The sequence below is a fragment of the Papaver somniferum genome, chromosome 3 (genome assembly GCF_003573695.1).
Source record: "Papaver somniferum cultivar HN1 chromosome 3, ASM357369v1, whole genome shotgun sequence".
Taxonomy (NCBI): Eukaryota; Viridiplantae; Streptophyta; class Magnoliopsida; order Ranunculales; family Papaveraceae; genus Papaver; species Papaver somniferum.
Genome location: NC_039360.1, coordinates 173,920,038 through 174,056,113, shown reverse-complemented (window position 1 = coordinate 174,056,113; position 136,076 = coordinate 173,920,038). Strand labels below are relative to the sequence as shown.

Sequence of the window (136,076 nt, the reverse complement as noted above, 5' to 3'; positions counted from 1 at the left end):
GTTTGGTATCAACTATAGGAAGTTGGTCTGATTTTGTATAGCGTCTTAATCCTGAGAGTATTCAATTCTGGACAAGGTCCCGTCTTTTTTTCATTTGCGGTTTCCTCGATAACAAAATCTTGCTGTGTAATTTACTTTTATTTTCCGCAATTATAATTGTTGTTATTATAATTTAAAGTAAATTACACAAACGTTAGTTCCTATTTACTTGATAGCAATCCTACTGTGTTTGATTAAGTCCGAACCTCTTATCAAATAAACATACTTCGTTGTTGTATTGTCTCGATCTCGTATCCATAGACGATCACATGAAGTGTGAACCTATTAGTTGTATTGTCTCGACTCAGTCCATAGATAATCACTTTCGGAGAAAGGACTTATAGGTGGAAATTTTTTATCTTGAGGTATATTTGGGTACCCTCGCATTTTCAATTGGTATCAAAGCAAGCAAACACGAAAAGATCTAACAATCTGTGTTTGGTGCCATCCATCCTATAAGATATGAGTCAAAATAAGAAAAGCAAAGCTAAACTTATGAAGAACTCAGTTAACGTATGTCAAGATAATGAGAATAACATCTCAGAGAAGGTCAATGGAAATTGGTCTCGAAAGTCTTTTCGGAAGTCAAAGAAAATATCTATGACTCGATTGCATATCAGATTACTGATCAGAAAAGAATGAGTTCGAAACTCAAGAACTTTTTTCGGATCCGACTCCAATTCCTAGTGAAAAATCGTCTGAAAAGAGATTCGATTCACTAGTCTTCCCAAGTTCTGAATTTAGTAAGATGATGGAGAGATTCTTCAAATACGTCGAAAATTTTCAAAAAAGGGAAAAACCATTGACAGTCTAGACGATGTCATTGAACTTATTGTTCAAATGAATGTAAGAATTTGTGAAGGAAAGCGAGATACACTCAATCTTCAAAACAATCTGATTGATTGTTTTGGAACAAAAACTGGGCTTATGCAACAAAGTTCATTAGCAGATTACAAAGTGTGAAACTCTTACTCATTCGCTGGAGCATTCACAAATAATGAATAAGGTCCTTATTGAAGATCTTCTTACAAATATGTGTCGAAAGGTATATCTAGACAAGTATTTAGAAATTATTTCCAACAAGGAATGGATACCTTAAGAGGACATATAAAATGTCTTGAAAAAGAGACATTAGCAATTTGTCGTATGGCAAATCTTGATCACACGGGTTCTAGTTCAGAGAACATTCCATCCTGGGCTCAGGATATAATTGAAGATATTGCATCTCGCAATTTTCCAAATCAATAGGATGGGTTCAAAACCCAAGAAAAGGAATATGGTAATATTCCTAAAGAAAAGGAGGACGAATCTCCTCAAAAGGTACTTGATGAGGTATATCCTCATCCTAATGCTTAATCGCATTAGGATGTGCATTTTTACCTTGCCCAATCTTCGGATATAAGGAAGCACATATACCTGGGCCGTCAGAATCCTTATAATATCTCTTATTCAACACCAGTAATATCACACGCGTGATGCGCCTGCCTGCCGCTTGAAAAGGCGACCTGGCATCCAAAAATGATGCGAAAACGCACGCACAATGTGCCTGCCACTCCGGGCAAAAGCGGTAAGCACATGTGATGCTGACAATCTTTACCTGGTTTAAGCCAGTGATTACATTAAGCATCCAACTGGGAGAAAGCAGTGCTCTATGTCGAGATGGTATAGTAAAACAGACACTTCAGTAAAGATGCATTTGCAATTGTGCCTGCCACTTGAATCGGCAACGACATCCAAGTTGAATTAAAAATACAGTGCTTAAATTTTCTAAAATAACGAAGGAAATTTGGTAATTACAAATATAGTGCTTACTGAAAATGCAATTCTCCGTCAGTGTACCTGCTAATGCTAGATTCCCAAGTTGTTTTATGATCCTAAGGCTCCGACAAATGTTGTACCTTATTGTTATAACCACTTGAACTGTGCGGGAGGTAATACATCACCTGCTTATATGAGCAATAGCATAAGCATAATGCACTGCAACTTCACTAATAATAATAAATTCGCTGGTCATGAACTTCTTTATAGATAAGCTTCATTTTCATATTCAGTCATCGAATAGTAAGCATTTCGACGTCTTTCGAATAGTAAGCATTAAACTGGTATCCAGTTGGTACTGTGAAGCTATTTAATCCAAAAATCTTGGACTTCGACGTGGCTTATAATCCAAAACATTTCCTTCAATTGTCACCTGTAAACAGTAAATCAAAGGGAAAAATGAATCCATGTGTTTTTAAGAAATTCAAAAGAGAGTTTGAATTAAAGTATTAAACAATATGACAATACACTACATGAGGCGTATACACAATTTCACTCACTGGCAAATACACAATCATAACTATTCATATTGATTATGATGTTTTAAACCCATTAAGATCTAAATTGAAACTACACTATCAGATGTAACTCTCAATTACTTATTTCCCAGGTGGCTTTTTCCCCTGCAAATAAATTCCAAGTACCTGTACCTCCTGTAAGTGTCACTTACTCATTTTAAGTTCTTCCCTAGACCATAGTATTGAATCCTCGCAGAAAGAATTTCAGTACCTATAATAAAAGCATGTAATTAATCTTTTCACTTCATACACACAATCATCTAACTACTAAACTTTTCACTTCACGAATTTATTATCATAAAATTTCTCCTAAAATTCCAAAACCTAGAAATAACATTCTAGGTTTAAAATCAAACCATATCAAACTTAATTGACACAAATTCAATAAAATAAATAATTAAACTGATGAAATACTCTATTAACTAAATCGGATTAGCTCAAACGAAAAAGAAAAACTCGAGTACGAAATATACGGTTTTGATTAAAACTTACAGTAATGATACCAAAAATTGAAACCAAAGGAATTCGAAATTGAAACTAATAAGCTTCTGAAATCATCTTAAGGTTGTTTATAACTTACCGGTGATCAACAAAATTGAACCATTGTCGAACCAACTTGATAGTTAAGTGAGTAGTAGGTTTGAAATCAATCAAATTTCCATTATCGAATGGCTTCCCAGAAAAATTTGATGAAAATCCGACAAATGTTGTGGAAGTCGAAGTTGGGTATGAAACCAAATGTCAAATCGCATACTATTATGCTCCCAATTTCGATTTCGATGGTGAGCTTAGTGTTTTTTCTCGTCTAGGAGGGAGGTGAAGTTCGTCGATTCGGTAATGTTAGATTGGGAAGAAAACAGAACAGAAGGAAAAAGAACAAAGCAAATGTCGTGAAGGTCCTTACTGATTCTGTTAAGCTAAGATTTAAGATCTGGGTACTTTAGTAATTTAAGGATCCATGTAAAATCAAACACCCGGTCAAAAAATACCCATTTTCTTTATTATAGTAAGATAGAGAGAAGACATGATCTACCTTAAGTATGCTTATTATCCTTATGTGTAGAAAGGTTGTCTTACAACAACCCGTGTAAAAAGGATTTGCATAGTTATGTGAAGTATCTCTTGATACCGTTCAAGATAATCTATTTCTTTTTGGAGAAAACTGTGTAACACATTAGATGCGAAAATCTTTTCAAATATGATCAGAATTATCTTTATTGACTCCTTGATGAATGCATTTAGCTTCGGATTTATGATCGCATCTAAATAAGGTGATATATGCTTTCTTTTAGTCATGAAATGTCTCTTTCGGAAATTTCATTAGGATCCCGTTTTCGTACCTTTGTCAATTTTATTGACAAAGTGTGGGAGAATTAATATGTAGTTCACACTAAAAATACATATGGTTTTCGGATCATTATGTAAGGGTGGTTGGTTTCCATGTGAGATGGAGTATTGACTAAGGGGGAGTGATACATATCACCATATTATTGTTGTCGAAGTTTGATGCAATTGAACTTTGATGATATATAATGATATACTATGACATTGTATAACAATGATTAAGAACTCTTGTTTTCTCGTTGTTATAGCTACGGATTTTCAACAACGATGATGCTGAACTTACAACCTTTGGGATCATTGGAGTGCTTGGAAGTGACGAAGATCTCGAGTGATGTTGAAGATTAGACATGTGGAATAGGAGCTACAAAAGTTATTTCATTTATTTTTGTATTCCATATGTATTGATAGTTTTATCACTAAAATTGACAAAGGGGGAGATTTTTAGAGCATTGCTCGGTCGAACTCGCATGCGTTGCTATCTCAAGCATGTTTGTCAATGTTAGTGATCAAAACTATAAGTCTTGATTTCTGGTCTACTATAGTTAAGTCTTGGACTACGATAGAAAGTGTAGTTAAGCTCAAGAACTCCATGGCGATCATAATACAAGACGAAGGACTACTCAAGGAACTGGTGGATCTTTATCGACTAAAAGGTATGTGGAGACTTGAAATTATTTGTCAATCAAAAGCCTATCTAATTTATCTCCTATTCTGAGACAAAAGTTGTTTTGCTATATAGACTTTGATTATACACATTTGCTATTTCGAGCCGAGTTTATCTCGCCTATCTATTTCTTGAAATATGTGTTGGTAAGCTTTTGCTTTGGCCAAGTTCATCTTTACCTAATGACGAAAGTCATGTTATGTTTCAATCACTTTGAAAATTGCTCTGAGGAAAAATGGTTTGTGAATAACAACTATATAACGTCCTATGAGAATGTTTCAATGATTGAAATGAGAGTTTAGATTAAATAACCAATGATGGATATAAGTATTGTGTGGAAACACATATATGTATAAGTCCTTTGTTTCTTGAACTGAAGTTTGTGAACTTTGTTGATCAAGAGAACCGGAATAGTGGCGTGAGCTATGTCCGCGAACTGGCGGAAGTTCTCGACCCGAGAATTTCTGCTGGAGTTTGTGAACTCCTTCCCGGAACTCAAGTCCGCGAACTAAGTCTGTGAACTTGAGGTGGTTATATCTAAAGACGATTGTTTGTGAACTTATTCATATTAACTAAAGAATGTTAATTGTAAACCGTGGATATATAGTTCATGAACCGATTCGAGTGAATCAAATCGTTTTTTCTTCAATTTTGTCTTGTGTAGTACATAAGATTTCCTTGCAATTGAACAACTCTCTAACTAGTTCATTTGAGTCATTTGAACTAGTTATGGTGAAGAAGAACATGGTTGATATGAAAGTGCTCATATGGCTAACCATTTGGTTAACTATTGTTGAACCAACAAATGTTCATGTTTGGGTACGGTTACACAAACCCAAAATCGTGCATTTCATTTGTGTATAATAAGCTAAGCTTTTGATCCAACGGTTGAAAGATATTAGCTTGAATCTAATCAGGTTTTCATCTAACGGTAAATACTGAATGCTTTGTTACTAAGCTAACATTGATTTCAAACCCTGATTGCAAAGACTATATAAGGGAGAACTCAAGCAACTGGGAAACCTAATACCCACACCTCATGTGTGATACTAGTTGTATTAGCTAGAGTTGATTCTCCTTTAACCTTTGGTTTCTTCTTAAAAACCAGGTAAACGACTTAAAGACTTCATTGGGATTATGAAGCCAGACCGATACTACTTTATCGTAGTTGTGTGATCTGATCTTGCTGATTCTATCGTGTTGAATACAATCGTAACGATTGGCTTGAGATATTTATCTTCGATAGGCAAGATAGAGTAATCACAAACATCTTCGTCTCATCGTTTGTGATTCCACAATATCTTCTTTCGCCGCGTCGATTAATAATATTGTGAGGTGATTGATAACGCTAGGCTGTTCTTCAGGAATATAAGTCTGAGTTATCAATTGGTTCATGTTCACCTTGATTTATCAAAAGACGGAACAAAAAATTGTAGGTTTATCTATGAGAGACAGATTTATATATTATATAGACTTTTCAGTGTGATACAGACTTGTTTATTAAAGTCTTCGACTTTGGGTCGTAGCAACTCTTAGTTGTGGGTGAGATCAGCTAAGGGAATCAAGTGCGTAGTATCCTGCTGGGATCAGAGACGTAAGGAGCGAAATTGTACCTTGAATCAATGTGAGATTGATTATGGTTCAACTACAGTCCAGACCGAAGTTAGTTTGTAGTAGCTAGTGTCTGTAGCGACTTAATACAGTGTGGTGTTCAATCTGTACTAGTTTCCGGGGTTTTTCTGCATTTGTTGTTTCCTCGTTAACAAAATTCTGGTGTCTATGTTATTTCTATTTCGCGTTGTATTTTATTATATAATTGAAATATCACAGGTTGTGCGTTTGAATCAATCAATTGGAAATACGACCTTTGGTTGTTGATTTATATTGATTGATCCTTGAACATTGGTCTTTGGTACCGTTCAAGTGATTTCTCTTGTATTCAATTAGACTCGCAGATTTTTATTTGCTTGAGTAAGAATTGAATCGAGAAAAAGATATATAACTCTTTGATGTACTTTTATAGATTGAGTCTTGTTGATTCTCTTAAAAGTATATTGAAGTTTGTCCATACTGATTGCTAAGCTAAATATTGGGTGTGGTTGTTAGACCCCCACTTTTCAGTTATCCGTAACCAAAGAAAGCTGATTAAACTTGGAATCTGTAACAGGGAGTACACTCGAAATATTAATCAAAAGGTTAATGCTTTAGCCTGTGAACATAATCAAGGTACTGTGTGCAGAATCCGAGATATCAGTCGAGATGTTGTTGATGAAGATCCTGAAAAATTTGAGGAAATTGAACATGATCTTTGAAAAATATGTTGGAAAATAAACATCATTTTTTGATTTCTTTCAATGATTGTATTAAGTCTATTATGAATAAAATTATTTGATTTATTATTCTTCTTGTAATATTTTTTGATTTACATAGCCTGTGCTTTAATGCTTTATTTTATTGCTATGTATGTTTATGAGATGTTTGATTTCGGTTTTATTACCTTGATATTCAATCTCATAATGTTGTAAACCCTTATGGTTTGGGCGACTTTTTGATTTAGCGGGATTAAGTTCTAGCCCATGTTGGTAGGATTTATCAAAGGATCATGAGGGGTTCTGATAGAAACAATATGTGAAAAATTCACAATATGTTGAATCAGTATTGGTTTAGCATAAAAGCATATGTGTTTCGAGGGTTTTCAACTTTTGCTTGCAATAGTTAAAAATCAGTTTTCAACCTTTCTCTGGTAAAGGTTGGTTGTTGTTATTCTTTGGTTTTGCATAAGGATGACAACATAATGATATTTCGATATCAATTCTCCTTGGAAGAAAATGCAAACATATTGGAGAAGAGGATGCGAAATTGAGGTAACAATCTTGTTAGTAAATTTTTTTCCTGTTTAAGAAAAGCCTGATTTTATTGCATATATCTTTATTCCTTTTGCTTAACAAAATTCCGGTACAATTGATGTTTTATTCCATTATGTGTGTATGATTCAATTGGTTCCGGTTAAGAAAAACTATTGTTATCTTGTTTTATTGTGTGGTATCAATCGTTTAGGCCTACAAAATTTCGGTGCAATTGCGGTGCTTTAATGTTTATGTTGTTTCAATTGCTTCCGGTTAAGGTGAATAATTACGCAAGTTGATTTATTTGGTTTGTATGAATCGTTTATAGCTTAACAAAAGAAAATGTATACGGGATGAATTGTTTAGTCCAATTCGATTCCGGATAAGAAAAACTAAGTTAATTCTGATCTTAGTTAGAATTATCAAAGTGGAGGTTTCGGTTATTCACGTCTAATCGAATGCCTTAACAAGAAATGCTAGTTAACTAACCTAGTATTTGGCTTGTTTAAAAAGAACGCGCAATTGGGGGATATGGATATTAATTGGGGGATATAGCTACAAGACAAAATAGGGATCCAAATATCCTAGTTGGGTCACCCCTTATGTAATTAAATTATTAATTCCTAATCTAGCCCCCACTAATCAGGATTAGTGATAAATTATAATTAGTAAAATGTTAATTATTTGGGGGATAAATTAGTGTGTATTTATTTTTATTTGAATTTGTGTGGGTTAGTTGAGAGTAGAAGGAGGGAAAAATATTTTTTGGTGGATTTTTTTTTTTGAAAATGGAAGATGATTGTGATGAGAGGCTTGCAGCTGCTGAATATTTAGCTCAACAACAACAACAATCATATCTTCAATCTTCGGTTAATTATAACAACTCACAATTGGAGTTATATGATGAAGCAACACCCTTGGATCATGATTTTCGTGAGCATCAAGTGTTTTGTGAAGAACCAACACAAGAAAGTAAACATGTTTAGCATACAAGCAACCCCAACACACAGGTAATGCTTCAAAGAGGTCGAAAATTTGATTTTTCTTTTTGAAACCGCCATTTTTTTCTCTGTAAAAGATTGGTGCCGTCATACTCGTAGTATGAATACCACGCCGGCACCTCCAACCGGCATTGTATTCATACTGTTTGTATGCCGGTACGAAATATCCCAGATTTTCAAAAAATATGCCGGCGTGGTCTTCAAACCAAAAACACATGCCGGTACACATTTACACTTTTTACCTACCACCAAATATTCCATGGAATATCCGTACCGGCATAGTTCACTGTTAACTTTCTATGTCGGTACCACAATAAAAACATCCAGGAGTTTTGGATTTTCATACTTAAATACCGGCTTACTATTAAAATTTCCGAGCACGCCGTCACTCGGTACCGGCGTGGTTTGTATATTAAGTGGAAAGCCGGCACTTTGTACCGGCTTAGAAACGTACATATCGAGCATGCCGGTTTTACAAGAAAAACATACAAAAGTTAATGATATTTTGAACTTCAGTGCCGGCGTAGAATTTAAATTACCGTGTATGCCGTTACATAATCCCGGAAAGGGTTTTAACTTTTGGTGCAAACCGGCAAGCGGTACCGGTTTTGTACTATACTTTTCGACTATGCCGGTATTGGTCATCCCGGCATTGGTGTTCAAGAAAATACAATGCCGGTACAATATTATGTGGAACTAATTCAATTTTATTTTCATTCATTCCTTAAACATACATCGATCCAACAAATTCCAAACCTCTCTTTCGGGATACGTCCGAATACTATAAAATGCCTCGGGTATGTTACAAAACAATACTTTCACCTAGTTTTTACAATTTTATGTTGGGATTGCTTGTAATTAACCTTATAATCTCTCATTGTTGTCCTTATGTAGGGAATAAAATCTCCAGAGGAAGCAATTGCTTGGTAAAAAGAGATAGATCTTAAGAACATGTGTGTCTTAGTGAGGAATAGCCAAAAATCAGATGTTCGTTTTGAGATGGTTTGTGAGAGAAGCGGAAAATACAAGGAGAAGAATAGACATAAGAGAAAGGGTTATGTATATGAAAATAAGACTAATAGGGTATACAAGACTCATACGAGGAAGGATGACTTCCCCTTTAATCTTGTATTCCATCTAAGAGACAAAGGAACAAAAGAAGAAGAATGGGATTGTACGGTGTGGTTTGGGCGTCATAACCATCGGGATCTGAAAGATTTTGTTGGTCACTCCCTAGTTGGGAAGCTAAAACCTCATCAATTCGAGGATGTAAATATAATGAGCAAAGCATGTATCAAACCAAGAGTGATTCTCATAAGCTTAAAGGAAAAGGATGAGACGAACGTTTCTTCACTAAGTACAATTTATAGCGCACAAGCAACCATTAAAAGGTTGGAATGGGAAGGGAGGACCGTTATGCAAGAATTTGAGAAGATAGTTTGGGATCACAACTACACACGTATCATTAAAAGAGGACCGGACAACAAACCCCTTCAAATATTCATTGCACATCCTTTGCTTTCAAAATTGGCTCCTACGTGTTGTGATGTTCTTATGATGGACTGCACCTACAAGACAAACAAATATAACATGCTGTTGTTCAACATCGTGGGGAAAACATCGGACAAGGTAACATTCGCATTGGCTTGGTGTTTAATGGAAAACGAGAGGGATTACAATTTTCATTTGGCATTGTAACAATTGAAATTATTGTTCCCGGAAAATCGATTTCCGAGGGTCATCATAACCGATCAATTTGACGCACTAATGAATGCCATATCCGACGTATACCCGGGTGCAAAAAATTTCCTATGTACATATCATATAGGTGAAAATGTGAAAAAACATTGCATGCTTTGTTTCTCTAAGGCGGATATTAAGAAGAGAATGGTTGCTCAACTAGAGGAAGATGTTCGCAAAGAGAAACTATCACCCGAAGAAGAAGAAAATGAAAGAGGAAAGATTAAAGAGCGAGTCGACAAAGAACACGATGAAAATCATAAAAGGTGGTTGGAATTTCCAAAGGATTGGGAGAAAGTTTATTGGTCTCTTACCGAGGACATGCATGAAAAGAGATTGAGCATGTTTATCGCCAAATATAGCGAAGTGTATCCAAGTGCCGTCTCATATTGTCGGGATAATAGGTTGGATAAGTTCAAGGAAAAATTTGTGCGTGCGTGGAAAAATCGGTATAGACACTACGGGAATGAAGCAACTAGTATACCGGAGTCCGCTCATGGGAGATTTAAAGAACTCATCCAGTCCGGCCAAGGAAACGTGGTTATGGTCACCGAGGCAATGGAGCAATACTTTAAGGGTGATATCGATAGGATCAAGAAGGCTTTTGAGAAAATCTCAATGGAAAGGATGACTTAATTTCTTCAAGATACTAAGTTGCTCCAAGGAATAGAGTTCAACGTCTCCCATTGGGCAATAAAACATATGATGAGACAAATGCAATATGAGAAAAATTACGGAAAACCGGGTGATGTGTGTATTTGTCCCGACATGTCTTCATTGGGGATTCCGTGTCGTCATATGCTTGTGAAGTATGAAGAAGTAATACCTATTGATGTTATTGATCCGTTTTGGAAGCAACTATCTTTCGACCTTCCCCCTATGGAAGCTCCCGGACAATCACCATGGGATACAAAGGAGGCCAAGGAATTCTATGAAGCTTACTCACGTGGCAACTCGGCTAGCCGACAAGTATTGTTGAGCCAACTAAGGCTAATTACACGCCCATGGATAACACCAAGTGAAGAGCCAACAAAGGGAGATCTGCCCGGTAGACCACAAACTAAAATTGCAAGGAAAAAAACAAAGAAAGAATTGAAATAAATGACTAGACGTGAAGAAGAACTCGCGGAAACTAAGAAACGAGATCTATCCGCAAGTGAGATTTGCGGAAGCGCAGGTTCCAAACAAAAGAGGTAGGCCGAAGAAGGAACCGCTATCAAGTCAACAAAAAACGACGGATTCCAAATCCACACCCATAGTCGATGTATCGGAGGTTCCAAAGAAAATGGGAAGGCCGCCAAGGGAACCAACATTAAGCTACCAAGGACAACAAGGTGAGCATTCCGAAGCTACACCCGTAGTCGATGTACCAGAGGTTCCAAGGAAAAGGGGAAGGTCGTCAAAGGTACCAACATTAAGCTACCAAGGACAACAAGGTGAGCGTTCCGAAACTACACCCATAGTTGATGTATCGGAGGTTCAAAAGAAAAGGGGAAGGCCGCCAAAGGTACCAACATTGAGCTACCAAGGACAACAAGGTGAGCATTCCGAAACTACACCCATAGTCGATGTATCGGAGGTTCAAAAGAAAAGGGGAAGGCCGCCAAAGGTACCAACATTGAGCTACCAAGGACAACAAGGTGAGCATTCCGAAACTACACCCATAGTCGATGTATCGGAGGTTCCAAAGAAAAGGGGAAGGCCGCCAAAGGTACCAACATTAAGCTACCAAGGACAACAAGGTGAGAATTCCGAAGCTACACCGGTAGTCAATGTATCGGAGGTTCCAAGAAAAAGGGGAAGGGGTAAGCCAAGGAAGTATAATCTCCCGTCACATACCGAAGACATTGATGATGTAGAGATTGCAGAGGATGGTTTGGAGATAACTAAGATAGAGAAGAGTAATATGAAGATGTATAAGGATTCCAAGACGGGTAGGACTTATAGACATTACCATACCAAGGTAGCGTCCTACATAAACCAACTTCCTGAGGTTATTCGCGAGTTTATTGTGTATACGGATGATGTCGATGGAGATGGAAATTGTGGCTATCATGCCGTGACCGAACAATTAGGAATCTTCGAGACGGCGGTTAGTAGAGGAATGCCACCATGCCGATATGCTAGAATGAGGATGGCCGATCAACTTCTGAAAAAGAGGAGCTTTTATGAGCAATTGGTTGGTCACGACGAGGCGTTTGATGATATGTATGCTCAAGTGTTAGGACCCGAGCAGGAGATGGCATTTCTTCCTTCTCAATATTGGATGAGAATGCCGCTTTTTTGGCATCTAGTAGCGGATACATTTAATTGTGTTGTTCATTATTTTGCCCCCACCGTAGTCACAACATTTACACCAAAGTGGCAAAAATGTGAAGGATCCCTTAAGAAGAGAAGAGTTGTTTTGGCGTTCGTGAACGGTAATCATTTCGTTATTCCAAAACTCAAGGACAATTTTCCATTGCCCCATGTTTGTGGGATGGTTAAAAACAAGGAGATGCCAATATATGGAAGGGATGGATGGCATTGTATTAGGAGAATCACCAATTATGGGATGCGTTGGCCTTAAGAAACCACTTGAAGAGGAGGATATTCAACTTAATACGTGTGCATGCGATGATGAGTAATTTGGATATCTGGTGTTCATTACTACTCAATCTTTTGTTTTTTTGGAAGTTTGAATTGTAATAATTAAAACATATGCCATTGTGTGCCGACATGATTTAATTCAAACTTTACAATACCGGTATTTATGTGGGCATATAAATAAATGTTCTCTTTTGTGCCGGAAAACCACCATAAGTACATAGATCAATTATTCATGCGGAGAAGATAGAGTACCGGCATTGACTTTAAAAAAGAATCTATGCCGGAATTCTAAAGTATTTTATTCTGTAAAGAAAACAGATTTCGTACATAGTTATTACGATTTCTACCATGCCGGTTTTGAAAAAAAAGATAAAGTTTCATAAAGTTTCATAGTTGTTACGATTTCCGGCATATTTGTTACGATTAAGCCAAAAACAAATGAAATCTACATCTCTAAAGTTTAGCAAGACACATGAAATATCATAAGCAAAAACTAGATTGTTTAACAAACCATAGTTAAAGTTAAGATGTTCCAAACCGAAAACAAATGAAATAAAGATGTTCAAACCACACAAATAAACATAAACCAACACTAGATTGTTCAAACAAAATAATACTATAAAATAAACCTTAACAAACGTCCTAGATCACTCGGTCCTTGGCTTATTGTGAACCCTCTTCTTCTTTTGAGTCCACAAGTCCTTTGCATTTGGATCTTCAATTTTGTCTATCTTCTCCTGAACTGTCTTAATTTCTTCCAGGGTCAGCACCTCTCCTTCGTTGTTCTTGCATTTAAACAAGTTTCCCAATTTTCCTAGCCGCGAACGCTGTTGTCATATTTTTCCATTAGTATGATTAGTATGTTAACTTTTCTTAGTTTATATAGATATACATTCAAATAATAGGAAGTGAACCAGAATTACTTACCAACAACTGGAGGGTCTTTTGAAGTGCGGGCACAGCAAGATTTTCAGCCGTTGTGGAGGGAGGTTCTGCTTATGGAGGCACTGTTTCGGTGGCCGGGCGTACAATATAAGGATGGGAGTACCTCAAATGACCTATGAGGAAGATTGGTTCCGACTCATACCCTATTTCCGCCAATTCCCAACCAACCCTATCCAACACTAGTTGTTGTTCTTCCCTTTCATTCCAATGTACAAGTAGAGGAGTTGGTTTGTAAACTACCAGCGTATGTTGTTCATCTGATAGGAATTGAGGAAAGTCATGAGAGAATTTGGCATCAGATTTACCCGCAAGCTTTTTCTGTTTGTACCCAAGTTGGCGCATCACACGACGAGGGTTATGCATAACAAATCCTTTTGGATGAAACAATGGTCCGTTGTAAAATGTTACATTGTCATGCCTTGTAAAGTGAACTCCTCTTTCGTTCTTATATGGGTCAAACACAACATCTTCGACAGCGATATAGTCCAAATCCTCTCTCATGGTGAATAACTGAGTTTTGTTATTGCGCTTCGGTTTATTATCGAAAAGGTATTTATTAGCTATAGGATGCTGTGGTTCCACTTTGTGCGTTGACCACTCCAAATATTTGTAGTCCTTGAAAACTGTTGGGAAGTGTTCCTAAGCGCATACCTACACATGTGAAAGATCATTACAGTGAAATGTATGATAAAAGAACTAATCAGAAAACAAAGTAACTAGTTCACATTACCTGTAATACTGTGAAATTCCCATTAAATTGACGGCAAGTCGCCTTAGAAGATCTACGCATCTCCGCCAACAAATGAGCCAAGAAAGCAGTGCCCTATGAATACTCATGAACCTCCTCCAAGGGATCCAAGTATTGTAAGTTGTTCATATGCACCCTGTTACCATTAGAGTCGGGGAATATTGCGACGCCCAATATGAATAACAGATAAGCGGCGACAGTTTTCTGAACTTGTTCGGGATTCAATACCTTGTTCTTCGTGTTCCCAAACAATTGTTTGAGCTTTACGACTTTAATAGTCTTTGTTATGGTCTTCCTTGCCACGTACATATTTGCTTTTGTCGTTGCCTCGTCCCAACCAAACAACTTTTTAGTCAGGTCATAGATCTTGGACCAATCTAGGGACTTACCGTCATCTTATTTTTTAACGGCTTTTCCAAGGATCTCTAGGCCTAATATTCTTTGGACATCTTCAGGGATAATGGTCATCTCGCCAAAATGAAAATGCATGGTATCAGTTGAAGCAGAAAACCTCTCCAAGAAGCAATTCGCCGTCACTGTATCAGTGGACACATAGTTTTCTACCGCAGGATACAACCCAGATGCTCTTACTTCCACTTGAACAGCCTCACACTCCCCTTCTAAATCCCATAAATTCATTTGTTGATGGCGGCAAACACGGAAGGCTTTCTCGTGGTCCTATAAAAACACACCAAACTTTATTAAATTCACTTGATCACAGATAAATAATATAATAACAAGATGCAAACGTCTTACATAAGTTTGATAGATCCACCGAGCCCAAGAGTCTTTGTAGTTAAATAATAGTTGCGGGTTTATTGGTTGACCCCAATGTTTGCCATCATCGTGGTCTGGAATCATGTCATATTTATCAGAAAGGTGGGATGGGGGTGCCTTTTCATCATCATTAGGGGCTTCATCTCTGACATCAGTTTGTCCTAAGCCACCTGCTTGTGAGGATGAGCCACCTGCTCGTTCCGGTTCCCGCCAAGTTTCAAACTCATCATCATCATCACCGCTATTTGAGTCGCTTCTAGGTTGATCCCGAATTGTGACCTTAGCAGTAGCCGGATCAGGAGGTCTACGTCGAGAAGACTTAGGTTTTTCTTGTAAAACAGCTTTGCCATTTCCTTTGTTCATCTGGGCTGCTCTAGACCTATGTTCCAATATGTTAAACTTAGTTATATACTGGACGCCGGCATATAAATGGAACATAAAATGAGTGCCGGTACAAGTTCCGGCGTTGAAGAAAATTATAAATTCCATGCCGGTTTTTTTGAATTCTATACAGAGAATTAACAATTTTCGGGAAAGAAAACCGGCATAGAATATAAACATATTGATACGCCGGAAGTAGTGCCGGCATTTCGGGACATAAAATTTTCATGCCGGTACTAGGGGATTTTTGTACAGAGTTTTTAACAAAATAAGGTAACCAAAACCGGGATACATAGAGAACATTAGGGTACTGCTGACAATAGGGACGGCGTTAAAACTTAGAGGGTTTCTATGCCGGTATTCTAATAGATTGCATGCAATAGAAGGGGAATACAAGACAAATAATCCAGCATTGTATTCAAATTTAATTGTACGCCGTAACTAAAATGGAATTTCAATTCACAAAATTCAATTTCGAATTCACTAAATAAACCCAAAGAATGTTTCAATTAACATATACATCACTTACCTCATCATCTTAAGAGTTTCCTCATCATCATCTTGTTCAATAGATTTATCAGCAGGAATAGGTTTTGGTTTATCAATAGCTTCTGATTTCGATTTATCAGCGGGAGTAGGTTTTGGTTTTTCAAGAGGTTTGCGAGGACCCATTTTTCTTTGGGTTTGAAGAATTGATTGAACTTGGTTCAGAGGATGAAACCAAATAATGGGGTTTTGGAAGTTATTTTGTAATGGTGAAGTGAAAACAAAGAATAAGAAGTTAGAATTATGTAGTTTGTAACCGTCACATAAATGGAATGACAGAGTTTTTAACGGTTACAAATTGAATATAATTGGTGTGACAGTTACAATGGAGAAGAATAAGGAGTTACAAGGGAAAGAGGAAGTTTGTAACCATCACATAAATAGATGAGTACATAATTGAGCAATTTCCGGCATTCAATATAACTTCGTGACAATGCCTGTATTATACACAGATCAATTATTCACAAGGAAAAGTTAGAGTACCGGCATTGACTTCAAAGTTGTATGCATGCGGGAAATCTAAATTATTTTATTCTGGAAAGAAAACAGATTTCCGGCATAGTTGTTACGACTTATACTATGCCGGTTTTGAAAAAAAAAACATAAAGTTTCATATATATTAACTAATATATTATGTTTTAAGACAAAAAAAAAATGAAATCAACATCTCCAAAGTTTAGCAAGACACTTAAAATAACATAAGCAAAGACTATATTGTTTAACAAACCATAGTTAAAGTTAAGATGTTCCAAACCGAAAACAAATGAAACAAAGATGTTCAAAGTTTAGCAAGACACACAACCAACATAAAACAACACTAGATTGTTCAAACCAAACCAAACTAATATTATAAAAGAAACACACGATCACTCAGTTCTTGTCCACTTGTGTACCCTCTTCTTCCTTTCGCCCCACAAGCCTTTTGCCTCAGGATCTTCAATTTTGTCTATCTTTTGCTTGACTTTATCCATTTCTTTCTGGGTCAGCACATCTCATTTCTTGGTCTTTTTTTTGAAGAACTTTGACAATTTTCCAATCCGCTCACGCTGTTAAGGAATTTTTAAACATCTATTTAGTATGTAAAATTGTATAAGTTCATAGATATACATTAAAAGAATAGTAATGCACAAGACGTACATACCAACAACGTAACGAGCTGTAGAAGTGCGAGCCCAGTTTACGGAGTTGTGGAGGTACATGCTTGTTGTGGACGAACTTCTACGACATCCGGGCGCACAACATAAGGGTATGAGTACTTACGATGGCCTCTTAGGAAGGTTGGATCACTCTCATAACCGTTCTCAGCCAATTCCCAATCAGCCGTATCCAACACAAGTCCTTTTTCTTCCCTTTCAGTCTAATGTGCAAGAATAGGTTTAAGGTCGTAAACAACGAGAGTATGGTTCTGCAAAGATCGACATTGAGGAAAGTCATGAGAGAATTTCTGATAAGATGTATCCATGAGATCTTTCTGCTTGTACCCTAGTTGGCGCATTATACGGCGAGGGTTGTGCATAACAAATCCTTTTGGATGAAATAACGGTCCATTGTAAAATGAAACATCGTCACGCCTTTGAAAGTGAACTCCTCTGGCATTCCTATATGGGTCAAACACAATATCTTGCACAACCACCGAGTCCAAAGCCAATCTCATTGCTATTAGTCGTTTCTTGTTATTGGGCCTCGCGGTATTGTCGAAGTAGTATTTCTGAGCTAGAACCATATTCTGTCGATATTCACGGACAGTCTTCAATCCATTATACCCTATGAACAACTTTCGGAAGTGTTCATAAGCCCACACCTATGCCAATGAAAGATGGTTCCAATGAAATGTATAAGAAAATAAATAATTGTAAACTAACAAATTTAATGATAACGATGAAAAAATTGGTAGTTCACATTACCTGTAATACTGTAAAATTCCCATTAAATTGACGACAAGTCTCCTTAGAAGCTCGACGCATTTCTGCCAAAAAATGTGCCAAGAAACCAGTGCCCCATGAATACTCACTAACCTTTTCCAAGGGATCCAAGTATTCTAGGTTGTTCATATGCACCCTGTTACCATTAACGTCAGGGAATATAGCGGATCCCAAGATGTACAACATATAAGCAGCGGCAGTGTGCTGAACTTGTTCGGGATTCAATTCCTCGTTCTTCGTGTTCCCAAACAATTCAAAGAGTTTCACGAATGTGATAGTCTTTGTCTGGGAAGTCTTTGTCTTGTACATATTTTCCAAAGTGGTTTCCTTGTTCCATCCAAACAACTTTTCAGTTAGCTCATAGATCTTGTTCCATTCTAGGTCCTTAGAGTCATCTCTTTCCTTAACGGCTTTCCTATGAACCTCTAGACCTATTATCCTTTGGACATCTTCAGGGATAATGGTCATCTCGCCAAAAGGAAAATGCATGGTGTCAGTTTCACCAAAAAACCTCTCCAAAAAGCAGTTTACCGTGACGGTATCAGTGTACACATAATTTTCTATCGCAGGATATAACCCAGATGCTTTGACTACTGCTTTAACAACCTCACACTCATACTTTAAAGGCCATAAATCCGATTGTTAACGGCGGCAAACACGGAAGGATTTCTTGTGGTCCTATAAAAACACACCAAACTTAATTAAATTCACTTGATCACAAATAAATAATATAATAACAAGATGCAAACGTCTTACATAAGTTTGATAGATCCAACGAGCCCAAGAGTCTTTGTAGGCAAATAATAGTTGCGGGTTTATCGGTTGACCCAAATGTTTTCCATCATCACGGTCTGGAATCATGTCATATTTATCAGGAAGGTGGGCTGGGGGTGCCTTTTCATCATCATTAGGGGCTTCGTTTCTGACATCAGTTTGTCCTAAGCCACCTGCTTGTGAGGATGAGCCACCTGCTTGTTCCGGTACATGCCAAGTTTCCCACTCATCATCATCATCACCGCTGGTTGAGTCGCTTCTAGGTTGATCCCGAATTGTGACCTTAGCAGTAGACGGATCAGGACGTCTACGTCGAGAAGACTTACGTATTGATTCTACAACAGCTTTGCCTTTTCCTTTGTCCTTTTTTGATGCTTTAGACATATGTTCCAATACGTTAAACTGAGTTATATACTGGATGCCGGCATAGAAGTGGAACATAATATGAGTGCCAGTAAATGCTCCGGCGTGGTAAAAAATTATAAGTTCCATGCCGGTTTTCTTGAATTCTATACAGAGAATTAACAATTTTAGGGAAAGAAAACCGGCATGGTTTGTAAACATATAGTCAATGCCGGAAATAGTGCCAGCGTTGAGGTACATATATTGTGCATGTCGGTACTAGGGGATTTTTGTACAAAGTTTTTAACAAAAGAGGCAAATAAAAACGGCATGGTATTGATCAATATACAAATACGGCACAGCAAACCGGCATAGTATCTAACTAACTATGGATTCCGGTAAGCTTAGGCAATAAAATAGGGATTCAAGACATATAATCCGGCATGATTTTCAAATTGAATTCGACCGCGAATAAAACAGAATTTCAATTGACTAGATTGCAATTTCAAAAATTTCTTTTAGTGTAATATAAAAACTAAACTAGCAAGTTTGACTTTGTGTTATATATTATGGGGTAAACCCTAAAATACTTCAATTCAACATATACGTCACTTACCGCATCAAATCTGTTATGGACGCCTCACCAATAGACTCTTGAGGACTTTCTTGCGCTTCATCAACAGGTATTTCCGGATTGGGTTTTCACGAGGTTTTCGACGACCCCTTGTCTTTGGTATAGAAGATGAAAAAAATATGGAGATTGAATACTTTCATTTCTTTAACCGTCACTTAAATAGAATGAGAAGTTTGTAACCGTCCAAGAAGTGGGATAAATTAGTTTGTAACCGTCAAATAAGTGGAATGAAGGAGTTTAAATTGTAACCGTCATAATGCCGGCATTGAAATATGAAACGATTCAATGTCGGTATTCTGACAATAAATTAAACCTGTCAATACTCTTCCGGCATAGTATTGGGTGTATTAATGAATACCGGTATTTGAAAGAAACTTGGTGAAATAAACAACATTAACCACATAATCATAAGGAAAAAACTCAAAAACACTAACCCAAACTTCCCTTCATATTAATCATAAGGAAATATACTTAAAAACATTAAACACTTGAACAACCTTACACATAAAATGAAAGATCTCAAGCTAATTGCAACTAACATCATTTCTTGGTACGAGATTCAACAAACAAAGCAGCTTCGAAATTCCTAAAAGGCTCTTTTCTCCATTTGGTATATGCGGCCTGAGCTTGATACCTATTATATCGGTATATTGTGAGAAACTCGTTGTATTTGCGACATAATTTTATGAGGGCAATTGTTCGATGCGCTACAAAATCATCCCCGTAATCTATTTTGCTTTTCTTGCACTTACCGTCCACGAACTTCGGCATATAAGGACCATCCGCAACAAGACCCCAAAAAAGGTGTGAATGGCGGTGGTCTTCCGGGATATCCGATACCATGTAGTAATTTTTATTCCATTGGGTTTCTTCCTCAACATCCTCTTCAATCTTCGCTTGTTTTACACGTTCGTATATTCTCTTTGTTTCTTCGTGATAGTAATCTTCCTTTGCTGCCTCTTCTTCTTCTCTTTTCCTTCTAAGTATCTCTTCTTCCATTGCGGCAATTGACTTGGTGGTTTGGTCCTTCCTTCTAACTTTTTCTAGTATCATGGGAATTGAGTTGGTGGTGGATGATGATTGATTCCCTATCAGAGTTGATACTTTTTTTCATATAAAAATTCTCTGAAATCGGTAGTTGGTGATTGTTTTGGCATCAGAGAAATGTGTTGGAGCTCACCTATTTTTTAGTTTTTTTGAGGTATCAACTGCAATAGGTGTACCTACTTTAATTAGATAAGAACACAACGGTTATTTTCCACTTTATGGTACCGGCGTTGTCGGTAACCTCATATCCACGCCGACAGTTCCTTTACTGGTTTATAGTTTGAAAAAATATCCGTTTGGCATTGAATGTTACGTACCGGAACAAAACTATGGTTTACGAGAATGCCGGCAGACGGTACCGTCATTTAATAGTATCAAACTACAATGCCGGAAATAGGTTTATTATACACAGGAACATAAAAATATTCAGGACCTACTACCGGCATTCAAATATATATAACTTGAACGCCGGTAGTGATTTACCGGCATTAAATCTATAATATCGACTATGACGAATTTTGAGAAATTCAAAAAAAAAAACGGCTAGTTTTTTGAAAAGTAAGACCGTTGGAGATTCATTTGTATATAATATCCCCATTCCTTTGGAAAAATCGACAGAAACCACCCACCAAAGAACAAAAATACTTCTCTCAAGAAAGTAAGCACGGTGAAAGCTTCACAAGCGATGGGAGATTCATCATCTAGCTCTATTTTCAAAGTAAGTAGATTAAACATTGCAATATAATCTTCACTACTATAACGCATAACTAATACAATCTTCTCTTACAGAGTCATCATTGCAAGTGTCAAATTTGCAAGTCACCTTCTCATCTAGCCATGGAATGTCCTTTTATTTATTCAAAGTGTAGAACCTGTGATGGGATACGCCGGTTTTGGATTGGAAAAACTGATGATGCTGAAAATGGGAGAATGTTTCTAAGGTGTTTGAATCACCCAAAGTGCGATGAGTTTCAATGGTTTGACTAAGCTGTTGAGCTAGCAGAGTCAAGATAAAACCACAAGGGCCAACGCAAGCCTATCGATGGGTGTGATGGGTGTTATATGAAAGGAAAGGAATATGTTGAAAAAGAAGAAGAACCAGCGAAGATGATTCTTGACACCCCCATCCCGGACGATGTCTTCGAACAGATTCGGGAAAGGCTCAAAGGTTCCCAATTGTTGAAAAGGGATGGAAATAGATTATCTTTAACCAAGTGCAATCCATTCAATGTTTTTTAGCATATTTTAATTTAAATTTCCAATACAATGTAATAGATTACTTAGGAATGAAATAAAAGAGCATTTCAAATGAATTTATAGCAGAGTGTCGGCATTAATGCAATCGAGATAACTGTGCCGGTTTTCTGTCAACTATGTAGGGAAATTTGAATAATTAGAATACCGGCATAGATTTTAGAAAATACCACTCTGCCGGTAGTTGTCAATATCTATACAGGAACATGAAAATTTTAAACTTCTTGCTCCGGAATGGAATTATAAATAATTTCAATGCCGGGACAAGGAAACCGGCATTGAACTCTAAATTTCGAGCATGCCGGTATAAGTACCGGCGTTCATGTCCTGACCTCATCTATGCCGGAAATTAATAATATTTCACTAGAAATCTAAACATGTTCAACATAAACCAAACAACTGGATTCTGCTTAAGTGTTTTTAATCCAGGTATCATAAACCAAAAACAAACCAAACAACTACAGAGTTAACCCTGAGGTACAAACGAAAACAAGTTCGAAATTTTTCAAGACGTAACAACCACCATCAAAATAAACAAAATAACCACCAATTGTTCACTTGATCTTTTGTTTCTTTTCGGTCGGCATCTTCCTCGTTTCTCAAAACAAAGCTTTTGCACTAGGGTCGGTTTCTTCAATTCTATCAAGCTTTTCCTCGGCTTCCTTGATTTCTTGAAGGGATAACACCTCTCCTTTCTCGTACTTGCAACCAAACATCTTCTTCAACTTGCCAAGCCGACGGCGTTAGTTTAATACATCAAACACATAATTAGTATATATATATATATGTTAATATAACATTATGTTTACATTAAAAGACTAAGCAATTAATAAAACTTACTAGCAATCCAACAGTCTTAAGAAGTTGGGGCGTCGTAGGTTGTGGAGGTGGAGGAGTTTTAACATGAGGTTTTTCCTGGGGGGAACTTCGACGAAGGGAGGGGCGCACGACATAAGGATGTGACAATTCCAGGTAATCCGTCATGTAGTTTGTAACAACTTCATCACCATTTTCCGCAATGTCCCACTTATTAATATCTACCAAACAACGTGGCTCCCTATCCCTCCAATGTGTTGGTTCCGGATCTGGATCATACACTACATGCAACTTGTTGGGAGTTGAATTGCACCGACTCAAAACATGATGATTGATTATATCCATGTTGGCGCATCACACGGCATGGATCAGCCATGATATATCCTTTTGGGTGGAACAACGACCCATTGTAAAATGCAACGTTACCATACCTCAAAAGTTAACGGTATTCTCTAGCCTCCTTATACGGGTCAAACACAACGTCTTCTGTACTCATCGCATCCAGATCCAGTCTCATCTCGATCAATCAACCTTTGTTACTGGGCTTTGGATTGTTGTTAAACTCGAACCTCTTAGCTCTAGGAGTATCGGGTTCGGAAGGTCAATGGTCTTCAAGAAAGGGAAGTTCTTGAACAAGGTTGGGAAGTGTTCATAACACCACAGCTATTCCAATGTGAAGCAGTAAATTTTTATTCTAAGTTCATGATGAATATACATGTGAACAATATACATAAGAACATAAGTTACAAAATAAATTTACCTGGAGTAGAGTGAAATTGCCGACAAATTGGTTTGTTTTAGCCAAAGAGGCCCTTCTCATCTCCGCCATCAAATGTGCCATTACCCCAGTGCCACAAGAATAAATATATACATCTTCCAACGGATCCAAGTACTGAAGAAAGTTTGCACTTACCCTGTTGCCATTAATGTCAGGGAATGCCTTAGTACCCAAGATGTATAACAGGTACGCATCGGATGTATAACGAATCTGTGCAGGGTCCCATCCATCCTACAAATTTCTTTTCTTTGTATTTTCAAACCTCTTCTTAAGCATCTTCAGCTTGAATGTCTTCGCCTTACTAGTATGGGATACATAAAAGCTCTCCGTAGAAGTTTTGAAGTCCCAACCAAACAGCTTGTTAGTCAAAGCGTGCAACTTCGACCATTCAAGGTCCAGACAATCAACTCCTTCTGCAATTGATTTTCCGATGACATTCAAGCCTAGAGTGTTCTGAGCATCATCAAGGATCAAGGTCATCTCTCCAAACGGGAAGTGCATTGTATCAGTTTCACCATGATACCTTTCGACGAAGCAATTGACTGTCACAATATATGGCTTCACATAATTTTCAACCAAAGGATATAGACCAGACTCCTTTACTATTTTTTGGACCTCATCATGCTCCAAAGACAAATCCCAATCAGCCGCGGCTTGGTTTCGGCAAACACGCACATCCTTCGTATGATCCTACAATTAGGAGAAAATACGATCAAGAGATTTTGCATTAATCCAAAAAAATACATATGCACAAAATAAAATATGCTTACATAGGTTTGATAGATAGTACGAGCCCAAGAGTGCTTGTATCCAAATAGTACTTTCGGTTCCGGAGCTTGACCCCAAATTCTACCACTTTTAAGGTCGGGTATCATGTCGTCAATGTGAGGAAGGTGACAACCTTTAACTCTGGGTTTCCCCTTTCCCTTTCCTTGTGTTGGTTGTTGACTCGGCCCACCAACTTCGCTTTGGCTTGCTAATTGACTTGTATGAACCTCATCATCTTCCTCCTCACTTTCCCCTTCATCATGCTCATCATCCTCAACTGTTCCAGTACCTTCACGGATTACAAGTGCACTAAGGTCACCACCACTCTCCCAAATTGCCTCTCTTGTTTCAAACCCCAAACACTTCTTGCGACCTTCATCTTTCCCTCGTGGAGGCAGAGACTTAGGAGTATCAAGACCATCCTTCCTCTTTCTCTTAGTGACAACATCTTTATTTTTTGTTTTGTTAGATTCCTTGGCTTTTGACCTATAACATAAGCAAACGAAATAAACATAAGACAAGTCATATTGGCGGTTTAAGTACCGGTACAAAGACTCTTAAACAAAACAAGCCGGTTCAATGCTCCCAACATGGAAACTTAGCAAATCACACTTGCTGGTACATCGTTTCGGCTATGAACATTAACTATCGAGAATGCCGGTAGTCCAATTGATTTCTCCTGGATACCAAAAGACAACTACCGGCACTCTCGAAATAAATCAATTGCATGCCGGTAACAATGTACCGGCATACAATGGAACCTAAATTGTGTGTCTGTATTGGTCACAAATTCATTTATGTTCCTGTATGTTTTAAGTCTACTACCGGCATACACGAATTAAATCAAATCTATGCCGGTTTTTAAGTACCGACATCTACGAAACCTAGATTCAATTCCGGTACTGGTGACAAAGTTCATAATGTTCCTGTGTGTTTTAAGTCCATTACCGGCATAAGCATATTATTATTAAGGTATGCCGGTAACCTAAAACCGGTATGGTATTCAACCCAATTTGTATGCCGGTACATAAAATTCACTTTCAGGATTTCAAACGATATGGTATTCAACCCAGATCGAATGTCGGTACTTAAACCGACTTGGTATTCATATATAGTTTGATGCCAGTACTCTTTGTAACTCGACTATTTCAGCTATGGTTGGAGATTCTAACCTAATCCCATTGTTATAAATCGATTAAAACAATCATAAATGAGTTCAAAAATCACTTACCTTCTCACAGAAGCCATGGCTGCGAGTTGTTGATTGTCCGAGTTCGCTGCTTCGTCCTCGTCTTTCTGTTGAGCAATCGAAGCAATTCTTTGTTCGTGTTTTTATTGAGCAATCGATTTGGTCTTCGGTTGGGCTTTTGTTTTCTTTCGTGGAGGCATGGTATTCGGGTAGGTTAATCGACGAAGAAATTTTTGATTTAACGATTAATCGTCGATGAAGAATGAACGATGAAGAAGATGAAGAAGAAAAAAAAATTCAAAACCTAACCTAACTAAGAATGCCAGCACTCAATTTGGAAATGGGGGATAAACTGATTTGGTTTTTAGATTTTATGTTTTAAGGAAAGGGCATAACAGTCTTTTCATAATGTTTTTTAATTAATCTAAGGGTGTTTTATTATTTTTGCACCTAAAAAACACCCCTTAACATCCACCATGGGTTGGGGGAAGTAATTCATATCCCTCAATTAAAACCCATATCCCCCAATTGCGCGTTCTTTAAAAAGTTAAAGGTCTAAGTTATATGAATAATTAGAACCTGATGAGAAAAATATAGTTATCATTATTTTGGTCTTATCGAATGAAGCGATTGTATTTGTACAATCGGTTTAGCAGAGGAACTAATATGATTGGTTGATTTTTGGTTTGCTAAACTATTTGGGAAAATTGCTTCGGGCAATTATTTCCTTGGTAACATATCAAAACATAATTACTTTGTAGTTTCGGTTATGATATTGGTTATCAAAAATGGTTTGTGGAACCCTCGTGCTTAACTCTACAGGTTGCAAGTCTATTTTGAGATTTGTAAGATCCTTTTCGTGTTGTCCTTTGTTTTTTCGTTTCTTTGTCATTTTGTGACAAAAAGGGGGAAAAATATACGGAGTAAACAAGTGATACTGGTATCGATTTTATATTGATTGGTATCGCTAAGGGAAAGGAAATTGGTGCTTAAACATTTATCTAACGAAAGGGGAAAAACATAGATTAAGGGGGAGTAGCATATCATATTAATTGGTATAACAAAGACGTAAGGATTGAAAATCTACCTATATCACCTTTAGGGGGAGTATTAGCTTTGTTATTATAATGTCAACAACGACATTTAAGAATTGAATGTATACAGGTTATTGTGTTGTTGAATTTGGGAATCAAGCATATGTGTAATGAATTCTTGTAATTTGTTTATCCATATGATGTAAGAGTTTTGTCACGAAAATTGACAAAGGGGGAGATTGTTAGAGCATAGCTCGGTTGAAGCCACAAAGCGTTGGTATGTCAAGTTTGGTTGTCATATTTTAGTGAACCAAAACTCATTTTAAGAGTCGCTTGATTATGTTCTAGAGTCAACTTCGTATAAGTTAGCTTGAAAGTATTAGGGTATGAGACATTACAAGTATAACGAAGACTTGAAGAAGTGAAGAAGTAAGGAGCTACAACGACAAAATCATCCTTCCACTTGAGGTTAGTGATATTTGACTTGAACTGTTTCATTCCCTAACGCATATTTCAAGTCGTGCATACTGAAAACAAAACTGCGAAGCATGAGAACTCTAGATAGACATAGTATTAAGGAATACAATACGAGGTTTATTGCTTAACCATTAAACTTTGTAGATAAGACATCGACATAATCGTTTGAATGTTATTATGATCATGTATGGGTATGAGGTGAGAATTTCATCCTAGGAAACAATGTTGTTACATGTGTTTTAAGGAAGTAAGTTCATGAACTTTTTTTGTGAATCGAAAAGGAAATCGCCAGGCGTTATTGGGATTGTTCTTCATTGCATACTTATGAACGACCAATATATGTGATTAGTATAACCACTCATGACTTGTTTGTGTTCTTGGTAAAACTATTCACATGAGGCATGCCTTTTGTATTGGTATGACTTTTATTAGTGAAACCGATCTTAAGTAATCACCTGATAGTATGATCGAGTTTGTATAGTTTGTAAGGCCTAACACCGGGCAAAGGGGAACCAATACTAGTAAGAGGTGCAACGTATCACAAAGGGAATCGATCCTTGTATGAGATGCATCAAGGTTTGTAGCATAAAGGGGAACCAATTCTATGAACATGTGCAACACGTTTTTAGGCAAAGGGGAACCAATCCTATCGACATGTGCAACACATACAACTTAGATACAGTATATATGTGGAGAACTAGTACCTAGTCAACCAAATTTTGAAAGCTAGTGTGACTATGCACAATACTCACATGGAGGTAGAACCGAAACTTGTTTTGGTAGAACCATTGAACCCATGATTTGTGATTGAGTGTTCTTGATCAATCACATAGTTCTTGAAAGTCAGATGAACCAATTCTAAACTTGTACGGAAGTGTGGAAAATCGATTTCAAGGTTGTAAGTATGAAAGAGGACTTACAAAGTAAGGATGTCGACACACTTTGAACACGTGCATTAATGCTTATCTTTTATTTTTCAAAGTTATTCCTTAATAGCTAAAGGAAGAAATCCCATGATCAAAATTATATAAGTTAAGAATATTTTATTTAAGGTTTTTAATTTTATATATGGAAAACAAGAATTAATAATGTGAATTTACTAGTTAGAGATTTTCCAAGGAGATTTTCGGTCAATATTTTGGACAGAGCATTTCTAGGAATTATGGAAACCGAATTTGGAATTATATTGCATATCTTGAGAATATTTTCGGTTTTGGAAATTTCTTGGTGTCCAAACTTCCTTGTCTATAAATACTTGAAGTTTTAATTTCTAGCAAACTAATCCTTCGTGACCGCAAACTTCCTCAGTTGTGTTGTTACTGGTGGAGCCGCCTATTCAGAGAGGAGAGTAACCTAATTAGGCGAAATCTCTTATGGCCGCTCAATTTAAAGCCTTATTTGTGATTGAGAAGCTCTATTAATACCGTTGGTGGGAAACTAGATAATTGGCAGTTTATCTTTTGTTTTCGATTGATTTGATTGACTAACAGTGGTTGAACTTTGATTGCACCTAGTTTGTTTATGCTTGAGAATCTTCTCTTCTGATATAAGATTCACTCAAACTAGTTCAAAGTTTCAACATGGATGTTTAGACTGTTGTTAGTGCTAAAGATGATCTTTTGATAATCCATTATTAACATACTCCATTTTGTGCGTGAATGATCACAAGAGATTCAAGTTGTTGTGTTCTGGCGTTTATTGAAGATTTAAGAAAATTTGAAGACAAAGAAGATATTCGAGATTTCTAACTTGGGTTTATAATCTTTGGTGTGCACAATACTTGTTTCGGTAAAAGAGGATCCAACTATAATCGGTTTATCCTTGTGGTAGATTAGATTGATTAGTTGTGTAGATCGGCATCAATACAATTCTTTGTGATTAAAAGTATCAATTGCAAAATCTTAACAATTATCTTGGGTAGTTGAACATAAGATAGATCTAAGAACCCGACGAAGGAGTTTATTGAGATAAACAGAAGAGCCTTTGTCTAACTCATATCACTTGGTTGAAGAGAGTTTATACCAAACAAATTTGTTGTTCCTTTACTGTTTGGAATACAAACCAAAGGAATTGTTCCAAGTACGTGACTTATTACAGGTCGGAGGCGTGGGAGACAGACGAAACTAGGTGAACTATAGGTTTAGTTGCTTGGTCTAAATTATATGAAGTTGGTTTGGTTTTGTATCGCGTCTTAATCCTGTGGGTATTCAATTTTGGACAAGGTCCCGGGGTTTTTCTGCATTTGCAGTTTCCTCGTTAACAAAATCTTGATGTGTCATTTACTTTTATTTTCCGCAATTATAATTGTTGTTATTATAATTTAAAGTAAATTACACAAACGTTAATTCCTATTTACTTGATAGCAATCCAATTGTGTTTGGTTAAGCCCGAACCTCTTATCAAGTAAACATACTTCGTTGTTGTACTGTCTCGATCTCTTATCCATAGACGATCACACAAAGTGTGAATCGATTAGTTGTATTGTCTCGACTCAGTCCATTAACAATCACTTTCGGAGAAAGGACTTATAGGTGGAAAAGTTTTAGCTTGAGGTATATTTGGGTACCCTCTCCTTTTCAAACTAGGAAATTCAATCCCTAACACTTTCTATCCTAGTTCATTGATAGAGTCGTCCTTTATTGACCTAGGTTTCCTCTGAGAAACATAATTAGGTTTATGACTTAATGACTTTGCTTTGGTATTCGTGAAGCCAACTCCGAGTATCTTTACCTTGATAGTCTATGTATCCTGATCGTGCTTTTATGTTATCATGGTTAGCCTAATCTCTTTCAGGAAAGTTAGATATAAATCACAAAGTTCTCTTTGTCTCAGACTTTGTGATTATTTAAGATAGATATTTGAAAATTATTCCTAATTGATTAGTTCACGATTGTTGTTGAGGGGTGGTTAAGTCCAGGCTTCTCAGCTAACTGAGTGTAAGTATTCTGGATTTGTGAGGTTCGCTAGCTTTGTCTATTGCATACATATTTCCAAGTCTTTATCTTTGATCTAAAGGGAAATCAAATAGGCTTATCTGTTAGAGTCATATTGGTTAAAAATTCTTTACTTAAGTTGAAGAAACTCTTAGGATGTAAAGGACGTCAGCTAGGGGAATCAATTGCATAGAGCCTTGCGAGGTTCAAGAGACGTAAGGAGCGCGACTGTAACTGAATCGCTAGGAGGGTGGATTTGGTATCAACTACATTCCAGTCCGAAGTATGATAGTAGACCAGTTACTATAGCATATTAATACAATTTGGTGTTCAAATCTGGAAAAGGTCCCGGTGTTTTTATGCTATTGTGGTTTCATCGTTAATAAAATTTTTGGCGTCTTGTGTTTTTCCTTTTCCATATTATATTATTTATCTTCATAATAGGATTTACACAACTAGCTGTTGATGGTGGTTTTTTTAGCTTACGGTTAAAATCGTAAAACTGCACATCTGACATGACGTCACTATGACCATTAGCACATTTATTGAATCAATCAGCATGCCTACGTAAGAATTATCAGGGTACTTTTTTTATGCGTCATGTTCCACGGCAGAACCCTTAGCATTAACCGACATCATCTGTGCCAAACCCTAATTCTCATGCTACCGTGCCAATGGCGAACCATGCCAGCCACGTCTCTGCGCCGAGGCATGCCAACCATGCCAGCCGCACCACGGTGCCAATGGAAAGCCATGCCAGCCACATCTCCGCGTCAAGGCATGCCAACCATGCCAGCCGCACCATTGTGTCAATGGCATGCCATGCCAGCCATGTCCCCGCGCCAAGGCATGCCAACCATGCCAGCCGCACCACTGTGCTAATGGCATGCCGTTCCAGCCACATCTCCGCCCCAAGGCATGCCAACCATGCCAGCCACACCACCGTGCTAATGGAAAGCCGTGCCAGCCACATGTCCGCGCCAAGGCATACCAACCATGCCATCCGCACCACCGTGCCAATGGCAAGCCATGCTATCCACATCTCCGCGCCAAGGCATGTCAACCATGCCAACCGCACCGCCATGCCAATGGAAAACCACGCCAGCCACGTCTCCGCGCCAAGGCATACCAACCATGCCAGCCGCACCACATGTGCCAATGGCATACCGTGCCAACCACATCTCCCCACCAAGGCATGCCAACTATGCTAGTCGCACCACATTTTCCAATGGAAAACCGTGCCAGCCACATCTCCGCGCCAAGGCATGCTAACCATGCCAGCCACTTTCCATGCCACATGTGCCAATGGCATACCGTGCTAGCCACCTTGCCGCGCCTAAACTATGCCATGCCGGCCTTCCCTTTCAAAATGAGGGGTTGCAACAATCAACGACCACCCTTCTATCTGAGATGCCAATCTTAGCCGTCAAGGTCACCAACCAACACATGGTAACCTTTGGCCCAACGCCAAAACCCTAGTTTTGGCCACGCCTAGGCATGCCGACCATGCCACATGTGCAAATGGCATGCCGTGCTAGCCGCCTTGACGCGCCTAAACTATGCCATGCCGGCCTTCCCTTTATGGCTGCTAAAACGAAGGTTTGCGACAATCAACGGCCACCCTTCCATCTAAGGCGAAGATCTTAGACGTCCAAGGTCACCAACCAATGCATGGTAACCTTTGGCCCAACGCCAAAACCCTAGTTTTGGCCACGCCTAAACCGCGCCAAGGCATGTCGACCATGCCACATGTACCAACGGCATGCCTTACCAGCCACCTTGTGGCGCCTAAATTATGCCATGTCGGCCTTTACTTCATAACTGCCAAAACGAAGGGTTGCGATAATCAATGACCACCCTTCCATCTAAGACGCATATCTTAGCCGTACAAGGTCACCAACCAATGCATGGTAACCTTTGGCCCAACGCCAAAATCCAAGTTTCGACTATGCCTATACCGCTCCAATGCATGCCGACCATGCCACATGTGCCAATGGCATGTCGTTCCAGCCACCTTGCCGCGCCTAAACTATGCCATGTCAGCCTTCCCTTTACGGCTACCAAAACGAAGGGTTGCAATAATCAACGTCCACCCTTCCATCTGAGACGCCAATCTTAGCCGTCCAAGGTCACCAACCAACGCATAGTAACCTTTGGCCACGCCTAAACCGCGCCAAGGAATGCCGACCATGCCACATGTGCCAATGGCATGTCGTGCCAGCCACCTTGCCGCTCCTAAACCATACCATGTCGGCCTTTCCTTTACTGCTACCAAAACGAAGGGTTGCAACAATCAATGGATACCCTTCCATCTGAGACGCCAATCTTAGCCGTCCAAGGTCACCAACCAACGCAAGGTAAAATTTGGCCCAACTCCAAAACTCTAGTTTTGGCCACGCCTAAACCGCGCCAAGGCATGCCGACCATGCCACATGTGCCAGTGGCATGCCGTGCCAGCCACCTTGCCGCGCCTAAACCATGCCATGTCGGCCTTCCCTTTACGGCTGCCGAAACTAAGGATTGCAACAATCAATGTCCATATTTCCATCTAAGATGCAGATCTTAGCCGTCCAAGGTTACTATCTAACGCATGACAAACTTTGGCCCGACGCGAAGCCCTAGTTTTGGTCGCGCCCAAACAATGCCGAAACCCTAGCTTTTGGCCGCGCCTAAACTATGCCAAAATCCTAGCTTGGTCATGCCTAACCATATTAAAGACATGCCGTCCATGCTTTCATGCCAGTGGCTACCAAACAAAGGGTTGCAATAATCAACGACTACCGTTCCTCCCAAGATGCAAAATCTCGACTATCGAAGGTCACCACCGAGTCGACAAGTCTCCCAAGCTCAACTTGCCAAAAAACAACAACGTGCTACATGTTTCATACAAAAACACTCGAGACATCAACACTTGTCACAAACTGGGGAATGCTCATTGGGTATTGGTTTGGCGGTTTATAGCGTACGGCGTACACTACGCCCGTTACAAAACAACATCAAAAGGATGAGGCGGTTAGTAAATACAGGGAGTAATGGTGAAACGCTTTCTTTTATGGAACATCAATTCCAGGCGTTACCGGTTACCACCTCCTCCCATTTACTCATCTGTTTTCCATTTCTTACGAGACCAGAGTACGTTTCACTTCGACTTGTATAAATAGGTTTTACCTATTTCCACCGAACAACAAGTTCTGGTCAGGAGCATACAACACTCAGAAAACATTTGCTAGCTTTCCTATCTTTTAGCTTCCCACTTTCTGATACAAGTCGTAAAATAACTACTCTTCTAGAATCAACAATTCTGGTCTCAACACTCTCTTCGCCTCCCTCCCCAAAACCAACCCTCTCCTCCACTTTGTGACTGAAGCAAGTCTGGAACGGCCATTTCTTGGTTTAGGCCGGATTTGTACAGATTGATCTCTCGAATCTAAAGTACTCCCTTGCAGTACATTGTTTAGGGTTTAGACTCGTTTCTCACCCACACACCCGAAATTACCAAAATCAGCAGAAACTGTTTTCACCCTCAAACAGTAGCACTGTTAGAGCATTGCTAGGTCGAACTCACAAGTGTTGCTATATCAAGCTTGTTGAAAAATTTAGTTGTCAAAATTATATCTTGATTTTTAATCGACAATTTTTTTTTAAAGAATCCTCTGCAGTTGTTAAAAACAAGAAACGGCCTGTTAAGAGTAAGAAACTTCACTGTCTTATAAGATTGCTAAACAGTCTGTTTAAGGAATGCAACATAAGGGGATCTGTTGACGAAGATATTTTTATGGATTTTGAAAAAATATTTAAGTTCTTGGAATACATTGCTGTGATCATAAGTAAGGAGGTGCCACTCGTAGTTCTGTCCTCTGATAAGACTTGCTATCAATGTGGGAAACCTGGGCATGACAGAACAACGTGTACAACTGCTACAATTTTGATTACTTCAGATGATACCGGTAAATCATCACTTGATCACCATGATAATAAAGAAACTACTCCAGAAAACTTTCACGCCAGATAGGTTTGTGAGTTGGATGCTCATCCAACCTCTTGTTAGCAAGATTCTGGCTTCACCCTATCATATATCAACTTTAGATGGGGAAAGTTGTTGTAAAGGGTTGTTTCTATTTTTTATGCGTTCCATATTTTATCTATCATGTGTTTAAAATCCATGACCACATAAATAAATGAAAAAACTTGTAACAAACTATGATCATAACATCACAAGTTGTTGAGCTGGCTCCAATTTCACGATGTCGTAAGATCGATATAAATTACAGATCTTCTATTTTCTGTGATTATCAATCTGTTTTATTGTTCTCTGGAATTTTTCTATAGAGCTAAGAATAAGATTAATTATCTTATTAAAATCGATAATCTTATCAATTTTTGTGATTGATCCGAAATTCAAAAACATGATATGACTTTATCTCTTGACGGATTTTTAAAAAAAAAGGGAACATTGAACTTGAAGTCCCAGACGCCAACCCGACCAAGTCCATTAAGGGTTTATTATAAGGGTACGCATACTCCCCTACTCTTTCTTCCTCTGTGAGTTCTCGAAGGGATTAGAAGTACTAGGGTTTCTGAACTTGTGTGAAATCTTCATGTTTTAAAGGTTGATTATTTCACCTTTTTCTTATTTTCTCTCTTAAAAGCAAGGAGGTGTATCAAGAAAAACTCAATCCACCCATCATCTTTAAAAGGAGCTATTTAAATAAGATCAATTCATTCTTCCTTGTGTTTTAATTGACAAATATGGAAAACACTAAAGGAGTAAGTAAGAAACCCAAGCATACGGAAATCCTTGAACCCAATCCTAAAGTTTTTTTTTAACAAGGATTGCAATAAAACCTTTGATAGGATTCCTACTAGAGAGATTATTCTAGAAAATAAATTAGAAGAAGGGTATATTAGGACAAAAGATTTAACATGGTTTGATAATTACGAATTAGGAAACATCTTTGGTGGTCTCGGGAAAGTTTATGACCTTCTTACTAGAGTATTTTTTGAAAATATTCAGATGAATTTTAGTAGAATGACTGGGAGAGGAAAAATTGTTTTTAATCTAGAGTTGATTTCGGAACCCACAAATATTCCTCTTGGCGTGTTTCGGCTTCCAAGAACGAAAGGAGAAAAACCATCCATTAAAACCGTTTTGAGTTGTGTGGAAAGAATGTTGGTTGGAAAGATGGGAAACTTCATACTGAAGAGCTTAGCATGCCTCTTAAGGTTTTTGGTAAATTGGAAATTTCAAACATTTGTAATTCCAAAATTAAGGATGCTTATTGGAGTCGTAACTTTGCGGAGTTAGTTTATTTTCTCAAAATGGATACTCAAGATCATGATATATGTTGGTTGATCATTTCTCAAATGGCATCAGAGCGTATCCAAGCAGAAATTGGGGTTTCCATGTCTTACTGGACGCATTTGTGAAGATCTCGATATTGACCTTATTGGGTACTTTATTGGAATTCCCACGTTAGTTCGTGAAAATATGTTCAAACGTATGAGAATGAACGTGAAAAAAATAAAAAAGGGCATCTATTTCACCTCTTGACGGTTCTTGTGATCCAACAACTTGAGTCTTCTACAACGAATGCACAAGGATATTTGCAGAAGGTAAAAGGTATTAGTGTAGAAGTGTGAAAACCAAAAATGAATACTGAGTATCCGTTAAATATTACACGGAAACTCAGTTTCCATAAAGTAACATCTTCAGACGCAAACATAATTTTCGCGTCTCATCCCTTAGCTTATAGGTGGATCCGATCCGATCAACTTTTAAGCCAAGCACAATGGTCAAGGATTTCCCATAGTTATAGCTTACTTGAAGCTAAGCAAAATGTGTGGGAGGTGCACCTCACTATGGGTGTGGGCCATCTTTAGCTTAATCTCCCGAAAACTGTAAATAATGCAAACTGGAAACTCAGTTTTTTTTCTTTGAATTTTGTTTCAACCGATTTAGATAAATTTATTTACATGTAAATCTTTTTTTTTTAAAAAGTGGAGATATAAAAGGAAAAAAGGTGTTTTAGTAAAATAAAAAGGTAAAAGTTAAAAAATAAGAGTAAAACTGAGAATTTAGTTTCTGTTGAAAATCACACGGATCTCAGTTTCCATACAGTGAATTTTCAGCATCAGATCTGATCAACTTTAAAATGTAGTAAAAATATTTCTCTATATTTAAACAACACAAAAGACCATAGTAGTTGGATTTTGCCACAAATAATCTATAGCTAAGCGTAATTGCTTATCATTGTGCTTGACCTTAAAAGTAGCGAGACGAGACGAGAAAAAGGCAAATCGCCGTATTAAAGGGAAGTGAAGGACTATAATAGTTAAATTTCGCGCAGTTAAACTATAACGAAATCCATCACTGCAGTGCTTGGCCTAATCACAGTCTTTGCTTCCTACTTTCATTAGGCAATAAACCAATGGGGATTATCTCAGGCAGTCGGTTGACCAGGGTCGAACTCCCAAGTTATGTATTCTCTCCATTTCCTATGCTAAGTCGGTTCACAAGATCTGGGCATGTTTCGTTACAAAGACCTTATAGATAGATACCGCGATAAGTCCAATTTTCTTCGTCATCGATATTATCTTCTCTGCCTCTTGTTTTTACCAATCCTGCTTCCAATCGAAAACGCTTTTCAGATTTTCATCCCCTCTATGTCTAAAACAATGTAAGATTTCGATCGGTTTCTGCCTCTCTGTAATCATTCTTTGATTTTCATCAAAGATGATTTAGAGCTTTTTGATTTGTGAAGGATTTGAATACAATATTTAGGTTTCTTAATGGAGTGTTCTGTTAATGGAGATGAGTTATGTTTACGAATACAATTTTAGATGGGGATGAGTTCTGTGTGAGAACAAGATACAATATTTTTGCATATTCTCGAAACATGAAAACTTCTTTCAGTGTGAGAATATTACAGATATGAGCTTATGCTCGACCTTTCCCTTTTATGAAACCTCTGTCACAGATGAGTTACTTATATAGAGTTTCTCGACATCCCTTATCCTCTAATAAGAGGTGAACATGTCTCTGTTTCAACAAACATGCTTAGTGGCTCCAGAGTCCATCCACCAGTCTCTCACATTGGTTATTAAAATAACTTCCGACATCATGTCAATGAAATCGTTCTATTTTGTTTCAACAAAATTAGCATTAACTTTCTACTTATTAAGGTTTTATGTTGTCTACACTTTACTGTCGTATGGACAGGAATTTTATAAACATAACAATCACCCTTAATTTAAGTAATGCCGGATTCAGTTTTACGAAACATACCTTTTTTATGAAGACTACGCTTAGAGTTGTGTTTTATGTTTTCGCCTTTGTCAGCTTTGGAAGACTTGTGTTCATCCACATGCTCCTGGTAGCCATGTTCCTTTTCAATTTCATGTCACAATCTTCGTTTATACTCTGACCACGAACACAGTAATTTCCCAATCACCTAATACACCACATCTCACAAACCTTAGTTCCGAAACGTAAAATAAAATATGAGTTTTGAACATAACATCTAGATCTACAAACTTCGTTTGAATCAACATTTCAAAAAACTCATGGTTACCCCATAAAAACTACTTTAGTTAACAACAAATTTCTACCTGTCAGAATTTTTCAGGAACGTTTCTCTGTTTTGTAAAATATCAAAAAAATACTTTTACAACTCCAAAAATTCTGAAATTTTACGTCGGTAACTATCAGGATGTCCAATACGTTGTGTCAAAAGGGTTCATCGAAATTCCTTTTAGGTTGAGAGATAAATTCGAACTCTACATCTGACCAAAAATTCGTTTTTTGTTTTTGACTCCATAATTAACATCCATGATTATTACAAACTATAATGTCTTAAGATTGTTGGGTGCAATAATCCAAAACAAGGAAAAAATCAAATAAGCAAAAGTTATTGATACTTAGCTCCTTTATAATGGAAGTGATCGGTTTGACGAAACGGACGAGCTCCCCAGATCTTCGCAACAGTAACAAGGCAAAACTTTAATTAAAAACAGAGTGAGTCACATGTTCAACATGTTGCCCTTAAGACATTAGCGTACGGATACACTCAATAGTGATGCTATAGCCCTCACAGGATGGATACCTCCAGGATAAAACACCATACTACACCTACTACTAGCATATGTAGTAGATGCTCAACTTGAGCTTGGCAACTCCGAAAAACCATAAAGGAAAATCGCAAACGCTTGAGAAAACAATGTAAAATATTTTTTCCCTTGAAGGTCCCTCTAAATATAAATCAACCTCTTTTCCATTGATTTTACAAAAGTAGTGAATTTCTTTATATAATGGAATGAAACAATTTAAGAATATGAACTCACCGATGTGGGACTAAAAAGCTTATATAGTCTCTTAAAACAACTAAAAAGTGGAAGCTCCACAGTGTGTGACTAATAAGTTTTTCATTCGCAAAATAAAACAATAAATTCTTATTTTTATTAAAACCATTAAAAATCAATTTTATTAATCGTTTTCCAACATTTTTCATTAAAGAAACAAGTACAGACAGACTCTGTATATATGTAGACAGACTCTGTTATTACAGCTGAGCTGTTATTGTCAGTTACAAGACTTGTGTGTATCACACACTTACAGAACTGACTCAACTATGTCTGACTTACAGGATTGACTCAACTATGTCTGACTCTGTTGTTGTAGCTGATTCGGTAACTGAATCCTTACATTCCCCCTCAAGATGATACTGGTGTAAGCATAGAAGCTTGCTTGTCAATGATAGAAAAACAGAGTAAACCAAGCCCTTTATGAATAAATTATCCAGTTGTTGTGAAGAACTATCATAGCTAACCTTCAAGAATTTAGAACTGACTAGCTCCCTTATAAAGTGATAATCTATTTCTATATGCTTAGTTCTAGCATGGAAAACAAGATTTGTTGCTAAGCTATTTGCAGAAAGATTATCACAGTTAAGAGTAAAAGGAGTTTTTAGAGGAACATCCAAACTACCTCTGCTGCAGTGATTGCCAATGACTTGTACTCAGCTTCAGCTGAAGATTTGGAGATTGTAGGCTGCTTCATTGAGGACCAGGAAACAAGAGAAGAACCCAAGAATACACACATACCTGAAGTTGATCTTCTTCTATCATGGAATCCAGCCCAATCGGAATCTGAATATGCACAGATGGATGAAATGTCTCCTGCAGAAAGTAGTACACCTGAACCAAGAGTACCCTTCAAGTATTTCAAAATCCTCTTTGCCAATAATAAATGCTCATCTGTAGGAGCCTGCATGAACCGTGCAACATAGTTTACACTGTAACTCATATCATGCCTTATCATTGTAATATACTGCAACCCACCAACAAGACTGCTGTATATTGTTACATCTGATAATGGAACTCCAGTAGATACTGACAATCTTGCTCCCTTAGCAACAGGAGTCTTAGAAGGCTTGCAATCAATCGAATCACATTTATGCAACATTTCTATTGTATGCTTTTGCTGAGTCAATAATAGTTGCTTGGAATCATTCATAAATGTTGCTTCTATTCCCATAAAGTAACTCAAAATGCCAAGATCCTTAACTGGATAAATCTGCATGAGATACTATATAATCTTCTCAGATAAAGACTGTGATGAACAAGCTAAAATAATATCATCCACATAAAGTAAGAGAACTGCCATTGAATCTCCATGTTGATAAATGAACAAAGAATGATCAAATGTGGACCTGAAAAATCCAAAATCTATTAAAGATCCACAAAATCTCTCAAACCAAGCTCTAGGAGCTTGTTTGAGTCCATATAAACTTCTTTTTATCTTGCACACATGTTATGGATGTTGTTCATCTTCAAAACCCTTTGGCTGTACCATATAAACATCCTCCTCCAGAAATCCATAAAGAACACATTACTAATATCCAACTGTTTAATAGACCATTGTCTTGTAAGAGATAGTTAAAACAACTATGACAGTTGTAGCTTTAACTACAGGATTGAATGTCTCTGTATAATCAACTACATCTAATTAAATGTATTTTTTTGCCACAAGTATGGTTTTAAATCTATCTATAGAACCATCAGTTTTTAACTTTATTTTATAAACCCCACTTATTTCCAAGAACATTATGACTTGGATCATTAGGTACTAAATCCATGTATCATTCTCCTTTAAAGATGTATTTTCATTCTACATAGCAACTAGCCATTTTGGATTCTTGATTGCTGTCTTGTAGGATTTAGGCTCAATGAAAGAAGTATCCATAGCAGCAAAAGCAGAGTACACTGGATATTTGACAGCACAATGGGCAACAAAATAGATGACAAGTACTTAACTTTTGAATTACCAGTCTTGGATCTTGTAAAGACACATTCTCAAAACTAGAATTATCCTCAATCACTAGTGAAGACCGAGAATTCTCATCAAATGGAAAATAACTTTCATCAAAGTTCATATGAACATATATGTATCTCTTTCTACTTTTCAAGTCATAAAATCTATACCCTTTAATTGGGCTATAGCCTAAACAGACACATTTCACATTATAAGATTCCAAATTTAGATAACAACAACCAAACACTTTGAAGAAGGAATAGTCTGGCAGAGTGTTAAACAGTACTTCATAGGGAGATTGAAAATGAAGTACCTTTGTTGGTAACCTGTTGATGATATATGATGGTATAGTAAAATGTAAAGTGTGAACGCATGTATTTTGCCGACTCAATGGCACCACTATAGATAAGCCTCCCCACTCACTTTTGTGTGTAACAAAAACTCCAGAGAAGAAGTAATAAAGTCCTTTCATTTTCATTTCTTGTTTCCCATTTTCTAAAGTTAGTAGTTAGTACGAGTACCATCACCATGTATACAACACTTTAAGCAAGTTATATAATTAGTGTTCACACAAACTTTAAGCCCAATTAGTTTATTAGTAATTACATAAGAATCACATGGTTTTTTCGTTAATTAGTAATTTGACAAGAGTACAAAACACAGTTTGGCTAAGTTTACCTGATTTGATAGTGAATACAATCATAAAAACCATTACGAAGGCAACATATAGCAGGATTTTTTTCTAGGGTTAAGTGGCAAAATGCCCCAATTTGGACTACAACGTTGTGAAATGCCCTAGACGTTAAGCAAAAGATCAAAATGCCCCAAAACAGAATCAAAATGCCCCAATCTGTTATGTATTCCGTTTCACATGGTTAAGTGGTCAAAACAGTAAGCATGTGGCCCCGCACGTGCAAGAAAAAGTCATTTATACCCTTATGTCAAAATGGCTCACATGCACGTGACTACTTAACCATGTGCCCCATTTCATTTAGTTAGATTGCGACAGGTGGCTAGTCTAAAATTGGACGGCCAGAGATGAAGTCGTTATATTTATTGAGATGGACGTTTCTTTCTCTAAAATGACCAGCATGTCCTATTAACTAGGATTGCGACACGTGGATATTCTATTAATTGGACGGCCAGAGATTTGGTGGTTATATTTACCGAAATTAGGTTTTTTTTTAAAGAATGACCACTGTTTCCTATTAACTAAGATTGCGACATGTGTAACATAATTTCAAATCAACGGCTACAGATTCCGACCGTTGTAATAACGGTCAATTTCTTGTCTTGCCTGACTCTTATAAATGGGGAATTTTCACAACCTTAAATCAGTATATTGGCTTTTTTTCTTCATAATGGTTGCTAGCTCAAGTGAGAAAATGAAAATGGTAAGTTCAATTTCAAGAATTTTCAAAGAAGAACATAGTTAGGGGTTAATATCTTATCCATCTCACTTTAATTTTTACTTAATTTACAGGAATGTGAGATTGCAACGAAAATAATCATCAATCAATTGATTGTCCTTGGATCTACACTAGGTGTAAATTAGTTCCTTGTAATGGTATTCAGAAACTTTTAAAGGTCAAAGATGGTGCTAATTCAGGGAAGAAATTCTTCTCTTGCTCTAATCCTATGTGTTCATACTTCGAATGGTTTGATGATGTTATTAAAACCATGACAACTCAGTACAAAGGAGGTTGTAATGCTTGTGTTGGTGATCACAAATTTGATGATTGTCCTTGGTCACAGACTCCTTGTATCGACCCCAAATTCAATTCAACTAAGGTGAGGATGTTAAACATAGCTCAAACATCATGGAATTATGGTATTGGCTACCTAAAATGCCAAAAATGTGAATATTTCCAATGGATTTTTGATGCTATCTTTGTGGAAAAACAAAAGCAATTTTATAATTCTGAAGATCAAATTTGTGCACAGTTTAAAGACAAAGTGAAGGTAAAGTGCAGAATTAGAAGTTAACTCATGTAAACAAAAGCAATGTAACAGATTGGAAGGATTTCTCAATGTAATGTTAGTTTGCAGAACTGAGTACTTTAAAAACCATACTTTAAAACCATAGATCCATAAAAAAAATATTGTCAACATTCTTAAAACAGAACTGAGTACTACTATCTCTACTATTACAAGTTCATAAGTCTAGAAATGCTAAAAGAAATAAGGGAAAACATGAACCCAACATTTCTGGTATTTAGAGTTAGGCTTTCTAACCCTTTTTTATGGTGGCTCAGAAATGTTGATTGTTTGGCTAGAAATATTAACAGTACCATGATAAGTCTGGTTAAAACAGGAAGATGAAGGTGTAGAAGAAGTAGATGGATGTGTTACCTTCCTTTTGGGTGCAGTGGAGGAGGATGGTGCAGTTGTCTTACCCTTTTGGGTGCAGGAAGTTGATGCAGTATTTGGTGCAGACAAAGCCTTCCTCATCTTCTTTGTTGGTGCAGCAGTAATACATAACTCATCCACATTAACAGAACACTCCATTCTAATGGCTCTGTTTATGAATACGATGTTAATGGGGATAAGTTCTGTAGATTTAGTTACTCAATCAAATGGCTCTGTTTTCGAATATGATTTCTGATATAAAAGAAGTTCAATTTCGCATCGCTAGCGCAGCATTACACTGTCAACAAGTAACATGAAACCAAATGAATAGTCACTAACTTCGCTACATTGGGCCGTAGAGGAAGTAACTTCTTTTCAATAAGAACCATAAATAATTCTGTTTTGCGCTTGTGCAGTGAAGCTATGAATTTCTTTCTTTCTTCATTACCCGTTTGAGCTTTTTCTGGCCAACTCGTCTTGTTGAAATATGCCGTAATTCTGAAAACATAGAAACACAATCAAATATCAAAATCATCTCATGATTCACCTCGCCGTATTCGTAGGTGTGCGTCCAATTGCAGTTGGAACTATTTGGAGACGACTATGTTCTAAAATTTGCACAACATCAGCCTGCAAGCAGTTAGATTCATATCTTGGGGACTTCCAGTTTGGTGTAGGAACTCCTTGCGATGGCGAAGGAATTCTGCACGTTGCCAACAGGATATTGGAGTTAAAAGGACATTGTGCAACTCAGACTATGTTGTTAATTGACTTCACAAATGCTTTCAATCTTGTTGACAGGTTAGCTATGCTTAAGGAAGTCAATTTACATTGTCCTAACATATCTAAATGGGTTGAGTTTTGTTACTCACACCCTGCCAGACTTTATTACAATGAGCATACACTTTCTTCTGCGAAAGGGGTACAACAGGGAGACCCTCTTGGTCCCCTGCTTTTTGCACTTACGTTACACCCACTTGCCATCAAAATTGCAGCTAGCTATGCATTGGATTTTCACGCCTGGTACCTTGACGTCGGCACTACCGCATGCGATACTCTGGAAGTTTCAAAGGCTTTGACAATTATCCAAAGAGAGGGACCCGAGAGAGGCTTGGTTGTGAACATTAATAAAACTGAGATCTTTTGGCCTTCGCCTGATCCCAGAAGCCACATGGTAGATGTTTTCCCTTCAACTATTAACATGCCTGTGCTTGGAGTTAAATTGTTGGGAGGGCCGGTTAGCCCGGATCAACTATTTTGTAGCAATATGGTGGTTAGTAGGATTGAGAAGACAGTTCACTTGATGACCAAAGTACAACAACTTAATGACTCACAGTGTGAGTTATTATTATTACGCAATTGCGTTGGCGTTTCCAAGATATACTTCACGTTGCGTACTACCAACCCTATGGCCATCCAATCTTCGACCTCTCTTTATGATCAACACTTAATCCGTTACTTACGTCAGTTGGTTGTGGGAGACGGCGCCGGCTTTGGTCCTGTGCAGCAACGGTTGTCCACCTTACCTATCAAATCCGGTGGTTTTGGTGTTTATATTATGGAAGATACTGGAAAGTATTGTTATCTTTCCTCTTACGCCCAAACTCTGTCCTTACAGCACAATATTTTAAAGCTTGCTTCTCCTTCAAAACTGAGCACTTGTTATGAATATGCTTTGCAGACATTTACACAGGCTTGCGGTATTACAGTTTCCAATTTCGATATCAGAGACGCTGCCCCCCAGTTTATGAAGACCTTGATAGCAAAATACTTTGATTTGGTCAAGGAAACCTTACCCTCAAGATTTCCCTTGAATGAAAGAGAAGCTACCTTATGGCAACACAACAGAGAGAAGCATGCCATGGACTTCTTAAAAGCCACTCCTATCGCCGATTTAAATCAAACTGTTGGGTGACCGGTTGTCAATCGTCAAATATAATTTCACTTCCTTACTCAACTACAATAATGTAGAAAGTGGTAGGAAAGAGTTCGTATCCACAAGGAGGCTTTTGTTGTTATATAAATTTAAGTTTCTAAGATAACCAAGGGTGATTTTTGTTGTTTTAGTAAAAATAAAATAAAACAAAGCAAAGCAAATAATTGGAATAATCAATAAGGAGAAGATATTGGTCATGGGATGATATCATTCACAAGCATGTATTTTTCATCATTGAATAGAATTGATAATTTAATCTCTTATTTATTACTAGTCCTAGAATACCTTGATCGCAAGAATATCCCGCTAATTTCCTAATTTCATCACAACCACATTAAAATATGCACATGTGAATTCTTCCTAGAAAGCAACCCAAAGTGTAAAAGCACAATTAAGTTTAACTCCCTAAAAGCTTTAAGATTTATGGAATAAGACTAATCAAAGCAAACAAACGTGTAAAAGCACTAATTCGTTTTAACCAAGGTTATGATTCATATGTGACTAGTAGGATATATCACTACAAGCACTAACCACAATTATGCTACTTAAAATCAGGGACAAACAACTTTTACGTATTGAAAACCCTAATATAGCTCTAGAGATGAAAGCAAAACGGATTGATTCCGGACTCAACCAATCAAACAATCAAATCATATGACAATATAAACCATGAATCATAAACAATAAAGTTGAGACAAAACTAATTCATAGAATCAAATAACATGCATTGAGAAATCAACTTTTATCCCATAACCAATAATTATATTTAGTTACTCATAATAATGGAGTTCATCATCATCATAATCAATAAAATAATTAAGAAGATGAAAGCAAAGCAAACCCTCGAAGTAGTTTTCTCAGAAGCTCCAAAAAGAATAATAAAACGTGATATCCCAAAAGTTGTAGGAGTCTTCCTTTTATAGTCCTTACTTTTCAAAATTAGGTATAGTCTCCAAAGTCCATTAGATGAAAATCCGTTTGGCCCAAAAGTCATAAAAACCCGTGTAGAAACTCTGCCAAAAAGTCACCGGAAGTTGGCTGGAGGGTCACCGGAAAGTCGTCGGAAAGCAGCTCAGGTGACCGGCAAAGTCCGCCCGGTCACCGGTCAACGGTCCAACTCAGTCGGGTCAATGATTCGACTCGGTCAAACCACCGAGTCAAACCAGGTCATATGAGTCAGGCCATCTTGCCAGGCTAACCACTGTGGCATCATCATGGTGCGGCTCACTCAACCCTGATGGCTGTTCCAATATAACACAACTTTGTTGCAAATTCTGCCATCAACTCCAACTCTATTTCTTTGCATCTTCTTCAACAACTCGTGAAACTGCCAAACTCCACCTATGCTCTATATGCCATTACAGCTCAGCCTTATGCAATCAACACAAGCACTCTCCATCACCAGCTTCAGTTCACAACAATATCTGCAGCTTTACTTCATTAAATCCTCTTTCTCGCCTTCACCAGTTCTCGATCATGCTCTTCCATGTTATTTCTCAGCTGCAGACTCTCTCATTCAAGCCAAACTCAAACCACAACCATTCTTCTCATTAACCAACACTAGATGAACTGCACCTATGCAACACCTATTTGCAATCCAAGCAATGAACTGGTAACTAATCACAGATTCCATAATCTTCAACTCAAACACCACTTCTATTTCCCTGCAATTCAGCTCAACCAATTACTCTGCAGCTCAAATCCATGCCTGCATCATAACTTCAACACACAGCTCAACTTCAACCTCTACAACTTGCACCTGCACCACTGCCACTGCAACTTCACAATCAAACTGTACTCAACCATCTGCTACACATCTCCTCCACAAACCCATTAACTCAACTCTCATCTCTTCGCAGCACCACCATCAGCTTCTAAGTCTAGCCTTCCTTGCTCATTTACTTGCAATTCAGTTGCAAGACTCATTCTAAACAACCATCACTGCTATCCCTTCTCAGCTTCCATGCTTACCTCAATTCATTCAAATTCAGCTGCACCAGTCCCCTGTCAGGCCAACACTTCTTGTAACCCATTTCTCAACAACACCAGACCCTCTTATACTCAGGTCATACTTCAATGCACACAAGCATTACTTCAGCTCCATATGCATCTCATTACAATTCGTTGCATCTCAGCAACTGCATTGCCAGTACCTGTTCCAACTCAACAACACCACTGTATCATTTCTTGCATTAATGAATCCAATCCATACCCCATGAATCTCATATCAAATAAACAACAACGCCACAAATTCATATCTGCACCTGCACTGCCTAGCAAACACCAAAGCACCAGTTCCATTTTATTGCTCATTGTAGCTTCAACATGTCTTTGTGGTCTTCTCCTGTTAAGGGTCCTAAGCATACATCTATAGCAATCAATCAATTGCAATAGTGTGTTGGTTTCAAGCCTCATCAATCACCCACAAATCAAGACGAATCCCATTTAATCTCAAGCATTTGCAGATTCATAACCACCTTGTTCATGGCAACATTCAATCATATGATCCATTCTTCTTTCTTGGCTGAATAACTCGACCCCAAATTGTAGTAGACCCAAGACATCATCATCAAACTCTGTTCTTCTTTGTTCTTCTCTGACTCAACAGAAAACCCTCATTTCAGAAACCCCATCTTCTATTTCAAACAAAACAGAAACCCTAGTTTCTATATCTTCTCAATCAACAGAATCGAACAACAACCTTCTTCTTCATTACCGACGAGAAAGACGAACCCAACACTAATTCTTCCTGTAGAATTTACATAGAACATAATATATAGAGAAGATAGAAATATATGACTACATTGTTTACCAACTCTGATACATCTTTTTCATTAATAAAATATCCTATAAATAGGATTTACATATAACTAAACCACTAACATTTAATCCTATATTTTAGGCACTAATTGCCCCACTTAGCTAGTTAATAGGAATTAACACTACAATCACGTTAGTTACTCCCTAAAAATTATGATTTCACCGCACATTTAGATTACCAAATCAAATACTAACAAATTATACTAAAACATATATGTTAATTAAAACGTGTTTGGATTAAATTCCAACACCTTCCCTTAATTCAAACACGTATAATTCATCATTGTCTTTATCATTGAATCCTCCATCATCTTTCATCATCATAAATCAGAAACATCTTTGAGTTGTTTCACCATCATCATCATCATCATCATCATCATCAAGATTATCGTCGTCACGATCTTCTTCATCATCATTATTAGCCGATCAACATGCTGCAATGCATCATTTCAATTAACCAAACATATTATGCAAATTAAATATATATTTGCACCTTCATATATTTTTTCTGTGAAGCAGAATATAAAACACTTGCAAGATAAAAGAAAATTATCCCATTTAGAACAAAATTTTAATTCTTGAATCCCTTTGTGTACTTTACACAAATCTTCATCATTTTCTACGTAACAATTTTCCATCATCAAAATCCTTTTTTTTTTCTTCACCAAAAAAAAAAACTTCTTCATCATAATAATTTTTCTTCTCATATTTTCTTCTTCACTCAAACAGATAACAAACATCAAATAAATCAAAAAATAAATTTCCAGAACAATGTTTTAACTCTCGGCAAACAAAAAAAATTCTTCGCCATTGCCCGAGGATCACCTGGCTCTTGATGCCAAATGAAGAATTTTCAAAGAGCAAAATATATGGAGAAGAGAGAAATATATGACTACATTGTTTACCAACTCTGATACATCTTTTTCATTAATAAAATATCCTATAAATAGGATTTACATATAACAAAATCACTAACATTTAATCCTATATTTTAGGCACTAATTGCCCTACTTAGCTAGTTAATAGGAATTAACACTACAATCACGTTAATTACTCCCTAAACATTATGATTTCACCGCACATTAAGATTACCAAATCAAATACTAACAAATTATACTAAAACATATATGTTAATTAAAACGTGTTTGGATTAAATTCCAACACTTCCTTCTAAGCTTCATCAATTTCATCTCTCCTGCTACCCATACCATCGTCTCCATCTCAGATCCATAACGAACCTTTCTTTGCCATAACTTCGAACCAAATTCAACAGAATCACTCTGAATCTCTACAGAATAATCATTCCTTCCATTTCCGTTTCATCACCAGCAATTCACCATCTCAATCTTCTCGATCTGTTCTCAGCCCCTGAATTCATGGCTGTTGTTCTTCCTCTTTCTTTCAGTTTAAGAGTGCTGAAAATGATTGAGAAGATATCTTCTGATTTAGGGTGTAGGAATGGGGCTGGATATAGCCACCCCAACACTTGAGATAAGGGTCACCCTATCTGGCAACCCCTTAACCTTAGGTTGACTGTATTTATAACTCCTCCAAATAGAGTTGCCCCTTAACCTTGACGGGGCTTCAGATAGTGTTCGCCCTGAAATGACATTTCTTCCCTTGTACGCTCCATTGCTGCGCAACCTTAGCCTGCTCCAAGTACAACTCGCCTAGTAATTGCATATGAACTGACGCTTTTTCCCTTTTACTCCAATTAGGTGATTTCTTCTTCTTTTTCTCTGCATGACTCCATAGTACCTAATAACTCAAAAGCAAACATAAGATACATAATTCACAAGAAAAATAACAAAGAAAGTATAAATACTAGATATAAAATTAGGTGTTTTAGACACCTATCAGATTCCCCCACCCTTAAACTTTGTTAGTCCTCGAGCAAATCAAACAAAAATAATTATAAAAAAAAAATACATACAACTCCGTCTCGTCGAGCCTACGATCACTTTTAGCATAAATAACAAGCCTTTGAACCCCTAGGTGTCCCTAGTGGACGAGTTATAGTCTCGTGAAGGTTTACAAGAGGTTTGCCTACAAAACCTACTTTTCCAACTTACTAGTTCTCCGTAATAATAGCATCCAACGCGCTAAGAAGACATAGAAATTCTTGACACTAGAAATAAGAAGTTAGACACATAAATGAACACAATCTCATCCTTAAATGTTGAGAGAGAAGTAACCATCCCTTCTCGAGAGAAAATCAGGTTCAGAGTGATCAAAAGTCTCGACTCTGCCTCACAAGAAAGGGTTTTATGATATTGCTCTCAATAAATAGCTCTTTATGGGTCACACATGTGTCCAGGTAGGAATGAAGAGAGAATCATGCGACACTTTGAATGGTAGGAAGGTCAAAACCCTCCGAAATGTTTTAAAAACCCACATCTTTTATCATTTTGAAAACCATTTTTTTCTGACGATCTCTTAGAAAGGAAATCAACCACTTGACGAAGGTGGGAATATGCTTGCTTACCTCGTTATCCGTTCGGCGTACAGTTAGCACCACTCTCACAGCATCCATAGAAACGTCTTCGATCCTTGTCTTCATTTTCATCTTCGGTCTTCAATACTTGATGTTAATTCTTGAACCTCGTAGAATCTTTACAATATGATTCTTTCCTCAAATTCCTTGACGCTTGAAACTTCATTATGGATATTTCTTCTTCCATTGGCTTTATTGAATAAATACAAAACCAAAAATGAAGTAAACAAACCAAAAATATAAAACAAATGGATTTTTTTTCGTTTATATATATATATATATATATATTTTTTTTTTTGAATCATAAAACAAAAACAAATTGAACCTAATAAATTTTCTCTTGTCTTTTTTTTTTCTTTTTTTTTTAGACAAGAGAAAATAAAATACAAACTAACAAATAAAAATAATAAAATTGCAAAACAAAGGCCATGATGTAAGTAATTTTTCACAACTTGTATGCCTCGATATCATAAACTTCTTGAATTCTCATCTTGATAGTATTCACTCTTGCACAATAGTCTTCAACTTGTAATCGGAAATATGTTCTTTGTATTGTTGCTTTACTCAAATATAAAATCTGCTCATTTGTACATAGTTGCTTGCAAACCTTGAACGTTTTCGACTTTCCTTCGAATTTGTGATGCTCCTCTTGTTGATGATGATGGTGTTTCTATGGACCCGTTGGTGTAGAGAGAGATAAAGTGGATGGTGCTAACTGCGAACAAGAATACAAGTGGTATGTAAGTTAGCAATTCGATGTCACCATTCATGATTGATAAAAGTAGCACTCAAGAGATCAAAATAGTGCTGAAAATTGGTGTGAAGTTGGGTGGCTCACTATTCTACCCGGAATTTACGTACAGTGACACACACTCTAAAAGCACATATTTAGACAGGTACAAAAATTGAAGGTCGGTGCCTCACATGATGTAACAATAGGTAGACTCCACTATAGGGGATCACAAATCTAATACCGAATTCAATCTGCACCTCATTTGCCACTGGGATGGTTAAATCCAACTTTAACTCTTATACAAGTAAGAAACCCGATCATGTTCTCTGTCATCTCTAAGTTCAGTCACTATTATGAGATTCTCGATGTAATCTTAGCGACATGTATACTATGTGACTCTAAACTAACTACAAGTTGGAGTTTCTTATTCACTAATTTACAAAAAAGTTGAAAAAATTGCATGAAAAAGGTACAAAGCAAAAGCTTAACCACTCCCCCACACTTAAACTTTACATTGTCCTCAATGTAAATTGAATCATCCAAAGTAAGTTAAGGTGGGAAATACACGACAATAAAAAGCTAAAAACAAGACAAAAATACTTAAGAATAAAAAGATAAAGGTAAAGATACAAAACCGGTGGGTTTCCTCCCACTTAGCGCTTGGTTTAAAGTCGTCAGCCCGACTATCTCCTTGCTTTCTATGACTCCCCCAGAGGGAGTGCATCCACAAAATTAACTCCTTCCACCACTTCGGAAGAGAAGTTCTCATAGTATGGTTTCAACCGGTGCCCATTAACTTTAAACTCCTTGCCTGTAGCAATACTACTGATTTCGACTGCACCATGAGAAAACACATTAGTAACAATAAAAGGTTCAATCCAACGTGACCTTAATTTACCCGGAAATAATTGCAAGCGAGAATTAAACAAAAGTACTTTATGTCCAACACAAAATTGTTTTCTAGAAATCATAGTATAATGAAATGCCTTAGTTTTCTCCTTGTAAATGCGTGAACTTTCAAATGCATCATTGCGAAGCTCCTCTAGCTCTTGGAGTTGTAACTTCCTTTGCTTTCCAGCCCCATCCATTTCCATAGTGCGTTGCTTGATATCCCAAAACGCCTTATGCTCAATCTCCACGGGTAAGTGACAAGGTTTACCATATACAAGCCTAAAAGGAGACATCCCAATAGGTGCCTTGTATGTGGTTCTATAAGCCAACAAAGCATCATTAAGTCGCATGCTCCAATCCTTCCTGGTTGGATTCACCGTCTTTTCAAGTATGGACTTCACCTCTCGGTTGGAAACCTCGGCTTGTCCATTTGTTTGTGGATGATAAGGTGTTGCAATCTTATGCGACACATTATACTTCCTTAACAAGCCTTGCAAGAACCTGTTTTTGAAGTGTGAACCTCCATCGCTAATTATGGCCCTTGTAATTCCAAACCTTGCAAAAATATTTGCTTGCACAAAATCTGAAACCACTTTAGAATCATTAGTTTGGGTGGCCTTAGCTTCCACCCATTTCGACACATAATCAACAACAAGTGAGATGTAAAAATTTCCATGAGAGTTGACAAAAGGACCCATAAAATCAATACCCCATGCATCAAAAACTTCAATAAATTGAATAAAAGTTTGTGGCATTTGATTTCGAGCACCTAGATTGCCTGTTCTTTGGCACCTATCACAATTTATGCAAAATTTATGTGCATCCTTAAACAAGGTTGGCCAATAGAAACCGCTTTCAAGTACCTTGTGAGCGGTTCTGTTACTCCCAAAATGTCCTCCGCAAGCATAAGAGTGACAAAAACACAATATAGAGTTAAATTCAGATTCGGGAATGCACCTACGTAATACTTGGTCACTACCTTGTTTCCACAAATAAGGATCATCCCATATGTATTGGTTACCTAACCTTTTAAGTTTGTCCCTATCAACACGAGACAAGTCCTTTGGGATTTGTTTAGATACTAAGTAATTAACAATATCCGCATACCATGGTTCTCCAAGGGAAATTGAGAATAGTTGCTCATCTTGGAAGCTTTCACGCAATGGGAGAACTTCCTTGTCCACAACAAGTCGGCTCAAGTGATCCGCAACGGTGTTCTCAATTCCTTTCTTGTCTTTGATTTCAAGATCAAACTCTTGCAAGAGAAAAATCCATCGTATGAGCCTCGGTTTCGCTTCTTTCTTCATTAGCAAGTACCTAAGTGCTGCATGATCAGAAAAGACAACAACTTTTGTACCAATTAGATAAGAGCGAAACTTTTCTAAAGTAAAAACAATAGCTAATAACTCTTTTTCAGTGGTTGTATAGTTTTGTTGGGCCTCATTTAACGTTCTAGAAGCATAATAAATGGCATGAGGAATCTTCCCCCCACGCTTCCCAAGCACCTCACCAACCGCATAGTCACTTGCATCACACATGAGCTCAAAAGGCTTGCTCCAATCCGGTGGTTTAATGATAGGGGCTGAATTCAAAAGTTCTTTCAAGCGATTGAATGCCTCCATACACTTTTCATCAAAGTTAAAAACCACATCTTTTTGCAATAAATTGCAAAGTGGTGATGCTATCTTGGAAAAATCCTTGATGAACCTACGATAGAAACCTGCGTGTCCAAGAAAAGAACGTATCTCCCTCACCGTAGTGGGAGGGGTTAGAGAACGAATAAGGGCAATCTTAGATTTATCGACTTCCAAGCCTTTAGAAGATATTATATGGCCTAAAACTATGCAATGAGTTACCATAAAATGGCACTTCTCCCAATTTAGCACAAGGTTTGTTTCAACAAATCTTTCAAGGATTAAAGACAAGTTTTTCAAGCAAAGGTCAAATGAATCACCAAAGACACTAAAATTATCCATGAACACTTCGATTATGTTTTCAACATACTCTGAAAAGATACTCACCATACACCTTTGAAAAGTAGCTGGAGCATTGCACAAGCCAAAAGGCATCCTTCTATAAGCAAAAGTACCAAAAGGACAAGTGAAAGTGGTTTTCTCTTGGTCCTCCGGTGCTATTGCAATCTGATTATAACCTGAATAGCCATCAAGAAAGCAATAGTAAGAATGTCCAGCTAAACGTTCAAGCATTTGATCAATAAAAGTAATGGAAAGTGGTATTTTCTAGTGGTAGCACACGAGTTGGGACGAGTTCATTCTTATCATTCTCCACCACCGTAACACCTGATTTCTTTGGTACTACTTGTACCGGGCTTACCCACTTGCTGTCAGATATGGGGTATATAACACCCACTTCCAAAAGCTTGAGTATCTCCTTTTTCACAACTTCCATCATGGGAGGGTTCAAACGACGCTGCGCTTCCCTTGTAGGCTTTGCATCATCCTCCAAACGAATCTTATGCATACAAACGGCAGGGCTTATACCCTCAATATCAGTGATTGTCCATCCAATGGCCGTCTTGTATTTCCTTAGCACCCGTAGAAGTTTTTTCTCCTTTAATTCACTAAGCTTGTTAGAAACAATCACAGTTAAATCTTCCTTGTCACCCAAGTATAAGTACTTTAGGTGATCGGGAAGAGGTTTCAATTCTAACTTTGGAGATTTAACAATGGAAGGTACAAGCTTTTCATCACTGCATGGTAAAGAAATAAAAGAGATATTATGAGTTTCCGAGCATCCTTGTAGTGAATTAAGATCACCAAGGGTTTCCTTGACTTCATTACCACACTTTACACCATTATCCATGGATGTAATCAAAACGGTTTCCAAAGCATCATCACCATTCAATTCAAACACTTGTTGTGCCAATGTATCCATAACATCAATGGAGAAACAAGAGTGGACATCACTCGGATATCTCATCGTCTCAAAATTTTTGAAACGTATTGTTTCTCCATCAAACTCCATAGTTAGCGTTCCTTTGTCTACATCAATAATGGTTTTCGCCGTTTTCATGAAGGGACCCCCAAGTAGCAATGGAAGAGACGAATCCGGTGAACCTTCATCCATCTCTAAGACACAAAAGTCATATGGAAACACAAGTTGATTAACCTGCACAAGAACATCTTCCACAATACCCATTGGGTAAACATTAGAGCGATCGGCTAATTGCAACACAATATTGGACTTTTTCAAAGGACCTAGATCAAGTGAATTATATATGGACGCAGGCATAACATTAACGGATGCACCTAAATCCAACATTGCTTTGTTAAATATAGTGTTACCAATAGTGAAGGGAATGTCAAAGCTACCCGGATCCTTGCATTTCAATGGGAGTTTGTGTTGTAAGATTGCCGAAGCATTCTCCCCCACACTTAGCACTTCATTACCTTTGAGTTTTTTCTTATTGGTACACAAGTCCTTTAGCACCTTTGCATACTTTGGCATTTGCTTTATAGCATCTATGAGCGGTATGTTCACATGAATTTTCCTTAACACGTCCAAAATCTCTTTTTCTAGTTCCTCCATCTTGGACTTTGCAAATATGCGAGGGAAAGGTAAATAAGGAACATAAGTAGGAATAGGAGTGGAATCCGTACCTCGGTTGTTTGGGGAGTTTCATCCCTCTTTTCCTCCAATACCGGCTCCTTGGATGTGTCCACCTTGCCCGAATCAGTAACTTCGGGTTGCACAAGTTGTGTACCACTTCTCAACGTAATTGCATTGACACCCTCTGTTGGTTTAATAGATTGAGAAGGGAGTTTCCCACCATTTTGTGCTTTCAATTTGTTTATCTCACTCGCCATGGATCCCATTTGTGTCTGCAACTCTTTGATAGCGCTCTCGGTCTCTTGTTGGCTTTCTTTAAACATGGTACCAATGCCTTGCACCATCTTTTGAATCTTTGCATCAATGTCCGAACCTTGACCTTGCATTGATTGTTGTGGTTGCTGAACTTGTTGTTGTTGCGGCTGAAATTGTTGTTGTTGTGGTTGAAATCCACTTGTACGGTTGAATGTAGGTTGTTGGACCGCTCCTTGTTTGTTGGCATAGCTAAAATTGGGGTGATCTCTCCATCCCGGATTGTAAGTGTTAGAGTAGGGATCATACCTTCTTTGCTGATTTGGAAAGACCGCATTATCTTGATCATTGGAATCTTCATACCCTTGAGGAGAATTTGGTATCACCGCGGCTGCAACTTGTTGCAACATTGCTGTCACGTTATCCATTTGTTGAAGAAGTTCCTCCACCTCGTTCACTTCATTTACTCTCCTTAAAATCACGTCCGAACCACGACTCAAGAATTATTGGGAGTTTGCTGCCATGTTCTCAATCAACTTTCTAGCTTGTGCCACCGTTTTGTTCACTAGTGCACCACCACCCGCAGCGTCAAGAAGACTCCTATCACTTGAGTTGAGTCCTTCATAGAAGTATTGAATGATCATTGCATCGCTGAATTGATGGTGAGGACAGCTTGCCACCAATCTCTTGTATCGTTCCCAACATTCATATAAAGATTCCCCCACACTTTGTTTCATTCCACAAATCTCCTTGTGAATTTGAATAGCCTTTGTTGCAGGAAAATATCTCTCTAAAAAGATTTTCTTCATCCCATTCCATGTTGTGATACTTCCGGGAGGTAAATAACACAACCAATCCTTAGCATTATCCATCAACGAGAATCTAAACACTTTCAACATTGCACCATCCGCATCGATATCCGCTGGAAGCATGGCCGTGACAATGGTGTGGAAGTCCATAAGATGCTTGTTTGGATCTTCATTCACCATGCCATGGAACTTAGGCAATTCTCTTAGCAACCCCGGCTTGATCTCAAAAGTAGAATTGGATTGAATACACCCCTGTTGTGTATCCAACTTGTGAGAAGCCATGTCCTTGAGTGTACGATTTTCGTCACCCATTGCTTCTTCTTCAAAAGGTGGTTCTTGTTCAACCGCCTCCTCTTGCTCTACAACTTCGTGTTGTAACTCTTCTTCCACTTCTAGCTCTTGTTCTTCCGTTGTACCTTGACTTGGTTGGAGTATTGTACCTCTTCGAGTGTCTATTCCGCACCTTGGATAGTTCCAATATTTAGAAGCCAGGGATTAGGTACCTGAAAACAATTCTCACAAAAAAATAAGTAACAAGACAAGAAACAAAAAGCAAGTATGGAAGCAAAAATAATAAAAAGAAACTAAAAACTTAATAACAAGTCGATGCCTCCCCGGCAGCGGCGCCAAAATTTGACCGGTTGTCAATCGTCAAATATAATTTCACTTCCTTACTCAACTACAATAATGTAGAAAGTGGTAGGAAAGAGTTCGTATCCACAAGGAGGCTTTTGTTGTTATATAAATTTAAGTTTCTAAGATAACCAAGGGTGATTTTTGTTGTTTTAGTAAAAATAAAATAAAACAAAGCAAAGCAAATAATTGGAATAATCAATAAGGAGAAGATATTGGTCATGTGATGGTATCATTCACAAGCATGTATTTTTCATCATTGAATAGAATTGATAATTTAATCTCTTATTTATTACTAGTCCTAGAATACCTTGATCGCAAGAATATCCCGCTAATTCCCTAATTTCATCACAACCACATTAAAATATGCATATGTGAATTCTTCCTAGAAAGCAACCCAAAGTGTAAAAGCACAATTAAGTTTAACTCCCTAAAAGCTTTAAGATTTATGGAATAAGACTAATCAAAGCAAACAAACGTGTAAAAGAACTAATTCGTTTTAACCAAGGTTATGATTCATATGTGACTAGTAGGATATATCACTACAAGCACTAACCACAATTATGCTACTTAAAATCAGGGACAAACAACTTTTACGTATTGAAAACCCTAATATAGCTCTAGAGATAAAAGCAAAACGGATTGATTCCGGACTCAACCAATCAAACAATCAAATCATATGACAATATAAACCATGAATCATAAACAATAAAGTTGAGACAAAACTAATTCATAGAATCAAATAACATGCATTGAGAAATCAACTTTTATCCCATAACCAATAATTATATTTAGTTACTCATAATAGTGGATTTCATCATCATCATAATCAATAAAATAATTAAGAAGATGAAAGCAAAGCAAACCGTCGAAGTAGTTTTCTCCAAAGCTCCAAAAGAATAATAAAACGTGATATCCCAAAAGTTGTAGGAGTCTTCCTTTTATAGTCCTTACTTTCCAAAATTAGGTATAGTCTCCAAAGTCCATTAGATGAAAATCCGCTTGGCCCAAAAGTCATAAAAACCCGTGTAGAAACTCTGCCAAAAAGTCACCGGAAGTTGGCCGGAGGGTCGCCAGAACGGTCAACGGTCCAACTCGGTCGGGTCAATGATTCGACTCGGTCAAACCACCGAGTCAAACCAGGTCATATGAGTCAGATGTATGTGTCAGCTGAGTCAGGGTCTAACTGGGCTGAGTAGGTTTTGGCCAAGGCCATTGCAGACCATCTTGCCAGGCTAACCACTGTTGCATCATCATGGTGCGGCTCACTCAACCCTGATGGTTGTTCCAATATAACACAACTATGTTGCAAATTCTGCCATCAGCTCCAACTCTATTTCTTTGCATCTTCTTCAACAACTCGTAGAACTGCCAAACTCCACCTATGCTCTATCTGCCATTACAACTCATCCTTATGCAATCAACACAAGCACTCTCCATCACCAGCTTCAGTTCACAACAATATCTGCAGCTTTACTTCATTAAATCCTCTTTCTCGCCTTCACCAGTTCTCGATCATGCTCTTCCATGTTATTTCTCAGCTGCAGACTCTCCCATTCAAGCCAAACTCAAATCACAACCATTCTTCTCATTAACCAACACCAGCTGAACTGCACCTACGCAACACCATTTGCAATCCAAGCAATGAATTGGTAACTAATCACAGATTCCATAATCTTCAACTCAAACACCACTTCCATTTCCCTGCAATCAGCTCAACCAATTACTCTGCAGCTCAAACTCATGCCTACATCATAACTTTAACACACAACTCAACTTCAACCTCTGCACCTTGCACCTGCACCACTGCCACTGGAACTTCACAATCAAACTGTACTCAACCATCTGCTACACAGCTCCTCCACAAACCCATTAACTCAATTCTCATCTCTTCACAACACCACCATCAGCTTCTAAGTCTAGCCTGCCTTGCTCATTTACTTGCAATTCAGTTGCAAGACTCATTCTACACAGCCATCACTGATATCCCTTCTCAGCTTCCATGCTTACCTCAATTCATTCCAATTCAGCTGCATCAGTCCCCTGTCAGGCCAACACTTCTTGTAACCCATTTCTCAACAGCACCAGACCCTCTTATACTCAGGTCATACTTCAATGCACACAAGCATTACTTCAGCTCCATCTGCATCTCATTACAATTCATTGCATCTCAGCAACTGCATTGCCAGTACCTGTTCCAACTCAACAACACCACTGTATCATTTCTTGCTCATTGTAGCTGCAACATGTTTTTGTGGTCTTCTCCTGTTAAGAGTCCTCAGCATACATCTATGGCAATCAATCAATTGCAACAGTGTGTTGGTTTCAAGCCTCATCAATCACCCACAAATCAAGATGAATCCCAGTTAATCTCAAGCATTTGCAGATTCATAACCACCTTGCTCATGGCAACATTCAGTCATATGATCCATTCTTCTTTCTTGGCTGAATAACTCGACCCCAAATTGTAGCAGACCTAAGAAAGCATCATCAAACTCTGTTCTTCTTTGTTCTTCTCTGACTCAACAGAAAACCCTCATTTCAGAAACCCCATCTTCTATTTCAAACAAACCAGAAACCCTAGTTTCTATATCTTCTCAATCAACAGAATCGAACAACAACCTTCTTCTTCATTACCGACGAGAAAGACGAACCCAACACTAATTTTTCCTTCTAAGCTTCATCAACTTCATCTCTCCTGCTACCCATACCATCGTCTCCATCTCAGATCCATAACGAACCTTTCTTTGCCATAACTTCGAACCAAATTCAACATCATCACTCTGAATCTCTACAGCATAATCATTCCTTCCATTTCCGTTTCATCACCAGCAATTCACCATCTCAATCTTCTCGATCTATTCTCATCCCCTGAATTCATGGCTGCTATTCTTCCTCTTTCTTTCAGTTTAAGAGTGCTGAAAATGATTGAGAAGATATCTTCTGATTTAGGGTGTAGGAATGGGGCTGGATATAGCAACCCTAACACTTGAGATAAGGGTCACCCTATCTGGAAACCCCTTAACCTTAGCTTGAATGTATTTAGAACTCCTCTAAATAGAGTTTCCCCTTAACCTTGACTGGGCTTCAGATAGTGTTCGCCCTGAAATGACATTTCTTCCATTCTACGCTCCATTGCTGCGCAACCTTAGCCTGCTCCAAGTACAACTCGCCTAGTAATTGCATATGAACTGACGCTTTTCCCTTTTACTCCAATTGGGTGATTTCTTCTTCTTTTTCTCCATATGACTCAAGAGTACCTAATAACTCAAAAGCAAACATAAGATACATAATTCACAAGAAAAATAGCAAAGAAATTATAAATACTAGATATAAAATTAGGTGTTTTAGACACCTATCATTGGGACAAGACAATTTAGCGTCGTACTTCAATATCGTTTAGGTATACCCTTTTTTGAAGCTGGGAGCTCATGTTCTGTCTGCAAACGGCCAATGGACCAATATAGTGATCACGCAATACATTGTGCAAGTGAAGTGGGTATCAAATTTAGGCATGATATGGTTAGGGATGGTTTTTCTGACATTTGCTATAAATGTGGAGTTGCTGCAAGGAAAGAAGCTTCTTTGGGCTTCCTTACCAACAGTTCTAAATCTGCGAAACCACAGACGTTTTGGTTTATAATTGGATAGATGGTAAAGTTGTTTGCTTCGACGTCACAGGTGTCTCTCTATTTACAAGTGCTAGAACTCGTTCTTTCACTTCGGGCCATGCCATTTCTGCTGCGGTATCACGCAAGTTGCATAAATAGCAAGAATTTTGCGCAACGCATGGTTATGGCTTCCAAGTTTTAGCCTTTACTACCTTCGGTGAACTAAGTGAAGACACTGTCAGTTTTCTAAAACGTTTGAGAAATTGTTTTGCTAGAAATGACGCCAATTATAAAATTGGTAATTCACTTTTTCATAGAATAGGTATTATTATTCAAAAAGGTGTGGGTACCCAGCTTGTTGTTAGGCTACCCACCATTTCTTGTAACATTGATATTTCTTAATATTATTATTTTATTTTTTTGTAATAATAATAATAATAATAAAGCAGTCCTTCGCAAGTGTAACAAGTATTTTGCCACATGCGAGACTCATGGGTACAATTTGGGCATTCTTGCATTCACTACTTTAGGCGAACTAAGCGAAGATACTATCACCTTCTTGAAGAGATTGAAGAACTGTCTTGCTAACAACTGTAGTTGCAGGAAATCCTACACTACACCCCTCATATGATTTTATTGTTGATCAACTCATTTTTAGGTTTATATTCTTAATTTTATTGATTAATTTTTGAATGTTCTTACAAGAAAGATAAAGAAGTCAAGAATGATCTCTGCTCTGAACTTTCTCTCTCCTATTTACTTGTTTCTTACTCAAAAAGATCTCTCTCCTCTTTACAACTCAAATGACTATTTATAAGGAAATACATAGTGGATGAAAGCTAATTTGTCCTTTATTTTAGGATGTGGTTTGCGACATCCTCGCAACTTTACAGATGTTAATCTCGCAAACTCTCTAATCTTCGCAAGACTATCACATCTTTCTCGTGACCTTAGATGACGTCATTTATTCTATCATTTCTGAAGTTGTTCTGCGACGCTATTGTGTTGTACCATTGATAATTTCGCTGAGACATAATTGTTGCGAGATTCTGATCCTACATCTTGCCTCTTCTCATATCTTCTCTGCAAAGTAGAGAATGATGTGAGAAATGCCGCAGCTGCTTATCTTTTCATATTCCACATTTATCACACGTACTCTCTCTTCCATTTATTTCTTGACACGTCTTCTATAACCGCTACTTTTCAACCGCTCACGTCTCTTCGTCTTAATGGTGTTTATTTCTTCGAGTAAATTTTTTTCTTTATATACTCTCCCCCCCCCCCCCCCCTTTTACACTTTTCTTTTTTACTTCTCTTCTATTTTTATTTTCTCATCTCTGCAACTCAGTTATTCTTCTGAAATTCTGCTGCTGTAATTTTTTCTTCCTTCAATCCTTTTACTTTCCATACATTCCCATAATCTATATTCAACATGGATCCAAGTGGTCATAGATATGAGAAGAATTTACAAGATGTCCAAAAAGATCTTGCTGATAAAGGTTTTACACTCTCCACCATTCCTGGTGAGAATGCCAAATCAATTCTTTCTGTCAAGCTTTTCTCTAATCAAAATTGTGATGATCAATCAATCATAATTTCGCTAGGTCAGATTCTCGCAGGTCTCCCTATTCCTCTTTATAACCCAGATCTTCCTTTGTTTTATGAAATTCTCGCTCATTCGAGATTTTCGCGAGCCATCTTCCAACTAAGTGGGGACTGCATCCGTCTGATGCTAGAGTTCGCTAATCGTGGTGCTGGTAGAGGATCTCTTTACTCCAAAGAACTTAGGGATCCAAAATTCGCAAACCTAGAGATAGTTGCTGAGAAGTATACAGTGGCGAATTTCTTTAAAAACTACGAACTTATCTCCATGAAGAAAGAGAATACTCGATGGGGTATTCAATTAAGAAGGAAAGATAGTTATAACAGGACTGGGAAATATAATACGATGTTAGATCTTCGCTCATACACAGATGAGTTAAGAAATTTTCTCTTATTACTTTAAATAGTATTGTTACTTCCATGCTTCCATTTCTTATTTCTATCTATGTGTGAAGATTATTACTGAAGTAGAAGAATCTGTTGATGCTGCGAAGATTGGTGATAAAGGTAAAGGTACTCTTCGCAGGGAAAAATCAACTGGTCCTCCTCCAAAGAAAAGAAAATTTCGTTCTTCTTCTCCTTAAAATGTTCTTCCTAACGAAAATTTTGAAAGTGACAAGGGTGATGAAGATAACGATGATCTTGCTGCAACTGAAGATTCTCCACCTGAATCTTCTATCGCTAAGCTTTCTGGCCTCTTTTCTGATTCTCTACAAGGAATAGGAGATAGACAATTCGCAAATACCTGCAAAGCTCTCGCTACCCTTCGTGATGTCCCTTTACTGGATGGTGATAGCTCTCTTCGTAGAGTTTCTAGATCAGTGACTCCCGACTTCTTGCATTCTCTCAATAGTCTGGTATACTTTTATCTTTTACTTTTCATTTTATAACTCAAAATCTCTTTCTATATTAATATTTTTTATTTTTTTCGCAGGCTGGAAAAGCTTCTTTTGTGTTGCCTCAGATCTAGAGAGAAGACGCGAAAATCTTGAAAAGAAGAATCTTCAATTTCGCAAAAAGAATGAAGAATTGGAAGCTGAAGTTAAAGGTCTTCGCGAGAAAAATAGACAATTAGAAATTGATTCTTCCTCGTATAAGAACAAAATTTCTAGTCTTCAACAAGCTAATAATCAGCTTTACGGTATGTTACTTTTTCTTTTCTCTTTATTCATTCATCCTGTTGTTTTATCTTATTTAAATGATCCTTTTTGCAGACATTTATGGTCTTTCTGATGAAGCTACCCTTCTTCGCTCATTTCCTAATGCCTTGGATAATGATACCCTTCTTGAACGTCTTAACAATTCCTTAAATAGCTTCTCAAATGATAGAATTTCATCTCTTTCTCTAAATGAACTTAGATCGAAATTTCGCCTCTTAGAAATTGATCATAGATCCAGTTTAGGCTTAGCCAACAGATTTAAGCGTCTCCTTATTGATTCCAAAGAGAAAACCAATGAGTTAAGAACCAAAATTAGCGGTCTCATAGATGATAAGGATCGTATCTCTGATCAAGGTGCCAAGGCTTTGGCGAAATTCCAAGAGGCTCTCCTTGAAGTTCAACTTGAGCGAGATGAAGCTAACCGCAAGAATATTGAACTCTGCGAAAGGGAAAATCAAATTCGTTCTCGTCTTCTCATAAGTAGTGAGGATGAATTTGTCTGGGCTGCGAAAATTTTAGATGATGCTAGAAAAGATTTAGGCGTAAATGTTAGTCTCCAAGTTGAACATACACCTTGATTAGAGACATGATTTCTGACAGAGAAGGTTGCTAATTGCTCTTCTTTACTAATCTTTTGCTTCTTATGAATTTTCATCAAGTTAATAATTGTTGTCTTTTGTTCGCAGATTCTGAAAAAAATATCGTGAAAAGATTGAAGAACTTGAAGCTGAAAAGGAGGAACTCGCAAAGAATCTTTCTTCTCGCAACGACAAGTATTCTAGATTGAAGAATCAAAAAGATCACGTTGCGAATTTTAAGAATGCTATGCATTTTCGCAATCAAACCATCCAATGGTTTGTGATGATCATAATATCCCACATTCTGATTATCCTTGTCTTTTAGAAGAAATCCCACAGAATACTCCCAGTTTGATTATCTCTGATAGCGAAGCTGACGATGAAGAATCTGATAGTGATGGAAGTTCTGATGGTGATGAAGATTCTGACGCTGAAGAAGGAAACAAGTCTTGAGATAATGAAGGATTAACCAAGAAAATATCTTACTCTTTCTTTGATTCTTTGTAATACTTGTACATTTATTCTTCTTCTGTATTTGTGTTTCTTTCATTTTGACCTGCGTAAATGAAAAATTCTTCTTTGCAATACAGTTAATCAATATAATCATTAATTCTTGAATTTTTGAGTAAATCTCTCATATGGAGATAAATAACATTTTCTAATTTCATACATTCCCATACTTGCCTCTGTTATTTGAATCCAAATGAGAGATTTCATAAAAATTTCTTATTGTATATTTCGCAACTTTTGCGAAGTGAATTTTGTTTCTTTTCAAAATCTCATTCCTGTGTGGTCTTATTTTGCCTTCCTAATTAAAGGTCTTATTATGCCACCTCTTGTCATTGCGACAAAATCGCAGGACGTCCTTGCATTTCATGCAAAACCCATTGATCTTGCCTTAACTTTTTCTTTTGTATTATGGCCTCTTCAGGAATGTTGCGACAATATGACAGGCCTAAATATTCTTGCGAAAATAAAGCCCCATGACATTGCCGTCTTGCGACGAAATCGCAGGACGTCTTCGCACTTTCATGCGAAAACCCATTGATCTCGTCTTATCTTTTTCTTTTGTATTATTGCCTCTTCAGGATTGTTGCACAAATATGACAAGCCTTAATATCCTTGCGAATAAAAAGCCTCATGACATTTGCGTCTTAAGACACTTATCAGCTCCCTAATGGAGGGTGCCGCCCTTATCTCCCCCTGGTTGCCCCTTCAAGGAGGCGTACTTCTACCATACAAGGTTAGCTCCTCCCATCCAGTCTTAACAACAACCAGTTGTTTTCGCAGCCTCTTATCCCTTTTACCTATAGGGCTTATGGTTACGAGACTGCACCCTAAGTGGGGTTTTCTTCAGGCCGAGTGCAGTATAGCCAAGACTTGTCAAGAATGGCAAGGACGCTTCAAACGCCCCACTCTTGACTCAACCGTGTACCTCGGCGCCTTGATCAGATTTCACTCCTTGGGAGAGTCCTTATTACCTTAGTCGCCCAACCTAAGTCATATGCTTAAGTTGAGAATCCAAGGTGCCTCTCCCGGATGGGCTTCATTGACCCCAAATCTCCATGACTCAGGTTCCGGTGGCGGTGTAGCCTTTCCCTGAATCATGCAATAGGTACCCCCTTATATGACGTACTTTAGGTCTTACATTTGCCTCTTGCGAAATTGTATTCGCGAACTAGGGTGTACGCCATAAAGGTTCGCCTCTTTCTCTTTTGTCATTCTTCTCTGATTATTTTCTGTAAAATTCATTATCTCTGCGAGAGTCTCGCAAATCATTATATTGTATCTGAATTTCGCAATCTCAATTTTGTTGTTCAATCAAATGTATTTTTGAGAATTTTACTTATTGCGAGATTATCGCAACAACTTAATCATTCATACATTTCTTGTTTTTATTACCTTTGCCATCCTCTGCTTCTTTATTACTTCCTTGGTAGTGGTATGTTCATCCTTTTTATTCTGAGCTAGCATTAATTTCGCAACATCTCTTCTCCTTTCTTTTCGATTGTATCCACCATCAACTCTCACTTCTTTGTACTCTTTGATTTTGTGTCGCCAGTTTTCCTTCTTGTTTGCTCTTCCTTCGCAAGATTCTATCTCAGTTTCGTAACATCTCTTTCCTTCAACCCAATCTCCCTTTATGATTCCTACACCATTGGGGTGAGGGAATTTGATGCATTGGTGGAAAGTTGAAGCTACACCTAGAATCCCATGTAGCCAAGGTCGACCAATTAATGCATTGTAGGGTGATTCTACATCAACGACACAGAATGAGATTTCAGAAGATATTCCCTTCAATGGAATTTGCATAGTAACCTCCCCTTTAGGCTTGTTAGCAGTACCATTAAAACCATATATCTTATATGTTGATGGTATAAGATCATCATCTCTTCCACCCATGGTTTTATAAGTATGATAAAATAAGATGTTCACAAAGCTTCCAGTATCGACTAGAATTCTATTGATTGCCCATGAATCTTCAGCTTCATCATTCTCATCTTCTTTCGATTTTGGATTAATTTCTAATTTTATTACCAATGGATTGTCATGCATCTCTTCTTCTTCGGGAATTTCTTCTGTGGCAAAAGAAATGATCTGTTTCTGCCATTCCTATAGTCGCGAGATTTTCGCAATATTCATAATTTCTCTTCCATTATTATCTCTTGCGAACACTCTACTCAAAACATTATCATGAAAATCCTCAATTGTCTTATATGAATGTACAGTAGAGTGACAGAATAGATTTTTTGCTTTTGCACCAACTTCTATGAAGAATGTTTCTTTCTTTTTCATCGTATTTGTGATGTTCTGGCGGTGGTGGTAATGGTTGAGATTGCGGATGCTCTACCAGAAAGTCGTTTAGTTTTCCTTGATCTATCATTGTCAAAATAATTCTCTTTAGTTTCTGTAATCTTTTGTGGTTTGTCCATGAAAATGATGATAAGAACAAAATTCATGACTTCTGTGGTTTGGTGGTGGTTCCGTTCCCATGTTCCATGGTGTTGGTATATTCTCCATCAAAATTATAGCTTCCCATATCTTCTCCACACTTGCCTTTAGAGGTGGCATCTTGATTTCTTCCCATATTACTTTGTGACCTCCTTGCCCTCTATTAAAGTTTGGTCTTTGACCTCCATAAGTTTCTTGAGGTTGATCGAGTCATTGAATCTTGTTATTTCCTCCACGATTGTAGAAATTTCTTTCTCTTTCATACTCTTCTTGATCTCGGCTCCCCATAGCTACCAATTTCTGCTGATTGTTACTTGTCACCTTTTCTTGTTGTACTTACGAAGTATTCGCCACTGTGTTTATTAGATTGGGTAATAAGCTTGCATTCGCTGTTTTTGAGCTGGTGTTCGCAACTGGATATGATTCCATTTCATTTTTGTTTTTCCTCTAAAGCAATGTATTCTTCTTGAAGTTCTCGCAATTCAGTCATTGTAATTGTATTCTTGACTCTGAAAATTTGGACATACAACAGGTTTGTTGCAAACATAGCATTAATAAATGATAATATGAGATATCTCTCATCTACATGGCCAGCCATTTCGCCACACATAGTTCTCCATCTTTTAGTCAAGTGTTTCAAACTTTCGCCAATCCTTTGTTTTAATCCAAACACATCTTGTATACCAGGTCGTGAGGAATTATTACTTATATATGTTCCCAAGAATGTGGTCTGCAAATGATTTAAGGAGTTTATTGTATTCTTTGGTAAACCTTCAAACCATTTTAACGCTTCTCCTGTTAAGCTGGATGCGAAATATTTGCACAATACCGCATCATGATTTTCCCATTGTAACATGCACCTCACATAAGTTTTAATGAGTTGAATTGCACAATTTGTTCCATCGAAAATGCTGGTTAATGCGGGCAAATTGCATTTCGGTGGTATTCCTCCTAATTGTACTTCCCTTGCAAATGGAGTTTTCACAGCTTCTTCTATTGCTTCATCCGATTGTCTTCTACCTACTTCTCCTCTGTTATTTAGCATTCCTCTCATTTCTTCTAATTCTTTAAAGATTTGTTTATTTACATCTGAGTCTTGACCCATTGGTCTCTTTAATTTTGCTTCTCTTCTTCTGCGTTCACGTCTATCTTCTCTTGCGAAATTTTGTATCTCTTCTTCATTATCCTCATCTCGTCTTCTTCTGCGATTCTCTTCCTCATCCCTATCTTGAATTCGCAAATGATTATATCGTTCATTTTCTCCTCCATAATTTTGTTCATTTCTTATCAATTCAATTCGCTGTCTTTCAGCCATTCTCTTTACTCTATCATACTCTTCATTGAGATTATCATTATTCCGGTTTTGTATACGCCTTCTTTCTCGATTGTCATGATTGTTCTGGCGAATTGTCTCCTGAAGCTCTTGTTCTTCCATTTCCGCTCTCAATCTTTCACGTTCGCAAATTAAACGTGATTGTTCAGCATTATGTCTTTCAATTTCTTCTTCAATTGTCTGTTGATTTCTTTGAGTTTCTCTCACATGTAAAATTCTTCTTCCTTTCTCTTGATCTCCTTCGCCCTCTTGGTTATTTTGTCTCTGATTTTGCCCGTTCTCTTGATTTCCTCCAATTTTCCCATCATCAAAAGTTTCATTTTGTGGAATGTAACGATCATCAGTTCTTTCTCTATTTTCGCGATATTCTTCATTAGGATTTGATATTTCTTATTGAATATTGTTTCCAGCATTGATCGTGGGTGAATTTTGCCTCATTTCTCTTCTAGTCGATCTTGAATATGATTTTGTAATACTTCTCGATCTTCTATTCTGCAATCTGATATTCTCCATCCTTAATTCGTGATTTTTCCTTGTTAAATTCGCACGTTCTTCTGCTTCAGCTCTTCTTTCTTCATGTATTCTTCGTCTCAATGTTTCTAATGCTCCAATTTCCTCACTTCCATGAATTATTCCTTCATCTGCTTATTGATTTCTCTCTTCTTGTCTATAATTTCTATTTTGTTGCTCTTCTTCTATTTCTTCTGCTGAATTTGATCGCCAAGTGTGTACGCTCACTCTGTCATAATCTGTATTCCTCTCTTGAACTAGTGTTTGTTGAATTAGCGATTGAATTAGATTTTCTCTATTATTTCTCATTCTAGTACATTCTACCATTTCACTTCTTTCTCTTCCAGCAATTCTTTTGCTTCTTCTAATAGTAGTCGGTTGTTCGGATGTATTTCTTCTTCTAGCCATTTCTTCAATGCTAACAGTATTGCAAGAAATTATGAAAAATTATTAATCAATCACTTTAAATTTTCACAAATCTCAATATCAATATTTAGCTTTTTCTAGAATAATCTTCAACTCCTCCCTGTTTCTAGCGCCATTATGTAGTTGCAGGAAATCCTACACTGCACATATGATTTTATTGTTGATCAACTCACTTTTAGGTTGATATTCTTAATTTTATTGATTAATTTTTGAATGTTCTTACAAGAAAGATAAAGAAGTAAAGAATGATCTCTGCTCTGAACTTTCTCTCTCCTATTTACTTGTTTCTTACTCAAAAAAGATCTCTCTCCTCTTTACAACTCAAATAACTATTTATAAGGAAATACATAATGGATGACAACTAATCTGTCCTTTATTTTCGGATATGGTTTGCGACATCCTCGCAACTTTACAGATGTTAATCTCGCAAACTCTCTAATCTTCACAAGATTATCACATCTTTCTCGTGACCATAGATGAGGTCATTTATTCTATCATTTATGAAGCTGTTCCGCGACGCTATTGTGTTGTACCATTGATAATTTCGCTGAGACATAATTTTTGCGAGATTATGATCCTACACCAACAATATAATTGTGACACCGATAGCTTTTTGTTTCATAGAATAGGTATTGCAATTCAAAAAGGCGTTGGTGCCCAGTTGGTGGCTAGACTACCAACAAATTCTGTATAATTGACTCTTTCTTTTTCAAAATAATAATAATAATATTCATAATAATAATCACTTGTAAAAATAATAAATAATAATATTAGTTGGCGCCCAGATTGTCGCTAGGCTGCCAATTAATCATTTGTAAAAGACTCTGTCATTTGTTTTGCAATAATAATAATAATAATAATAATGGAAGGTAGTGTTAGCTTGCCCCCCTTGTGACACAATCTCAGCTCCCCCTCCCGCTTCGGCACCCTTGGCTAGGTTACCCATGAAGCTCGCTAGTAGGTTAGCACGATAACCTGTTCGATTTATGTAGTAGTATGTCGTTGGAGCTTAGCTTGTTAGGCTTCCAACTAGTTAATGTAATATTCTTTATCCAATAATAAATAATAAAATAAATGCCAACTCTCTGTAAATATAACTTTCAGTTTTATTAATAAATGCCTGAGTGGCTCCCTTTCATAATAATAATAATAATAATAATAATAACATCTCAATATTCACAAAACGGAGGTGTTCTGGCCTAACACAGATCCCCGAAGCTGGAAAAAAGACGTTTTCCCACCTGATATTGGAAGGCCAACAGCTTGAGTCAAACTACTAGGTGGCCCGGTTAGCCTAGGCCTACAGTTGTGCAAAGACATGGTCTCCCAACGAGTCGAGAAGACTGTCCACCTTATGAACATGGTGAAAAAGCTGAAAGACCCCCAGTGCGAGCTATTATTGTTGCGAAACTGTGTAGGAGTCTCTAAATTGTACTTCACAATGCGCACGACAACGCCAGCTGCTGTTGAGCATGCTGCCTCTCACTATGATGACTCCCTGCATCAATACCTCCGGTTGTTAATTACAGCAGATGGCTCTGGTTTTGGCCCACTTCAGTTCCGATTGGCGACGCTTCCTATCAAAGACGGAGGCCTGGGAGTTTACACGATGTCTGACACGTCTAAATATTGCTACCTTGCCTCACAGTTCCAGACGCAGACGGTCCAAAGAACCATATTGCAACAGGTTGCAACTTCAGGACCGAGTGAAACTTCACAGATAGCCCTGCAGACATACAATCAGGTATGTGGAACTCAGTCTCCTCTTCTTAGCTTTGATACTACAGCCCCCCTACCCATGCATTCCATGCATTCGCTGGCTGTAAAATATTTTGAAGCTATCAAGAGACAGATCCCCACAACCTATACCATGTCTGCGAGAGACACTGTGCTTTTGCAGAGTAACAAAGTAAAGCATACACAGGACTACCTACTGGCAATACCCATCAGCGGCTTAAACCAAACAATCAGCCCTCGTCATTTCAGATGCGTCCTCAGCTATCGTTACGGCATCCCCCTGTTCGAAGCAGGAAGTCGTTGTTCTTGTTGCAATAGAGAAATGGACATATACTGTGACCATGCACTACATTGTGCCAGTGAGGTCGGGCTTAAATTCCTCCATGATATTGTACGTGATATCTTTGTCGACATCTGTTTTAGGGCTGGTATTTCGGCAAGGAAAAAAGCGTCACTAGGTCTCTTTTCAGGGACTACCACTTTGCTACCCGCAGATTTGCTGGTGTACAATTGGATCAATGGCAAGGATACCTGTTTCGACATCACCGGTGTGTCTCCTTTCACGAGTGACATTCGTTATTTTGCACCCGGTTAGGCTATTGCAAAGGCTGTCCTTCGCAAACACAACAAGTATCTCGCCACTTGTAAAGCAAATGGATATGAGCTGGGTATTTTAGCTTTCACCACACTAGGTGAACTTGGGGAAGACACTACCATATTCTTAAAGAGATTGAAGAACTGCCTGGCTAATAATGATGCTGGCGAGTCTAGCAACTTTTTCTTTCATAGAATTGGCATTGCAATCCAAAAGGGTGTTGGCGCCCATTTGGTAGCTCGACTACCAACAACATCTGTATGAACATTGGTTATTTTCAATAAAAGCCCTTTGAGGTGTATTTCTCATAAAAAAATAAATAATAATAATAGTAGGGTTGGCTATCCAAAAAGGAGTCGGAGCATAACTTGTTGCCCGACTACCAACCAAATTTGTGTAAATTTTTCCACAATTCTAATATAATAATAATAAGAAGAAGAAGAATAAGAACGGGCTCCTAGCTCAGCTGGTCATCCCCGTTCCCCAAAGTTTAATGCGCTCCAGGAGGTCCCAAGTTCGAGTCCCCAATGGCGTAATATTGCAGGAATTAACATGGAAGGTAGTGTTAGTTTGCCCCCCTTGTGACACAATCTCAGCCCCCCTCCCGCCGTTTCGGCTCCCTTGGCTAGGTTACCCATGAGGCTCGCTGGTAGGTTAGCACAAAAACCTGTTCAATTAATGTAATAGTATGTCGTTGGATCTTAGCTTGTTAGGCTTCCAACTAGTTTCATGTAATAATATCTATCCAAATCCAACATTAGAAATATCTATAAGTTAATAATAATAATAATAATAATGTTAGGCATACATTCAGGTTTGTGGTCTTCATCCTTCTGATTTCAATATTAATACTGTTGCCCCCCATTTCATGAAGTCTCGCTATTTTGCTGTAATCAAGAAGGATTTTCCCATCAACTTTTCGTTATCTGTAAGAGATGCTACACTATGATAATTGAATAAAACTGATCACGCGATGGATTTTCTCAAGGCTATACCCATTCAGGGCTTGAACCAATTTATTGGGCCTCGGCAGTTTCATGCAGTTTTGAGCTACAGATTAGGTATTCCCATTTTTGCAGCTGACAGTTTGTGTCCTTTTTGTAAAAAGGATATGGACATATATGGTGATCATCATGTTCATTATGCCAGCGAGATTGGTGGTAAGTATCTACATGATATGTTACGTGATAAATTTGCAGACATATGTTATAAAGCGAGTGTTGCAGCTCGTAAAGAGGTTCGTATAGGTTTCTTATACGACTCGGTTAAAGCTTTGAGGCCCGCAGATTTGTTGGTTTATAACTGGGATAATGGCAGGGACGTTTGCTATGATGTCACATGTACTTCTCCATTTACTAGTGACCGAACTACTTCCTTTACCCCATGCCAAGTAATTACTGATGTAGTCACTCGCAAGCGCAATAAGTACTTGGACAAGTGCTTAGCACATGGATACGAGTTCGGGGTGTTGGCTTTTACAACATTTGGTGAGTTAGGTGATGATACTTGTGTTTTTTTTTGAGAAGGTTTAGGAACTATCTTGCTAGTCAAAATGCCAATTGTAAAGTAGGAGGGTCTCTTTTTCATAGAATAGGTGTTATTATTCAAAAGGGAGTCGGTGCACAGATTGTTGCTAGGCTACCAACACCCTCGATGTAAAAACTGTCTTTGTAATTTACTTTTTATAATAAAAAAAATAAAAAATAATATGTTGTAGGAATTTAACCCATGGATGTGCGTCCCAATAGTAGCTAGGGCCTTATTCCTATTGTATATAAAGGATGTAACATATACTAACTCTAAGGAATGGAATTCTTCTTCTCTTTGTGTCTCTTTATCTTTCTCATCCACTGCAAAACGTTATCATGCACGATGCTATACCACGGACCTATATCGGATTGATTGATTTTTTTCTCTTTTTCTACGCGGATCAATGTCAAGCTAATATGGAAATCGCTGGAATCAAATCAGATAAGTTGGATCTGTTTTGTCCTATAAATATATATATTTTTTTATTTTCCCTAATTTTTAATTTTATTTTTGACATTTGCCCTGTTTTGTGATTTCAATTTTGGATATATTAAATTTGCGCCGAAAATTGATTGGAATCAAAAAATATTTTGATTTATTTTTGGTACTGTTTATGTACCCACCTTGATTAGTCTCTAATCATCTCTTTGATCTCTTGTTGTTCGTGTTCCGAGGATAAGAAAAGTGGACAACCTCACATGTGAATGAGACAAAATCCGTGAAAGAGAAAAATCACGGGGTTCTGTTATGCTCGGTATTATTTTATGGCTTCTCTTAAATATAGCCCACACTTTTATTAACCATAGTCCAAAAAACTTAAGTTAGAATCAAAAATCTAATTTATCAAACAAGTCTTAATTATTTTTACTAACAATCTATTTCTTCCTCAAAATCAATATATAAACCCTAATTTATTTTCCCTATTATATTACACCCTAATTTATAATTTCTCCCTAAAACCAACAAAACCTAAATTTTTATCTTTCGCTAAGATAATGTTAGTTTTCTTAAATCATAACTACAGTTGATTAAGGTTATATTCTAATTATTCCCTAAAATTTTTTCACAAAAACATCAATCAAAATTTGAAATTACATAAGGTTTTGATTCTTTTTTTTGAAATCAATTTCTAAAACTTTATAAACATAATTATACTATAAAAAATTCTAAAGATGATCTTATTTTTTTTTCTCAATCATGATTAGATAAAGTTAGTATTTTTAAAAATCATCATTTATGTCATAGATCTTACATAAAATTAATTTTGAAAATTATATGATTAATTTTTTTTCTTGATTTAGGGATTCGGTGATGTATTCAACTATTATGGGCTATGTATAAAATATATATGTAATGTCATGGGCTATGTTGAATAACTATAAGGATCCGTTTAAATTGATTAATTACTGATTTTGTGTGGTCTATAGTTAATAAAAGCATGTGCTATATTTAAGAGAAGCCTATTTTATATTTTTTCATTACGGTGGGATCCAGATGTAAGGAGGAAGAAGATGTGCGGAAGATTTTGTTCATTTGTCCTGATGATCCAACCCGGAAACTGTTCACTTTCCCGTGGAGAAAGTAAATCTGGTGGAAAGTGTTTACAACCCGACCCAGCCAGTTCAGTTCCAACCCGACCCAGTTCGGCTCTTGTTCCGGCTCACTGTCCCGGCTCGGCTCACTGTTCCAGCTCGGTTTTGGGTTGTGCACAGTCAAGGCTGTTCCGGTTCTGTCTATATACGGCGAGAACCAAAGTTCGAGGTATGTAACCTAACGTTGGATCTTTACAATTGATTACTTGCTAGGCTTATTTATTTATTTTAAGAATATGTCTAGTTTTGTTTATTTTTGTCTTAAGATAATTCCACGATATATAAATGGTCAATTTAAATTATTATTGCTAATCTCGATCATTAAGAATTTTGAACTTGATGCTATTTTAGTCTCTTGAATATGATATTGGCTATAGTTGGATGGTGTCTTTTATTCAATTGGTTGTACCAACTTCAATGTATTTATTTGGGGTTTAGAAGTACTTGGACCATTATTGTGCACTTGATATTTTTCTATCAAAATTTGAATGTTCCTTGAAATGTATCCACTTGCTCGACTATTAATATGTCAGTTGTTTCAAAACATACGTTCAAATAAAATCACATGTATTCCAATTTTTGTGGAAGCTTCACAAAAGATGATATGAGTCACAAAATTTTCATTTCTCTACTTCATCCATAATACTAACGGACCGGTATATGTTGAAGTATGACAACAAGAGAATTAACTATTTTTAATAATATATTCAACCTAAAGTAAGTGGTTGACATGTGTAGTGAGATTCTCTTGGCCTATTTAGATAAAGAAATTTCTCAAATTAAGCTAAATGTAGCAAAATTGAAAATGGAAAGAACCCTGAAGTGATAAGGTTTAGACGTAATGACTCATGTAAAGCATGTGAAAGGGACATATATATCATGAGACGGAAATGTATTTTTTCCCAGTAGTAATGACACCAAAGTACCGGTATCAGCTGAATATGGGATGAAGCTAAGATATAATTCTAGCTCCCATCATAAATGAAATAGTTGGAAATGCACCTGGTCATAGGTGTTGATATATACAATGTAATGTGTATCATAGTAGCAACCAATTTTCACATCAACTTTAATGGCAACAAGAACTTTGCCTCGCCAATTGACTATTTAATTGAACTATATTATATTTATGCCCTTACAGTGAGAATGGATTTGATTGCATCTATAAATTATTTCTAATGAATGTGGAAGGAAGCATATTCTTAGAAAAATTAATGTGTCAATCTAGTGAATTGTAGATCATTGGAACTTGAATTACTGAATCCTTATTAACCCCAACAATGAAATGATTGGGATTGATTCATAAAGACTTTGACATAACCATAAGGCACATTGGTTGTGACACGATGTTCCGTTTTGAAAGTACTAACACGAGCATCACTTCATTTGAGTGTATAATAAAATGAACTAATAGAATGTGAAGTTATGACATCTATCAAAATCAGAGATTTCTAAAGTTACTAGATTTGTACTGCCTCTCCCCATTATGCTTTAGAGTAAGAAAGCACGTCACACATCTTACAAAGTCTCTCTATAGTGAAACATGATTGAGATCATCCTGTTTTAGCTAGATGCAAATACTAAATACCTCAGTATCCAAAGAAATAAAGTGTTGTTAGTGGACATATACCCATGCAAAATGCGGACCATTCAAGTGATTTATGGATCTGGTGGATGATTCGATGCATTGAATCAGTTATTGTTCATAACAAACAATGTGTTTAATTTTTGTAGAATTCCTAGCATATACTTCACAAAGCAAAGGGCAAAGGCTCACCACCCTTGTTAATGCTATAGAATTTACATCAAAAGGACTTGATGAATATTGCGTGTTTAATAAGATCAATATAGAGTATCTTATATCCAGTGGTCTCGCAAAGGCTACCATCAAAGTTTACAGATGGTGCCTAAGGAATAGGTTATGCGTACTAACCTACCTTTTATTGCAATATTACACGCATCTTTACTTAATTCATTTTTAGACCCCAATATTAGTCAACCTTTCTTCTGCGTACCAGTTGGTAACTGGATTTAAGCCTGACATTCGTGTTCTTACGCATTTTTGGTTGCACTATACATGTGCCATAACGATTCCACATCGTACTATGATGGGTCTTCAAAACTGTTAGTAGTTATGTTGGATATGATTTCCCAACAATTATCCGCATTTTTTTAAAACCTCTGGCAGGAGATCTCTTACCGCTAGATTTGCGGGTTGTCATTTTAATGAGACAAGTTTCCCGTCGTTAGGGGGAGATAAGAAAACATATTTTCTAAGGGAACGACAGGAATTGTCGTGGTGTGTTCCCACTGTGTCTCATATTGATTCTTGTACTCCACAAATGTAAATGTGAAGTAACAAAGAATAATCAATTTTCAGAATGTACATTGATGTCGCTAAAGTGACAAGATCACACATACCGACTGCAAATATTCCTGCAAGGTTAGAAATCCTCAGTATGGGGTACACAATAGACTAAGGTGTTACAACTACACTTGGTGGAAGTGTAGTTGAGGCTGTGGCTCCATAAAGGAAGATGTAGAGACCACCAGGTTCGGTCAATGCTCACCTAGAAAGGAAATATATGAGTAAGGCACAACCTAATTTGTATCATTAATGAAATCATCTCATTTGATTGTCTCTGACTATGTCCATGAATCAATACTGGAGGACGCTCCGAAGTTTTAAATGATTCTAGAGAACAATGAAATCCTGACGGATTATGAGAATGCACATGAGTCAATGGAAGGATCATGCGTGCACAGTGATAATATAATCCATAAATAGTTGCTCCAGAAGTATAGCCCAATGAGATCGAACCATGCTTTATTTTGATTAATTTCAAATAAATAACATATTTGGCCTATACAATCCAGGTAGAACTTGGTTCTTTGACAAATATACAGGTATTTGGTGTGGTAGTGCTAACCAACCAAGTGTAAAGCCTATTGGACATACATGATTAATTTTTCACAAAGCATAATGAGAAGAAATAAGTCTTAAAGTATAAAGACTCGCCTTGTGGCGCAAGGTTTCTCACAAAGCCCTAGAATTGTTCTCTTGTAATGAACTTTATAGTGTTCTGCTACTTAGTTAGCTTGATAATTTCAAAAGGACTTGAAATGCAGCATATGTATGTGGTTGTTACGTGTCTCTGAAAGAACCAAGTGACCGAACATATTTACAAAAGTACTTGATAGACTTTTGTTGCCCAAATCAAATGACTCTAAACTACGGAGTGCGTTTACAGTTAGATAAAACGCTCACTTATAGATTCAAGCAATCATACGGATGTGGTATACCCGTCTAAGTAACTATTTGATTTGGAGCGCATAGACAAGTAAGTTATTTTTCCTTGCGTATTCATAAGAAAGTTCCTGATTTGGAATTGTAGCTATTTATGTTAATGGTACAAACATGATGTGTACTCTTGATGTGATAAGAGACCTTAAAAGCTATTTAAAATCCGAATTTGAGATGAAAAATCTAGGGAAAGCTCGATCGAATATTGAGCTTGTGGTATATTATTCCACCAGTTTGCATATGTCTAAAGTTGTCAGGAAATTTAACAAAGACATGCATCCTGATAGCGCTCCCATGATTAATCGAGGTTCAAATGTAAGTAACCATTTCGTCAAAAGGAATATGACGAAGATGTGTTGGGAGATGAAATTCCCATATCTAATTACAATAGACGTATTGTTGTACTTAGTATAATAATTTACTTGATTAAAGTTTACATCCTCAGGGAACTTGTTAGCTAGATATAGTTGCGCGCCAACGCAACATCATCGGAATGGTAAAGTAAATGTAATCATGTACTTAAAAGTAACCATTGACATAAATTTATTTTATCCCTACAAAGACATTAAAAGGAATGCTAATGAAAGTGCAATCCAAAAGTTGTTGATTATGAAGGAATAATAATCTCTTCTCCAACGAAAGTAATCATACGGAGATATGGTAGATTATTTTCTAGGTTATTACCGATATTCAGTTTCCAAAAGTACATGACTAAAGGAATTGTCTAAAACAACTCTGAAAGTAATCAGGGGGAGATGCCGACATTAGGGGGAGGATCCAAGGATATGATGTCGACATATTTTACTTCGAAATTGAAGTTGTGTTGTACTCTTTTTCCCTTCGATCGGGAATAGTTTTTCCCAAAGGATTTTGTTACTCGACAAGGTTTTTAGCGAGACAATACTAAAAGCATCAAGTATATTGAACATTTAAGACATGAAGATCGCGTTGATATTGTTGAAAATATCTGAATCAAAGAAATAAAACGCGATAGTCTGTTAAGCAACGTAACTTCCAGAATCAACAACAAGGTCTAATAAACATTCAAGTCACCAAAGTAAAGTGTAGTAAACTTCTTCTGACTGCATTAGACTAATGAAAATTATCTGTCATCAGGGGGGAGCATCTAATGGTGTGTTGAACTATTTTCTTTCGCCGAGGTTACTTTTTCCCACAGGATTTGTTACTCGTCAAGGTTTTTAATGAGAAAACAACAAACACCGGGAATGTAATTTCCTAGCTAAGGATATTGTCTTTCCCACGAGGGTTTTCTTCCTTAGAAGTTGTGAAGCAACTAGTCAACTTCAACGGAGCAAAGTGATCATATGCAACATATTACCTTTACTTGCATCTGTCACGTTGTCCTCTTTTCCCGTCGTCAAGGTTTTATCCCATTGGGTTTTTCCTTGTCAAGGTTTTAATGAGGCAACGTATACATATCCAACTATGTTCTAAGTTTACTTATTATCGTACTCTTTTTCTTTAGTTCAGGTTTTGTCCCTCTGGGTTTTTTCTGACGAAGTTTTAACGAGGCAATTAACTTAGACTCGTCGATCTTTGAAGATCGTATTACATGTGATAAACTACATGTAAAATACGAGACAACATGTGAAGTACTACATGTGAAGAGTTGTACCAAGTTTTTGTCCCACTGGGTTTTTCCTTGTTAAAGTTTTAATGAAGCAATTGTCTTAGATACAATAGTCATCAAGAAGAGACTACATCTGAAGACCTGCATCTGAAGCACTGTGTTTGAAGTACTGCATATGAAGTTATATTGGACCGCACAAGGAGGAGTGTTTTAGGGATTTAGCCATGGATGTGCGTCCCAATAGTAGCTAGGGCCTTATTCCTATTGTGTATAAAGGATGTAACATATACTAACTCTAAGGAATGGAATTCTTCTTCTCTTTGTGTCTCTTTATCTTTCCCATCCACTGCAAAATAATAATAATAATATTATAATAATAAGAAAAGGCCCTAGCTCAGCTGGTCATCCCCGTTCCCCAAAGTTTAACGCGTTCCAGGAGGTCCCAGGTTCGAGTCCCCAATGGCGTAATATTACAGGAATTAACATGGAAAGTAGTGTTACTTTGCCCCCCTTGTGACACAATCTCAGCCCCCTCCTGCCGTTTCGGCTCCCTTGACTAGGTTACCCATGAGGCTCGCTGGTAGGTTAGCACAACAACCTGTTCAATTAGTGTAGTAGTATGTCGTTGGAGCTTAGCTTGTTAGGCTTCCAACTAGTTTCATGTAATAATATCTATCCAATAATATATAAGAGTCAAATTATAATAATAAGTAATAATAATAATAATTCACAAAATCCACATATTATCATTTGTTAATAAAATGCCCTGAGTGGCTCAATTCAAAAAAATAAAATAAAATGATAATAATATATGAGATGAGTCCAAAATTGAATTTTAATTACCTCTCTTTTCCACCCCCAATTTTAAGCGATTCACCGTACAAATCATCCCAAGTTACGCCCAATTCCATCTGCATAACCATTGAACAAAATTCATACTTACTCACCAATTCAATAGACAAATCCAGATTCCAGTTTAAGAAATATTCTCAAACATGAAATGGGTAATGATATTGAGATGAATTAGAAATCTTACTTCAGCAAATGTATCGTTAAATGAAATCCTATGACCATCTTTCTCGGTGTCGACAAGAATCACAATCGAAAAGAATAGCCGAGGGAAGAGTTACAGAAGCTGAACAAGTAACACCCTCATGCGTCTTTAATGTAGCTCCTCCCCCTCTTCTGGGTGTAATTATACTTGTCCCACTCAAAGAAGAAGAAAAGCTTCTTCTTTGATAACATGGGATAATGGAGTTCGTAGGGAGATAAGAAATAATGGGAAAATTGGAAATATGTCCAATTTTCACTAATTCTTTTGGGGATCTATCCTATAACGGAGAAAATTAAGGGATCTATCCCATCCATCCAAATACACAGTCAGGGCCGACCTTGAGAAAAATTCAACGAAGGTTGACTTTGTGGCAGCAGCCAACCGGGGCAACAAAATTAAGATATTTGTTAGGGGTGTGATGGTTAAAATAAAAGCAAAACTGGTTTAAAATGTAATTAGAGATAAAAACTGAGACGAATTCGTAAGAAAATAAGGGGCACATTATAAATAAATATTTTACTTAGTAGTCCCACTATAAAAATATAATTAAAAATTCCAGAAACCAACTTTTGTTCAGCCTCAATCGATCTTCTCTGGTCTGTACAGTTCTAAATCCCTATTTCTCCCTCTCTATCACGTCGAACACCATTAATGGCGAGTTAAACTATTACTCATGTAAAATTGATTATTCATTATACAGATACAACAATCATGATACAAATTCAAATTAGTTTTTTTGAGTTTTCTAAAGGCTTTTCTTAAACATAGCCCACGATTTTATTATTGATAGCCCATGAGACTTAGTCAATCGAACTAACCTACAAATAAAATTCGACTTGTTATTGTTATTATCCATAGCCCACGAATTAGTCTTTATACAAGTTGAAGGACGATCCAACTCGTGCTTATTCATTCTTCTTCTTCCATCTTTATTATCCTTTATCACAATCGTATTCTGCTTGAAAGTTTAGCAGCAAGTTTTTTAGTTATCTGGAGGAATAATTTATGATACACATGTAATAAACCCTGATAAATTTACAAGACTTCGTGGACCCTGGTTCTGTTATCAGAGAAACATACATATGATAAACCCTAATCCATTTAGAGTTCATCACCATGTTTTCATGGGGCTATGGAAGATCAAGATTTTACATAGTTTTCCCAATTTTTCTTTCATGGTTTTGCAGTCCGATGACCCCTTTTGATTCATCGGGAAGTTTAATGGGTTTTCACCATTGTTGATTCTCCTCCAAGACTTTTCATTTTGATCCCTTCTCTTAAAGACCTTAATGCGTTTTTGCTAAGTTTAATTATGTTACTAATGAGTGTTTTTTAACTATCCATAATTTTGTTTATCAATCATCCATACTGTGCATTATTTTATTTTTTTTGATCACATTATTAAGCAGTGGTGGTGATAGTGATATAACAATACTCATGTTGTTGATGAATCTTTCAATGCTTTGCAAATCTGTTTCAATCATAGCATGAGAGATCTGCAGTTCTTTACACCATACCATTGCATCATAAATGGCGAGATATTCTGCCCTTTCATAGTCAGTTACTCCTGCATAGGAATTTGCGAGACTTCCCTGCCAGTGTCCTGCAGAATCACGCAATATTAAACCAACCCCTGTTAGTCCTGTATTACTATCGAAAGGGGCATCACATCTAATAGTTACATAAGGGTAATCAAAAGGTTTCTATTCAACTGGTGACACATGAGGTAAAGCAGAGACAATATTAGAACCACCCTGCTTGATAGATATAGAAGCTAAATAATTAGCAAAGCTAGCAGCTTTTCGTGAAACAGTGTTAGGATCAGGATTCTTTTTCTGAAAGACCACCTCACACCGTTCGTTCCATATACTCCAAGAAACCACCATTACTAGATTGAGCCAATTATCCTGACTTTGGGTTTTTGTAGACTGTCTCATCCAGTCTTCGAAAATCGCACAAATCTCAGTAAATACTCCCATTATAATATGACTTCCTCCAGGTATGCCCATCCACACTGCCCTCGAAAAAGGACATTGAAATAAAACATGCATCGTAGTTTCTTCATGCTGGTTGCACAGTGCACATATTTTGTTTATGTACCCACACTGACTTGATAGACGAACCCTAGTTGGGAGGATATTTGAAAGACATTTCCAGAAAAAATGCTTGACTCTTGGCCAAGTATTTATTTTCCATAACTCTTTCCATCTAATACATGTTCCATGAATGAACACAGAAAATTTCCTTGATCCAAGACTGTCCTCAAACAATCTCTTGTAAACACATTTTAGAGTGAATTTACCATTTCTGTTAAGCTTCCATATAAGATTATCTGAAGAGTTATCTAAAAGCCTCATTTTTAGAATCAACTCAGTTGTGTTGTGATCGAAAAAATAATGGACCAACTCAGAATTCCATTTATTGCCATCTTGGTGAATGAGCTCCTTTACCCAGACATAGTCTTCATTGTTTAGAGCTTCTGCTTTTGGTACTGGTGGTCCTTCCATGTCTATAACCCAAACATCCACCCGAATCTTTATTTGAGAACCATCTCCCACACGCCAACAACTATGTTTTTTTATAAAATCCATATTTTTCTGAATACCCTTCGATGCCCATGAACAATCCTTCTTTACTGTGGCATGAAGCAAACTTGTATATGTGAAGTATTTTGGCAGACGAGCATTTCACCCATTCAGCATCAGAATTGGTGCATATCCTCCAAGTAGCTCTTATTAACAATGCATTATTTAAATTTTTTAGGTCTCTAAATCCTTGCCCACCAATGTCCTTGTGCAAGTTTAGATCCTTCCAGGATGTGACATAGGTACCTTTCTTCTCATCAAAACCCCACCAGAAATCCCTTTGTGAAGCCGTAATTTCTTTAATGGTATCCTTTGGAATCTGGAAGCATCTCATATTTGTAGATGGGGAAAAACGATTTGCTGGTTTTAAGGAATTGAGGAGACGACCGTACGGAGGAGACTCCTCGAACCGAGCGAAATGTTAAACCTCACACAGATGCACCACTGCAAAGGGGGTGTTTTAGATTCGAAAGATAAATCTGTAGTACTCCGGCCTAAATCAAGACAATTACCGTTCCAGAATAAATTCGGTCACAAGAGAGGATGGGTTGATATGTAGGAGGGAAGCTGGTAAATGTATGGAATCAATGGTAATCAAAGACTGTGGGTGTATGAATTCTGAATATGATAAGCTCTGAATGATTGAAATTGCTCAATTGAGAGTAGTTGTTTAATTGATGAGTTGATGATCTCGTGTTGTCGATGAGACATGAGATTGATGATACTGTTGATGCTGATGATTCAATCATGATTCAAAGACTTATTTATATTGCTGGAATTTTAGACACCATGACCCCATGAAGTGTGACAGTTGATGGAATCAAGGAGTGGGGAAGTGGAGATCGTGTTTGAAACCAGTTTCTCAACGTGTGGAGACTTGGTCGATTTTCCACCCACTACCCGTGAATTCCTTCAACTGATTGCACGATTTGCTCACATTACATCGTGTGTTTGAACACACGTGTCGTAGACCGCCAGACCAAAACCCTAAGTGATATCCCCCCAAAGTGACACGATTGACGTCTCGTGGTATGTTTGTCAATTGATGACTTCGTGGTTTGATGGGACGATGAGTCCATGTAGTTTCTGAGTTGAACATGATGTTCTGAAACTCATGAATTGAACATGTCATGAGACAGAGGTATAGTTCTTACGATGAAGTGAGCGAGTATTGCTCATTCGATGGATCGTTGAATATTGATTGTTGAACCAATATTCCTTGGTTTGGGCAAATATTTTTCATCTGAGCAAGTGTTGCTCATGTGATGAATTGTTGAATATTTGATCGTCTGAGCATGTGTTGCTCATCTGATGGATCATTGGAAGCGTACCAAAAATATTAATTAGAATACTGGTCATTGAACCGAGCATAATTAATAAAATTAATGACCATGAGGTCGTCGTAAATTTAGTAAGGTTGGAATCTGGAATGATGATCCTTGGATTCAGAAACCCTAATTTGATCAATTGATGATCAATCCATGGTTCGTCAGAAGTTTAACCATGGGACGAAGGAGGGAGCGACTACATGGGACCGTGCATCAACCATGTAGTGTCCATATGCCAACGTGAGCAAATACAAAGAACTCCTGAAGAGTTGACGATTTTTTGGTGAAAGAATGATTAAATGCTGGTTTAATCATTTATTCGAAAATGCTCGTCTGAGCCTTAGGTGAGAAAACATAATTAATTATGACGGAGTGAGGGACCAACCATGGGTTCATGAAACCGGCTCTGGGTAGTCACGTGACCGCCTGATGATCACTTCATGAAAATCCAAAGTGTTTGAAAGAGTCTTGGACCTAATACGTGCAATTGTGCAAATTAGGTCAAAACTGTGAAAATTGATGGGACCGGCTTCTGTAAGCCAAAGAGACAATATTGGTCGATCAAGATATCACGCTCGTGTCCCCAAGACGTCCATGTCTCAGTTCTGAGAATTTTGATATTTTCTGACGTGCAGTTGAGCGTCCATTCGAGAAAATATGCCAAAAATAGGGTTTCGCTGAAATTGAGGAATACACCATGAGATGATGGAAAATAATTATAAAATAAAGGAATGAGAGGCGTGGGACCGTGAAACCAAGGTATGGTCGGCCATTCGTGACCACGGTCTCGTGGTGCCTTTCCCTTAGTATTATAATATTTTTCATGATTTTATGAAAATATCATTTATTTAAAGAGTTTTGATGAATTTAGGGAGTTTCCCTGAAGTGAAGGAGTTTTCATGAGTTCAAGGAAGGAAAAATATTAAAATAATAAAAACAAGGGCGTGTGGGGCCGTGGGAGGCATGGCCGGCCGGCTAGGTCCCGGTCTCACAAGTTTTCATAATTTTATATATATTTTTAATGTATCTTTCATGATTTGAGGGAATTTTTCCTAATTTGAGAGAAATACCATGAAATCAAGGAATTTGATAAATTCAAGGAAAATAAAATAAATAATAATAAAATAAATGGGCGTGTGGGACCGTCTAGGGCATGGTCGGCCGGTTAGGGTCCGGTCCCACGAGTTTTTCATAATTTTATATTATTCATTTCCTAATTTTTGTAAAAACCATGAAATCAAGGAGTTTTTTCATGAAATCAGAGAAATAATAATAATAATTATTATTATTATTATTATTATTCCATAGGCTAGGTATTATTATTCAAAAAGATGTCGGCACCCAGCTTGTTGCTAGGTTGCCTTCTACCGACTTGTAATATACACACTTTCGTCTTGCTAATAAAATGCCCTGAGTGGTTTTTGTAAAAAAAAATAAAATAATAATAATAATAATAATAATAATAATAAAATAATGAGGAACCATAAGGTGTGGGGCCAGCTGGGACCAAGGCATGGCCGGTTGGCCAATGGTCACGCCCCACACTATTTTTTCTTAATTTTATATTATTTTCATGGGTTTATGAAAACACCATGAAGCCGAGGAGTTTCCTCGAGACGAAGGAGATTTGATAAAATGAGAGAATTTTCATCAAATCATGGAAAATAATAAAAATGCATTAAAAATATAAAACTGGCGTGGGATTGACCACGACATGGTCGGTCGGTCGTGTGTCCGTGCTCCCAGCACCCTGGTCAATATTTTTAATTATTTATTATTTTCTTTCCTATTTTGCATAGGTTCATCGTTTCGTTGTATTTTGAAATACTCGTTCGTGCGGTGACTGTTAGTGTATCGTCGTTGAATACACCTTCACCATTTGAATCGGGGCTTACTTAGAGGTAGCTCAGACGCCCGGTTGTTGATTATTTATTACTAATTGTGTAATTCGGTGGAGAATAATTCACAAAACTGAGTAACAAGATGTTTATTATTAATTCATAAGATCAGCTGAGGATTCGACTATGAATTCAGAATAATAAAGTGAGCATTACCATTTCATGGGATCGTAGATTCGACCATAGAATCGGAGTAATTAAGTTTTATCTATTACCATTTATGAGACCAGTTGCGGATTCGATCATGAAATCGGAGTAATGAGATAATATAGTTATTGCTATTCTATGAGATCAAGTCGTGGATTCGATCATAGAATCAGAACAATTGTTTATTGCCATTCCATGGGACCAGTCGTGGATTCGACCATGGAATAGGAGCAATTGTTATTTCCATTCCATGGGACCAGTCGTGGATTCGACCATGGAATATGAGCAATAATAGATTATTCTGGGAATTCAACAGTGAATGTCACGGAAAAATTAATCTTAATTAGGAATAATTAACTTTGTGGTTCCATACTAGCAGAGAAAGCTGTCTAGGAGCATTAATTATCCCGATATGAGCTTGTCGGTAAGTCATATCCTTTATATAGTCAGGGTAAACTCGATGTTTGTTCCTGAAGACGTTATCGCTCTACACTAGTAGAGCAAGCTGTCTAGGAGCCGTCCATCTCGTGATACTATATAGAAATAATCACTGAATGTGTTCAGTATTCATGAGATATGCCATTTTCCAGTCGTGAGACTACATATCTACATGCACTCTGAGAGAAAGTACTCTCCGTTGAGAATTCGATGAGAGACCCGTGTCTCAATACTCACGTCTGATTGTTGGATCACAGCTTCGTATAATTATGAGTTTACGATTTTAGGCCTTGTCGAAAATCCACCATCTACATTAAGTCCCCTGCTTACTGAGGAAAGTTGTGTTCCTCAGTCAGCATTGAATGGTGATTTTCCGGCCATAAATAATAATACCAGTAATTGAACTTAGTCGTAAGTTGAGACGTTACCGGGTTTAGAGAGCATGAGAAAACCACGAATTGATGAAGGCTTCAATGTCATGATTGGAGCGTCGTTTGATGAGCATAAATTGGTGTTGAACCGCTGGTTTGGACGACGAGTCCGTGGTCGGTTAGGATTCGCGGGCCGGGCCCAATAAGGAAATCCTTGGAAAATTAGGTTTTGGAAGAAAAAAAATTGTACAAAAGGAGAAGCTTGAAGTTGCGCCGCCACCTGATCGCCGCCGTCGTCGCAGCCAGTCGTCGTTGTCGCCGGCCAACTTATGGCCGACCAGGTGCGTGCTTTTTTTTTTTGATGTTTGATGATGTTGTGACCTTCATGAGTTGTTCATGTTCATGATGAAACCATATACATGTGTGTATATATTGGTGTGAGTTTTATGAAAAACCCTCGTTTTTGAAAACGTATGTTCGTTCGATCGTTAGTTTCTGAAAACTAACTATAATCCCTGATTTAGGAGAGATTTTTTTTTTTAATATATGAACTTAGGTCAAGTGATAAAACTTAGTGTATGAGCTTTCATGTGTACCACGCATTTATCATAAAAGGAGTAAATTTTCACGAAATCGAAATAATCCTTCGTTTTAAAGGTAAATTACGACGACTCGAAGGAAAATTCATATGATGAACTTGTGTCCAGTGATAAAAATTTTCTTATGAGATTTAATGTAAATACAAAACTTTATCATATGTATGAGATGTGAGCTTTCACAGTATTTTGAAATAAACCTTCGTTTTAAAGACAAATAACGACGATACGAAGGAAAAATAGTTTTTTTTTTATATATGCAGCCGTGACATATATTGTGCAAAATAGGATGGTATATTTTATTTGCATGAGTTTGTTTTCATTAGATAAAATCTTTGAGAATTTATGTGAGCAACGATGCATTAATTGTTGTTTTGAAAAAAATCAAAACGTGTGTTTTGAGGAACCTTTGAAGATAGACAATATATTTATGATGAAATATTTTATTGTTATAAACTTCATAGGTCGGTTGTGTGAATGTTCACATTATGAAAAGTGTGTTCGCGATTTCATGAAAATCAGTTTCGGAAATTAATAAAGTCTCGTTCATTATCGCAGGTATTAGGAAACGAACTAACTTTATCGTGTTAACTCTTACGGAATAACTACTACCATTAGTAGAATTGTAAATAGGTAAGAGTTCAGAGTTACCTTTTTTGATGATGTTGGTTTGTTTACATAGTAGTAATCTTTGATCTTCCGGTTCCATAAAATGTCGACCAACAACAACAGCAATTACGACTACTGGTATTCCTCTTCTTCCTCTGGCTCTTCTGATGAGGATTCTGACGCTCTTGTAGCGAAATCAAAGGCTAGGGTTTCCCATGAAGGGGCGAATCCTAATGTTCCCTTGGGTGAGCGAAGAGTCTCTTTTTCTGAACTCAAGAAAAGAGGAGCTGAAGACAAAAAAGAGGATGCCCGTCAACGTGAGAAAGATCGCACCCGGCGTAAGAGACAGAGGGTTGAGGAGAAGCGTCGATTCTTGGATGGAGTTCCTTCTGATTCTGATGTTGATGCTTTTGAAGGAGAGATCACATGGGAACCATCCGAGCGTTACATTAAGCCTGATCGATATGAAAGAGAGCATCAGAGGATGATGAAGAAAATTGAAGATGAAGCTACAGCAGAAGATGACTCGGGTTCAGATGATGATGATATTATCTTCTGTCCACCGGACTTCACCAGTGATTCTGAAAGTGACTCTGAAGAAGATGATTCCGGGAAGGATAGTGACGATAAATCTGACAATTCGGATGAGTCCGACGAGTAGTTTTACTTCCATCTTCTTTAAAAGTTAGAGTATTCCCTTTTAGTCTTCATAGTGGATATCTTTCTTTTGACTGTTTAAATGACTTTACTTCAATTAGACTTTTCTTCTGAATGATGAACATTTTGTTAACGTCGATTTCTTCTAATCCATGACATGGACCAATGTCCATACATCCAAATTCATCATGACTTGTCGATTTTCATGAGAAGTAACATAACACACGGCTGAGAATTCATGACGTGTACAAGGCCACGTGGCATATCCTTTGACCCGTGATAGTCAGTCCCCAGTGCGTTATTTTCCTCCGCGTCTTCAGTATCGATCTTTGAAGCCTATGGTTTCAGTGAAACTCGTAACTGAATTGACTATTCGCGAGTGATGACTATCGCCTGATATATATATCTTCAAGACTCCAAATCTATGATCCACGCAAATATTTCTTCCATTCTTGAGTCAGTTTCATCGTGCAGAGAAGTTTTGATCCTACCTCCTTGCCGTCATGTCGAGCAATAACATTTCTTCTCAAGATGATCTTCAGTCGAAGCGTGAAATAGCAACGTCTATCTCAGTAAGTTGTACACTTCTTCTTCTTATCCTTTCTTGTCTCTGTTCGATTGAGATTGTTGATCACAAGACAATAATTTGTCGTAGGACTGTAAGAAGAATGCTACTCCTCATAATGCAAGGCCTAAGCGGACTGTTAGAGATCCTGCCCGGTATGGATCGTCTCGTGTTGAAGCTGGATCGTCTGTAAGTAAACCTATAACTCTTGAGATTGTACTGAGTCCCGAGATTAACACTACTTCGTTTCATCATAGGCGGATGTCCGTGTCGTCGTCGATGCTAGACGAAGAAAGAACGGAAAATCCGTGACCGTGGTTGAGGTTGAGGAAATCAGCAACCAGGCATGTGAAGATTCTGCAGGATCCATGGAGACTGGAGACAATGTCCATGTTCGTGAATACCCAACCGCAGGACTCTTATTCGAAGCTCCATTGATTAATGCCTTCTCAGACAATGAAGTGGTTGGTGGATTCGTGATTCCCAGATGTCATGCGCCTCTGTACACCAATATTTGGAAGAGGTATGGTCACATTGCTACCACAGAAGTGTGGAAAGGTTTTCTTCCAACTCTTTTAACCACGGTAGCGGGGCTATTGCCGATCATCGAGGAAATGAACCAGATGCATTTGCGAGACGTCAAAAACCATGAACTGCACAAATGGGATGAAATGATCTCGAATTGTGAGATATTGCGATTCAATGTAAGCTGGCTCCGTCGTCGTCTTGAGATAATCAAGTTTCATAAGGCGGCAGAGGTTGCCGATGTAATTTCCATGAATGTTGTTTTACTGGATGAGGAGAGGATACTGGCTCTGGAGTCAGCAAGGGTTGAGAAAGCGGTCGAAGACTTGAAGACAAAGACCAAGATTTTTCAGAAGAAGCTTGACGAGGATTCTTACAGGGATTATCCGTTGCTGGATGGTTTGCTCTGAGTGAGCATTTGTGGTTGTTGTTTTTTGAATAAATCTGAGTTTCTAGTTAGTGAAACAGTTGATCATGGTATGAACAAATTTTGCTCATTTATGAAATGTTTAATGAACAAAGGAGCATTCGCATGCTCTTTGGAGGAATGAAATTACATTTTTGAAAATGCTTGAAATGATGAAGAGGTAGTTTTTTTCGTGGGTCAGGCATAATAAGCTTTGAGCCATTTGCCATTGATGATGTTTCCTTCCTTTCCTCTATTGATTTCTAAAATTTTGTAGTATTCGCTAGACACTGCTTTGATAACAACATACGTCCCTTCCCATTTAGGAGAGAACTTAGGAGCAGACATGTCTTGTTGAATGTGCTTTGCCGTCTTTAATACCAAATATCCTACTTGAAATGTTCGAGGTCTTACCATTTTGTTGTAGGCTCTGGAGATCCTCTGTTTTTAATCTTCCATATATTTTTCCACCTTGGATCTCCTTGATTCAAGCATATCTAGCTCCGCGATTCTTGATTTGGATATTTCAGCCTCATCCCATTGTACACCACTGGATGCTGCAATTCTGGCTGAGGGAACTTTGGTTTCTGCTCGAAGTATGGCGTCGGCTCCATAGACAAGGGAATATGGCGAAGTACAGATCGAGCTCCTTGGTGCAGTTCTGTAAGTCCATAGAGCCATGGGTAATTTCTCATGCCATGATCGAGGATTGTCATGAATCGTCCGACTGATAATCCTGATCAAAGTCTTGTTGGTACTTTCTGCTTGACCATTTCCTTGTGGATAGTAAGGCGTGGAGAAGATTTGTTTGATCCCATATTTATTGAGCAGCTTCTCAATATCTTGATTGGCAAAAGGAGTTCTGTTATCTGTGATGATATGCTTAGGAACTCCGAATCTGCATATTATGTGCTCTTTGATGAAGGAGGCAATCGTAACTCCAGTGGTACTTCGAAGAGGAATAGCTTCGACCCACTTGGTGAAGTACTTTGTCGCAGTGATGATGTATTCATGTTGTTTTGAAGATGCTGGATTGATCTTCCCAATGATATCTAGTCCCCAGCTATAGAAAGGCCACGGACTATTAACAGAATTCAACGGGAGACAAGGAGTGTGGATGAGATTACCATGGGTTTGGCATTGGTGACACCTATGAACGTGTGCGGCTGCATCATCTTCCATGGTTGGCCAATAATATTTCTCATGAATTTGAAGAAATAGTTTCCTCTTTCCTTAATATTCTCCATCATGTACTTCCTTCAGGATTGTAGGGATTTCATGTTCGGATAAGCACCTCAGTAAATTCCCACCAAAGCTTTTGCGGTATAAGATCCCATCGAGATAGACGAATCTCTTATCTTTCTTAATGAGTTTGACTGCTTGCTTCTTTTCCAGTGGTAATTCGTTATCCCGGATGTATTTGATGTAAGGCTCCTTTCAGTCCCCAGTGTGGTGGACTGTCAAAACCTCCAGGTGATGAGGAGGTGTTTGGCAATCAGGACAAGATCCTTGTAAATCTCTTGACTGAGTTTCCATGGATGGCCAGTAGTATCCCATTCTTTGAAGCTTTCTGTAAAGTGTTACCACTAACGTTTGCCAACAGATTTCTTCATGTGTGCACTTGAGTTGTTCTTCCGCTTCGTCGCTCCCAAGACATCGTGATAGAGATCCATCAGGGTTTCAATAGTATAGTCCTCCATGGAGCAAGAAGTAGTTATTCAATTCTTTGAGGCTGACTTGGCCTTCTGAAACAGAGCTGCTCAATTCAAGAATGATGGGTGCTCGCCAATCGTTTGCTGGAATGTCTTCTGTCTGAGTGAGCCAAGTTGAAGATACAGTACGCCTCTGTACAGTGATCGTTTTCTCTGCTCCTTCAAATTGCAGCTTGGAGGCGAGAGTTTCTAGGCAATCAACATGCCTATTGTTAGTCCGTCCAGTATGGACGATCGTTGCGTCAGCAAAATAGGTCAACAGTCGCTGAGCTTCGGTTCTGAATGGAGCAAGTGTGATTTACTTGAGAGAATACGTTCCATTCATCTAGTTGACCAATAATTTTGAATCCCCCTTTATCTCAAGGTGTGTTGCTCCTGCTTGCTTGGCCAAGGATAATCCTAATAGGAAGGCTTCATATTCTGCTGAGTTGTTGGTGTAGTGGAAATCTAACTTGAAAGAATGTGAGAAAACTTCACCAGATGGAGACACCAGTACTATGCCCGCTCCTCAGATGTCACTACCAGGGGTGGCAGATCAATCAAAGTATAGAAGCCATGTTTCTTTCTTGATGACCAAGATGTCTGGGAATTCGCCGGGCACTTCTTCATGTAGTATTTTTGTGTCTTCCCCTGGAAAATCAGCGAGCAAGTCTGAGACCGCTTGACCTTTGATGGCTTTAGGTGGCGTGCAAGCTATGTCAAATTCTGACATCTGGAGTAGCCATTTCGCTGGTCTCCCTATCAAGGATGGATTTGATAGCAAGAACTTTATGGGAGCAGCTTTGGAGATGAGTACGACCCTGTTAGATAGTAAGTAATGTCTGAACTTATGGATTGCATGTACCAATGCCAGGAATTCTCTTTCGGCCTTTGGATATCGGATTTGAGCATCTCTCATTGTGCGGCTGAAGTAGTAAATCGGTCATTCGATGCCTTCGTCGTCTTCCTGAGCGAGGAGTGCGCCGATGGCGACGTCACTGGAGGCTATGTAAAGAATTAGAGGTCGTCCCTGCACTGGAGACCTCATGACGGCCGGTGACAATAATATTTGTTGTATTTTATGGAAAGCTTCTTGTTGAACAACTGTCCAGGTGAAACTTGCTCCTTTCTTCAGCAGAGGTGTGAACGAATCAATGAGTTGAGCTAATCCAGGAATGAAGAATCGAATATAATTTACCTTTCCCATAAAGATCTGTAGTTCCTTCACGGTACGTGAAGGAGGCATGGTGGTAATAGCTTTTTCCTTGTCTGGGTCGACTTTGATCCCTTCAGCCATGACCAGGAATCCTAAGAATTTTCCGGAAGAAACTCCGAATATGCACTTTAAAGGATTAATTTTTAATTTGTATTCTTTGCATCTTTCAAACACCTGCCTTAGAACTTCGAGATGAGATGCACGAGTCTTCGATTTTACCACCACATCATCAATATAGTCTTCTACTTGCTTGTGCATCATGTCATGGAATATGGCAGTCATGGCTCGTTGATAGGTGGCACCAGCATTCTTTAATCCAAAGGGCATCACAGTGTAGTGAAAATTCCCAATGGGAGTACGGAACGCAGTCTTGATGGCGTCATGTTCATACATCTTGATCTGGTTGTACCCACTATAGCCGTCCATGAATGAGAGCATACCGTGACCACTGGTTGCATCGACGATCATGTCAATGTTGGGTAGAGGAAAATCATCCTTTGGACAACATTTATTCAAGTTCCTGAAGTCGACACAACATCTGATTTGACCATTTTTCTTCTTAACAGGTACCACATTTGCTATCCACGTTGGATGAAAAATAGGCTTGATGAACCCTGTTGCCAACATTTTCTGGATTTTGACCTTGATTTTATCCTCGACTTCGTGTCTAAGTTGTTTGGGCGGTTGTTTGACAGCTTTGGAACCAGGGACGATGTGCAGGTGATGGGTGACGAGTTTGTCATCCAGACCCGGCATTTTTTTGTACGTCCATGCAAAGACATCTTGATATTCTTTTAATAATTTTACTAGCTCGGTCCGCTCCTCTGGTGATAGTGTTGAACTGTCAGGATTATCCTTGGATCGTCTTCAGTCCCAATGTTGATTATTTAAAGATCGTCAGTGGTAGAGTCAGTGCCGTCCTGTAGTTGTCGTGGGGCATACTGGACTTCTTCTTCAAGTGATAGCTCACTATGACACGGTTATTCATGATGGGGAGACTTTTCATCGTTCTCCCCGATTAATTGCTAATCTTTCCGTCGGCGATAAATGACTATCCCTTCTACATCTCGATCGGTCGTGAAGTTTGACCCTGGAGTTGAGACTTGATCATTATGGCGTTTAGTCGGTATAGTAGGTGACTTGATCATTTTAGCAGCTGAGGATGACGGATCGTTATCAGCCTTCTCGATAGTCTTCCATCTTGGAAGTTGAGTACTGCGAATCCTGCTTGGAGGTTCCGGGACGCCTTTTTGAGATTCAAGGAACTCAGTATCATAGACGGGAGCATAAGGAGATGATGAAGCCGGAATGCGAACGATCTTGTTGTCGAGCCGAGCCTTCATGCATTGATGGTATGTTGAAGGAACCACCTTGTTATCATGGAGCCATGGGCGTCCCAGTATTATGTGGTAGTCAGGTTCTTGCTCGATCACATGAAACTTTGCTTTCAATCGAATCGTCCCCACCCTCAAATCTATTTATGCATATCCATATGTATGGCTTTGACTTCCTTCAAATATTATCATTAGGATGGGATAGCGAACGATTTTACCTTGTGGGAATCTAGCCAGCCTGAGAGTCTTCATAGTGACAATGTTGGTGGAAGCACCGGTGTCGACAAGAGTTCTTCTGAATTCGGTGCCTTTGATGAAACCAGTGACATATAATGCTCGGTTGTGTCCTTCATCCGTCATGCGATCTTCTTCTCCAAAAGAGATGTTGTCGATCGAATGCCCAGGCACTAGGGAGACTTCTTCAACTGATGGTGTTGGTGGCGTTATTTGCACGCTGGATGATATCTGGTTGAGTGCTGAAAATGTGTCTGTGCGCTGATCCCTGGAGAAGTGTAGGAGTTCGCGTAGATTTTCGATCAAATGTGTGACTTCTTGGTCCACCGGATTTTCGTAAGTAGTGAAGCTGTTGGTTTGAGGGGTATCGTTGGCAGTAGCACTAGGATGATCTACCACTTCTGCTCCCAAGAGTTTTGTTAATTCTACCATATAGTTTAAGAGTTCATCGATTGCCTCCTTCAATCGATTGATGCTCCTAATCAGAATTTCTTGTCTCCGTGCCAATTCAGCCAATGATGGGATTTCTCCGTCGAACGCATCAATAGAGGGAAAAGGAGTAGTAAAGTAGGAGTGACGAATATTACCAGAGTTGTTCGGACGAGTATGAGGAATGTCGCCATTTGAAATACTCTGGTTAGGCTTTGGAGTTTCTGATGAAGACCTAAGACCAACCATCTTGTGAAAGCTTGAGATTGCAACCGAGAGATTAATATCCAACTGTGGTCGCCAATCTGTAGATGGGGAAAAACGATTTGCTGGTTTTAAGGAATTGAGGAGACGACCGTACGGAGGAGACTCCTCGAACCGAGCGAAATGTTAAACCTCACAAAGATGCACCGCTGCAAAGGGGGTGCTTTAGATTCGAGAGATCAATATGTAGTACTCCGGCCTAAATCAAGACAATGACCGTTCCAGAATAAATTCGGTCACAAGAGAGGATGGGTTGATCTGTAGGAGGGAAGCTGGGAAATGTGTGGAATCAATGGTAATCAAAGATTGTGGGTGTATGAATTCTGAATATGATAAGCTCTAAATGATTGAAATTGCTCAATTGAGAGTAGTTGCTCAATTGATGAGTTGATGATCTCGTGTTGTCAATGAGATGTGAGATTGATGATACTGTTGATGTTGATGATTCAATCATGATTCAGAGACTTATTTATATTGCTGGAATTTTAGACACCATGACCCCATGAAGTGTGACAGTTGATGGAATCAAGGAGTGGGGAAGTGGAGATCGTGTTTGAAACCAGTTTCTCAACGAGTGGAGACTTGGTCGATTTTCCACCCACTACCTCGTGAATTCCTTCAACTGATTGCACGAATTGCTCACATTCCATCGTATATTTGAACTCACGTGCCGTAGACCTCCAGACCAAAACCCTAAGTGATATCACCCCAAAGTGACACGATTGACGTATCGTGGTATGTTAGTCAATTGATGACTTCGTGGTTTGATGGGATGATGAGTCCATGTAGTTGCTGAGTTGAACATGATGTTCTGAAAATCATGAATTGAACATGTCATGAGACAGAGGTATAGTTCTTACGATGAAGTGAGCGAGTATTACTCATTCGATGAATCGTTGAATATTGATTGTTGAACCAATATTCCTTGGTTTGAGCAAATATTCATCATCTGAGCAAGTGTTGCTCATGTGATGAATTGTTGAATATTTGATCGTCTGAGCATGTGTTGCTCATCTGATGGATCATTGGAAGCGTACCAAAAATATTAATTAGAATACTGGTCGTTGAACCGAGCATAATTAATAAAATTAATTACCATGAGGTCGTCGTAAAATTATTAAGTTTGGAATCTGGAATAATGATCCTTGGATTCAAAAACCCTAATTTGATCAATTGATGATCAATTCATGGTTCGTCAGAAGTTTAACCATGGGACGAAGGAGGGAGGGACTACATGGGACCGTGGATAAACCATGTAGTGTTCATATGCTCACGTGAGCAAATACAAAGAACTCCTGAAGAGCTGACGACTTGTTGGTGAAAGAATGATTAAATGCTGGTTTAATCATTTATTCGAAAATGCTCGTCTGGGCCTTAGGTGAGAAAACCTAATTAATTATGACGGAGTGAGAGATCGGCCATGGGTTCATGAAACCGCCCTGGGTAGTCACGTGAACGCCTGATGATCACTTCATGAAAATCCAAAGTGTTTGGAAGAGTCTTGGACCTAATACATGCAATTGTGCAAATTAGGTCAAAACTATGAAAATTGATGGGACCGGATTCTGTAAGCCAAAGAGCCAATCTTGCTCGATTAAGATATCATGCTCGTGTCCCCAAGACGTCCATGTCCCGGTTCTGAGAATTTTGATATTTTCTGACGTGCAGTTGAGCGTCCATTCGAGAAAATATGCCAAAATTAGGGTTTCGCTGAAACTGAGGAAAACACCATGAGATGATGGAAAATAATTATAAAATAAAGGAATGAAAGGCGTGGGACCGTGAAACCAAGGTATGGTCGGCGAGTCGTGACCACGGTCCCGTGGTACCTTTCCCTTAATTTTATAATATTTTTCATTATTTTATTTAAATATATTATTTATTTAAAGAGTTTTGATGAATTTAGGGAGTTTCCCTGAAGTGAAGGAGTTTTCATGAGTTCAAGGAAGCAAAAATATTAAAATAATAAAAACAAGAGCGTGTGGGGTCGTGGGAGGCATGGCCGGCCGGCTAGGGCCCGGTCCCACAAGTTTTCATAATTTTATATATATTTTTAATGTATTTTTAATGGTTTGAGGGAATTTTTCCTAATTTGAGAGAAATACCATGAAATCAAGGAGTTTGATAAATTCAAGGAAAATAAAATAAAGGGGCGTGTGGGACCGGCTAGGGACCGGTCCCATGAGTTTTTCATAATTTTATATTATCTATTTCCTAATTTTTGCAAAATACCATGAAATCAAGGAGTTTTTTCATGAAATCAGAGAAATAATATTAATAATAATAAAATAATGAGGAACCATAAGGTGTGGGGCCGGCTGGGACCAAGGCATGGCCGGTTGGCCAACGGTCACGCCCCACACTATTTTTCCTTAATTTTATATTATTTTCATGGGTTTATGAAAACACCATGAAGCCGAGGAGTTTCCTCGAGACGAAGGAGATTTGATAAAATGAGAGAATTTTCATCAAATCATGGAAAATAATAAAAATGCATTAAAAATATAAAATTAGCGTGGGATTGACCACGACACGGTCGGTCGGTCGTGTGTCCGTGCTCCCAGCACCCTGGTCAATATTTTTAATTATTTATTATTTTCTTCCCTATTTTGCATAGGTTCATCGTTTCGTTGTATTTTGAAATACTCGTTCATGCGGTGACTGTTCGTGTATCGTCGTTGAATACACCTTCACCATTTGAATCGGGGCTTACTTAGAGGTAGCTCAGACGCCCGGTTGTTGATTATTTATTACTAATTGTGGAATTCTAATGGAGAATAATTCACAAAACTGAGTAACAAGGTGTTTATTATTAATTCATAAGATCAGCTGAGGATTCGACTACAAATTCAGAATAATAAAGTTAGCATTACCATTCCATGGGATCGTAGATTCGACCATAGAATCGGAGTAATTAAGTTTTATCTATTACCATTTATGAGACCAGTTGTGGATTCGATCATGAAATCGGAGTAATGAGATAATATAGTTATTGTTATTCTATGAGATCAAGCCGTGGATTCGATCATAGAATCAGAACAATTGTTTATTGCCATTCCATGGGACCAGTCGTGGATTCGACCATGGAATATGAGCAATTGTTATTGCCATTCCATGGGACCAGTCGTGGATTCGACCATGGAATATGAGCAACAATAGATTATTCTGGGAATTCAGTAGTGAATGTTACGGCAGAATTAATCTTAATTAGGAATAATTAACTTTGTGGTTCCATACTAGCAGAGAAAGCTTTCTAGGAGCATTAATTATCCCGATATGAGCTTGTCGGCAAGTCATATCCTTTATATAGTCAGGGTAAACTCACTGTTTGTTCCTGAAGACGTTATCGCTCTATACTAGCAGAGCAAGCTGTCTAGGAGCCGTCCATCTCGTGATCCTATATAGAAATAATCACTGAAAGTGTTCAGTATTCATGAGATATGCCATTGTCCAGTCGTGAGACTACATACCTACATGCACTCTGAGAGAAAGTACCCTCCGTTGAGAATTCGATGAGAGACCCGTGTCTCAATACTCACGTCTGATTGCTGGATCAGAGCTTCTTATAATTATGAGTTTACGATTTTAGCCCTTGTCGAAAATCCACCATCTACAATAGTATAAGATGGAATGGTGTTTGTAATAGTGTTAATCATTAAAGATTTACTACACTGTGCCATAGTTGAACTCATGTAAGTTGACAGTATGCCTTTAACTTTGTCCAGTAGATGAGTGAAACATTTCTTTTTGCTCTTCCCTACCAGAAGTGGCATTCCCAAATATTTTTCTTCTGGATTCATGTGAGGAACTTTTAATCTTCTAGACAAGATTTTAAAGAATCTTGGTGGAACATTAACACTAAAGAATACACTAGATTTGGTGAAGTTCACCATTTTCCCAGATGCATCTCCAAACTCCTTAATAACTTCCAACAAATTGTTGACATTGAAGAGGTCATCATTTGCAAATAGTAAACAATATTCTGCAAATAGTAAATGGGAGATAGAAGGATCTCCAGGTGCAATTTTGATACCTTCAATCTTCTTGTTACGTTCAGCCATAAGCAATTGTCTTGAGAAAGCCTCCATAGCAATAATAAAGAGGTATGGTGATAGAGGGTCACCCTGCCTGATGCCTCTTTATGGTTTGTAAGCAGTGCAAGGAGAACCATTAAGAAGAATGTTGATTTTGGTGGTACTGATGCATTGCATAATCAGATTGCACCATTCACCACAAAAGCCCATTTTTTCCATAACATCCATAAGAAAAGACCACTCAATTCTGTCAAAAGCTTTTGACATATCCAACTTGAGGGCCATAAAGTTTTTCTTATCCTTTTTATTCTTCATTGTATGAATTATCTCTTGTGCTAGCTGGGCATTATCAGAGATCCGTCTCCCTGGTACATAAGCAGATTGCAGGGGAGATATGATCTTTTTCATTACTTTCTTCAATCTTGTAGAGAGTATCTTTGAAATAATCTTATTTGAAGTATTGCACAAAGCAATTGGCCTTAAATCAGAAGGAAATTTTTTGTTCTTTGTCTTTGGAATAAGAGATATGTTGGTGGTGTTCAACTCTTTAAGCATGAAACCAGTGTGAAAGAATTGTCTTACCATCTTAACCACATCATTTCCTACAATTTCCCAATGAGAATGAAAAAACCAGGTGGAAAACCATCTGGACTTGGAGCTTTCCATGGTTTCATGGCTTTGGGAGCTTTCCAAATTTCACAAGGCTCAGGAACTGCAATTAATTCAGAGTTTTCAGAGGCAGTGATGACATTTGGGATATTTTGAAGTAATGCTTCATTTCTGACAGGTGAGGATGTGGTATGTGATGCAATATAATGGTGAATAAGGAGACTTTCCAAATCTTATCTACTAGAACACCAATTCCCATTACTGTCCTTCAAAGCTTCAATGTTGTTTATAGTTCTTCTTTTGTTTGCATTTGTATGGTGATACTTAGTATTCCTATCCATTTCCAAGTAAAATTGACCCATTGCCTTTTTTCCCCAGAAATCACTTTGTATTTGATGCCAATGTTCTATTTCATGCTCCAACTGTTGAACTTGCAGTGTACTAATATCCTAAGGTTGAGAATGTTGTTGCACTGCTTCAAGTTGTTGATGTAGAAGATGCAAGTTGCTTTGAATATCTCCAAATTTAGTTCTGTTCCATTTAGAGATATAGTTCCTAGTGATGCCTAGTCCTATAGATAATTGGAAAGCATCTGATCCCTAAAATTGATTACTCCAAGCAGCAGCTACTTCAAATTTAAGAGAATCATCCCTTTCATAACATTGGAAATACTTCCAATTTGTTCTTTTGTCACTTTGAATGGAAAAAATATCCAATATAATGGGACAATGATCAGAATTAACTTGAGGTAAATGAAGGAACTTTGAACCAGGAAAATGAAGAAACCAATCTGCATTATTCAATGCTCTATCCAATCTAGATCTCCTTACACCAGTACCATGCACATTATTGGACCATGTAAAAGACCTCCCTGAATAACCCATGTCTTCCAAACCAGAATCATGAATCATATTTACATAAGAAGAATCTCTTGAAGAAGAAGAAAAAGCATATCTTGAAGTATTTGAAGAAGATACGTGAGGAGAAACCCTAGACTCATTATTAAAAACCAAATTTAAGTCACAAATAACTACCCAAGGCTGCTTGACAGTGCGGATTAAATCTTTGATGTAAGACCATTGTTTTTCCTTGTGTTAAGGATAAAAAGAACCATACATACAAGTGAGTATCCATTCAGGCTTTGATGGATCATCATGAACTAGACAATTAATAATCCAAGTATCTGCATTAACTACTTTGAACTGAAAGCCATCTTTCCATAAAAGAATGAGACCACCAGCTAAACCTACAGATGATATAAGTTTACTGTTTGGGTATTTGAATCTTCTTATCAATTTATGCATCTTATCTGTACCTAGCTTAGTCTCTGAGATAAAAATAACATCTGGGTCTATGTACTCAGTAAATCTTTGAGATGGTCTCTAGTGGTTTTGCTACTAAATCCCTGGCAATTCCAGGCTAGTACCCTCATGTTCCAACTATTAACTAAACACAACGAAAATCTATATGAATGCAAAAAACTAAACAAATTCAAAGGAATAATGAAACAAGAGTTGTTGTAGCAAGATTTATCAGTAAGGGGAAATGATGGAGGATAGAAATTTACGCCAAGTGCATTTCTCCTTTGACCTTGAATGGAATTAAACCTTGAGTCATCATTATATTCCTTGTGAACCTCCATATCAACAGTTTCCATAAATTATAGTTGAGGATTGCGTATACCAGTATGTTCAGTACCAATGCCAATACCAGCATGGTCATCTAGGGTAGGTTGGGTAAGAGAAGGATTACTACCAGAGAAAAGGGTAGGTTGGTTCCTGGCATGCTTAGTAAGTCTTCCTTCATCTGCATATTATTGGGCAGCTCCATTGTCATCAAGAAGTATGTACGCATTATCTTCCTCCATGTCCTTTACTTCATCTTCACCAATACCAGCATCAATCATGTTCTGCTGATGTTCTTCATATTCTTCCATAGTCATGGATCTCTCACTGAGAGCTAAGGCTATCGCTTCACAGGTCTCTTTGTTATGCTGGACTGTATAGCTCTTTTGGCAAACACTATGCGGCTGCTTAACCTAGTGATACTTAATCCATACAGCTTCCTCTGAGTTTGAATTCCACCATTCTCCCCTTTTCAGTGGTGTAGTTAACTCCATTTCAATGTGAGCAGTAACCATGTTACCATATCTAGGTCTGCAATTTTTTTGGCTCAGTAGATATCTTTTTTCCCAGGTCTTCAATAGCTTCACCCACAACAACTTCATGATGGTGTTCAAGGAGTAAACCTTTGAATTGAACATTCCAGGCTTGTTTTGTGAAGGTGTAGTCTTGATAAGGAATGGATGTAGTGTAAACTTAAAGGGAAAGTAAACACCGTTGAACATTCCATGGAGACTTCTTCATAACATCATTCATATCTTTCTCAGAACTAAACTTACAGACATAAAGATGATTACCAACAACTCTGACCTCTCTTTTCTTATAGATCTTCCAGAGAAAACCCAACTCCTCTTTTACAACACCAGTTTCAATCTCTAACTCATTATCTATGAGTTTTCCAATCAGAATATTTGCCCATTCTCCAGCAACAGCACTTAAATGTTTCGAGGATCCAATTGCCCCCTTAACCGAGGTGCCTGAAGTTTTCCGAATGGTAACATTCTTCATCTTCATAGTAATATCAGAAACTTGGTTATTGTCACTCAGACTCATTCTTTTCTTCTCACAGCTTAAGTTATTTAGGTTTTTCAGACTCGGTAGATAGAAAAAACTTTTGTGGTAACTCCTCCTTTTGTCGAGATAGGGTTTTTAGAGTAATAAAGATAATATTATTCTGATCCCTAAATAAGGTAGAAAAATCAACTAGATAAAGATTATTGAAAATTTCGTGCTGAGAGGTATAAAGAGAATCATTTTCATTCCTTTTTTTTTTGAGAAGAGTAACTGAATTAAAGGATATTTTTATTCTTCTACAGACGTGCTGAAAAACCCCTGAGATGTATGTAACACTCCAAAAATTATGGCATGAGACGGTGGGAAGATTCAAAATTTGAATTTTTCCGAAAGTCAACCGATTACAGATCGGTGAAGAATTCAGAGGATTCATGGTTCTGATTAAGAAGAGATTGTTGACCATACTGGTATAAACAAAGATTTTCCATGGTGGTATTTGGTAAAACTACCAAACCAAACAAAATTGTTTTATGCAAAACTGTTATGTTATGCAATACTGCATTTTCTGACAAAACTGCCATGACAAGGAGAGCAATGCTGAATTCAAAGATCTAAAACTGAATGAGTCCCATTATAGCGATCAAAAGAGCCCTGCAAAATTTTAAAAAATCATGATTAGAATAAACCTCTCAAAGAAAAGGTAGGCAATCACAAAAGAAAGGTAAGATATGAAAATAGAAATGAGATTAGAATGAATAAGATTCAGAAATGAAAGGTAAACTATGAAAGCAGAAACTCATACGAGTTTTATGAGATGACAACTTAAACTAAAAAAGTTTTAATACTATGAAACATGATTAAATATTAAAATCTAAAGAGAAAAGGGGATAGATCACCCTGGAATTGAATTCTTAGGTTTCCTATTCTCCAAACTTAATTAAAGTAGTAAAAGAAATGAATTCTTAAGTTTCCTATTCACCTAACCGAACGGGCTGCTAAAATAGTAAAGAAATGACGAAAGAAACCATCCTGCCAACACCAAAGGAATTTACGAACAACAAAACTTGGATCATTATTGCAGGAAGGTAAATCTGAAAGGGTTGTCGCGGTAATTCGGCATACTTTTTCTGCTCATGCGCCCCACGTGGTGGAATTCGGGAAAACACTTTCAGTTTCTCTTTCTTCCGTTTTTGAGATGTTCGAAGCCTCTTCTCAAGTTCTCAACCGAAACTGTCTTCTGATCTGATCTACCGTAACATGGGAGAAATTTTGGGTACGTTTGCCGGATTTGATGGATAGTATGGATACGAAATCAGTAAGTTAATTTTAAAATAATTCATGTCTGTTGTGTATTAAATTTATTATGTGATGGAGAACAAAATTGGAAATTTAATTAGACTTTTGTTTCCTTTAGGCTGCGTTTGGCATGGAAGGAGTTTGAATTTTAGGGAGTTCCAACTAACTAGAATTCAAACTACCTAGAAATTAAATTTCATCCTTCAAAATTTATGTGTTTGGCATGATTATTGATGAAATTGGTGACTAAGCTATTCTCTTTTTTCAAATGTTTATTTCTTTAAAATATTTATTTATAATATATTATTTGCTAGTAAATTTATTCCTGAATCACTGAATTTCTTCAAAAAATTATATTTAATTATTTTTAAATAATTTTTAATTTAATTGTCATTAATAATGTATATTTTATTAATAAATAAAAGACCATTAGATTAATAAATGCGATATTAGTAATTAATTAATTAAATATTATATTATTCATATAATATAATATTATTTAAATTAATTTTTAAATATAATATTAATTAAATATGGCATAAATATAATTAAATATATTAACATATTAAAATATTAATTAAAAATATTAATATATGATAATATTAATATTAATATTTTTTTCATTTTTTTTGTTGAAATAATTGTTTTTCGTTTATTTATATTTAATACATTATTTATTTTAAATAAAAAGAATCATATAGAACTTTGGGTTGGTAACCTAGCAACAAGCTGGGCTCCAACTCCCCTTTGAATAGCAATCCCTAGTCTATAAAAAAAAAACCCATACCACAACTAGCATCATTGCTGATAAGACAATTCTTCAGACGCTTGAAGAATCTCAAAGTGTCCTCGCCAAGTTCTCCTAAGGCAGAGAAGGCTAGGACTCCTAGGCCATACCCATGTGAAACGCATTTGTCCAAATATTTAGCACGTTTCCGTGAAACAACACTAGAGATGGCTTTATCAGGGACAAAAGAACGAACACCTTCACCAGTGAAAGGCGAGACACCTGTGACATCCATACAAACATCTTGACCATTATCCCAATTAAGGACAAGGATATCGGCGGCTTCAGATCTCTGTCGTCATCTGTTAGAAAACCAAGCGAAACTTCCTTGCGTGCAGGTACACTAGCCTTGTAGCAAATGTCAGCAACAACATCTCGAACAACATCATGCCGAAACTTGTAACCAACATCCTTAGCACAATGAAGCGCATGATCACCAAAAATATCCATAGGCTTGCTACAACATGGGCATAGACTATTCTCAACGAACAGAGGGATGCCAAGGCGATAACAAAATACAGCTCTGAATTGCCTTGGACCGACGCTCTGATTAAGTCCACTAATAGGCACTGCTAATAAATAATCTTGCGCATGTTTGACTCGGTTGCATTGCCATAGGACATAATCTCTTACAGACATAGAAAAACGGTCTGGGATTTGCTTCTTAACTGCGTCGAAATAAGTGACTTCCAGGGAGTGTATGGAGGGGGGGGGGCAGTATCATCAACACAGTACGAATAAGGTAGTCCACATACCTGGATAAAAGTCTGAAGAGCCAACTGATAAGCAGAGCATCTGTCTGTTGAGAAAGGATAACCAAGGATTACCTTTTGCAAAGAAGTAGTCTGGCTCTGAGAGGCGAGGTATCAATAGGCACGAGTGTCCGCCATAGTATAAATGCCAAGCCGCCATCTTTGATAGGCAGCGTAGCTAATCTTTGTTGTAAAGGCCCAAATCCCGCACCATCTCCAGTAATGAGAAGTCTCAAATAATGATGCAACTGGTCATCATAAAGATCAGTAGCTGCTTGCAAGACCGCAGGATTGGTCATATGCATTCCAAAATATAATCTAGACACGCCAGTGCAATTACGAAGTAATAGCATCTCACTTTGAGGGTCCTTGAGTTTTTTAATCGCCTCCATTATATGAACAGTCTTGTGCACCCTGCTCAACATCATATTACTAACAAAATCCAAATCCAAACTCACAGGACCACCCAATAGTTTAACACCATAAGAAGGTCTACCAATGTCCGGGGGGAAAACACCATCTTCGGTACTTCTGGGATCAACAGAAGGCCAAAAGACCTCAGTCTTCTTTATATTGAGATGTAAACCCTGCCAAGCCCCTCAGCTTCAATTATGCTCAAGGTTTTAGCTACCTCCAAAGTATCACCAACAATTGTACCATCATTAAGGTACCATGCATGCAAATCAATTTTGCAGCGAGAGGCAATAATCTTCACCAAAGGATGAAGTGTCAAGGCAAAGAGAAAGGGACCGAGAGGGTCACCTTGTTGTACACCGAGTGCAGAAGACAAAGTATATTGGTCATAATAAAGTTTAGATGGTCGTGAGTAGCAAAATTCTACCCAGCGAGAAATACCTGGACAATGTAGACGAACTTCCTTGATGATCTGAGATCTGCTCACCATGTTGAACGCATTAGAAAAATCAATTAGCAACATTGACATTTTGTCCGAGTGACTCATCACCTCCAATAAACGATTTAAAGCATGTAAAATGCTTTCACCCCCAACAGGCATACCAACACCGAATTTCTAATCCCCTAAATAGGAAGTCATATCCTTCCCCACAGGAAAGGCGGCTACCTTTGAAACCAATCTGCATCAGACCGTGCCAACTGTAATGGGCCGAATACCACCTCCAGGTTTGAGCAACGGTATCAAAGGTGCACTAGCAATGAACTCGCGTAATTCCATAGGGCATTTACCAGCCAACCAAAGGTTGACAACCCCAGAAATTGAAGAGAGTAAGTCATCTGCCATGGCTGCTGCTGCTCCACTTAACACATCCACCAAATGCTGCCCCCGTAAGCCATCACGACCACACGACGTCCCTTTAAGGAAGCTTTTGATAGCTCCCAAGACAGCCTTGGAATCAACTATGATGGGCTCTCGGCTGTGACATCCTCCTCTGGAATCTCAAGGGGAGGTGCGTGTGGATGCTTATCAAGAAAATCCAAATAAGTCTTCTCAGTACATGGAGCAACTCCATATGAAGACAAAACACGAATTGCTGCTGCGAAATGACCAGATTTCATCTTCCTTCGGCAAGCATTCATATTAGTCGTCCCTTGTTTCTTCAAATCCACCTTTGTTGAACCAAGAAGAACCGGCTGTTGAAGCAAATTCTTAACCAAGGTGACGCAACCATTTGGCTCTCTCCAAACTGAGAGTGCACGGTTAATTGCATTCACCTGAAGACGATGTCTGTTACCAGATTTTTCTTCAGCTGCATTCCGTGGTCTGAATAGAGTCAAAGTACAGATCGGGAGAAGTAAAAGGTGCAACCAACCTGCCAAGCTAGAAGGGTTCACTAATACTCTGTCGAGGCATGCTTTCAAAGCTCTCGAGAAGCTAAGCCTACATTGATGGGGTATGCAAGTCAATGTTGGAAACTGTCTAAGAAGGACGTCATTCAAAAACTTAGTAGAGATGGACTCTACAACATCACCACTAATCCCTGCAGAAGTAACATAAACAACCTTAATGGAGGAGGAAACTACAGCATCACCATCCCTCTCGCATCTCACAGATCCTGTAAGTACCTCCCCTGGCTTGTCAAGTCCATGAATAAGAAACTCCGCAGTTGCACCAGGCCCTGCTATAACGTCCCCATGTATCACACCATCACGACCTTTGCAAGGTTTCTTCCAGGCATGCAAATGCATGCACTTGGAGCAAAGCCACATTCGTAAGCTGCCAAGAACCTTCTCCCAAGCATGGTACACACTCAGATATTGTTTGCAATCAAATCCCTGCATACATTCTTGTTGGCTTCCTAAAAAAATGTCTATCATGGAGGTGTTTCAGAAAAGAACCCTTTACGTAACCTCTCCCATGAACACCATCCAGGGAGCCATCGATGCTCTTGAAAGGGAAATGGCAGAAGCTATCTTCTACAGCAGCGTTGTCTGAAGAAGAAGGAGAGCACAATGACGTGTGAGATGAGGCACGAGAGGCAGTCCTGGTGAATCTAGGCATTGGGTCTGTGAAAGAAAACCTAAGAAAAGAAAACCCAGTAAAAAAACTAGAACCCTAAAAAGAAAAAACAAACGAAGAAGGCTCAAAATTAAGAAAAGGAAATCAAAAAGAAGAGATCTCGAGTGTATATACAGACTACTATCAAAATCGAATGAAAAATCCGTGGAAAACATGATGGAAAAATGATGGAAAATTTTTCTCCATCGCCAGAGAATAAAAAAAATTTAATATTAATTAATTTAATATAATATAATATTATTTTATATATAATACAAATGTGATTTTGGAAGTGAAAAAGTTATTTAATTTATTATTTTAAGTAAATATAATATTAATAATAGCCAATCCTGACATTGTTTAAATAAAACTACTATTTTTTAATGAAAACATAATTTATCAACAATAATAATTAATTTTTATGTAAATATAATTTTAGTAAATAATTGAAAATTCATTAAATTATTAATTCAAATAAATATAATATTAAATAAAATATAGTTATATTTTAATTATCATAATAAATTTATAAGTATAGGAAATTAATTATTGTTTAAAGAAAAAAAAAAGTAAAATGTTAAAATGTTCCAAATTCCATAGTGGGAGGTGTCATTTGATTTTCCACTAAATGAAGGAGTTCCAATCTCCTGGAGTCCCAATTCCATCCATGCCAAACATCCTTGAAATTCAACTCCATCGTTGACTCCTCCCTTTGACTGAACTCCACCCTCAACCACCCCCATGTCAAAACACACCCTTAATTTGAAAGCTTTCTGGGAGAATCGAAACTGTTCATGTCTGTATATCATTGTTAAGAATAAGATTTTCTGAAACAATAGAGTTGGAAAAATTTGAGGACAAACATAGAATTGATTAATTTGCTGAGAGGTAGAAATTTATTGAATTGAATAAGAAGATGATTTTCTTATAAGTTTATTCAATTTCTATGCTTTTACATGATGATGTGTCTGGTGTGTATAATATTATTGTATCAAGAGATTGCATTTCGATGATGTCTGGGTTATCTATTCAATCGGGCCTTTGCTGGAGATGAGTGCTGGAAAGGAACCAGTTAGACATAACTCCCCTTAGTTGCTGCCCTCACACCCATAATCTTCCTATTTGTCCGTGTAGGCTGCCGAGGTCTTTGTACAGGTTCTCTCTTACTTTGTTGCCTTGTCAACTGTTTTCAGATTCTATATGATGTGTATGTGTATGGATTCAGTATTTTCATTGTGTTTAGCGATATATAATGCTTTTGGGTCATAAAGTGTTTTGATTATGTCAAGTCATTCTACTTTTGTGTTATATCTTTGCTATTCTCATTGGGGTATTGCAGATTTACCACCATGAACTAATGTCAATCAACACTCACGGATGGTTAATGTTTACTGGTTTGCTGCAGTTCGAGGTTAACATCATACATGATTTCAGTCCCAGGTAATACTTTCACATCTCTGCAATCACCCAATGGGAAGTGTTGTTGAATTTGTGTTTGGAAAATCAGAAAGTTGCTTTGAAATATAGAGTTACAGCTTGGCTAGAATAGAAGGAAATAAAAGCACTTCTTCTGAGCAATTCCAAATGATGTAGGACATATAGTTGACCAAATTATTCCCTTTCCTGGTTGGAAACATGTGTTTTTTTTTTTATAGTTTTATGTTAATCTAGGATTTCCTTTTCCTAGTCCTCGTACTATTATGAATTATTGAAGCCTATATAAGAAGGGTGGCCTAGTATTGTAGAGATAACACCCAGCATTGAGCTATTTGATTTTGTGAAATTTATTTATTTTTAGTGTTTTTGTCAGTCTATTGATTGCGCTCAAGTTACGTTGTGAAGGCGCGTGAAATCAAACAAGTGGCTGTGCCGACATCCTAGCTAGTTCCAGATTAATGGAGGTGAAGACGGGTTATACTAAAGTAGAAGATGAAGAATGTGAGATAATTGGTCCGCAAGAGATCTCAACATTGTCATCTGATGCACTTTACGATATATTAACCAGAGCATCATTCAGTACACTTCTACGTCAATCTCGATGGGTCTGCAAAGACTGGCAGAAATTCATTCTCTCCAATTCCAAGTTTCAACGAGCCCATTCTCACAGAACAACTGCATCTGGTCATCTTCTTCAAGTTATCTCGTTTACCCGGCCAACCTTTGTCCGAAGCAACAATGATCATGAAGAGCACTACAATTCTGCGCTAGAAGTGCAATCTCCTTCTCTTGATTTCCTTCCTGCGGAAAAAAGTATCTATTGCAGGGTCATCTCTTCATGGTTCATTGCTTTGTTGTTTCACTAAATCCAGCAGTACCCCAATCCCATCTTTCTACATTTGTAAACCAGCGAGTCGTGAATGGAAAAAGATACCAAACCCTAAAACTACTTTCAAGTACTCCAGAAATGGAATTGCAGTGAAGCAGTCCTCATGCTCAATACTACATTACAAGATACTACGTTTATCGCAATCAAAAACTGGATATGGTTATCACTGTCAGTTGTTTAACTCGGAGAGCTGGGTTTGGAAGACACTGCCTTTTGTTCAATTTAAGCGTGATGGCACTTGGCTTATTGGGGAAGGTGGTATTTGGGTTAACGGGGATTACATTGGTTAACTAACTATGAGGAATCATATGTATTTGAAGTATTTGTGTTCAACACTGACCAAGAGAAATGGACAACTTTTGAGATTTCCCTCGAGATAAAAACCATTCCATGATCAAACAGAGTCGCTGTAAGTGTTGACGGTAAGCTTGGAGTTATCTTCCATACAAATGAATGGATTGAACTTTGGGTGTTAGAAAACTACTCCACCACGAAACCAATATGGAAAAGGAAGTATAGGAACGATACGAAATCACTTCATCAAAATGTGGAAAATCTTTACGCACATCATATGTGGTCGAACAACACCATCATGATGATGGGCAAGTATGAGCTCGTTGCGTTTAATTGCGACAAGAATACATACACTCGAACAAAGTTACCTAGGACAGCACATATATCAAGCTTATCACCTTACCCATTTCAACCCCAATTTTGTTACCTTTAATTCTAATCTTGTAGGTGGTTTGTCTTGCAATTTTGTGTGTCCTTCCATTTACACAAGATTTTACTTTTATAAAGTTTGTTAAAGTCTTAGCATTTGTTGGACGATGAACTCAAGGGAATCACCACCTATTATGGTACTGCAAGTGACACACAATGATTACGCGTTACAGAGTTGCAGACCAAGTCAGTACTTCGTCGTGATGGTGCAATGCGAAGTCATAATAGTGCAACGCAATCAATAATAGCGGTATTACTGTATAGACTGTCAAGTGTCGAGAATGGCATAAACCCACAGGACCAATGTAGTGCAAGTGCAACACTACATTGTAAATACATTTGGCTAAGTGATGAATCTTATTGGCCGACACAATGAAGCTTCATTGAAGAATTGGCAAGACATGGCCAAAGTGGACAGATGCAACATGCGATGTTTGCATTGATGCATATCCATGAAATTGAGTTGGCCCAAGCTCAAGGATTATGCAAGAGTGAAGTATAGATCAAGAGTTGGTTTATCGCATTATTTCAAGGCTGGTTAAAGCTTGAACAATGCAAACAAGTTGGTAATGCAAGAGTTGCATTGCTATTGTCAAGCTAATTGGCAAAGTGAAGCATATATGACGCATGAGTAACTAGAGTGAGCTTAAGGAGATGGCCTCGATGTTTGAAGCATAAGGATTGTCCGTGCATGAGTTTGAAATGATAAACATGCAGGGCCAAGAGAGCTGAACGTTGGTGCAAGACAGAATCCAGTATGGCACAACAAGTGTGCAATACGGCTCAAGTGACGGTTATGAGTTGGTTATTGGCTTTGCGAGCATGCCAATAAAGTGAGACAAGGTAGAACGGTTATAAAGGAAGTTTATAACCATTTGGGATGTTCATAACCACCATGAACAGGTGTGGCATCTGTTGGCTTGACAACACAAAAGGTGGCAGTTGGAAAAGCAAGCTGACGGTTACGGAAACTACCTGATGGGACACATGGCTGTTCCATGCGTGTGAAAGTGTTGTGCACGGTTTTGGCTAGTGAGTTTGCTGTATCAATAGTTCTAAGGAGTGGGAAAAATCAGTAGGCTTATATAGGAGAGTTAGTCTCATGTTTGAGAGAGTTAGGCATTCACCAAGAGGGTGAATGACCTGTTTTTGGTCCATGTGATGGACGAGTTTTATAATCTTCCTTTAGTGAAATAAAATGGGTTTGTTGCAGTATATCTTTGTGTTCATTATATTGCTGATGTTGTGTGAGGATTGGTTAAGTACATGGCAGAACCTCTTATGCTTATGGGGGCATGAAGAGTTAGAGAGAAAGAAGAAAAGACTTCCGGTGTGCAAAGCCTTATGTGTGAAGGCAGATGCGTACTTTGATGCAAATATGCAAGGCTGAATGATTTTGGGTGAAGTTGATTCACTGAACCACAATCATTGCTGGTCATGTCCCATGCAAATTTTAGGCGATTAAATGGGCGTGTGACAACAGGTATCAAAGCTGTGTTAGGGGACACCATTGCTGATTTTTCTCTCTTTTACTCAAGTTAATGTCATTTGTTTGTCAAATTCAGTGAAGAATTTTTTGGGTTTCACTAGTATGGAGACTAGAAGAAGTTGGTTTTGTGTGGAAAGATCAATTGGAATGAACTTGAATCTTGATGTAGCAGCATGCCATGAAAGTTTATGACAAAGGTGTCAAAGTTCCATCCCAAAGTGTTAGGCGAACGCGCAAGAGCCATTGAAAATCGGGTTTTCAAGTGATTGAATGACAAAACTAAGGAGTATGCTGACTTCTATGGTGCAAGTCAGGTGTTAAAGTCCATGTTTCTTACAAGTATGCAAAGATTAGGTATTTGGAGTACATATCTTTGTGGTGTTATCAGTAGCGAGTACATTACAAGAGGTAATGGGAATTTTAGGGGAAATTCTTGAATACAAAGAAGTTATTGGCCTTTGCAGTGGAAAAGTAGATGAAGAACATGTCTATGCGATAGATTGAAGGTGTTTTCATCATAGCCAGTTGATAGAAGATTATAGTTATATCTCTCTCGAATGCATGTACCTTGGTGGTAATGCAAAGTCTGATGGTGAATCGGCATTTTTGTGGCAATATTATGCCATAAAAGGAAAATTGGAAATCCAATTCTTATCTAGCATAAATCTTAGTGAAAGGCTGAAGAAATAAGCGCAAGTTAGGGGAAAACCGATACACCAAGGTCTTGTGTTTGCAAAGAGTTCTTCGTTGATGCTAGATGAGCACAAGGAGGGTGCTTGCACCTGGTTTATGAGTGGTATCAGTATGCTTGTAAAAGGATGTCCAAAGACATGCGTTTGATCATAACCACAAGCGGATGTACTTGTCAACTACAAATCAGTATTGCTACAAAGCTGATTTTGGAGAAGGGGAAAGACAAGAGTAACCAGATGTGCATGGGCAGTAAAAATGAGTTCCAAGTTTGAAGAAGAATGCGACATTCTTGCTTCATGGAACGTAGGCAGTGGCGCCTCATTTACAAGGATTATGGCCTTGTTAATATTGTCCAAGGGATTTGTCTGCGGAGGTCATTGAGTGATGTGACTTTGCTGAGCTCTATGGTGATGCTCAGGATCACCAAGTTAAGTCTGTTCGAGTTGTGCAAAGGTGCACAAGTTTGTGTCAAGATTTGAGTGCTAATTGGCATAACATGTATGCAACAATAGCATGTGCCAAATGAGATTTTGGCATGGCCAAGATGCATGATGCGGTTGAAGATGCAAGTTAGGCGAATCATAGATGCATGAGGTAAAGATAAGGACAAAGTAGTGGTGATGCATAAAGAATGGCATGGGGCCATTATTGAAGAAATCTTCATGAAAGCTAAAGCAACATGATATCATCAGTTGGAAGAGTGCATGTGGCAAAGTGAATTGCTACATTGGGGACAGTAGGTGCTGTCTCGCTTCCTTTGTTGCTTAGAAGCGAAGTTGAAGTCAGTATTGCAAGGCTTGTTAGGTCTTACAAGTTGCAATCATTTAGCGCAAGTATTTGCTCAAGTTTTAGTATACTTTAAGTTTGGGTCTATTGGACCTTGGTGTTGGAATGAAGTCTCTCTATGTAAGGTAGTAGTGAATGAGGGTATTTAAAGTGAAAGATCTTGCCTCTTTCGTTCAAAGTAAAGCTAGTTCGCGTGGAAGATGCTACATAGCATATTAAGCCATAATATGCAATAAAAGACGCTGAAAGTGAAAGAAGCAAATATAAGAGTTGGTGGCATAGTCGAGTTTGGTATTGAGAGTTATGTGGAAGTGCGATGGCATTTGGAAACGAAGGCATGGAGTAACACAGCAAGAATGAAGATGTAAGTCCATCAAGTAAATAAGTTAAGATTGACTCATAGTTAGGAAGAACATGATGTTGTTTTTCCGCCACATTAAAGCGTAGCAGTTTGAAAGAGCAAGTGATACTTAAAGTGCTGGTTTCAAAAGCTTGTGAAGAGGATGCCTAGTCTCTAGAGAGAGTCGGTCTAATGTTAGGGGTATCCTAAGACATGGCTAATGTCATGCATTTCAGTCGAATTTGCACAAGAATGTTGCAAAATGATTGAAGAATCGAAGTCAAGTCTTGTATAAGTCCTGTTATGTTGCGTGGTGCAAGTAAAGTCAGAAAATGAAGGAAAAATACTATGGCAATGATCGTTGTGATCAGTTGGGAAGAATCATTGCTTGCGTAAACTTAGGCGCAAATGATTCAAGTGAAATTCAAGTCTAATTCAGGGAGTTGGCAAGAGGAATTTCAAGGTTACATTTGGGTATTGATGCATGATTTGAGTAGCCGCGTAAGCGTAATGCATGACGCCGAGAAGTGGCTCAAGTATATGAGATCAATGGCAAGGAAAACAAACTAAGTTGAGGCGTATAATACTAGGAAGAAAAGTTTTGGCAAGGTTGAAGACGAAACAAAGTTTGTTGATTTCTGAGAAGGGCACAGAAGCGTACAAGTCCATAGAACAAGTATAACGAATATACTTTGTTGCGTTCAACGAGGGCGTTGAACGGATTAGGTGGGGGAGGTATATTACTGTACTTCAAGTGACACACAATGATTACGCGTTACATAGTTGCAGACCAAGTCAGTACTCCACTGTCATGGTGCAATGTGAAGCCATAATACCGCAACGTAAGCTATAATAGCGCAACACAATCCATAATAACGGTATTACTGTATAGACTGTCAAGAGTCGAGAATGGCATAAACCCACAGGGCCAATGTAGTGCAAGTGCAGTACTACATTGTAAATACATTTGGGTAAGTGACACAATGAATCTTCATTCAAGGATTGGCAAGACATGGCCAAAGTGGACAGATGCAACACGCGATATTGGCATCGATGCATATCCATGAAATTGAGTTGGGCCAAGATCAAGGATGATGCAAGAGTGAAGTATAGTTCAAGAGTTGGTCTATGGAATTAGTTCAAGGCTGTCCAAAGCTTGAACAATGCAAACAAGTTGGTAATGCAAGAGTTGCATTGTTATTGTCAAGTTAATTGGCGAAGTGAAGCATATATGACACATGAGTAACTAGAGTGAGCTTAAGGAGCTGGCCTCGATGTTTGAAGCATAAGGATTGTCCGTGCATGAGTTTGAAATGATAAACATGCAGGGCCAAGAGAGCTGAACGTTGGTGCAAGACAGAATCCAGTATGGCACAACAAGTGTGCAATACGGCTCAAGTGACGGTTATGAGTTGGTTATTGGCTTTGCGAGCATGCCAATGAAGTGAGACAAGGTAGAACGGTTATAAAGGAAGTTTATAACCATTTGGGATGTTCATAACCACCATGAACATGTGTGTCATCTATTGGCTTGACAACACAAATGGTGGCAGTTGGAAAAGCAAGCTGGCGGTTATTGAAACTACCTGATGGGACACATGGTTGTTCCATGCGTGTGCAAGTGTTGTGCACGGTTTTGGCTAGTGAGTTTGTTGTATAAATAGTCTTAAGGAGTGGGAAAAATCAGTAGGCTTACATAGGAGAGTTAGTCTCATGTTTGAGAGAGTTAGGCATTCACCAAGAGGGTGAATGGCCTGTTTTTGGTCCATGTGATGGACGAGTTTTGTAATCTTCCTTTAGTGCAATAAAATGAGTTTGTTACAGTATATCTTTGTGTTCATTATGTTGTTGATGTCGTGTGAGAATTAGTTAAGTACATGGCAGAACGTCTTATGCCTATGGGGGCATGAAGAGTTAGAGAGAAAGAAGAAAAGACTTCTGTTGTGCAAAGCCTTATGAGTGAAGGCAAATGCGTACTTTGATGCAAGTATGCAAGGCTGAATGATTTTGAGTATTGATTCACTGAACCACAATCATTGTCGGTCATGTCCCATGAAAATTTTAGGCGATTAAATGGGCGTATGACACCACCCATACTGCCAACCAGGTTTTAGTATTGTTCATAAACTCTTACACTCACCTAGGCCTACGTGACCATCAATGTGTTAACAAAACTTAGTGCTAGCTCCCGTTACCAAGAACATGTGGAAACAAAATGTACCAAAAAATAAACTTTACTCTGTATCTCCCCATAACGAGAGTCTTAAGGAGACAAGCAGTACAAAGTACTCCTCCGTCCAAAAAAAGAAGAGTCAACCTTTTGTTTTGGCATAATTTTTTAAGGAAAGAAAAGCAGAGAGATTGGTATTTCATAATATCTTTTTTTTTATGTGCGACCGATAAAGAGACTAGCATTAAAAAGTCAGTTTTCTGTATTTGCATAATTTTTTTACGGAAGTTATTCTTTATTTTATCATTTGTTAGAGCAACTCCAATGGACATGGCAAACCAAGCTATTTGCTCATTATACATCTATAGTCGAACTGGTATATCATTAAAACGGATGAACACATCCCCAAATGAAAGATTTTGTTCAACATGTTTTAGAATGAGTCGATCGACTTAATCTGAGACGATCGATTTTAACAGCATCGAGAGTCTCACATAGAGTCGAGGCTCGGTTCCGATTGAGTCAAGCAACGTCTCCTACTAAGCCGATAACGGTTAGTCCATCTAACGGCTACCAATCGATAAAATTGTTAAGTATTTTGACTAAGGGTTTCATCATTTTCTTCAAAGTTTTTCAAAAAAAAATTCAATCGATAAAATTGTTATCAGGAGTTGATTATATGGTTTTCCTCAGTATTTTGACTAAGGGTTTCATCATTTTTCTTCAAAGTTTTTCAAAAGAAATTCCTCAAAACCATCCTTTTCTTTCTTCAAAATCAAGTAAAATATAAATAAATTTGAATTTCAAAATATTAATCATTTGATTAGTCTAATCCATTCGATAATAGTGATTAGGTTAGTTAATCAATATAATTAGCACTAATCAAATCGAGGGTACATTAGATATTACAAAAAAAATACTATGATATGGGGTTATAGGGATTATTATTTTATGACTCGGTTTTGGACTTTACTGAGCCCTAAAACCCAGACGATCTCAGCACCAATAATAGGACTCCTTCAGAAAAGTATCTACGAGTTTTTCATCATTAGCAAGTTAGCAACCATGTTAGAAAAAAAATTGGCTTTATTTCAATCTGCCAGGATTCTCATGAGGTTTGTTACTCGAGAAAAATAATCAATTTATTTGTTTATATTAAAAAGTAAATAAAGAGAATTTAAAAGCCAAAATCAGAGTATTGATTCCCTGACAAATAAAATTCTTTTTCTTTACTAGATGAACATGAGTTACTGAAAAGAATTTCCTTCTTTTACCTTGCTAATTCACCTATAGCTATATACAAATTAATAATTGTCATTGCCAATGAATTTTGTCATAACCCTCGAAGTAGGAATAGTGGTTATAGGAGTCATGCATGAGAAGATGAGTTTCTCATAAATAGGAATTGATTTCCAAATTGTGTCAGTCGGTTTAAGAATTTTTTAGAAACTATCCATCACAAAAAGAAGATGTTAATTAGGATTTATCAGTGTCAACTGTGTTTCCCCAATTTAACCATGAGACGGCTAACACGCTGCCCAAACTAGCAAGAATTAGCCCGCTCGCATTATTCAACAACCAACCATTAGTTTCACAGTTTTACATAACTTGAAATTTTTAGATTATAAAATATACAGTAACTCAATAGAAAATTATTAACAACTATATAAACTTCTAAATAAGACTTACTAAGAACAAGGGATATGAAAAAGAACACTCATTAACTGCCAAGTCGAATGTGAAACTCGCTTGAAGAGAGAAATTCAGACCATGGGAGAGCAAAACCGGGGGATTAAGCGGCTAAACATGTGCCACCAAGGTATATATTTTGTTTTTATATTAGTTAAATACTTGTGGAACCTGGTCAAAGAGATTAAACTAAAATAAAAAAACTAAAAAATATATTTGAAATGCTGAATATCAACCGCTCAAGAAAGTTTTTTTCCAAGCGGCTGAAGATCATCCTCTTAGTCCCGACTGTTGGACGCTAATTCAATTGAAAGAGTTGTGAAAGAGTTTGGCTTAATGTGTGAGTATTTTCGTCCCATTATAGCACCCAATTTGATCAAATTTGATGAATGAGTACACACACTCACATTAGACTCGACATCTTCAAATCAATGGTTGAGATATATATCGGGCTACTTCTTGTCCCTTATACTCCTTTGAAGCACTTGAGTTTCTGAACCAGCCCTTCCACCAGTTTTCTATTGGGATAGGCTCGTAGAACCTAGCTTATTTTCTTCATCTTACTTTTCTTCTTGTTGTTTTCCGCTGTCATTAGTACCACCGTCGTCGCCACCATATATTACCACCAATGGATTTTGCTTTCGACGTTCCTACTTTTTCCTCAAAAAGCTTACATAATGGGTTTTTAGTTTCGAGTTCTCAATTCCAAGTTGGATAAATTGATGTTCTTGCACTTTTTTCTCATTTCTTAATTCCAACAACTTTTTCTTGAAGTTGCAAGAACTAAAATTATGATTGTGCTTCCGTGGGACCCTCTATCTCTACATCAAACATGAATTCTAGATTCCAACTTGGAGACTTTTCACTTAAAATTTTGCTTAAGTTTTAGTAGTAGATGTTGTAGCAATGGTTCCCAGAAATTAAATGATGATACAGTTATAAATATTTGAGTTAGAGTTGCGAGTATCTTGAATTCTCGTCCCCTAGTTTAAATGGTTCCAATTCTGCTTGGAGAATAATTTAAAATGATATCTGGTTAGTAGAAAAAATTGTGTTTTTATGTTTATGAATTAGAGTTTTAGTTAAGTTAATAGTTTTAGGATGGAGGTTATTATGCTATTCATAATTTAAACAAGGATAAAGGATAAGTTTGTCATTTCCTAACTTTAGGATATCCTTATAAGTGTAGGAAAAGTGGTTAAATATATCATGGTCCCCCAATAAAAACATGGTCCTCAAAAAATCATTCAATATAAATTAACTACGAGGCTTTTTTGGGAGCTGCATAATTCGAATAACTGATTTCTGAGGCGTCGAAGCATGTAGTGCACCATTGATATACTGCCTCAGATGATATTAAGTGCACGCACATTATATTTTATAGACTATACTTGAATTTGAAAAACACATGACCATTAATCTTTTTATAATTCTATGTAAATAAATTAACTATGCATTACCGACTTAACATGTTTGATAATCAATACCATTATGATATAATTGTTAACTATTTTTCTGAATTTTAATCATCATTTTTTTGTTTTTCTAGTTGATATTTATTTTTGTTAATTGTATAAAGCGTATTGCCTTAGATGATGTTCAATTACTGCACATTACAATTGTATAGATATTACTATACTTATTAGAGAAACACATGACTATTAATCTTTTCCCAATTCTATATAAATAAATTAACTATGAATTACTGATTTAACATGTTTGATAATGAGTGTGAATCATTTTATTATTACGATATAACTGTTAACTACTTTTTTGAGTTTTCATTTTAATTTTTTAGTCGATATTTATTTTTATTAATTGTAGTTTGATTATGAAATTATCGGGGTAAAAAATTAAATGTATGAAGGCCCTCTAATCAACCTCGCACAAGGCCATCCAGGACTCGGAACCTCTCAAGTCGAACCATTTTCCTTAGAAAATTCATGCACTGGTTCATGCAACTTCCTGAGTTATGAACCCAAAAGACCCTCGCACCTTCGTAGTACAATATATGTGAAAATAAATGTAGAGACTATGGTTATAAATTGTCCCTAAACATTGAAATTAACATTATATTTGCATATGTCAATACTTGTACTGCTTTTGAGAGGGCCCTGGAGAAATCTATTTTTCTCGATTCAGCTGTAGAAAGTTTAACCATCAGTTACAGTTATAACCATCAACATTATACTAAAATTTGTTTGATCTTTAGTAAGTGATTCTTACCATTTCTTGCCATGGTTTGCTTTTTTACCTTCCTGAACTGGGAAACTTGTTTCTGAAGATCCATTTCACTTCCTGCAGAACAACCATTAACATGCATCAAAAGAAATGAGGGTATTGCAAATTTTGACTTCATGAAATCTTAAAAATCACTTCTACGGATTACCCCTGAAATCAATGATGACACGACCAGCGCTCCCCCTTCCAACCTGTTCTCCCAAAAAAGTCTCTCCATTGCAGACTACATTGTATGCCCATAAAATACCTCCTGAGTATGGATCTCCAAAATGATAAAATGCCGAGAACTCACATTTTTCTGGAGAACCATCAATGACATTTAGTGCCCTGATAGAAAGAAACAAAAAAGATAAGAAGAGAATACAGATAAAAGCATCACACATGTTGGCTTGTTTATGTATAGCCATATGTGTTTGGAGAATGAACCGTAGAAGTCAGAAATATAATAGTAAAAGATATAGAAGCCGAGAAAACTAGCAGCTGAAACTAATAGTTCTTGGTGATTCACCTGTTGATCCTGATAATAATAGAGGTATTTATAGCATAAAGACCCCGTTGGAGCCAAAAACAAATGAGGAATATGAAATTAAGGTATTTGGAGAGAAAAAAACAGATTATCGGAGTTGTCAAAAAAAAATCGGGGGTTCTAACTGTGGTTAATTTCAAGGTTTGCTGATGTCAGATCTCTGAAATCCAATAGTTGTGGTCAAATTTTTTTCCGTTATCCATAAGATAATATTTTTTCATGTTTTAATCAACATAAGTATATTGCATAGATGTGAATTCTAGTTGCCATCAAGGGAAGCTTCTTGGTTGTTGCTTCTTAATGGTGATGGTGGCAGTTGAGCCTGGAAGAAATAATACAATGATTAATAACATGTTATATCTGTTTAAGCTTATAACACCCTCTGAATTAAAAAAAATAAAATAAAAATAAATGGTATTTTGGGACCAGCTCATCATAAAGTAGGCTTAAACACTCATTATCCATACATTTTAGTTAATGATCAACTTTTTTTAATTAGTTATTTTATAAGTTACTTAGTGGGTTAATTAGATACTATATTTAGTTATTATTTTGAAAAAGTAATATCTAATTATTAATAATTTAAATTAATTGATCGATTTTTTTCCAAAGATAAGGTTATATTAAAAATAGAAAAAAAGATATAATTATAAAGAGTAATCACTTATTCATGAGAGCTTCCCAATTGCTACAGATAAGATTAGGGGAACAAATTTAAAGGAATCGGTGTCACAAGACCACAAAACTACTATGTGTTTAACACGATCAATATTTTCCGGAATACTCTTCTGGCGGTCACCAAAAACTCTCCCATTTCGTCCCTTCCATAAAATCCAACAAACGGCGTAGTGAAAATCTCCTACACCTTATTTCCCCTTCATTGTAAAACATTAGTAGTCCAAGCTTCAAACAATTGAACAAATTTCTTAGCATCAGCCAAGATATTTTAAACGCCTTGATAAAATAATCTCATAATGCAAAAGAATATGAACAATGAAGAAATATGTGATCATATGATTCTTTTTCATCTTTACACAAGACACACAAGTTACTTTGAATGCTCATATCACGATGAACTAACATGCCTCTAGTAGGGATAGAATCATGAAAACTTGCCCAAAGAATAAAGCTTACCTTATTTGGAATATTGTGTTTCCATAAGTGAGGATCAAAGTTGCAAGGAGTATAGGTTCCAGTGAAAACCTCGTAAAATTTCTTAGCATTAAAATTCTCCATGATCTCCACTTCATCCTCCGCATCCACGGACACCGGTATTGGATAACAGTCACGTCTGAGCAAGTCCTATTCTAACCTCTCGTTTGTGTTCAAATGCCTCCTGAATTCACAATTCCAAGTATTGTTCACAATCATATCAGCTATTGACGCATCCTTCGCCTTGACAGCATTGAAAATAACTGGAAATAAATCTTGAAGTCTCCCTCTATCTAGCCATTTTTCTTTCCAACATTGATCGATTAGTGAATTAATTAGATGATAGTGAGAAATTTGAGTTGGTGTTAATTTTAGAATTAGGATTATTGAGAAAGAAGAAGGAGAAGTTTTGGAAAAAATAATTAGGTTTTGACTTTCTTGAATTCACTTTCGTATATGTGCAGGACATGTGTCCATGTTGCAGAAACCCTTTTATAACGACAGTGCTACGTGGACCCTTCTAATCTATAACGACAGTGATATGTAAAACATATGTCCATCAAAAGAACTGGGATGCTGATAAATACTACCTCCGTTTCACTATTAGTTGACCTAGTAGTACAATTTAGAAATAATTTATCTCTCAAACTATACCACGGATATTCATAAATTTTATATTATTAGAAAACATTTTAAAACACCTACGTAACGAATATAAACATGAGTATCAAATTATATAAAATCAATTATTAATTGGACAAAATTAAGAAACAACTAGGTCATCTAATAATGGGACGGAGGGAGTATTCTCTTTACAGAGTCATGGAATTTGTTTTATGACAAGGAAAATTTTTGTGCATTTCTTAAATTCTAGTACTACAGTTTAACCTAATAATCGAACGAGGATTCAGTGAAAGTCTTGTCTACGATCGATTAGATGGGCGATAAACATCAAAAAGAGAGTAGAAAACACACTAGAATTTGAAATTGGATTTGATTTGGGAAAATCTATCACACCCTTTCCTCGTTGTATTTCTTTTGAAACTAGACATATTGATTCATTAGCTAGGCTTTGGAACCGCACCATCAGTTCATCCAAAAAATAATTAATCTAAAAATCACCGATTTGAAACAATCATTTAGTAATAGTGTGTGTAACATCAAAGTAAGAGTTAAAGCAATAAAAAGAAATGACAAAAGGAACCATCCTACGGACATCAATTTTTTTTTTTTATGTTTTATGTGCTACAAATGTACCAAAGGAATATACAAACAACAAAACTTGGGTCATTATTATGCTTATCGATAGTTTTCACCATGTACTTAGCTAATCGGAAAATGGATCTTAGCTAATTGCATGATAAATGTATGCAGCTTTCGGCTTTATCACGCAATATCACGTCCCAAGTTTTTCCCTTTCTCCTTAAAATTCCTTTTTCAAAATAATGGAGGCTAGTCAATTCCTCAATTTTATTTTCCTTGAATTCCTCCATTTTATTTTCCTTCTTTATTTTAAAGAAAAATAAAATAATAGTCAATTAGCTTCTTTTTAAAGCGTGAAATTTGTTAAAGTAAACCGATTTATCAATCTGTTTTCTTTTGAAGTTTTCTTTTTTTTTTTAATTAAACTGAAAATGTGCTAAATGTGGATTGTTTCCTTTCCCCAGATAAGAAAATTTGAAGTATAGTTTTTCAGAAATATATGCAAGATATACTATTACCATTTTTCTCCAATGTATTTTTTTATACACAAAATTGGTTAAAAAGACCAAAATCAATAATTTTTGGGTGAAAAAGATATCCAGGTTTTGATAATGTTTAAATGGGCAAAAATATAAAAATAGCCAGGATGTAACCAGTTTCATCCTACCCATTTTCAAATACTTTTTCTTATTTTTTATTTACATCAGGATGCATCCAGTTTCATCCTCGCTATTTTTTAAGTTTAAGCCAGGATGAATCCAGTTTCATCCTTGCTATTTTTTTTGTGTCCATTTCACCCATACTATTTTTCCTGGTATTTTCAGGGGCGACCCAAAAAGAATTAGGGACGACACAAAAAGACAAAATAGGTCATAATCGGGAGGTTAATCCACAATCGGTAGATAACTTAAAATCCTGTTTTTTTTAATGGCCAAACTACCCTTTATAATCGGTAAATAACTTTACAATCGGTAGTTTATCCATAATCGGGAGTCAATTTAGTTCATATAACTTATTAACAATCTTAATAAATTCCTTAAAATCCTTCTTTTCCATTGCATAATATGAAAATAACATATGCACAGAGAAAAAGAGAAGGATGCACATTACCTCTTGACACCATTGCTTGAATGCTTCCTTTGATTATTGCTTATAATATACATCTGCTAAGTACATCTTCAGCTATAGCAAATACAATAAGAGAGTATCTCATTGCTTTAAACCTATTCTCATAAAAAACAATCATATAGGTCCTCCATTTAATAACATGGAGATCATTATACATTTGAACAATTTCATTAATTATGAACAAAAAAGATTGGATAAACCAAATTGTTTAAGCACTTCCAAAATAAATTCCCTGCTCATAGTATCAAAATCCTGAGTTATATCTAATTTGAGTCCAACATTTCATCATTTTTTTTGATGGAAATAAATTCACAGCTGATAGTATCAAAAGTATGAAAAATCTTCTTATATTTGGATAAAGTATCCAGCGATTTTATACTTGACCAACTCATTTTCTTCTTCGACTATTTTTCCCATAATCAACTTATTTTTCCAACGTTGGGATGTCGTCCTTCTATCTCCGTTGGGTTCATACTTTTGTTTTATATATGTAGAAAATAATTCAAGTATTTGAATGAGTTCTACTTGGTATTTGATTGTCTTCACTTGTAATTTGTACTTCCCTACTCATTTTATGTCGCAACAAACTCCTTTTTGTTTCTTTTGTTGAACCAACTTCAAAACTCCTAAAGAACTCGAACAAAAAAAAAGATTAAAAATAATGACACGAAAGCTAATAAGAAGTGAATCAATTAGAATACCAAACTAGTGCAACCAACGTAGCTATCAAATTCCCCGAATTTACCTTTTGCTAGTCTTCGAAAAAACTACCTAAACTAGCTCACTTTCATAGAAATTATGGTTACACTTCACATGTGCAACAATGCCTTTAAACAGTTGGCGAGTTATATTTTCACGAGTACAAAAAATAAACTCACAATAATCCAACTCATAAATGCTCCATAATCGTAAGAATCCAAAGAGTTACGAGGACATAAAACCTCTCCAGAAAATGATAATTAGTCATAATTACCAAAGAGAATTCATAAGTATTAAACACACTTAAATCACTTAGAGAAAGTTGTAATATGTATGTCTTGATTTCCAGTTTACTTATGACTAAGTCTCGGTCTAGGACTGTTAAGTATAGTTGAGCTCCAGACTTCATGGAAATTATCTTACGAAGACGAAGAACTACTCAAGGAACCAGTGGAACTTCATCCGACCAAAAAGGTATGTGGAGACTTGAATTCATCTGTCACTCAAAAGTCTATCTACTCTATCTTTTATTCTTGAGACAAAAGTCGTATAAATATGGTAGTTTTCATACATACACATTTGTTATTTCGAGCCGAGTTTACTCGCCTATATTTTTCTCGAAATATGTTTTGGTAAGATTTTGCTTTAAACATTTTCATCTTTACCCGTGACGAAAGTCACGATGACGTTTCAATCTTGAAAATAGCTTTGACGACGAGTCGTGAATAACGATTGTTATAACATTATAGAAGAATATTTTAATGGTTGAAATGTAGAGTTGAGATTACGTAACCAACTATGGATATAAGCATATATAGTGTGTTCGCACATTAGTGTATAAATCCATGTTCTGGAAACCAAGTGCGTGCATATGTGTGCATGCGGTATTGGTGAAGGAGACAGGTTAGGTATGCGTACTCGTACGCATACTGGCGGAAGTTCACGTCCATGAATTTCTGCTGAGTTTATAAGTTTGGAAACTGTAAACCAGTCACCTTAGATACGCATACCCGTACGTGTACCCACGGAAGTTTTCAACCAAAATTTTCTGCTGAGTTTGTAAACTCAAATCCGTTATATATGGTACACGTACCCGTACGCGTACCCAAACTGGTTATATCTCTCAAATTGGTAGTTAATGAACTTAAACAATAAATCAATAAGGAATGCAATATTTGCAAACCGTGGCTATATTGTTCATGAATTGATTCAAGTGAATTGAAACGATTTTTTTTCAAAAGCAATTGAACAACTATTCAACAAGTTCTTATGAGTCATTTGAACTAGTTATGAGAAAGATGAATACGGTAGCTAAGTCTTGATTTCTAGTCTACTATAGCTAAGTCTTGGACTAGGATAGAAAGTGTAGTTGAGATCAAGAACTCCATGGAGATCATCATACAAGACGGAGAACTACTCAAGGAACAGGTGGATCTTCATCGACTAAAAGGTATGTGGAGACTTGAACTTATCTGCCACTCAAAAGTCTATCTACTCTATCTCCTATTCTGAGAAAAAAGTCGTTTTTCTATATAGACTTGGATTATACACATTTGCTATTTTGAGCCGAGTTTATCTCGTATATCTATTTCTAGAAATACGTGTTGGTAAGCTTTTGCTTTGGCCAAGTTCATCTTTCCAACAACTATATAACATCCTCTGAGAATGTTTCAATGATTGAGATGGGAGTTTATATTAAATAACCAATGATGGATATAAGCATTGTGTGGAAACACATATATGTATAAGTCCTTTGTTTCTTGAACCGAAGTTTGCGAACTTTATTGATCAAGAGAACCGGAGTAGTGGCGTGAGCTAAGTCCGCGAACCCAGTCCGTGAACTGGCGGAAGTTCTCGACCCAAGAATTTCTGCTGGAGTTTGTGAACTCCTTCCGCGAACTCAAGTCCGCGAACTAAGTCTGCGAACTTGAGGTGTTATATCTAAAGACAATTTTTTGTGAACTTATTCATATTGACTAAAGAATGCTAATTTCAAACCGTGGCTATATAGTTCATGGACCGGCGAGTGAATCAAATCGTTTTTGCTTTAATTGTATCTTGTGTAGTACATAAGATTTCGCTGCAATTGAACAACTCTTTAACTAGTTCATTTGAGTGATTTGAACTAGTTATGGTGAAGAAGAACATGGTTGATATGAAAGTGCTCATATGGATAACCATTTGGTTAACTATTATTGAACCAACAAATGTTCATGTTTGGGTACGGTTACATAAACCCCAAATTGTACATTTCATTTGTGTGTAACAAGCTAAGCTTTTGATCCAACAGTTGAAAGATATTAGCTTGAATCTAATAAGGTTTTCATCTAACGGTGAATATTGAATGATTTTTTACTAAGCTAACATTGATTACAAACCCTGATTTGAAAGACTATGTAAGGGAGAACTCTAGCAACTGGGAAACTTAATCCCCACACCTTACGTGTGATACTAGTTTTAAGCTAGAGTCGATTCTCCTTTAACCTTTGGTTTCTTCTTTTAACCAGGTTAACGACTTAAAGACTTCATTGGGATTGTGAAACCAGACCAATACTATTTTATCGTAGTTGTGTGATATGATCTTGTTGATTCTATCGTATTGAGTACAATCGTAACGATTGGCTTGAGATCATTGTCTCTGATAGGCAAGGTAGAAAAGTAATCACAAACATCTTCGTCTCATCGTTTGTGATTCCACAATATATTCTTTCGCCGCGTCTATTAAGATTATTGTGAGGTGATTTATAATACTAGGCTGTTCTTTGGGAATATAAGTCCGGGTTATCAATTGGTTCCTGTTCACCTTGATTTATCAAAAGATGGAAAAAAAATTGTAGGTTTATGATAGACGCATTTATGTGTCTAATTTGTCCTCAATGTTTCGTATTGTTAGTACTCGTTTTCGTCCTTATTATGGTGTTTTCTGTGTTTGTAGGTATTTTTTGGAAATAAATATTTTTGGAAATTTCGGCTCGAAAAGTTGCCCGGGGCACCCTTGGAGGACACGTGTTATTCGGACTCTCACAGTTGGTTAAGGGGCACCTCAATTACTAAGGGGCACCTTCTTTGCTATTCGCACCCCAGCTGTTGGATAAGGGGCAACCCTTTCTTCTTCGTTTAAAATTGTTTTGGCGGGAAATTTTCATTCTCAAACTGTGGATTTTTCGATCGGAATTTGGAGGGGTTAGAGGTTAACTCAATCGCTGAAACTTCATGGGTAGACGTGATATGACAATAGAAAGCTGGTATGGGTGTTCATTTGAATCAGAATTGGCTCAATCGTGTCATGGAGTGAAACAGAGCAACACGTATCCGAGAGAATTATTTCACGGATTTTCCCAAGCTTTGTTGTTCTTCGCGTGTGCTTAGAAGGATCCAGCCACCAGTTAGGCCGTGTCAGAGATAAACAAGGAGAGTTTTGCAGCTGTATACGCGTGAAGAATTAAATCAGGGAAGAAATATTCCCGAATCTTGCATGGATATATTCTTGATTAACTGCCGGATATATTGGAGTTATGAGGAGTAATCCGGGGTCCTGTCGAGTATATATAGAGTCCTGGGGAACCACAGAGAGGTATGGAGAGCTAGGGTAAGAAAATAGAGGAGTTTGATCGAGTTGCTGAGTTGTTTCTGCTGCTGCAGAAACCCTAGAATACGAAGAATATAAGACCCACGCAGAGCATTCGTTTATGTTATAGTGAATGCGACACAAGCAAGTCAGACTTATTTGCTACAGAGTTTGCGACACAGAAACGTGGGTCTTAGAGCAACAGTTTTATATACTATAGTGGCAGCGACACCTTATTCATATCGTTCTCTGTAACAATTAGGTTTGTAACAGAAATAACTGTTACAAATCCGGTTTTAATTGTTTTTCCTCATTTTCACCATTGTAAACACTTTTTGAGGAATGAAAAAATCCTTTGAGTGTGTTTCCAACATGATGAGCTAAACCCTATCACTGTGACAACGGAGGAAGCAACTTTTCATGATTGTGGTAAATGAATTAATTCTTTTATTGACTTTTTGCATAGATTTAATTGCTTTATGATTTCTATTAATTACTTGTTATTTTGTTAGATGTCGCATGCTTAGTTTTAATTACTTTAGATGCGTCATGCTTTTAACTTACAAATAATATTTTACGAAATCTATTTTTGGCAAAGAACTAGAGTCACAACTTCTTTTGTTTGAGCTATATTGTCTAGAGTTAATGACTGAACCACAACAATATGAAAAGCAGTGGAATCCCGAGTCCCGGTCTCTCTTCATCTTGTGACAAATTGTGTATATATATTTTTCCTTATTTTCTTTATTAAGTCTTAAAACAAATTCTCAACAAATCTGAGTGGACGAATCATCTTACTACAACATCATTGAAAAACACATCAGTTTATCTGTGGGAGACAAATTTATCTATTTTGTAGACTTTTCTGTGTGATACAAATTTGTTTATTAAAGTCTTCGACTTTGGGTCGTAGAAACTCTTAGTTGTGGGTGAGATCAACTAAGGGAATCAAGTGTGTAGTATCCTGATGGAATCAGAGATGTAAGGAGCGCAACTGTACCTTGAATCAGTGTGAGATTGATTGGGATTCAACTACAGTCCATACCGAGGTTAGTTTTTAGCAGGCTAGTGTCTGTAGCGGCTTAATACAGTGTGGTGTTCAATCTGGACTAGGTCCCCGGTTTTTTTTGCATTTGCGGTTTCCTCGTTAACAAAATTCTGGTGTATGTGTTATTTCTATTCTGCATTATATATTGCTATATAATTGAAATATCACAGGTTGTGTGTTGTATCAATAAATTGTGAAATCCAACCTTTAGTTGTTGATTGGAAATTGATTGATCCTTGGATATTGGTCTTTGGTACCATCCAAGTTTATATCTCTTGTATTTTATAAATACTCACATATTTCTATTTGCTTGAGTATAAATCAAATCGATAGATAAAGATATTAACTCCTTGATATAATTTTTTTAAAGATTGAGGCTGACAATCTAGTTGATTCTCTTAAAAGTATATTAGAGTTAGTCCATACAGATTGTTAATCGAAATATTGGGTGAGGTTGTTAGACCCCCGCTTTTTCAATTGGTATCAGAAAAGGCAAACATGTTTAAAGACCTTATCAGTCGGTGTTTGTAGTGATATGACTCTATGGACAGAGGTGCTATCTCTATTAACGTACCACCAGTCTTCGATGGCTCAAATTACTTATGGTGGAAAATTGCTATGCGAGATTTTCATCAAGCGCGTGATTTTCAATCATGGGTATATGTTGTTAATGTCTATGATGCTCCCGTTATGGCAATAGTTAATGCTACTGTTCCGAAGAATATTGGTGAATACGATGTTGCTGAGATACTTGCTACAAAGCAAAACTCCGACGGTTTGAATGCCATCATACATGCCATCACCCCAAATCTTCAGCACCATGTGTCAAATTTCACTAGGTCTAAAGATGCTTGGGATATCTTATAAACCGTATTCGAAGGTAATACCAGTGAAAAGGAAGCCTGGCTTCAAAACCTAAATTCCGAGTGGGAAAACATTCGTATGGCAGATGAAGATTCATTTGATGAATTTAATCACAAAGTGTCTGAAATTGTTAATACATAATTTGCATTGGGTAATATTAACCCTAAATGGCTACCCTGGGAAGATTATAACTCTGCACCTGTAATTTCGTGACCTCTACAGACCCAACCATTCACAGCATACACAAATACATGTTGGCTTCTAAATCAAGTCCAAGCTAATGCCAAACATTCACCAGAGCCTGTACCATGCACGACCTCATTCCTTGCTTAACTGCATTCACGCTTCCAGGACCCAAAATCTCTCTTATTGCACCTTGTTCTCCGCCAAAAGATTCGACCAAACTTGTACACTCGAGCCACTGTTGTCATATAAAAACCCATCAACACAGTTCATCATTCAGTCACGGCAAACACCCAGATTCCCAACTGTTTTCTTAACCCTTGTTTCTTCTCCACTGAACTTGACCTCACCCCTGGCGAACCATCAATCCCATGTTTATCTCAGCTTCTGAATCTAGTCCCAACTCCTCCAATCACATCTGCAAGTCACAGCAGCAGATGAAATTCAGCTAAAGAACTGACCCCAAAAGTCCACTTACATCTCATCTACTTGTAGATTTCAAGTAAAGATATATACCCTTTCCAGTACCCATCTTAAACTCCCCAAAATCATACCAGCAACATCATATTCCAGCAAGAGTCCTTGTACAGGCTTAACCGAGCTTGAGGTGGTGATGAAAAGATCATTCAGACATTTACTCGAACATGTTGTACTCCATTCGCATATTGTTGTAGCTGTGACCTCATACAGCTTCTTAACTCACCCAAATACCTGCAAATTCACATCACAGTAAACCCATTCATCTGTAACAATCAAAAACACTAAATAGTTCGGTTTCTCATCCATTTATTACTCAAGTATCAGCAGCAACCAGCAACAGCTTCAGTTTCGCTGTTTTACAGCTTGAAAACTCTATAAAAACTTCATCCATTTCGAACCCAAATCAACTTGCAGTCTTCGGCTACAATCTCCTCACAATATCGAACCATTGTTCCACGGTAACAACAACATCGAGTTCTTCTTCCCATCCCTAAAAACCATCACAGCTTCAAGCCATAGTGCTATCCATACAAATCCAATTCACCAATCCACCAATTCCAGGCTAAATTATCTCAAAATCGAACCTATTTCATCCTGCAGTCTGAGTTTGAACCTTCTTTGTTCAACCACTTTCCCTTGCTCCAATGTTCGCCCAGACTGTCCATGCGAACCAGCTTTTCCTTGTTGATTTCAGTCCATACTCTTGACTGGTAGAGATAGGCTTGGTGTCACAGCCCATATTTTCGGGTTTCGAGCGGACACGGATTCGACCCTTTTGAGTCGGGTCCGGTCCAGCTAGCAAGCCCAAATTTACGGACCTGTAGATGGGGAAAAATGATTTGCTGGTTTTTACGGAATTGAAGAATCGTCCGTGTGGAGACTCTGTGAACCGAGCGAAATGTTGAACCTCACACAGATGCACTGCAAGAAGGGAGTGCTTTAAGTTCGAGAGATCAATCCGTAAGACCCCGGCCTGAACCAAGAAAAATGGTCATTCCAGAGTCAATTCGGTCACAAGAGAGGATGGGTTGATCTGTAGGAGGGAAGATGAGAAATGTGTGAGATCAATAGTGATCTGAGATTGTAGGTTTGTTGTTAATTCAGCGTAAGAATGCTCTGAATGATTGAGTTTTTCCCAATTGAGAGTGATTTCTGTGAGTTCGTGTAGACGAAAGATTGTCTGTATGAACTTTGATAAGAAATTGCTCGTTTAGGCGACTGTTGCTCGAATTCGAAAACTCATTACCTTTCAATCAGGATTCAGAGACATTTTACAATGCCGGAGTTGAAAACACCATGATCCCATGAAGTGTGACAGTTACTGGAATCAGAGAGTGGGAAGTGGGAAATCGTGTTTAAAACCAATTACTCATCGTGCGGAGACTTGGTTAACTTTCCACCCACTACTTTGCTGACTCTTCCAACTGACTGCACGACTCGCTCACATTCTTAGCATGGCTGAACACACGTGTCGTAGACCGCCAGACCAAAACCCTAATTAATATCCCCCCATTAGACACGATTGAAATCTCGTGATTGTGGAGTCAGTTGCTGACTTTATGGGACGATGAGTCCATGTAGTGCTGAGTTGAACATGATTAGCAAATGTTCTGAAACTCGTGAATTTAATATGTCTGCTGAGACGAGGTATCGTTATAACCTAAGACGAGCAAACTGCGTTGCTGAATTGTTGAATATTGATAGTTGAACCAATATTCTTTTGATCTGAGCAAATATTGCTAGTCTGAGCGAATATTGCCAGTTTGAGTGAATGTTGCCGGTTCGAGCGAATATTGCTAGTTTGAGCAAATATTGCTTGTTTGATGAATTATTGGTAGCAGGACCAAATAAAATATTAATTTACATTACTGACTGCTGGGTCGAGCAAAATAAATGAGAATGTTGATCATGGAATCAACATAAAATTATCAGTGTTTGAATTTTCTCAGAATCACGTTTCTGCAAAGCTCTGGATTCAAAACCCTAATTTTACCGAAATGATGATTTATTGCAAATCAACACAGGACCGGATACATGGGATGACGGGTTCACCATATAACGCCCAGATGCTCAAATGAGCAAAAATACCAAAGTCTCTTGAGGACCAGTTGGTGAAATCATGATTAAATATTGGTTTAACCATTTATTAAAATAATGCTCGTGTGAGCGATAAATAATAAAACCTGGTGTAGAAAATATGAGGGACCCGCCAAGAGGTCATGGGACCAGCTCCTGCTGGCCGTGGGACCAATAGATGGTCGTTTGAGCAAACTTCCAATTGTTTGGATAGAGTTTGAACCTAACATGAGCAACTGAGTAAATTAGGTTAAAATCATTAAAGCATGTGGGACCAGCTGTTTGCAAGCCTCAGGGTCACCCTTGGTCGGTCAAGAGGATATGCCCGTGTCACCATGATGTCCGCGCTTCAATTCTGAGAATTTTGATATTTTCTGGTGCACGTTTGAGCAACATTTGGAGAAAATATGCAAAATCAATGGTTTTGCTGAAACTGGGAAAAGTACATAAGATGATGTAACTAATAAATAAAACATGGGATTTCAAGGTATGGGACAGGCACGGCTAGGGCTGGCCATCCGGCTGACAGTCGCGGTCCCACATGCTTATCCTAGTTTTATGTGATTTTATGTGTTTTCTCTGATTTGAGGGAAATTTCATGAAACATGAGAGTTTGGTGAAATTAGGGAACTCTAATGAGAGATAAAATAATAATAAAATAGGGAATGTGAGTGTGGGACCGGCATGGCTAAGGCACGGCCGGCGGGCCAATGGGCGCGAGTCGCAAGCCACTCTTCCCAATTTTATGTAGTTTTGATGATTTTAGCTAGCTTTCATAAAATCAAAAGGATTTGTTGAAAACCAAGATATTTTGTTGAAATCAGGGAGTTTTCATGAAATCAGGAAACAAAACACCAAATAATAATAATATAATAATGGCATGTGGGACCGGCTAGGGCATGGCCGGCCGGCTAGAGCCCGGTCTCACAAATTTTCTCTAATTTTTGATATTTTGATAAAATCATGTGATTTTAGAGAAAATACATGAAATTAGGTAATTTTATGGAAAATTCATGAAATCAAGAAAATTTTCATAATTTAAGAGGAAATAATAAAATAATGGGGACGTGAGGTGTGGGACCGGCCACGGCCAAGGCATGGCCGGCTGGTGCTCGGTCTCGCAACACCTTTCCATAATTTTATTATTTTTGATAAAATCATGTGATTTTAGAGGAAATACATGAAATTAGGTAATTTTATGGAAAATTCATGAAATCAAGGGAATTTTCATAATTTAAGAGGAAAATAATAAAATAATAGGGACGTGAGGTGTGGGACCGGCCACGGCCGGCTGGTGCTCGGTCCTGCAACACCTTTCCCTAATTTTATTATTTTTGATAAAACCATGTGATTTTAGAGGAAATACATGAAATTAGGTAATTTTCATGATTTTAGGGAAAATTATGATAAAATATGAAATTGGACGCAGGACTGGTTACGGCATGACCGGCCAGTTGGTGAGCCCAGTCCCCTGGCACCCCTTATAATATTTTATTATTTTTCCTTCCTATTTTGCATAGGTTCCTCAATCATTCGTATCTTTTGAAATGCTCGTTTGTGCATTCAAAATGCTGCTCTGTGCATCGTTTGTTAAGTACACTTGCACCATTTTTGTCAGGGCTTATTCGATGCTTAGACGCCTGTCTCGTTGGGTATTTATCACTAACCCGTGAAATTCTGCTGGGAAGAACCACGAATTAAAGTGACGAAATATAACGAAGAATCGTAGAATATTGATGGATATTCAGGCGATTAATTGACGATTCATAGAATATTGTTGGATATTCAGGTGATGGCTCGTAGAATATTGCTGGATATTCAGACGATTTAAGATAATTAATTGACGGCTCTATACTAGAAGAGATTCCTATCTATGAGCATTAATTATCTGTGGGAGCAATATGAACTTGCAGGAGTATCATATTCCTCTTGCATAGTCGGGGAAAATCTGATTACATCCCGAAGACGTTCTCGCTCTATACTAGCAGGCATGCTGTCTAGGAGCCGCCCAATCTTTCGATTCTACACAGTACGAGATGTGTCGTGGTCTCAGCTGAGAGACTACACATCTAAATCTTCCCTGAGAAACTTTCTCCATCAGAGGTGGCATGAGCTTTCATGCATAGAGACATGAGTCTCGATACTGATCCGATTGTCGGATCTGGAGTAATTACTGAAATTGTTCAGTATTCATGGGATATGTCGTGGTCTCAGCTGGGAGACTACACACCTACATGTACTCTGAGAGACAGCCTTCTCAGTCAGAGATTTATGGCATGAGCTTTCATGCTTTAATGAGAGACATGAGCCTCAATACTCATCCGGTCGCCGAATCTGGAGTATAGTTTTACAATTCTACCCTTTGTCGAAATTCCACCATCTACATTAAGTCCCCTTCTTAGTGTCATGTTCCTCAGTCAGCATTGAATGGTGATTTTCCGGGTACAACAGAAATAAGTAATTGAACTTAGTCAGAGGATAAGACATTACCGAATTTCGACTGAATGAGCAGACCAT

At 37.5% G+C, this 136,076-nt stretch overlaps 1 protein-coding gene and 2 long non-coding RNA genes across 3 annotated transcripts; all 3 read right to left on the bottom strand.

The window, feature by feature from the left end:
• Positions 1–970: 970 nt before the first annotated feature.
• LOC113361905 lies at positions 971–3,218 on the bottom strand. The gene is made up of 3 exons (XR_003365407.1): positions 2,956–3,218; positions 2,528–2,586; positions 971–2,230 (listed from the first exon to the last, which is right to left on the bottom strand). It is a non-coding gene; the product is annotated as an uncharacterized LOC113361905 (long non-coding RNA).
• A 39,769-nt stretch (positions 3,219–42,987) lies between these two features.
• Positions 42,988–80,336, bottom strand: LOC113361904. The gene is made up of 3 exons (XR_003365406.1): positions 80,278–80,336; positions 80,085–80,152; positions 42,988–43,080 (listed from the first exon to the last, which is right to left on the bottom strand). It is a non-coding gene; the product is annotated as an uncharacterized LOC113361904 (long non-coding RNA).
• Positions 80,337–82,863: 2,527 nt separating this feature from the next.
• On the bottom strand, positions 82,864–99,676 carry LOC113360355. The gene is made up of 2 exons (XM_026603870.1): positions 99,203–99,676; positions 82,864–83,199 (listed from the first exon to the last, which is right to left on the bottom strand). Exons 1-2 carry the CDS (start codon positions 99,674–99,676, stop codon positions 82,864–82,866), a joined length of 810 nt encoding a protein of 269 aa, XP_026459655.1.
• Positions 99,677–136,076: the final 36,400 nt, after the last annotated feature.

Coding starts and splice junctions, on each gene's coding strand:
- LOC113360355 (XM_026603870.1), bottom strand. CDS start 99,676: ATGGAGGCTTTCTCAAGACAATTGCTTATGGCTGAACGTAACAAGAAG. Junction 83,200..99,202: donor CCATTCCATCTTATACTATT/GTAGATGGTGGA, acceptor AGATGCTTCCAG/ATTCCAAAGGATACCATTAA.